The sequence below is a fragment of the Motacilla alba genome, chromosome 4 (assembly GCF_015832195.1).
Source record: "Motacilla alba alba isolate MOTALB_02 chromosome 4, Motacilla_alba_V1.0_pri, whole genome shotgun sequence".
Taxonomy (NCBI): domain Eukaryota; kingdom Metazoa; phylum Chordata; class Aves; order Passeriformes; family Motacillidae; genus Motacilla; species Motacilla alba.
In genome coordinates this window covers 14,398,314-14,542,492 of record NC_052019.1, presented here as the reverse complement: position 1 = coordinate 14,542,492, position 144,179 = coordinate 14,398,314, and the positions used below count along the sequence as shown (strand labels likewise).

The 144,179-nt window shown below is 38.7% G+C and overlaps 2 long non-coding RNA genes across 3 annotated transcripts; both read left to right on the top strand.

The window, feature by feature from the left end:
• Window positions 1-25,382: 25,382 nt before the first annotated feature.
• LOC119700095 lies at window positions 25,383-35,112 on the top strand. Its single transcript, XR_005256654.1, has 4 exons — window positions 25,383-25,427; window positions 26,196-26,300; window positions 30,507-30,680; window positions 34,877-35,112. It is a non-coding gene; the product is annotated as an uncharacterized LOC119700095 (long non-coding RNA).
• Window positions 35,113-69,052: 33,940 nt separating this feature from the next.
• LOC119700505 lies at window positions 69,053-109,776 on the top strand. Of its 2 annotated transcripts, none has more exons than XR_005256792.1 (4): window positions 69,053-69,136; window positions 82,178-82,293; window positions 107,483-107,544; window positions 107,841-109,776. It is a non-coding gene; the product is annotated as an uncharacterized LOC119700505 (long non-coding RNA). The 2 variants fall into 2 exon arrangements; XR_005256791.1 differs by having other exon boundaries at window positions 107,461-107,544.
• Window positions 109,777-144,179: the final 34,403 nt, after the last annotated feature.

Below are 144,179 nucleotides of genomic sequence, written 5' to 3'. Positions count from 1 at the left end.
ATCCCCACCTCCCATTCCACAGGTATAAATGTCCTTTGGGTTTGGAATTCGGTCTCTTTTTTCACCTGGATGGTCTCCGATGCTGATGTCCCTTTCCAGCTAATAAAACAGGACATCAGAACCACGTGGAGAAAGAGCGCTTCTCGTCCTTTGCTTCGTCTATGTAGGATCCGTGCTGGCCTAAATCCCAAACTAGCCGGGGGGATTTTACAGCCCAAAACCCACGGATCCTTCAGTTGGGCAGAAGGATTTCTTTTTCTTGCCTTTGAATGTGCTCCCAAGGCACTACGTGGGATCACCTGGGGCTCAAGAAAGCCCCTGTAGAGACAGGCACAGGCTGCTGGCAGCTCCTGCTTGCCCTTGGGACCACAACATGGAGTGCTGACGATGGGGATGGGCAATCAATACTGAATACTGATGGGGCCATAAACCCGAAACAACGCTCAACACACAGTGGGAGAAGAAAAAAATGGCTTTGTTGGTATTGCCCTATCCAAACGTACTGGCTTGGATCTTGGGTTCTGCCTTGGCTGCAATGTTTTGTAGCAGAGGAAGACACTAGGAAAGAGCTGATGTTAAGCTATCTTTAGGCTCCATCAGTTCTGCCTGGCTGATCTCTCTTCCAGCATTAGACCAGTGTCAAGAAATCCTGATTTCCTGCTCATCCTGGCCCTGGAGAGCAGTTCTGGGAACTGTAATCTGCTCTACTGTGGGCGAAGGGCCAGCCCAGACATTGGCAGGGTGTGCACAGCTGCACCTCCAGCAGCAAGTAAGGAGCAGGATTGGAGCAGGGAAAAGCAGCACTGAGGGCACGGGGCCGCACAGGGAACTGGTGGGGGAGTTTGGGCTCTCCTCCTCAGGGGACAACATGCTGGCTGGTGAGGGAGCCCATCATTACTTCACTGCCCAGGGCACCATCCAGCTCCCCCATGGCCAAGCCTTCCTTTGCTGGGTGCTGCCAAGAGACTTTTTCTGCTGAGTGTTGTCCCCAGTCTCAGCTGCAGCATAGGTGGAGGCTCTCTCCAGTCTTCCCAGGATGTGCTGGGAACAGGCCTGCCATGGTTCAGGGCTTGATTTCAGGGTTTGGTTTCTGTTCTGCTGTCAGAACCATAGAAAGCTGCTGGGGAGAGGAACGAGAGGTTGCTTATCATTTTTCAGTGACAGTCCTCAGATTTCTCTTCGTACATTTAAAGAGTAAACCCACTGTGATACAGACTATTGTTATTCATCCAAAAATGTGGAAATGGTACATCTTTGTTTAATTGGGAAAAAACACCAATATTTATATCTTGAAACATTCATCAGCTGCTCAATGAGACAGCTATCTGCATGGCTTTACTTCCAAGAAGAAATTAAATACTTCATCTTAGAAAAATCCTGTAAGCCTGTTTGCTGCTATTTTATACCTAGATAAAGAAAATAACTTCTGATTGTCTTTAGATTATCCCAGTTGACAGTATATCAATGAACATGTCGTTATCAGATTATAAATGTTGCTATTTTTATGAGTCTTGCAGTCCTGTTTTTGCCAACCAGCACTGTCTGTATCTCGGCCGACATCTCTGCATTAGCTCTGTGCCTTCCTTACCAGCACAGCATGCAAAGTTTTGTAAGTGCCTTTGCTACAGCAGCCATTAGCAGCTCTATTGCCTATATGAAATGATACTCTGGGATGTATTTCTTTACTCTGCTGCAGTGATATCTGCACATGATGGCTACTTGGAGACAAAGAACCACGTCAAAAAGAAAGAAGCAGCTTCAGAAAGTTGTGGAAAATGCTGTTTTGCTCTCAGCTAAGAGTGAGTTTAAAATATCTAACTGCTCCATGCTGAATACATGATAGGACTGCTTCCAGAGAACAAAAACTATTCAGTCCTTGCAGTGGATATACAAGCCTTTAAGGCAAGCAGACAGCTTATGGATCTGACTCTGAGGAGCCAAAATACCCTAGCAATCCCATAGAGGATTTCTATAAGGTTTTCCATCTTTTTGGAATACACAGTTTCTACTATCCATCTGGTATGCAGAGAGATTGAACCCACAATTCAGAATACAACTGAAACACCAGAGTTTTGCAGATATGAAAAAAAAAACAAAACACCTATATATGTAGATAAATAAGATTTTTAAATATAGATTTAAAAATCCATGTAACCCCAGCCAGCTTTTCGTTGTCCATCTTGACATTTGAGCTTCTGAACACTATGTTTTACAGAACACCAGATCCCCATTTCCCTGCATCAACCCCTGCTTTGGTCTTTTGCCAGGACAGCAACATTTGGAAATTTCACAGCTGGCTTTCCCCATGTTATGTGAAACATTTTGCACTTGAAGAAAGAAATTACCTTGACGTCACTGGGATATAAAGCAAATGTTGCATCCATGTTGCTGGTATAGGTGGAAAGGAAATATTATTTGGAGTCGAGAAGTGAGGGAAAGAAAGGAGGGGAAGGAGCTTGTATCAGGCACCGACTGCATTACAAAGGCATTAGTGACAGGTGGGGACAGCATGCACAGAAAGAGAAAGAATATAAAATAGCTAGTCACTGGTTTTACCACAAAGGCCAGGCCTTGGCAGTTTCTGCTACTGAGGAGAATTATACAGAAACAGTCTCCCCAAGCATCCTATGATGCCATCTGGCTTATTACAGAGGAAATCCCCATTGGCAGTCTGGGTTTTTTTCCCTTCTTTTTCTTCACAACAACCTGAATGAGTGCCAAGATTATTTCTCTCTCTCATGCTCCTTCTCTTTGGCATTGAAACATCATTCTGTAGAAAAGGGAAATATGCACTGCATTGGCTCAGATGAAGGCAGCAATTTAAGGAGCAGGAGCCTTTGCAAGCTTTGAGATGGAAGCAGGGCTGATAAAGGAGATTAAACAAGCTGAGACCCTTTTGATGAACAAACTGAACCATCTTGGTGCTGAAAAAGTAGAGCTATAGTTGATAGCTCTGATATACTGTCTGTGCTTGCCAGGAGAGCTATCTATTTCCATTATTAGCCTAAAGGATGATGTAGGCAATGAAAGTGAGCCACCAAATAGGAGCTCAGGTGAGATGAAGGTAGCATGAGCAGGGAGCACCTCTTTATTACAATTCTTCAAATCACCCACTGAGGGTAATTACTTTGTCACCTCCTTGTCCTTTCTGCAAGGTTTCCTTTCCTGAGATTAGCAATGTGCATGCACAACAGTGGTCTGTATCTGACAGACAAAGAGACGTTGGTTTTAATTATTTTTCAGTGAAACATCCACATTAGATGCAGAATGGAGCTGATTTAAATTACAGCTTGCCTGAAAACTGTGATTGACCTGCAAAAAGGTCCTACCATGTTTAAAAAGATTATTACACCGGAGGAAAATGTTGAATATTTTGCCAGACACTGAATATTAATTTTAATCCTAAATACCTAGTTTTGTGTGTGTGTGTGTAACAACACATGCATATAAACAGAACTAGATTTTGTATATTATTTTTTTTAAATATCCTTTTTTCTAGGTAAATAACTTGTTTTGTGAGTTCCCCATAATCTCAGTAGTCTTTTCATTGCAGAAATCTTTGCAATGAAGAGCAGCTAACCTTTTTTTTTTTTTTGCAACATAATAATTTTCATGTCAGTTTGAAATGTTAGTGAATATTTTGTAAATAATCTAGTGTACATATGGGATGTGTATATGTCCTGTATGGAAGTCTGTCCCTTATTTCCACACTGTGGTGAGGTAGGACACTTGCTCAGTTCTGGCCCTGATATGATGCACCTTTCTTCAATTTTTGTTATTACCACATCATATTTAATCTGTGGGTAGAAACAGAACAGCCACATCTCCTCCTCTCCTTCTGGTTTTTGTCCAGTCATAAAACTAGAGATCTGTCTCTCAGCCATGCTGCTTTTTAAGATTGTAGTTCAATTGCATTATTGTTGTGTTTTCTTCCTTCTTTCCTGCAGTAAAAAAGCCACTGAAGTATTTGCTTTAAAAATATAGAGCTTGTTCAAAGTGGTTATGTTGTGGGTAAAATGACCTATTGATACCAAGCCATCTGGGAAAGGGGTGTTTAACAAACATAGGAAAAAAAGCAGTGCACTCAGCAGGTTTGGGAGAACGGTATCAGATGTCTGCAAAGCAACTGCTCTTATGTTAACACTAGTGCTTCCTGGCTTTGAAGTGTACTGTAAGTGCATGAAGTGTATTGCCTACAGTCCAGGGGGTTTTGCACTTTCTATTTCACAGTGAAAGTTTCTATTATTCCTTTTATCATGTAACAGCCATATCTAAATTCAGAAAATATTATCAACAGTTCCAGGAAGAAAAGATCTTAATTCTGTGACAGAAAAAGTAAATAAAGGTTAAAACAGAGGCTCTCAGGTATTACCAGAAGCTTCCTACTGCTACAAGAAAAAAAAATAGTAGAAAGGGGAAGAAATTAAAAAGGGAATTTAGTATTGGCTGTGAATAAGAAATGATGAGTTATGCTGTTTTCTGACAGATTTTGGTTTTGACATAAGATCCACATATTTTGTTTATCAAGAATTTTCTACTGTTATAAATATTTCTGGCAGTGGATTTTAGCTCTTCCCTGAGATACTTCACCTGACTGTGAGATGACCTGGCTGTATGCACACAGCACATACCTGGGGCAGCTGCACTGAACTTGCTGAGTGGTATCACTGTGCGAGCCATTCACCACTCCCTGCAGAACTGAGAGAAACCTAAAACTACTCACAGCCAGAGAGCTGAGGTCAGGATGCAGAGGTGTCTTTGAGGACATGCCCTTTATGGCCTCTATGCAGGATAACCTCACGGTGAAGGGACTGACATCTCCTTACAGAAAACTGTACTTTGCAAATCTCAGCAAACTGTGATTTGATGATCTCAGCAAATAATGGCTTTGTCTGCAGGGCTTGGTTCTCCCCCTCCATGTGGTGGATCCTGCTGCCAGGTGAAGTAGTACTGACTGCCCTGGGTTTGTGCTGCTCAGGCCAGACACTCCAATCTGCATGTCCAGGCGTGCAGCTGGAGGGTATGGGAAGGAGTAAGTGTGAGCAGACATCACTGGGCAAAGACCAGAGAGCTGGGAATAAAACTTTCTGCAGCCTGGCCATTGATCCTTGTGCAGGATCCTTGTCCCTTCCCTCCGGAAGGGACAGTTTCACTAGACCTCACCCTGTTTTTTCCAAAGGGAAATTTCCCAGGCAGAGCTTCTGAGCAACCCTCCACTGATTTAATGGAGAGGAGCAGTCGCCAAGACTTGGGAGCCAGTGGGGAGCTGGACTAGTAGATGGTAGAACTGTACCTAGTAGTAATAAAGGCTCAAAATCTTTATTAAAGGTTTGCTACTCTTTGATCATGGCTAGTCAATATACCAGCCTTTATCTGAATAATCCTTTCCATGAAGTTTGAAAACTGAAAAAATAAAATAGCCAGCATCTAACCTGACAAACTGTAGGTCCAAAGCTAACCCAGGAGTTAGCTTATTCAAATCTAATGAACTGCCTCATTGTTTGAACAGTGCTGATAAGTTTTTGATAAAAGACCCTGTATTATTGCTTTTACACAGTTATATCGTCCTTGCAAAAGACAAATTGCTCAAAACAGAGGACAAATGTACTTCCTTAGAAGTCTTTTCACAGAAAATATATACAAAATTAATGAAATAAATGAAAAAGAAACACATAATAAACAAGAAAGTGACATTTATGTGCAGGAGACATATAAAAATTGCCTTTGCAATAGAAAAGACATCTTGATTGTGAAATTGGCTACTGTTGGAATAGCACAATTTTAGTAATCTCTCTATCCCCAGCACAATATTTTATTCTTATTTTCCTTCAAATCCATCACTCAGTTTGCTCAACTATGGGAGTTTTCACCAACAAACATTGTACTGACTGTATCAGTAATTTATATCTGATAAGAAATGAAAATATTCATGGATTTCTGCAAACTATGTGCTGGAAGTGTGGCACCGAATAATGAATAGCCCTGACTACCTGAAGGTATTTGTGTCTTCTGTTATCTTTGAAAAGACAGATTTTGAAAACACGTGACATCTAAATTTTTTACTTTGTTATAGTAGAATTAAGTAGTGCAGTTCCTCTCTAGGAAATGAAAAAAATATTCAGAAACCAGCAGCACCACAAACCCATGTTCCCCCTTTCTCCTCTCCTGTGTACTAGGAGGTCTTCTGGTTACTGTATATAGCCTGTGCTGGAATTAGTGAGTCTGAGACATATTTTTGCCTTTTCATTCAAATACTGGGCCTGGAAAACAGGTATTTGGAGAAATTAGGGGACTGCCTGGTCACTGGAGTTCTCCTTTCCCCAGAACAGACATGTCTACATTGATGACATGAGTGAGTCTGGCCCACATCATGGTCAAACCCCCTGGAAGCTGTGCAGACTGCATTGTCTCTGCCTGCCTACAAATGCTGAACACCATGGTTTAGCCTGCTGTACTGCAGAATTGGCACTGGAATGGGGCAGCACAGAATGCATTTGGTCACTTTGCAATTGTGGACAGTTTTTTTTTTTTATCTTAGGTAAAATAAAAAGGACATGCATGGTACAGCCTAAAGGCTGGATGTTGACAGAGGATGGATGATATCAAGATTTGAGCTGTGGCTGGGTCCTTACCTGCACTGCTTACCTGGAAGCACTGGAAGCACTACAGGTACACCAGCTCTTGCTTCCTCCTGCAAATCCATCTGGATGTGAAAAACCCACCAGTGGTGCTTTGTTCAACTGCTGCTTAATGGGGAGTTCCAGGACAGTTCTTATCTTTCTGAGTGCAATTACATTAAGAATAGTGCAGCTCTTTCTCAGCACTCTGTGTCCAAATATTTTGTGTGTACTGTAGCTTAGCAATGCCTCCCAGGAAATATTACTCTGTCAGTAGGCAAACAATTGCTTAGCTTGAAAGAAGTGTAATTATTTAAGGCATGCACAAATGTTTTTGGCTGCGTGGTGCCGTAACATTATTAACTGTGGGGGAAAAGCTAGCTAGCTCTTTTTTAGAAACTATATTACAATTGTCCTAAAATGCAAAATTGCTGTAAGTCCTATTCTGACCAGAATTCCACGTTTGCTCTTGATAGTAGATTGCATTTCAGAGCAGGATTAAGTAAATAAGTCATATTAAAATGACAAAATGGGTAAATAGAATATAATGTGAAATGAAATGTAAATTGGATTTAGGCAAACACTTTTATACAGACCTCCCGTCAAACCCTATCAGACTGCTTCAAATTCCTACTGTGATTTCTGCTCGCAGTTCTATTACATGTTGCCACTCAAGGGCATTTGATGTTTTCTCTCTCTGGAAATTCATTTGCATTTAAATGATTTGAAATAATCATAAAAGCCAAGTGCTATGAAGTTTGAAATTAGTTACTGTCTATAAATTGCGATGCCATTAAAAGATGATTTTGAAGAGCTTTGCTGTCTCAAATGTATGCAGATTAAAATCTAACAAAGTACACCTTGTTACAAAACTGTAAAGAATGGTGTGACATGGACTTAAATTGATTTATTCTCCTACTAGTGCCTATAAACTTTACATACTTGGGTTTCTTCTGAAAGTGGAAAAAAACCCTTTCATTTGCCTGCTGAATCTGAGCCAAATTCTGTTCTCAGATGGGGTTTCATTGGGTGTATCTGACACCAGTGCTTGGCCCTCAGAGTTTAATCTATACGGTCTATTAAATTTCTGGAAATGCTGTATGAATAGTTGGGTCTCATAATTTTTTTATGGAGGGAATAAAGGAGTGGGATCAGGAACAATGGAGGCCATTTACAGTTGGCAGCATGCGTATGCCCATTTACCTGTATCTGTTCGGTTTTCCCCCTCTCCCTTGAATTTCAATGTTCTCCTGGTAGGTGTTTCTTAAGGATCTTCTCTGTGAGGCAGCTGGTGCTCCTGGTATGTCACCCTGGAGCCAGCCTGGCCTTCTTGCCTGTGGAAAGGTAAAACCTGGTTATGAGCACAAATATATTTTGAAATTCTGAAGCCCCTTTTGAAAGAGAGCTCTTTCTCCATTCACCTCCAGGCGAGCTTGGGCAAAATAGAGCTGTCACCTCATAAACTCGTCTTCTACCTCGCCTCCCCTAGCACTATTCCACTTTTAACCTATTCCTGCTCTCTGCCTGTGAGACCTTGTAGCAGCATACTGCCTAATATAAATTCCTACTCTCTCTTTGTTTATACCATTGGGATATTATAACTTTACATTTTTGGATAACAACAGTACATTCCAAATATATTTTCCTATCCCCAAATAATTTTAAATGGACTTAACCACAAATATATGTACAACTATGTCTAGTTGAATAATTTGATCTTAAGATGTTTGTAGCAAGGAAAGCAAAGTTGCCTTGGTTTATAGGTCTCAGAACCCAGGGATGGAATTACCTCTTCATAAACATATTTATGTGTGGATTTTTTATTATTCAAAAGAAAGAATGAAGCGTGTAGAACACATCTTAAAGGGCAAGAAAAGGTTTTGGTTTTGGTAAATCCAGTCTAGTGGTTCAAAAATTCTTGATATTGATTCTTTGAAGACAAAATTAGCCGTACAATTCTTTCAGTCTCTAATACAATAAAAAGTCCTGTATTTGTTTGTGTATGAGTCATAACGCAAAACAGCTGTCTTAACCACCTCTCTAATAAGCAACTTTTTTTTTCTCTGAAATTGTCTCAGTGGTTAGTGCAAACTACCAGATAATCCTTCCTGATCAATCCTTAATGCAAATTCAGTCTGTGCACACTAGTGTGGGGACAATACCTGGTCTCTCAAGTAGGGTTTATGGTTGCTGCAGGGTCAGATTAGTGATGGGGAGTGGGTGAAGTGAGACAAGAGTGAACAGATTCGTTTAATACATTACTGTTGCTCTAGCATGCACAGGCCTCTAATGTTAGTGTTCTGATAGAGTCCTGACTGCCTTATTCGAAGGAAAATCCTTATAGATTCACTGTGCAGCTCAGGCTAAATAGCCTCAAATAAAGGATGAGTCTGTTCAGTTCTGATCATTCCCTGGAAAATCAGTTGAAGGACAATGGATTTTGCATAGTTAATGAGAGGTGGGCTATTTGCCCTGGGCAGGTTTTCATTGCAAAAGTAATTTTGACTTCTAAACAGGTTTTGCTGAAAACCCCCTTGCCTGAATTATTGATCCAAGAGCGAGCATTCCTTCAGTCCCAGATGGTTCATCTGAGCAAAACTACAGACTACCAGCATCTTTCTTTCATTGAAATGACCTGGCCACAACCATTCACTTCAGTCACTTTCCACAGTCTGCTTCAGGAGCTTGGAATAGGACAATTTTGTCCATATCCATGGAGGGAGAACCCTGGAGCAGCAGCGCTGAGAAACCGGGGACAGTCCCTGGAAGTCTGTTCAGTGCCTGAAGGTGTGAGAAAGTGCTGAGATACAGCAGTCATTTGGACAGGGATGAAGGATGCACCTATTCACTGTTGAACTGATCCAAGTGGTTACTCCAGGTGCCTGCTTTTCCCTCATGAGAGAAAAAAGTGCTCTTGAGAAGAGAAAAAAATGCTCTTGAGATCCGTGAATAGTCTGTCTTTCAATGGGAAATCCTTTTTAGCACACTCTGTAGAAAAGTTGGAAAAGCTTTCATTTGAGCACAGTCCTCTGTCGCAGCAGGGTTTACTTAAATAAATTAAAAGCTTATGAAAAGATTGTTTTTCTGGATGCCTCTTTTACATATGTCCTTTTAAGAAACACATCCAATAAATGAGCTATGGTCATTGATTCTGTCCTGCTTTAAATCAATATTCACAGACCACTGGAGAAAGTTTCGCAAATCATGTGGCTTTGAGAACTCTTACTGCTCAAAACAAGACCTGCCAAAACAGATAAAAATTACTCATAACTGCAGATGAAATTGTGGCAGGAGATTTTACTGAAAAATAGAGAATTTTATGAACTCAGGGCAAAACAATATCTCCCAGAACATATTGCAATCCGATCTCTGCAGATGTTATTGAAATAATGCAAAGTTTGATAAAAATGCATAAATTATACTTTATTGTGGTGGATTATAAAATGTGTTCTTTAAGGGATGGTAAGAACAGCAGGCATTTTGCTTTATCTAGTTTGACAGTACTTCTTTGCCATTAAATGAGGAGGCATAACTTAATATGTGCAAAAAGCAGAGAAGGAAAGGGCCTAGACTGAAAACTTTCCAAAGATAGGACTATCTACTTGTGTGCTTGCACAGTGCTTAGCACAGAGACCCTTGTGTGTTCAGCACTCTCCCTGGTACAGACACTAACATAAATAGCAGGGGAAGCTTTCTTTGTTCAAAAATGATAATTATTTCTTTATATTTTCAAAGCCTCATGTTTTTGGACAGAGCTTAAGTGCCCTTTTGGTTTCATCTGCCCTTTTTTTCCTAACCACTCCCTACAGGCATTTTTAGCTCTGCTTTGACCTATGCTAAGGAACGTAAAGTTTTGGCTCCCCAAACCTATGTAAGTTCAATATTGCAGCTCAGACCTGTCACTGCACAAGATAGGTTTGAGGGCCAGAACTGTAGCACTGAATTTAAAACAGTGGGAGGTAACCCCATCTTCTACTACTGCAATGACATTTTTAGTTTTAGAGTTTTTTACCCTCAGGCAAGCATTTCTAAATGTTCTGGAGTAGAAACTAACAGATGGGATTTCTTTAAGAAGATACAAACCACAGCTTAGGGTTTCAACATGACTTTTTTTTCTACCAGAAGGTAGGTAATTAATGATTCAACGTGCAGCCACCATACACTGGAATTTAAGCTTCTGGAAATCTCATTTGTAACCATAAGAATGCAAAGGGACACAAAAAGCTTGATTTGTTTTTGTGGCTTTCCTGAGTTAAAATTAAACCTATTACCAAGAGCTGACAATGCAATATTGTTGCATTAAAGCCATGTTTATACTTTTTCATGCAGAATGTTTCCTGTGAATAACTACCTATAGAATTTGTGGTATTTTTTGAAGGCAGAGGTTTAAGTTATTATTCTACTGTTGTAATATCTGTTTGTAGCCACAGATACTGTGCCTACCGCTTGTATATTGTCTCTACTGCCTGTAGTTTGCTACCCTGCTCACTGCTGTTAATAGGGATATTAGACATTCACTAGACAACACAGTTCCTTTTAGTTATCCAGTAGGAGACTGAATTTTGTGAACATGCTGATTGTGCCCCAGATTAATCTTTCTATAACTCAGCTCTCTTTGGAGCCGGTGGGTTGCTCGTTGCACCTCCATTCTTCTCATTCATTTTTTAAGTTGCTCTGTTACAAAGTTCCCAGCTCCCATTTAGTCAGCTGTAAACAGCAGGCAACTGCTCCAGAGGAAAGTAGTTATGTAATTAATGCGTTGATTTAGATTTGTTTAATATAAACAGAAGAAAAAAATTAAATAAAGGTGAAATACTTGGTTTGCTCTCTGGGCCTCACTCAATGCAGTGGAGAAGTGTACCGGGGCAAAGAGTTATTCCTTCCTTGCAGAGACCAGAGCCCTGTGCCTCTTTTTGCACTGCCTCCAAGGAATGAAATGGCCTCCAAGAGCACAGCACTAGTCAGGAAAGCAGTAATAGTTTAAGTCTAGAAAGCATTTTACAATGTGCTTAACTTTAAGCATTTTTTTTCAGTCCCACCAGCCTCAAAAGGATTTGACAAGGCACTTAACATCCTCTCTGAACAAGGATACTTTCCTGGAGCTGGCCTTAACAAGGGAACTCACTACTTCCTTTTGCTGTGCAGTCTAGTGCTCTGAGCTCTACCTCCTCTGTACCCGCTCTGAGGAGCTGCTTCTGCCTTGGCTAAGAAAAGGAGAAAGGCAAAGGGTTAAGAAATCCATTGTCATTGTACCTTTGCATACCATCCTGGTCATCCCACAGCTGGTGCTTTCTCTCGTTCATCCACCCTTGGATCTTGCCCAGTGAATGACGCGGAAGGTCACCTGGGGTCCCAGCCCGTGCACCAGAGACTGACCACACGCGACACACCTCTGAGAAAAGGAAATTTGTGCAGGGAGGGGCCACTCCAAAGGCAGTGCAGGATTGCTGACTGCTTTCATGTGTGACTTTGGCCAGTTGTTTGTCCACTTCTAAATATGCTTTTACTGTTGATCTAAACTGTAACACTAGCAATATTTTCACATGATCTTTGCTTAGGGGGAAAGTAAGCAGAAGAGTGAACACTGATTAAGGGAAATGAAAGCAAATCTGTTTACTGATAATATATGTGGCAACACTGAGACAGGGAAATGGTACTTAGGGATTGCTCTCTGCTCATTTTTATGATCTTCAATATATTTGTGCATTTCTCATTTACTGCCCGGGCAAAGTTTGCATTTCCAAATTACAGATGTATCATGGTGATTTTGGTCACAACAAGGTTACAAATTCTGTCGTTCAGCAGATCTACCATGCAGTACTTTTGAATGTGATTTTACTGGTCTCTGTTCTTGTTGGAGAATATACTAAAATTCAGATTAAAGGTAAATGAATTCTTTATACACTGGATTTTTTCTTAGCTTCTTCCTCAGAGAAGCTTTTCTTTTCCTCATTTCATCTTGAAAGGTCATTTTAGGAAGAAAAAAACCCTGTTGCCAACTTTTTAAATAATTATGATCTCCAATAAAATGCCATCTATTTTTAACATTGTACTTTTAAATGTGTCTTTAAAAAAGACACAAGTAGATGACTTTCTCCATGAATAATGTATCACTTAGGAAACTTTGAATGCTATGACATAAATTATCAACTACTTTCCTACTGTTTGCTGATAAAGTGGGGGTGTTTTCCACACACTTTGTAGTCAGATCATGTTTGGAGTCGGCTTCATTTTGTTGCTGTATTTGAATGATGACATTTCATCACAGTTTATGCCACTTAATAGCATAAAATGTCAGAAGGAAATTATCATAACACTTATGCAGGTGATAAGTATTCCCTGCCTCTACCCTGTGGAGCAAACCGTATAAAGTAAAAAATTTTACTTTTACTAAAGTAAAAGCACTCTGCAAAGTAAAAGCAGACACCATGGCAAAGGTACTGGGAATAGGAACACAGAGTGTGCCTGGTTTAGCAGAGGAAACACGTGGAAAATGCCTCTTTAAAAATGATTGTTGTCTTTTAAGGATTTGCAGGGACGGGCAATATTGATAAAAGTCAGAGAGAGCCCCCATAGCTGTGTGCAGGGTCTGGTGGAGCACGATGGTTGGACTTCAGGATTGATGGCTGAGTGAGCAGAGCAGAGCGTCCATGGGCAGTGCAGAAGTGTTTCAATATCCTCAGCTGGCAGAATCAACAGCAGTGGTGATGTATTTAAACTGGTAATTCAGACATGAAGCAGGAAAACACTGAAACATTTGAAAAAGAGAATGACAAGAAAAATGAAGTGCATAGCTGAGACTGTATTGTGGCAGTAAAATATTCCACTGGTTTAATGTGCTTCAGGAAATAGTGATGTTTAGGATGAAGAGAAGAAGAAAATTAGTGGAAGTGGAGAAAACCAGATAAAACTTTTTTCAGGCAAGAAGCATATTAAAGCAAATAAAGAACTGGAGGAGGAGAGTCTGCTGGGACCTGGAGCTTAGCAGAGAAGGGGTAAAGCAAATAGCAGAAGTTAGAATAAGAGAGATGGAAACTGAAAGGAGAAAATAGCCTCACAGCACATGGAAGCAAAATACTGGAGGAGACCCTGGGGGACACCAGTATGGATTTATGTCCTGCAATTATAATTAGTGAAAATGAGGGGATAAAATGAGATTTTGACTATTTAGGAGCACATAACTATTTCCAAGTTTTAAAGTAAGTTTTACATTGTCCTTGTCTGCTAATTTCTTTCTGAACTCCCTCATCCATTGCTTATCTTTTCAGAAAGCACTTTGCAGTGGTTCCACTTTTCAGTGGAAGATACAGCAGGAAGAAAACTCCAGAGAAATTGCAAGACCTATTTGTAACAAGCATAATAAATATCAATAAATTGAATGGTCAGGGATAGCACCTACATAAACGGGATGTGGCAACTGGAGTGAGCGTGTTAAACTATACTCATCAAATCATCAGATTTGCAGGGGGACAAGAGTATTTATATTTTAAAAAATGCTTTATGGCTGTCAGATCCCTGGAAAAAGGTTATGGTTTGAACTGAAAATTCATTAGGGAGTTGGACAGGCAGAAATGTGACCATTGTCATAGTTGGAAATCTAGAAATGTGTGAATCCTTTGGAAGACTCTGGATGCTGCAAAACAGGCCCTGCATTGGCCCAATAAAGCATCACTTGCAACATCTCTATGCCTTTTGGTACGGAAGACAATGGAAATGTGAGGAATTTGTGTCCTTGAGTCCATGCATCTTGGGAATGTTTATAAGAGCGTTAATTAAGTAATTAATTTAGGATGGCTGTGTTTTAAGGATATCTTGCAACTTGTTGCTGTCTTGGAAATCACCCAGTCAAAATCATCAGGATTTTTTCCAAATACCTAGTCATTGGATATTTTGCAAAAACAATCTAAGTAACTTTGGAAAATGGACAGTCTTGGAAAATGCAGAAAAAGTGCCTGAATACTTCCAATATTTTACTACATATAATTCATTGTAGACTAGAAGCATTAATGTCAAATCCAGCTAGTTGCACAATAATTGAGGATTCATAAAATGTTTCTGAGAATCACCATGTAATTACCATTGTCTCCGTGGTGGTACAGAAAAATAATATGCAATATTTCAAGATATTTAATTAAGAAGTGGCAGTGAGTTACCTTGAAGATAACTTTTATCACCCCCATATGACAGGGTTGTGTATGACTAGATGATGGATGAGTCCCCTCAGTATGAAAGACAGATGAACTGAGGAACACCAACGTGATATGCAGAACTCATTATGATGAAGTATATATAATTGTTGTTTACTCTTTAAAGGTGACCTACAAATACAATGCTTTATGGTTACTTTTCTTGTCTTCTTTATAATGCAACAAAAAATTCTAAAAAGTTCTCCAACAGAAACTGTACTTTTTTCTTTCCTTAGAAATTCTTGTCCACTTTGGTTTTTCCCTAAAGACCTCTGATCCATGAAGGAAGTAACAGGTTTATGGTATCAGATATCAAGAAAAAAAAGATGTTTGTATGAGGGTAATTTTTTATGTGGTCTGCTTTGGATGTGGGAGCTGTTATGAATTCATGTGTGGTTCACTAGTAATGTCAGCAGCAAAACCCATCATCCCTGTCTCGGGAATTGTAGAAAAAAACTTGTAGCCTTCAAGATGAAAATGTAATATGAGATTAGGGGAAAACAGAAAAGAGAATTTAAAGAAAGATGGGTCTCCTAATGGTTATTTCTGTCAAAGGAATTAAGGAACTACCACTTTCTATTTATGCTATTTAGCATAAACAATGGGCTTTGTGTTCCTTGCTCAAGTAACTGCCCTCTTACCCTCTGTGGGCTGCATTACCTTACATTTTGACTAACTGCAGTTTTTCTTGCTGTCACCACACAGCTGACTTGATCACAGCTTTAGTTTGGGAATCCTTGCTTTTTACTCTGACTCTTGCTTACTAGCCCATTTTTCTTCTACTCTATCAGTGCCCTTCTCTGTGGACCCTAAGGTGATAATTACATTAGCTGTACTTCATCACAAGCTTGTTAGGGCTTGACAGTTGATTTTGGCTGACTATAATCAGCCTTGTCCCCACTTGTCATTGTCCCTTTGTGCAGTGCTTGAACATGACTCTTTCTACATTAGCAAGCAGTGTGCTCCATTAGGAGTGGATGTGCTGAGTGAAATAACCTGCACTGACCTCTGTGATGCGTGTGGTTTTGGGGACTTGGTGCTACTCACAGCCTGGTCCTGTAGGCTGAATGCTCGTTAGTGCCTGAAGCACATCTTTGGGTGTGTTTTCCTCTGAAAGAGGTCGGTTCGTGTGCTCTGGGACAGGTGTCCTGTGGAAGTCACAGCACGTAAAGGGGAAGTGGTTGGGAGATTTAAAAATGCGCTTCTGACCATCAGTGCTGATGAAGGTGCCTTTGCTGCTTGCTGATATACCTAGGATAGTACTGCTTCAGCTGCTCTAAAGTGAGACCAGATTCCTGGGGCTTCCCTGTGTTCTGGGTTAAAAGGTAGGTGAAAATATTTTTGTGGTTTTTCTACAAGTAAATCTTCTCCTGTGCTCATTTAGCAGAGAACAAAGGCTCTTTTTTCTCCATGTGTGCATCTTGACAAAGTGTAATCTGGATTTATTCCCATGGAAGTAGCTCAGTGTAATATCCAGTTCAAAACTAGATAATCTCAAAAGTAGACGAGGTGAATCTTCTTGTCCCTTCTACCTCTTCAAGATGGCTGGGGCCCTTTTTATTTCCTTAGTTGTAAATTTGGACATGAAAAGGAGAATGACTGCATGCATCTATACCTTCTGTCTCTGCTTTTTTGCATGTCAAAGTACTTGATCTGTATTGAAGTCCATGAGTCTCTCATCTTGGACTGTGCATATACTTAATTTATTATTCTTCTTATTATTATTATTAATAATAATAATAGATTAATAATTTTAAAGGATTTAATTAAATTCTGTATTCTTCAGTGACCATAAATTTAAAATAGACTAGTGGAGTATCTTGAAAGATCCTACACATTAAGAAAGAATATATGTGGCTGAGACATCTGATGAGTAAAATTGTGATTGAAGAAATTCTCCATTTATTTGACAGGAATATTTATTTGAAGCAAGATTGAAAGCAAGGACAGAGTCTGCTTTTTGCAGTTGTAGCAACCACCAAAACGGGAAGAAGTGCAGGAAGTATTGGAGTTCAGAAGACTGGTTGTGGTGGGTTTTGCATTCATGGGTCACAGGTCATGTGGTGAGAGTAGAGTTGTTTCTACTCTGATTCTTTCACTGAAAAACCACCCATGAGAGGCTTTTGTTAACACAGCATTTAGGGGCCTTGGTTCATATCAGAGATCTGACAAAGGTGCTCAGAGCACAGTGCTACTATGTGGGAAGGCTCTCACAAGTGTGGTATTTGCTAATTTGTCTGTGATTCTGAATATGACCTTGTGCAAAACACATGCAAGCTGACTGAGTAAACTATTGTTTTATGAACATGTGACATCACTCTCCTAAACTCTTTATTTCTCTCTTTCTTTCCTATGTTTTTTTTTCTTTTCTTATTTGCAGGTCTTTTGTGCAATATCCATTATTTAATTTATTTCATTCTCCATTTTTTCCCCCAAAAGTTTCTTAAATAAAGCTCTTTTCTTTTTTCTGCATTGTAGGTCAAGACTAGAAGCAACAATGATGCTTCTCTCTTTTCTAACACAAGCATATACTTGTGAAGACTCATAAAGACCTTTAATACCAACAAGCACAAGTAAAACTTGTTGACTGCACAGGAGACATATTTGCAGACAGAGTGAAAGCATAAACAATGTGTTATCATTGTTCCAAATCAAAAGAAGGTCAGCACTATGTGAAAAGTTTATAGGCAACGCACATCACAAAAGTGCCTTGAGATGTTAGAAGCTAAGAGCCAGATCTTCAGCTATTAAAAAATGGTCTTAACACCACTGATATTGCTGGAGATATGGCAATCCATACCAGACTGTCCTGGCCTTCTGATTTTTATTCTGCATTTTGCACATAATTTTTGTCATCAATCTCCATTTATGTCAATGACAAATGCATATTTCACACAGTCAGAACTAGACAAAGAGGTGCATTCATTGTTATAACTGATAAATTAGTGTCTTTGTTCAAACAACTTGCATTTACATTCACTGTTAGAGAAGGAAAAGCTTCTTAAAAATTTATAAGCTGACTATGCAGGTTAGCTTAAATGTGCAGTCATACAGTGTTGACTCAGAGTTAAATTTAGGAGCGCTTTGCAGAACTGGTGGAAAGTGGAGCATTTGTTCAACATCACAGACTTGCAAATGGTTGAGCTAAATATATGGTGAGCATTCAGTCACAGGTCAGGATCAAACAGTGTGCTCAGAGTGCTTTCCATGCATTGATTGGTCTAATTTTGGAGATCATTTTGTGTTTTACTCAAAACTAGACAAGGCTATGAGGAAAACATGGACCTATGGGATACAGAAAAAGAACATGGACCTGTGAGATACAGAAAAAGACTGATAAATAAAGCAAGCTTGATGTTCTGCTTCACTTTGTGTGCCTTATACAGCCACTTCTGGAAGCAGTACTCAGCTACCAGGGATTAAGTTCTCTCTGAGCTGCCTGTGAGACATTTCCTACAGTTTCACAGGGCATCCCCAGCCCATCTGACAGCAAAAGGATTTTAGTTTATCAATTATTTGTTCAGAGGTCTCCCCCAGTTTTTAGCAAGCTGGGGCCTGGGCTTTCCAAGCCAGACATGTATTGTCTGAGTAAATGTGTAATTCATGTGTGTAAATGCACAGAGTGCTCACATAAATCAGTTGCTCTCATCCACGGGTGACCAGACAGCTGCCTAACTGGCCATGTTCCCATACAAATACCTTATTTAGAGACAAGAATTAGGCCTCCATGATATATGGATGTCATTGTATGCCCCTAAACTGATTAATGGGAAAATGATTTTTCACCCTTTATTTGTTTCACATTCTCCCATCTCCCTCTAACCTGTCCCAGGACATAAAACATTCAGAAATGATCCCCCAGTCTTTCAGATTATAAATTCCTCCTGGAAGGAGGATCTGCTTTATATGTTTTCTCCTGTGAGCCTGGTGTACTCTCCTGTGCTAGGGAAGTGCTTGAGTGCGTGCCTATAATTCTCAGCAAGAGCAGAGTCCAGGGGCCATGAAATCACCTGCCAGCCCACCACCTGTCTCCAGAGGTGCTGTGTAGCCAGCCTGCAGAAAACCACTGGTGCTGGAGGTGTCCTGAGGAGCTTGGTCCTCAGAGGGTGTGCAGAGGTTGTGCTGGTACATGCTGAGCTTGTGCTTACAGCAAAGACAATATTTGAAGACTCTTCCTCACCCTTTGTAAAGGGTCCTTCTGTCATAGTGCACTGTTGGGGTAGAGGCCCATGCATTCTTGTTAACTGATTTCAGCTAGGAATAACATTTAGTCGTATCTAACCAATCTTAAACATGACCAACTAATACCTGAGCATTTAGCACATCAAGTAGCTTTAAAGTCATTGAAGACTGGGATGAGTCCAGCTTCAGGTGTTACTTGAAAACAAGTGATCAGTCCTGCCTGGGCACAGGACTTTTCTGATATGTCATGAGAATGGCTGCAGAGTCCTTTAGTCCTTTTTGAATTTATTATTTAGCCAATGACTTGCTGACATCTGAATCTGCACAATTTGTAATGAATAATTTAAATCATAGGGAGCAGAAAGTGTAACTGTATTAAAAGACAAAAATTGCTCAAAAATGCTTTCATGATACTTTTTCTTGCTTAAAACTTGAAGATCAAACAAGAAAAAATTTTAGTTTAGGATCACTTCACACTGTACAAGGAACCAGCAGAGTTGCAGCTTTGAACTCATTGGGTTTATCCACTTTAAATGGCATCTCTTTGTAGTCAGTCAGGACAAAGCTGTAGACATTAACAAGAAAATATTAAACATTTATTTTGTATGGCTTTACCTGTCTTCAGAAGATCATTCTGTGAGCAATTTATGTTACCAGATAGACTTTATTCCACCATTGTGTACGAATTACCTGTTGCTCACCTATTAATCCTGCTTTTCTGTTTCCTTTTCAGCCAGTCTGAGAGGTGCAGAGATTCAAAGACTCCAGAGCAATGTTGGAATACAATGTTGGAGTATTTTCTGAAGTTTATAATGTATTTCACTGCTCTGAGGCTAAGTTAGGAAAGTTCAAGATTTCTGCAGTAACCTTTGTTGAGAAGAGAAGGATTGCCAGACTTGGGGTTTAGGTTGCAAGTTAGTGGGCGGGGGGGGCAAAGGAAGAACAGTGTCTCTCTCCTCTCTGAAGCACCACATCCTGATGAGAGCAGATGGCTGGATGCTGGGATCAAAGAAATCATGTTCTCTTTAGCTGTGATAAATTGCAACACTTCTTGATGACTTCCATGTTTATCATCACGGGTGAATTTGATATATTTCAATAGAAAAAAAGTCCAGGAAATTGTATTTTCTGTACAGTGCTGAAGACAATTATAATCCTGTCTAAAATACAAATGCTCAAGGTTGTAAACACAGTGAGCAAGTGCAGTGACTGCTGGGCTAGATGTGGCTGTCATGGATCTTAGCAGCGAAGTGTTCCTCTGCTGATGTTGTGTGTGAGTGAGTGAGGCTTGTGCAGCCCATCCCTTCACAAGGCAAGGGGTTACTCTCAACCAGGTGGAGAGAGCTTCCTTTGTGCCTTGTGGTAAACGATAAGCAGCTGGGAACACTAACCACAAACCAGTTCTTTTTTGTTAGCTGGCTATTTTAAGTTATCCAGCTTTTAAAAACTAACTTATAGGTGGCTTGCAGGTCAATTTTTATGGCTTGCTTTGATGTATGATGGGGGGCACTGCATAGGCTGAATGTTTACTCCTATATTTTCTTGGGGCAGTAAGTATTTAGCAGCTTAACTGTGCAAAAATGTGTATTCAATCCCCTCAGAAAAGCCATTCAGTATAAATACCTCTAGATTTTTGAGTAGAGAATTTGAAACATGAAGTTACCAGAGTCCATATTCCACATGTGGATGTAGGAAGTGGGCAGGAGGAATGAGCATGCCATGTTCAGAGAGAGGTCATATAGGCAAATGGCCATGACCCAGCTAGCACTGAATTAAACAGCTTCCAAAGAGCACTTACCCTCCAGAAACAGAGGGTAAACAGACCTTAGCCATAGTTGAAAATGTGTGTAAACAGCACTTATTTCACTCCACCACTGCTAACCCGGGACCAGCAAAGACAATGACTGAAGGTGCATGTACAGCAATAAAATTTCCTATTTCTTGTCTTGGTGTTCTGCAACAGCATTTCAGTCTTTTTTTCTCCTGGGAATTTATTGTCTGAAAAATTCTCAGTGTAACTATGATTTCTTCTAGAGGATCATCAGGAAGACCTGTAAGCCTTTTCCTGACAGGAGATTGAGAGAGAAGAGAAAATGAGCTCTTAACAAGAATGTTGCCTGCTGTCTGAATTGCCCTAATTCATGAAGGGACATAAAGCTTAGACAAAAAATTTATGGTGCCTTAACCCTGGGAATGACTCAGTTGTTTAACAGCATGTTTGTGTTCACACAAGCATAGGATCTGGGCTGAACTTGAGCATCCACTGGAGCGCTTCCTTGGATGGATAGGGGCTCTTCAGAATGGACCATCCAGGGGGATGGAGGGAGTTCTCCCTGAAGGCAGCAGGGATGCATGGAGCTCTGCCATGATATGGATGATGAGACAGCTCAGAACTTGCACGTTCAGATCAGCAGGAGTAATAATGTGGGTGTTTTTGAGCAGAGTGCCTGCTACTGCCAGCCTGACCAGGAAGAGCAGATGAACCCTTCTGCAGACAGCTGGGAGAAGTCTCATGTTTGCAAGCCCTGGTCCTCACGGGGGCCTCCAACCACCCTGATACCTGCTGGAAACAACACAACACAACACAACACAACACAACACAACACAACACAAGTGATCTGGGAGGTTCCTGCAGCACAGGGATAGTGAATTCCTGACATGGATGTAACAACAAAGTGAGACACTGACAGACCTTATACTTACCAACATGAAGGTTGTGGACAGGCTTGGCTTCAGTGACCATGAGCCACTGAATTCAGGGTACTCAGGGATGGGAGAAGAGCCAAAATTAGTATCACAAGTCTGAACTTCAGAACAGATTTTGTCTTTTTCAAAGACCTGGAAGAATCCCATGGGACATGGCCCAGAACAGATGAGCAGTCCCTCAAGGCTGGCTGATTTTCAAGATCACTTCCTCCACGCTTGAGAATGGTCCAGCCTGACAAGCAGGAAAGCAAGCAAAAGTGGTGGAAGGGCTTAATGGATAAACAAGAAGAGCAAGGAAGCCTTATCCCCCCTGAAGGAGTGGGGCAGAGAATCACTGAACAAATTGTGCATGCACAAATCCTTAGACCTTAAGGAATTTGAAGGAATCTCCTTATAGAAAGGGGATTCTGTGTTCTGAGCAGCTCTTTCACCTTTTTGTGACATGTGAATTTAGGTTTATCCTTCTGAAAAGAAAAATCTACTGAAAACCAATTTACTTTTTTCAGTATAACCACTTCTCTAACCTTGCAAACACATTTCATAGCTGCAAGGTGATAGTAAAAGTGTTCAGAGCTCAGCTTAAAACAAATACACATCTGAGAAAGAAATTGAAATAATAATTGTAAACAAGTGAATACATCAAGTAATCTAAAGCCAAAGTAAATAGTTTTTGAAATGTACATAGTTAACTACTATCTAATAAACTTATTACCAAGAATAAACCAAAAACTGGAAAAAAGGGCTATAAATTAGTATCTCCCCAATAATAATTTGACTGGACTGGCCCTACATTTCAACATTTATTAGGGCCATATTGATGAATTTATAAAATAAGCATTACATTTACAAATTATGATTGTTAAAAAAACCCCTGAAAGCTGTCCTGAAGCTGTATTATTTGTCATGTTTTGGGGGTTTTTCTTTGTATCAGAATCTGTTAATTAACTGTGGCATTATATGTTTGTAAGAGGTATGAATTTATCCAAGCTGCTGTTCTGTTTCAAAAGATCTCAGAATAAGATTCTTCACCTACTCAGTTGAAAGCTCACTATCCCACAGAGCCATTCCTTAATCACTTCAATGCATGCCTCCATAGAGAGCAGAAAGTGTTCTTGACTTTATTAAAATACATTTCTTCTTCCAAACTAAAAACTAATCCAGATTCAGAGTCAAAAGATCATCTTGCTCAGTTCTAAAAGGTTTTTTAATTTTTTGTTTCTGATGTTAGTAAGTCTTGAAAGCTTGAGTATTGTTGCTGGTGTATACTTTGATCAGTGGATTTGAAAATGAGATCTTTGGCCATGGCCCTTATTTTCATTATATTCAGGCAGCACTGAGTACAATGGAGACCAAACTCATTTGGAGGCCTCTTAGTGTCAAGAGCAATACATAACGATTATAGAAAGAATATCAACAAGACCACAAGTTTTAGTGTTTAGAGACAATTTAAAAAAAAAATTTCTGTCCCTTACGTGCTCTGTGATTTTTGACCTGAGATCCTCTGTAAGGACTAAACAGGATTTTCTAAGAATTAGCGTGTCTTCCTGCAAAACGTGCTTCTAAGTTGGGTTGGGTGATAGAATGTCCTCTCCCCAGCTGCAGGTATATCTGTCCAGTGACTTTTGCTTTTCATGTACCAATTAGATCGTTTTTCCCATAAGACTTAGCAGATCTATGAGCAGCACAATAAAGGAGACAAGCAGAAGAAGGTGCTGCAGGCTGGCCATAATACTATCCTCCTCTCCTAAGCCCTATTGGATGGTTTCAAATTTATTCTTTACTCCTGGATCTGCTGCAACAGTCTAGTGAAAATTAAAACAAACAAACAAACAAACAAACCCCCCAACAATAACAAAAAAACAACTTGGGAAAAAAAACAAACATGAAAAAGACTTGTAAACACAAGTCTTCATGCCACTCTTTTTCTTCACCCAGAAGAGTGGTTCAAAATGTGGAGAGGCCTGGTTAGGAAGTGATCAGCCACTGGAAAGCAGTATTGGTGACTGCTTTCTTAAATTCAGGACAACAAAATGCAGAACAAGGCTGCTTTGAGCAGGCACAGCCAGCCTGTTTCTAGCTTTGTAGGATACAGAGCTCCCCAACAGATGTAGGAGCTGTAGCAGCTTGGAAGTTCAGTGGCAGTTATTCATGCTAAAGATGTTCTCACTGTTTTACTGGCTTGGCTCTTAATTTGTTTCCAAAACCTACAAGTATATATTATATCTTGAGAAACTAGCAATCGGTTCAGGTTCTGGTTTTGTTTTCTTGCAGACTGCAAAGAGCAATATTTTAATAGAGTTCTGTTTTACATTAAAATTTCATTAAAATATATTCTTTCTGTCCTTCTGGCGCACTGCTTCTGATCACCGACATCCAAAAACTCACCTCACCCAAATGAAAGATTGATCTGATTCACATTTTCAGGAAAAGATATAATGAGTGATTAGTTGTGGCTTGAAAACTTGGATAGCAGGTTCCAAAATGAGCAGTATTTATGGCTGTTTTATAAGCACTTAAAAAATAGGATGGAAATACCAATATAGCCTTGACTACCAAAGAGACTGTATGATATCTCCCTCTAAATTATAATGTCTTGAATTTAATGCATTTTAATGTTCCTAATTTTGAATTAGGAAGGAAAAGGAACTCATGACATTTGCACTGTGTGACTCTGCTATGTGGAAACTCACAGCATCTCATAATGGCTTAGATGGCAATAATAAATAAACCAAATGGGCCTTGAGCTATTTTTTTTTCTCATTTGTATGCACAAAGATGTCACCAAAGTCGCTTATTTTCTCTCTGTAATTGTAACAGAGTCCTTGTTAAAACTATGGTTCTTATAAAATTCAGTTACCATTATCTTTCTAATAGCTTTTATGGTATGGGTGCAATTCTGAATCCACAGCATCTCTTGTGTTTGCTGTTGAGATGCAGTTGAAAATTTGGACACAAGTGAGTATTTACCTGTTCAGTAAAGAAACTTATTAAAAAACCACCCAACAGTTTAGGATATTCTGTATTGCACTTTATTTTTCCATATCATAAAAAGCCCCACTGCTGGAAGCACAGTAAACAGGGATTTCTGGGTGACACTTGGCCACGGTGGAGGATAAAGAAGTTCTTGTATTTTGGGGGTAAGTTAGATGGCATTTTTTGTTGCTTAGTGGTTTTTTAGGTTGCACTTCATCATTTGTAGGTTCACTGTTTTGGGAATGAAATGTTCTAGTTATCATTTGTGGCTTTAGGGTAGTTTTGTATTTGAGTGAGGTGAAAGGTCAAAGGCCTTGTAGCTAAGGGAGTTAGGTTTCCTGTCTTTAATTGCTGCTAATGTTTGAAAACAGCTAGGAGAAAAATGGAGAAGGAGCTGCAAGCAGGTCAGAACTTCTAGGTACAGAGTGTACTGGACAGTCAAATGCCCATTCAAGAGGTGTTTCACAGAAATACATATGCTTAAGGCCAAGGCAGAAGCAGAACTTGAATAACTGAGTAGTCTTCTATCTAAGGAACAGACAAAATCTTTTGTGTACTGAAAAGAGAAGATGAGCAAGCAGGAAGAGAAGATAACATAGCAGGAAAGAAAACAAGAATAGAGGCTGGTTTCACAAGAAGAGAGGAAAAGAAAATGGAAATAACTAAGGATAAAGACTCCAGGAGAGAACAAGATGACAGTGTGTTAAAAGCAGAGAGCATGAACAGAGGGTGAAGAGAGCACAGAGAATCAGCATGAGGGAAGGTAAGTGGTGGAACACTTGCTCAGTGTTGGACAAAACAAAGTTTTCTTTGAGGATGACAGCTCCCTGAGATCCACAGCTGTAGACTGCAGCTCAGAAGAGGTGCACAAGGGAGTGGGGAAAATTTGTGACTCACCTTCACGTTGGGATATTATCAGGTAACCTTGGCATCAAGCAAGCAATGGCTCAGGTAGTTTTTAGCCTTTGAAGGGGGTGAAGTTGTGAGAAGATAATGCAATTAGACAGATAGCATGAGATCTTGGGATATTTGGTTATTGCAATACTGGATTGGACATTAGACATTTACAAAGAAGGTGGTGCAATGGTAACTCTGAATCCAAGATTCACAATTTCAAGAGGGAAACCAACATACTGAAGGAGTGAGTGAATGTAGTCAGCCCAGACTGAGGAACTTGGGAACTAAGCACAAACGACTCTGGGAGTTTCTTTATGTCAGAAGAATGCAAACTGTCAGAAAGTTCTTTCTAAGCTGGAGTCAGCCCTTACAGATCAGAAAAAAAAATATTAGAAATAAATGGGGAACCTATATTGTGAGAAAAACTAATGAGCAAATAAACCTGGCTTTTGCAAGGTAGTCATTACTGGTGTAAAAAGAATAGTGCTGGAAGTTCAACTAAGTTAGAGCTGGGAAAGGATATTAAAATAAATAGAGGAAAAATGTTTGCTTAGCTGTAAGAAACTTAGGTCAAGGAACTTTTGTCAAAAATGATCCTCCTGGTTTGATCAAAAAATAGTATTCTTTTTCACAGGCAGAGCAAGGATTATTTAATCTGACACAATGGAAGCTGAGAAGGGATATATGAACACTGTCTGCAAATATATCTGGGTGGAAAGGCACCACATAGGAATAAAAGGTCAGTCTGGATAATGAAGGAAAGATTGTGACCGTGAGAGCTTTGAGGCTGTGGAAAGGACTTCAAGTGGGAATAAAATGGAACTGGAACATTTTATGGATGAGATTATCAGAGTTATCTATGACAGCAGGAATTTCTGCTTGGTGATCTGGGAGTTTCCTTCCACTGCAATGTTACTTCTAATTTGAGGTCTAGCATAGCAAGTTTTTCTGCCAAGGAAGGAAAAGACAATTGTGAAAAAAAATTCAGTTTTCCTAATGACAGAGATGGGAAGTATCACAGTGGTTTTGATAGTCTGAGTGTATAAATATTATAAACTTATTATTAGCCAAGATTTTTGGGGTCCATGTAGTTTTAAAACTCCCTTCTTTATTTCCAATTCAGCTGTGTGTTGTAGCATAATGTTTCTTTGGCTAGAAATGAAAATAGAAATGTCTCAAGAAAACAATGAGAATTTTTATTTCATGATATGAAAATATTTGGGTTAAAAATGGACAAAGAAAAATTATTTAAATATAATCTCTTCTAACAGACTATCAAACCTTCATCCCCAAAATAAATTAAGTCAATTACATTTCTCCTTTTCCTTGGCTGAAAGCTTTTCAGGAGTCTTTTAGTAGAGCAGTAGTCTCAGTTCTCTTTCTTGCTTCTTTTGCTCTTTCTGCATGTCATCTTTTGTAGTGGAAATTGTACAATGATTGGAAAACATATCATATTGTTTCAACTGTGGGATTGATCAGTAAAGTTTACTTACTGAGATTTATAGCATAGAATAGACATATGTCCTGAAAACACATTTTTGGGGCCATCAAGCTATATGGGATATGGATGAGGGGGACTTTGACTAGACCTGTGATATATAGCAGCAGATCTATTAAGGTTTGAAAAAGAATATTTTAAAGTCACTTGTCAATAAATAGGTGGACAAACTTGCAACCTGCTTTGCAAGACAGAAGATGAAACGGACCTTGCCAAGGTTCCTCAGCAGCCTTAGATGGCAGTCACTTGTTCTCAGAAGGCTGCATCAACATTTTGCTGCTATTTAGAGGCAGCCCTGCATACCCAAAGGGTAGGAAAATGTGGTTTGTAGTAGAACAGCTGCTAATAATAATGCAAGTGATGAGCTGAAATGAACAATGGATGTTAAGTTTTTAAAGTTTCTCTAGTCCCCTCTGGCTATGCTACCTATTACAAGCCTGCTTTGATTTCACACCAGAGTATATCATGATTCAATGGGAACCATACTACTCAAACCAACATGAAATTCAAATCAGGAAATATATGTTTGTGGGAACAAAGGGGATAGGATTGAAGTCTTTTGTTCATGTGTTATAATTTTCTTTACAACAAAGCTTTTGGATGGTTTTTTATGAGTGTATAAAAAAATAATAATAATTAAAGAACAGATAATCTGAGAAAACTGTCTTGCCAATTAAAAGAATCCTTTCTTTTATGACTTATGACATTATTAGGATGTTATTACATTAAATTGAAGGATACCAATGCTGAAATGAGTGATTGAGAAATAAGTGAGAGTGTGTAGAAATGCATCCTTCATTTTGTACAATAATAATTCTTTCAGTTAGGAAAAAAATCCTAAAACACTTCACTTGTAGTTGTGAGAAATGTCTTGTAACTGCAGGCAGAGTTTGTTAGGTGCCAGAAATAAAGCATAACAGTCAAATCCAGCAACACTGAGTAATGATGAGGTGCACTTTATTAACTTATTTGACCTATTGATTTTAAACAAGGCAAATCTAAATTTAGCTCAGTTGTCAGATCTGGACTGTATGAAGCAGGACTGAGGGATTGCTGTAGGCTATTTTTTCATAATGCATCTCCTAAATTTCATCTTTTGACTCTTATTCATTTTGCTCCTCCTGAAATATTTGCAGGTTTTTTGGCAGCTAGGTAACTTGCCTGGATGTATGTGGAGAATGATCTGAATCTTTCAAAAGAAAATAGTGCTTCTTGCCCACAGCTCACAACAGGCTGAGAAACATCTTATTCGGAGAGCAGAGACCAAATCAGACTGCAGACAGATACACAAGTGCTTCCAGCTTAATTTTCAGAAATGCTTTTGTACCCTACAGGTGATTTACTTCCTCAACCTGGATTGGAATCTTTACTCCAGTTCAATCTAGGCCATTTGATTCAGTGGTTGCAGCAGAAAACATCTGGCTAATATTTACTTTTGCATTTAATTCCTGTTTTTCAGTTCTATTGATGTTTTAAAATGCAATAAACATTTTTATTCTTACAGTGGTTTATATGATTGCCATTTGATAATTTTTAATCTTCCATCTTTAGAAAGGCATCATTTGCCTCATCTTTTATTTGATACCCACCTGTAGACTTACTGTGCTGTGTCTATCCCTCCTGCTAAAATTGTACCAGAAAGAGGGAATGAGTTCCCTTCCTGGCCAATTATCCCCTGAATCTTATATATCTCTGCTTTGGTATCTGATTCAGCGTGCAAAATCATTTGATAAATTTTTTTTAATGTTATTTATGAGAAGATCAAAACCCATTTTTTCTCTGAAAAATATCACTTTTTTCTCTTCTTTTTTAACTTCCATGGGAAGTTCCCATTCCATGGGAATGTTTTTGCATGTGGTATGTCCCCACGGGGATGAAATGTGTGTGCTGTCCCACAACAAAGTACCCTGCAGAAGTGATCACGCAGTTTTGACTTAACTCTGTAGGTCCACCAGCAAAAATGTTTAAAAGAAGTGTAAAATACAACTTTTCAGAATGCAGCAGAACTTTAAACTTCTTCAAAAATATAGTTAGCTATTTGGATTTAAAAGGAAGCCGTATTTAATTTCTTTTTAATTCCATATCTTTTCTGCAACAAAGTAAAAGTTTAATTATTGCAGGATATTTTGTATTTCATATTCTGTTTTCCATATCTTGGCATGGGTATGTCTTTAATAGCTTCTTTTTGAGAATTCAAATCCAGAAATGTTTTTATCTTGGGTGACAATCATTGAACAGGTGGCATCTACAAAGAGGAGTTGTAAAGGGATTAGTCAAGGACAGGGTGCCACAAGTTCTTTTGAGCACATGTAGGAGTGATGTGCAAGAGCTGGGATTGTTTGGCTTAACTAAATGCAGGTGGTATGAACATGGAGCAGAAGAAAAGACTTTATTAAGCTTAGGGGTTACTTAAAAATTATGAGACTATGAAAAAATACCAGCTCTTTCCCAATTAAAAGAAAATCAACAACAACAAAAAAGGGATCCTATGGACTGTGAAAGAGCAAGAGGTAGCAGCACTATGAAAATTTTGTTTTGCTTTGTTTGCTTAAAGGGACCTGGAGTTGACTCAGCCTTACCACAGCCTCAGTCACACCCCTGCTGAAATCCAGGGTCTGTCCTGGCTGTGGCTCTGCTGCTGCTGCTGTGCGGTGTCTGTGCAATCTCCAGACAGCTTTTGTGGCCGAGGGCACGTTACCACCATGCTCTGAAGCTGAGGGGTGACTTCACAGTGCCCAGCACAGCAGTAGCCTGGAGTGAAAATTCATTAGAGAGTGGTTGTATGGCTTCAGTTCTGGGAGGTCTCAGACAGTTGCCACTTTTTCTAACCTTTCTGATACTCTTAGGAAAAAAATGCACTGAGTTATCAGCATGGACTGCTGATGAGACCAAGTCTGTCAGATGTTTCTATTCTGCTGCTGGATTCCCTCCTGTACCAAGTGCTTAGTTTCCACTGTTGTGTGTGTCTGCAGCACGCTCACCTCAGTGTAGCCTCGGTGGCTGCTGTTGTCACATGCTGGCCTTTTCCATGGTGCTGTGTTCCTCAGGTCTGATCTAGAAAGTGTTTCTAAGCTCCCAGAGGTTGTGACCCAGCTTGCTCCATGGGCAACATGGCACAGTGTTGAATTTCTGAATCCAGGCTGTGGAAATCTGTTCTCAGACTCCGGTCTCTGAGCATATCAACACACAAACTGATGCTGATTTTCCAGCATCAGGGAAGGGACACCATCTAAAAATATCAAAACCATTATATAATTTAATAATTGTTTGGCCAAAGAGAGATTTATAAGCATGATAAAAGTGCTGGTTACAGGGATAAAAGTGCTGGTTACAGGTGGCAACAGCACTGCCTCTAAAAGCTATATTTTATTACCCCATCTCAGAATGAGAACATGGCCATGTCAGAGCACAGCTGATCTCTCACAGCTTTTCTTTTCCACTCAGCAGAGCTGATTTTGAGAACTCTGCAAGTGTTTCCCAGCCACATCTGTAATGTGCAGTGAAGCCTTGTATGAAGAAACTTGCAGAAAGGCTGCCCTGAGATGACAATTCAGGGCCAGAAATCTGAGATAATTGTAGGATCCAGGACCCGCTGGGATCAGGTCTTATTTCAGTAGAATGGTATGTACTGAGAGTTTTATGATTCTCTAGTCTTTCTTACAGCTATTTATGGAAGAATTTTATGGATGATTTTTGGTGTCTGCATGAAGGGGTAATTGTGATGTTTTCCTTAACAATGCTAGGTGATATATTTTCCCTGTAATTGTTGAAATGCATGGAAATGAATTGCCTTTAAATTGTACACAGAGTAAAAATTGGCCAAAAAGTAGCATTGAACAACAACAAATCACTCCCATATCCAAAGAGAGAGTAAAAAATAAAAACATCTTTTCATCACTCTTGCAAACATAATGTGGAACTAGCTGCTCATTTTCAGCACTTGCCCAGTCTCTGTGTCTCACCTTGCAGAGCATGATTGCAGGATATACATTTTCTAGGGAATTAGCAGTGATAAATATTGATATTACTGTGTTGAACACATAGTAGCAGCAGTAACAGTCAAGAAAAATCTTGGCGATTTTCAACAAAGATTGAAGAGCTTCCACAGAATTTGTTCAAATCATGCTGCAAATATATGGCTCCCAGAGTAAATGGCACTTCATAGTACTTGGAAATTACATCTGGAAGTACTATTTTCTGTGCAGCCTAGAAAATCTAGTCTCTCAGCTCCTCTGGCTCTCCAGCCTCCAGAATTGCTGCTTGAATGGATATATTGTGCAAAATCAGATTGATTTGGCATACAACAGGGTGCTCTCATCTCGTCGCACAGAAAGCCAAATGCTTCATTAAATATTTTGCCAGTTCTACTTTTTAGAAACAGCACTTAACTGCACAGTTACTACGGCTATTACAATCCATCCAAGTGCTGCAATAAATTGCCTGTCGCCCGAATGGGAAAGTTTACGTAATAGAACAAAATACAAGCTTTTATGCCACTAGCCATTGAAAAAAATATATACATTTACACAGTTTGGACATTAGATAAAAACTGCTGGCTTCACAGAGTTACAGCCAGGACTGCAGATAAAAAGTTGTATTAATAGTCCCTGTCTTCCCAAAAAGGGAGCTTTTAATTTCTGATTTTAATTAATACTGTTGCTTCTGATTCTGAGTAACTCAGTGAAAATGAAAGGGCCCAATTTTGTTTTCTGCAGCTAACTGTCCTAGGAAGTAGGCATTATTGTATAGCATGGACTTAGGTAGATGCCCAGATTCTCACTTCTGCTGATGCTGATTTTTACCCATTATTCTCACCCCAGTGCTCCTTACATAGACCTGATTCTGCAGATGCAGAGTGTGGAAAAGAGCCCAGAAATTAGTTACAGACACCAATGTTTTCTTATTGAAGACAGGTATATCTGCTGTCCAAACCATCACATTCTAAGTTACATAATGGAAGCAATGAGGCTGAAACACATTTGTTTGTTGTAGAGAATTTCCCCAGCAGGCAGGTGACTAATTGGAGTTTCACAGGTGAAGGTAGTGAGTGCACTCAGGAAAGCCATGTCTGCTCACAGAGTACAAGTACAGCATCCTGGTGGTGAGGCTCTGACCAGTGGAGGGGATGCTACAAAAGAGCTCTTTTTCAGATGGGCTATAGCTGGGCACTGCAGCTCTCAGGTGGCAAAGCCTGCAGATCTGGGGGCAGAGTCTGCAGTGAAGACAAACACTCACCTGCCTTCTGGCCAAGCAGGCAGTTTCTAAAGCCACCCAGGTTACTGCTGCTGTCTACTGGGGATAAATAAAAAGCTGGGATGCTCCCCTTAGATGCAGACAGCAGGAAAAGTGGTGTCAGTGGGTGGGATAATTGTGACCTCTGAAATTCCAAGACTGGTGATAAATAAAATTTAACAACTTTCTTCAAATATAAACAGATTTTTCAAATATGCATACATCTATACAGAGACAAATAAATACATTCAGAACTTCTGTCATGGAAAAAAATTCTTTAGACTCAAATGCTTTAGTCATTTTTAGTAGGTTTTTTGTTGCTTGAAGTGTCTGACAGGACTTACTGGCGTTTGCCCAGAGTAGTCTGGGTAGGTCATTGTAAGTCTTGCAAAGAAAGACTAGGCACAGTACCCTTTAATTTTCATGGACAAGTTTGGTTGAATCACTGGGGAAGCCATGAGTGATCACTCATAACCAGGGACTTTAAACATATTGTGCTCTTAATATATATTATGAATGTGTGTGGCCCTCTAATTACCATCCAATCATCAGAGCATCAAAGTGTCTTACTTTGTTTACAGTCCTGAAAAACCAGAGTCAGGTTTTATGAGCCTGACAATATATCCCTTTTTTTGTTTATATTATGTGATTTCTTTTTTAATCACTCGAGAAGAAACTTTCTACATAATCATTGCAATAAACCTTTTGTGAGACTTTTAGAAAATTATTTTGTACTTGCACTGCTGAAAATAGATGCTGAGTCCAATTTATATGTTCAAAAATAAGTCCTTAAATCTTTTAAAGCACAGAGGGCTTGGGGGACCTCCCTGTAGGTGCCCCTGTTTATATTGCCAAAGTTTAGCTGGTGGTTGCAAACCCCAGCAGCCAACTTCCTAATGAGCTTGTTTTGACAGGACTGCATAGCTCATTGCTTATTAATGCGGTGTTGCTGGCTGGATCATGCCACACTTTCTGGAACTGTAAAAGTGATTCAAGAGACTGTATCAAAACCAAGCTGCAAACATAATTTGGAACCAGATTCACTGGATTCACAATCCAGTTCAAATAATCAGGACTGCAATGACATTTTCCCATGCACTGCTATTCTCTTCAGCTCAAAACTTTGAGAGTCTTCAGTATTCTGAGACAAATTCATCCTGGGGACTCAAATGAAGTGAGTGAAGTCACACCAGGGATTCATTTGGCTCATTACTAACATCTTGTCTCCTACCAGCATGCTCTGCATTGCTCAGCTGACACACTCTGGGGTGTGATGAAGACAGAAAGGGTCAGTTCAGCTTTCAGGCTCCTCTATCTTTTCCACGGCAAATTGGATTTTTTCATTTTGTTTTTAAAATAAGAAGAATGTAAGTGCTATGGGCTGAAAGTAGTTTAGAAACCAAGCAATATCAAAGTCATAACAGAGGGAATTGCTGTTATCAGTGGGGAGATACCTTCCTCAAATTTATTCCTCCTGTTGTGCTAGGTATTTGAAATTTTGCAGTGTAATGCACTTTGTTAATGTGTTTAGGGATTCATGAGGCCTTCATGATCCTGTTGACTTGCCATAAAACATCCTATGGGCTTTACCATATGCAGTTTTTCTGGAAGAATCCTTTTCCTTGCTCAATTTCAAACGGAAATGTGTAAAGATTGATTGACATCAATCATCATCTATGACATCAACAATCTTTGACAAGCTTGAAGAATTGATCCATTTGGCCTGAGAACTAATCTGGCATTGAAGTCTCAACACTGTCTACTCAAGGATGACCTCAGGGCATGTTTTGCAAAGAATCTTTATTAATTTAGATTTAGAAATCTCCAGAATAAATACAGTAGATCTGTTTATTACTCCATTTACACAAATACATAGAGGGAAACAATGGAAATTGGAAAGTCTGAAACATTTCCTTTTTTAATAAAACTATTTATGACACTGTGATTACATTACATACATGCACATGCATGTGTAGATGCACACAGACATGTGGACACTTGTGGACATATGCACACAGAGAAGTATGGACAGCTTTCTCCCTGAGGAGGCATTTGTATCTCATTGATTCAACAACATTGTCCTTAAAAATCATGGAGAACAAGTTAAACAAAATTCTCACAGAAAATCCATTAAAAAATATCTTAAGGGTATGAGAGTGAAGTTACATTTCCAGTTTATGGAAGAGATAAGAAAATGCCAACATTACACAAAACTTTGCCAGTATGTCTCTGCCAAGACAACATAAATCTGGAGCCACACTGTGCTATGTCAAATCAAATCTCTGGGGATCAAGGCTTGAAAAACAAAAAACCCCAACTATATACTCATGCAGTTCTTGTATCACCTCCAGGACTGACAGAGGATAATACAGTGGATGAGCAGCACAATCACCATCTGGTTTTGGACCTCTTCAGCCCAAGAGCTCCAGAACACCTTGTTTGTGTTGCTCTGTTACACAATTCTTACGGGTTCTAAGAAACTTATTTACCTACAAGTCTATGTGTCTGCCTTACTATGCATATAAGCACAGTATGGACTTGCCTAATCTCCGCTGTGAGACTGAAATATTGTCTTTTATTTTTAGGTCTCCCACAGATGTCACTGGAATTACTTGGATATGCCTGAAAGCCAAACTTGGTCTTAAGTTCATAAAAGTTAATAGTATCAGTAGAATACTGTAATTAGAAGATCTCCTACACTTAGCAGGAACAGTAGGATTTAATAACTTATGATTTCAACTCTGATATATGTTCATGAGGTTAGAATAAGCCTTTTTCTTTTCCATACTAAAAGAACCTGCTCTGACTGGTTTTGCTCAAAATATTTAATATGATTTATAATAAAAGCTCTTTTTTCTTCTGAGAAAATGAATCCAAGGGACAACTTCTCTCTTCTTTTAAAATTATTTAAAATTGTTTCAACTTTACTATCTGTATGCATTGATTAAACAGAATAATCTTCAATAAGAATAGGAATACATCTAAATAGTACCTTTTTATTTGTACTGCTAGGTATTCAGCTTTGTTATGACCCTATAACCTTTCAGCTCTCATTGCTGGAATCAGAAACAGGAGACTGTGGTACATTTCCTCTGGCCTCATGATAAGATATAATTGTTTTTGTTTCAGACCATGTTTCTTCCACTGTCATGGAATTTGGCCTCAAAAATTAGCTTTGAAAAAATGTAACATCTCAGATTGAAGAAATCTGACTTGAAGAAATCTGTTCATTATTCCACATGCATTTTTTGATATGTTATATACTCCTGTGGTATCCTAAATACTGAAAACTCTTCAGTCTTGGTTGAGTCAAACAGAAAACACCTTTTGACTCTTAGTGAAATGTCCAATAAATATTAATTTCTCTGGTTTTGTTGAAAAGCTGAACATTGTCCACGTTTCCTACAATTTCTTCCCCTGCAAATGTTTGATTCCAGGCCAATGAGATAATTATATGATCTTTCACTCTTCTCTGAAATAAAAAGTGTTCACATAAAACAAAGCTATTATTAAGTGCACTGTGACGTACAAGATTCTTCAATGTACACTAAACATACCATATTAAATCTCACTAAAAGGGAGAAGCAAGCTGCCATGCTGATGATGTTGTGATCCTTTCTAATCATCTGTGCTGGGACTAACTCATCTAATTTTTATCACCTTTAAGGCAGAAGTCTTGTTTTAGCTGATCATTACAGCCTCTGCTATTCTAAGAGCAGTGAGATGAGCCTGGTCCCTGTAGTGATACCAAAGAGCTGGAAAGGATTTAAAAATACTGAGATTTTATAGGGAAAGGTAGAGGGAATCAACAGCCAAAGAGAGTGGGATAACCCAAAGGGAATGAAAGGAGAAAAGGAAGAGTTCCTGCTCAACAAGGGAAAGGAACATTGAGGGCACACTTCATTAAATATTTACATACTGTAAACAATAAATAAATGTAGGGTGAGAAGAGACTCTCAAGGACAGCTGTAGCTGGCTTGTTGCTTAGGAGATTCAGAAGTGCAAGCCAGCTGGGAGAAAAACCCAGACAGTTCAGAGGTGGGGTTAAATGTCTTCACTGGTCTGTGTTTTTCCATGTAAAGACTAACAAAATTGAAATGATCAGTAATAGAAAGGAATTTATAACTTTCTCTCTCTGTGGAAGATGCATTTCTAGTTGATCAGAAGTCCTCCCTTCTTCAGGAGACCCACCATGTGGTGTCCTCCAAAGTGGGATTTCCTTTTAGTTTCTTCTGATTATTCATTTCCTCCATTATGTGGATGTTCAAATTTTTTTTTAAGTTTTATTGCCTTTCTATAAACAGCTAATGCACCTGTGGATATGGAGGTTGCTTTTTCAGAGATCTACATCCATTTGAATACACAGTTTTACTAAGAAAAAGGATACAATTAGGAAGGAATTCCTTACCTTGAGGGTGTTGTAACAGTTTGTCCAGAGAAGCTGTGGGTCCCCCAACCTTGGAAGTGTTCAAGGCCAGGCTGGATGGGGCTTTGAGCAAGTCTAGTGGAAGGTGTCCCCTCCCATTTCAGAGGGGTTGGAACAAGATGATCTTTAAAGTTTTTTCCAACCAAAACCATTCAAGGATTCTGTGAAAATTAGCAGTGGCTGGTTAGGCAATTGGAGTTGGAAGATGGTGTCAAGGGTGCATTTTATGAACACTCATCGTATTTGCTTTGAATGTGTTTAGATTTATACCATAAAATGGCCATCTTTGCTAAAATGTTAGGAAGTGTATGTCTGTATCTTCAGTACCCTATAGCATACAGATGTTTGAAGAAAATACCAATAGTAAGAATAACAAAGGCATTTCCAGGACTCCAAAGTAATAAGACTCCATGAAATCCTCTTAAAGTATATGGTTCTTCATCAAATTTCTCTGCAGTTGGGATGCTTTGGGGCAGATGCATGCTATGAAAACAGGTAGCCTGTTGATTCAGACACCGTCAGATCTCAATTGCTTGGATGAGAGGGACAGAAGCATCTGTTTAATTAGCTGTGTAAGTATAGAAACCTATGAATAGACCAAACTTGTTCAGAAATGGCCACTTCTGGCAAACTGATAAATGCTGCAGTAATTTTTAGAATTAACAAACAGGAACAGAGCAGTATCTTGGCATGGAATTAATTATAATTAGCTGTAGAACCTTAAATTCCTTCTAATCTTCAGACATTTTTAAAAACCAAGTAAGGATAAGGTTAATACATCTGATTTCCTTAATACAAAACCCCCTCAGAATTATATGTTAATCATAGTTTGATGAATTCTAGTTTATATTTTAGGAGTTAATGAAGTATCTTTAACAAAAAGCTTAAAGAATTTCAGGAAAGTGTGGTTTTCCAGATGTACAATATTGCTGGTTTGCTTTTATATGGCCGTCATGTGTTTCAAAGTAAATTTAACCTTAATTATGTTGAAAGTCTCTGTAGATTTTTTAAGTAGCTGCAAATCTTCAATGCTGAATATGGAGTAACAAATTTTCTATTAGAGAAACATATTGGTAATTTGTTAAACAAGTCACACCTGATTGCCAGTTACACCTCATTGGTATGCTGTTAAGACAAGCCCCTTCACATTTAGTTAAGTATTGTTTCAAACAATTTGCCAGCAAAGATTTTTCTTTGGATCTTAGAAAGCAATATTTTATACATACTCAAAAACAATAACATTTGAATGACAGTTATTTTCAACTTGGGATTTTGACAAAGACTCTTAATTGTTATTCTGAGGCAAAAATCTTCATTAACAGGGAGTTTGGTTATGAATATTTATCAATTACCTAAGGAGAGAATCCTTGAGAGGAAATGTTATTTTCTAAATAATTCAGCCTATGAAAATCAGTCTGGGAATTCCTAAGTTTACATTTAAAATACATATGAAATTCCTACAGCTCCTGAAATCTGAACTGCTTCAAATCCTCACTTAACCACTACTTTGCCACTGTCCTTGTACCCAAACTGCCACACTTGGTCTTTGTGATCCAGTTTTTTTCTCTGAAGACAAGGAAACCTGCTGTTTTGATTACAAAGACAGTTCACAGAGTGATGGCTGGGTTTGGGTGCAGCTGAAACAGGGTCACTCACATGGATTCTTAAATTTAGTTCCCTCTTTTAAGAAACCACTTCTTAATAGTGTTTCTTCCTTTGTTTTTTCCCCCTATAAATAAATAATAGCTGAATAGAGGAAACACCCTGGTTGAATAGAGTGAGTAGGTTTATGAAAATCAGAAAGCAAAGGATGAACCAAACAGAAGGAATAAAAGGATCATATTTTCTCCCTTCTTTTAACCCTACCTCATCACTCCATGATCAAAAGCAATGGATACTGATGGGATATAGCTTCTTTAAAAAAAAAAAAAAAAAAAGCCAACACATATTCAGAGAATGAAAAAAATTCATTTGAGGATGACAGATTCTTTGCATGTAACTCAGTAGATGAATGCAGCACTGATTGAATCACACAGTTTTCAAACAAGATATTATTATTTCATTATTTTACACTGGTCCATTGTTTGCACTGTACTATTTAAACATTGAACCATGGCACAAGACTTTAACAATCCTGATCTAACCCACATTCCAAATACATGAAATGGGTAAAGTTGTCATTTAATGAGAACAAAAAAAAGTTGACAAATAAATATTTATAGAATTGTTGAAATGCCTCATCCAGAGTTGCAGTCCAATGATGCTTGTAGCTTGTCATTGTGCATTGTGCTTTGGAAAAAATGTCATGTGAATTTCTCTCTTCTGCTGTCCAACTGTAGTGAGGACTCATATCAGGGTAAGAGTAGGATAACAGAACTAACAGCATTGGGAATTGCTGTTGCCTGCATGTTGCACAGCTGTCTCTGCTGGCTAAACCAAAGGTACCACATGCCCTTGCTTAAAGCCCTGGTTCAGATAAGATCACTGCTAAAACTTATGCTCATGATAAAACACAACTTTCTGTAGTTGCAAGGGAAAACTTGGACAGATAAACGTAATTGCAAGCAGGTGCATGCTGGAGTCTGCAGGCCTGAAACAGCCCTGAGACGTGCATACAAAGCTGGAGTGCTAATTCAGGACTCAATGTTTCGTGAAGCTCAGCACCAGCCCAGCAGAAACAGGAAGAGAAGAGCACAGGAGACTTACACTAACCTATGTTGCTTAATTTAAACATAGAAAGACTCCCAAATATTGCCTGAAGGAAGGACAAAATGGCAAGTGCTGCTGTCGGGGCTGGGAGGTGGCAAAGTGCACTCTTCACCTCTTGGAATGGAAGTAGACCTGCTGCGTGGCAGGGCCTGTGGATTGCCTTGGCTGCTCAGTGGGAACAATATGTGTTGGCAGTAAACTGCTGCACACGCTGAGTGCTGCTGGTTTTCTAGGTAGGGAATTGTAGAACTGTTAGTTTTCCTAACCAAATGTTGAAAAGTGGGTATGTTCTCCATGGATCTTTACATTTTTATCCTAATACCCCAAAATCCTGGCGATGGATGTCAGTCATTGTGCGAGTATATCTGTTTTACCCCACGTCCAAATTTTAAGGCTTGCTTTCAAGAATTAAACTGTCTAAAGTAAATATGTAACAGTATATTCAGACCAATGAATATTTTGGGACTGTACCATTTACCAGTGCTGAAAATGCATTTTCTGTGCAATTGATGGGTTATTGCAACACAGCTGAGTCAATGCATCTGGCTGATGCTTTGTTCCCAGTCATAGCTTCCCTTTGGCATTTGTCATCTTGGTTGAGAGGGAAAATCCTCAGTAACTGACTCTTAGGGTTATATCTTATAGGGTGAAGAAATGAGATTTCATTTTGCCTTTCTGTATGAAGAAAAGAAACAAATTTGACTGACTTATCTTGCAAGGGAGAAGACTGCTAGCTCTTGGAATCCATTCTGTAGTTATCCTTTGCAAATGGGGTTCAAAAAGCATTGTCTGTAGTAGCCATAGAACTACTGAAGGCACTAAAACTGTCAACGAATTTGGTTCAGGGGTCCTGTTTGTAGTGGAAAATATGCTTCTCCATCATCCTTAAAAGTCTACTCCATTTTTCATGAGGGAACTTTGAAAACAGGGTGTTAGCATCATATTTAGCTGTATGTAAATAGAACAAGTTGTAATCAAAAACTGAACAGATGGCTTCCAGTTTGGGTTTTCACTAATTCCATTTACAGTTCATGAGAATAAAAGTGAGGAGCAGATTTTAGGGTTGCACCACTTTGTGAAGCTTTCCTTCAGAAATGCCACAGGTATTAAGACCCAAAAGGTGCTTTCATACTCCCTGGAATGAATTAGTTCTTGCCTTACAAAGATAAGTCAGGTGGCATTTGATGTTTCTGTGCCATCTACTGCTCTGGCAGAGAGATGGCAACTGCAGTAGCCATGCTGTCCTTCCCACCCCTCTGCTGTGTTATCCTCCAACTCCTGCCTTGCTGTTGTTTTTCTCAGTCTAACATTTAAGTAATTCACATTGGAAGTATCTGACTGTTCTTTCTCTATCGAAATACAACCATTGGATGGATACATAATAGCAGGAAAGCAGTCAGCTTTTTTTTTTTTTTTTTTTTTTTTTTTTTTTTTGTGTGTGTTTAAAACATTTTGCTTCCAGCAGCACAGCATTTGGAGGAACAAAAGAGATACTAAGCAGAGATGAACTGGATGGGGAGGGAATTGAATGGGTTGGAAGATAAATGACAATATGCTCAAGGGTTATGAGAGCCATCTAGCGATAAATACACCAGGAGTGAAAAAGGTCACTCTGAATAAGTGAGTGCAAAAAGTAATCAAGCATTAGAAAGAGGGACATGCCATGTGTAAAGAATGAGGTTCTGCAGTTAAGAGTATAAATACTTATAAGGAAAAGAAAGTGGCAGAATGAAAGCAGATTGCCCAAGAGCTTTCAAAAGTTGCACAATAAAATTGGCTTCAAGAACACCAGGACAAAGAGATCCTGAAAAAGGCAAGGACTTCCACAAGGGAAGCAGATGCCTGGGTCCAGCCAAGGAGCAGCCAGGCTGGAGTGCAGAGGCAGGCAAGTGGGCACAGCACAGCCTTTCTTGGGAAGCTGTTGTGCCCAAAGGCAGCCCCACATCTTTGGGGCTGCTCTAACAGACAAGAACAATGGCTGCAAACGGGCACAGGCAGGGGCACAGCACAGATGTGTCCTCGGCAGCCCTTTGCTTGCCTTACTGCACTGCCATCAGGAAAGGCAGAAGCTGTGTGCCTGCAGGAATTGCTTCAGGCTGGTCATGCTTGTTCTGCAGTCAGACTCTGCACAAAGCCTCTGTCTGGCACTCAGGGAAGATCTACCCTGACATGCAGCAATGATAGCTTGCTGGGAATGTTTTTTACTGCTACGAGACTGAATCATATGCAGAGCCTAGTCATTTCAACACCCACCTGGTTCAGTTTAACACAAGACCTATTTCTATAAATTTTACAAGTCTTCCATATGGCATATACAGAAGATTAATTTTGGACCCCTACTGCATGTTTACATCTTGATTCTGGGCACTTTAATATGTAGTTAAAGAGGGAAAAAATCTCAGGAAAAAAATCCCTGTGTTTCCTGCCAGCTTGTCTAACTAGTTCTTATCAGCCTGTCTCCTGGGCTGTGAGAGTGTGGGCTTTAGGCTTTTCATCTCTGCATGTCATGGACAGCCCACAGGGTAAGGGCACAGAAATGCCAGCCATAATGCCAATGTTAAGCCAAAGAAGATCAATGCATCAGAAACCTGATCTCACATGAGGGAGGGGATGCTATCCAGAGGGATTTGGATAAGCTTGAGAAATAGGCTTGTGTGAACCTCATGAGGTTCCCAAGGCCAGGCACGGGGTGCTGCACCTGGACTGGGGCAACCACCATTGTCAACACAGACTGAGGGATGAACAGATCGAGAGAAGCCCTGCTAGGAAGGACTTGAGGGTGCTCATGGATGGATGGAGGGATGGATGAAAAGCTGCACATGAGCTGATAATGTGCACTTGCAGCTCAGAAGGACAACCACATACTTACCTGCACCAAAAGCTGTGTGGCCAGCAGGTAAAGGGTGGTGTTTCTGCCCCTCTGCTCGCATGAGACGAGCTGGAGTTCTGCCCTCTGCTCTGGGGCCCTGAGCACGTGAAAGAAGAACCATTTTGAGAGGAGGGCTGCAAAAATGATCAGAGGGATGGAGCACCTCTTGTATAAGGACAGGCTAAGAGAGTTGGGATTGTTTAGCCTGCATAAGGGAAGGCTCCAGGGAGACCTTACTCTGGCCTGTCAGTGTTTAAAGGAGGACCCTTATAAGAAAGACAGAGATAGATATTTTAGCAGGGCCTTTGTGACAGGACAAGTGGTAGTGGTTTCTAACTAAAATAGAGTAGATTTTGACTAGATATAAGAAAGAAATTTTTTATGAGGAGAGTGGCAAAACACTGGAACAGACTCTCCAGAGAGGTGATAGATGCTCCATCCTTGGAAACATTTAAAATCAGGTTGGATGTGGTGCTGGTTGAAGATGTTCATGATCATTGTATGGGGAATTGGACTAGATAACCTTTAAAGATCCCTTCCAACATAAACTACTCTACACTTCTGTGAATGTATGAAACTTGATTTGTCTGACCATTCAGATAGACCTGAATGGCATATAGCTCCTGACAGTAAAGTTCTCCAGCTCTCTTCTTCCTGCTTATAGGAGGATTGAAGGTAACAGTATGGGACATTTAAGAAACTCAACTAATGCCTGCTGAATTATACAAGAAAAGAGTGATGGAGAACATATTGGTGCTGAAAAACTCACTCAAATCCTGAATTAAAGTTGTGATTGGATATGAATGGGGAGGAACTCTGCATAAAATAATTTAATTTTGGCATTTTGGGGGCAGAGTATCTCCTGAGCCACTTGAAAGGTCTATCATGCAGTTCTATAGTGTTTCCATACTTGTAGGAGCCCTTGGCTCTCATTGCTTGCTCCGGTGTTGCTCACATTAAACTCTCCACAGCTTCATCAGAAGAGAACTGAAGCCTGCATGACCAGTTGTGGAACACTCCTGGGGATATGAGTGAGAGGCACAGCCTACAAGGATTGGGATTTTAGCAAGGCTACAAGCATTGGGATTAGCATTTTAACACCACTAGAGGATTTTAATTGCTGCCACAAGGAAGGGAGAAGACCTACCGTGAGGTGTTGCTTTTGCCTTTTTTCTCCAGAAATGTCTTCTTTTTCTCTTTGCTAGTGAGAAAAGACAAACTTTGTTTGTTTATAAGACTCTTCCCATCTGCTTTCTTCCAGAGTTATTGAGCTGTGGTTTTAATGTGAGACAATCACTGAAATGACATTTAAATTGAGATAGTCCTTGCTTATTTCAAAGGAAAGCTAAGCATAAAGAAGGAACAATCCAATACAGAGTTTCTTTCATGATTGATCTCTACTTGTAAGGAGATTTTCTGCATTTCTCCCTTAAGAAAAAACAAACCTTTGTATACTCTTAAGTGAGATCAAGCCTGTTTTGAAAAGATTAACATAAAACTGTACTGGGAACAGCCAAAAAGACACACAGTAAAGGAAACTTCATAGCAATGTGTAACTGGGATTACTGGAGGTTGTTTGTGGTTGATTATAATGAAGATAGCAACAAAAATTAAGAAAATGTCCAGTATGTGATACCTAAAATAAAATTAAGATGAATAGTATTCCTGCTTGGTCTGGCTCTGCTGGGGATTTAGCTGACTCTCACCACCATTGTTTCTGCTTGGAAGCTGAGGAAGTCATTTTATGCCCAAAAGATATATGCCCAGCAATAGAGAGTTATCAAAGAGATGTGTGTCTCTCCACCATGGAAGAATAAGTGTGTGAGAAAGCCTCTATGTCCACAGTGAATCAGTGGCTTCTCAGCGCTGCCTGACTTTGAAAGCTAAGACATCACAGGATATGTCGTTCTGAAAATGATGGATGGCTTGATCCTAGGCCCAAAAGTCCCACATTGGGCACAAGAGATGGATGAGCTGTCTTCTGCAGGGATGCCAGCACCCAGGTTGCCTGGTGAATGAGCCACTGGTTGCTTCACTTGTGAGACTATGTACACAGAGGGCAGCATTTTCCATCCCCACCAAGGAAAATTAAGGGCAATGTGCAAGGACTATGTTCCAGAATTTTGTTTATGCTCTTCCTAAAGGCATTACAGAGGACAAACCTGCACCCACTTGTTCACATTGAACAAATTTCATCTGGCATAGCAGCTGGACAAAATCTGAATTTATTTCCTCGGTAATAAGAACACAAGTACTACCACAGCTGAGCCCCATGTCCCACTCACGTGTGATGACGTGTTACAAGGTTGTGTCCCCAAAAACTGGGCAGAGATAATTGTTTTCTGTCTTTAACCATTTTTAGGAGTTTTGTTCTCATCCTTTCAGCTTTGATGCCTTGCCTCTTTCCTGTAGTCTGGATAATCACTGCTGCAGTGTTTATAATCAACACTGAGTGATTTTTCATGAAGTAAAACACAAAGAGTGGCCTTGCTGAGTAGGCAACATGAATGTATTTGATTTGTATTTTGTTCTCAACCATTTATTTTTAACTTGACCCCCTTTCTTCCCTGCAACTACCAGGCTTTCAGCATAAATAATAGAGCAGAGGCATGCACTGGCTCGCTTCATATTAGGCTATATTCACAGGTGCTGATGTTTCATAAATCACACCTGAACAACTGAGCTTTGGTAGAGGTCTGTGGATCTTGTAATGGTTCTGCAAATACATATGTAGAGAAAGAAGTTGAGAGGAGTATGTGTATGGTTCTGTGGATAGGGAGTTTCACAGGAAACATTTTTTACCCTATGCAGAACTTTTCCCTGCTGGCTGTCTTCAGGTCTAGCATTAACATCATGTCACAAGCAAATGTCAAAGATGTTTTATCAGGTTATTTCATTTTGGTTTTGCCATTAATATGCACCTACATCGTTTTGTCTTCTTTGTCCTTACACTCCAGTTATTAAAACACTTTAATATTCCCTATGGATATTCTTTAGTCAGCCTATACATATTTAATACAAGCAACTCCTCTGAGGGAAGCAGTCTTTCTATCAGCACCTTTGCTGAAACAAGCTTACATCTTCCTTGAATGCAGAGTGGATGAATACACTTGTAACTATATGACTTTAGAAAAAAAAGCATCAAGTGAACATCACGAACTCCTCAACTCCTAATTTCTAAAAGTGACACTGATACACTAAAAATGCCATTATGCATCAGTTCGTGTTGTCTTACAGGAGTGAGGTGTCACATGGCAAAAGCAAATGTGCAATGGGAAGAAAAATTGTTACCCTTAAAGAAATTATATTTACAATCTAAAAAAAAAAAAAAAAAAGCTAGGCAGTAAGATGGAGCGGCAGTGCTGAACTGAAAATATAATCTTGCCTTTGGTTCTTCAGCCATCTCTGAGGTAGCTTCTCTGGCCAGTGATGGACTAGGATCTTCCAAAAAATATTTGAGGAAAGAATGGATGAAAGCATTTCAACCAAGGCTCTTTTGTCTTCAGAATTATTTTAAGCGTCTTAGTTGTGTCTAATTTCCACCTTCCATCAGGGTTAGTTTTCATCAGGGTCATGCCTTTATGATTTTCCACTCTTCTTTTTCAGTGCCTGCAGGATGAACTATTCTTCTCATGGATGACACATTTTCAAGCAAACTTCTATTTTGCTGCTCTTTGCTCATGCACTAAGTTGCAAAATATTCTTGTCCTCCATCACTGCATAACATTACGTGAAAAATAAACGAATTTAGCGTTTTCTCCTTTAGGTCATGCGTGTTGATATTCATTCAGACTGGACCCAAGGCAGAACTCTCTCTCCTGGGGAAAAATCACCTCCTCTGGTTTTAGGTGGATCTTTCTTCCCGGCACAGAAAAGGATTCAAGGATGGGTGCACAGCTGACTTTTCTGTCACAGTGATGGCTCTCCAATAAAAGCATCTCCCCATTCTTATTGTTCTATGAAAATCAGATATTTTTAGCTCACTTTGCAGACACCAATTGGCAGCGATATCCTGCCCTTTTAGAAAAGTAAATTCAGTCACTGAAAATATAAGTTCCACTCCTGCAAACAGATATGTGTGGATAGTCTGTGCCTCTTTGCTGATCCATATTGATCAGGGATAAGGGTCTGTCTCTGCAGATAGCTTTGAAGGTTCAAGGTCTCTGTTGTGGCAACATGAGCAGTTTGCTGAGAGCCTGTACATAAAAGGCAACTGGGAGATGAAGTGGAAAATCTTGTCTCTGACCTCCCCCCCGACAGCATGGGAGGAAAGAATGTCAACTTGGGCATTTTTTGGCTTTAACTATGAATAGCTCCAGTGGAGTTAATGATACTTAACTAGCCTTTCTGTAGACAGCTAATCTGTTCTTCTGATCCTCCCAAGGCTCTCTGCCCCCTTTCCCCTTTTTATTAAAAAAATGAACCCACTCAAGGCAAAATTTTAATCTTTTGTGACCTGCAGTTTTCATAAAGACTTGGTTGGACAGGAGCAATCATAAAGTTTCTGTATCTGATGGCATTGTTCTAAAGCATTTGTTGTGCTCCCCACTTGTGGTTCAGCTGATAAGCACAGTTCAAGAAATAAAAAAAGCATTGTTGATTGTCAACAGGCATAACAAAACCAGATTGTGCTCTGATGGTATTTTAACAGAGATATTCTTTTAAAAATGTGCAAAGTTGACTGTGCTGTTCTGGATGTACATTTTATAAACACATAAAATGCAATGGGAATAACAAAAGACATTAAAATCATTAGGATGAAAGAGATCAGACAGATTTTTTTATGTCCAATCCATTAAGTTGTCTCAAGGATGGATTATGTGCTGTAATTATCACCATAAATGCACCTGATTAAAAAATTTACATAATTAGTGTATTAGTAAGTAGCTTTGAAAAGAACTGCTACATATATTTGTGTGTGTGTGTGTGTATATATATATATATATAGTCAAAAAGACCATGCACACAAATATAGGCAAATTACATATCTAGTCTAAGAAATGCACCTAGTAACCAGGACCTTCCTTCTGTCATAATTCAAAGAACAGTTGCTGAAAAAATGAGAAGCTGGAAATCTTTAGGAGAAGATTTCAAAGAGGTTTATAATCCAATAGAGTGGTAGGCCACCAGTTTCTAAAAGCTGTAGCAGCTCTGCCTATGAGTAGCATTTGCAGGGTGGCAGGATACAGGGGCCACTACTGGAAGTTTTTGCCATATGTCAAATCCTTTATGTCAAAAGTCCCTTAGAGAGGAGCAGCACATCATGTGGGCTCTGACACTTGGAGTCAACTGCTGAAATGTCATTGAGAGAGGAAGTTTGAGATGAGATGACCACTTTTAACACAAAGATTTTCCAGCTTCCTCAGACTCAAGTTCTAAATTTAGTGTCTCCTCTCCTCTCCTCTCCTCTCCTCTCCTCTCCTCTCCTCTCCTCTCCTCTCCTCTCCTCTCCTCTCCTCTCCTCTCCTCTCCTCTCCTCTCCTCTCCTCTCCTCTCCTCTCCTCTCCTCTCCTTTTTCTAAACAATTCTGGAGAATAGTGTTAGGAAGAAAGAAATATTTATTGACTTTGTAATGGGATTAAGGAAAATTGGAAGAGAGTATCATTAACCCAAGGGATAAATGTTATATATGCAATCACTGCTATCCAAACCGTTGTTCATCTGGAAAACCAATTTAAGTTAAGCCTTTTTTAATTGCTTCTCTGTGTACATTTACTCAAATCAAGGAAGGGGTAGAAATATTTATTTTCTCTTTGCCAGAATTTTGTTGTGAATGTCTACCTTTTTTTTTTTCTCTTTTGGATACTTCTTATAAATATGGATTTGAACAGAAATATCTGCTTCAGAGTCAGAATATCTCTGTCCCCTGAAGGAAGGAAGATTTCATACTGCAACAGGGATTGGGGTGCAGCAGAAGTTTTCTGGATGAGATTGAGAATTTCTCAATACCACATCACAGGAACTCCTTTACATCAAAATGAAACATTTCATGTTAAACTGTTGGAGAGTGTTCAGGCAAGGACCATGAGGATGGGGGGGTCTGGAGGGGAAACCTGGTGAGGAGCGACTTGGTCTGTTCAGGCTGAAGAAGAGGAGACTGAGGAGAGATCTCATTGCAGTTACAGTTTTGTCCTGAGAAGAAGTGAACAGGCAAGTCCTGACCACTCAGGCACACGGTGTGACCCTGGGGGTGTCCTGTGCAGTGCCAGGATTTGGACTTAATGACCCTCATGTGTTCCTTCCACCTCAGCATGTTCTCTGATTCTGTGGTTCTCACTTTTCCTTGGCTCTGCAAAAGAAGAGTTTCCTTGGAAAATTTGCTACTTCTTTTTCTGATTTTCTGGTCAACAAAAGGATGCAGTTTTACTGCAGGATGGTAAATAGATGCAGCAAAGGGGCTGCATTTCAATTGTAGCTATCTCTCAGGCTGGTTAACTGTTGCCTGTGTGTTCAAAGAGGAAAGGCTTTGAGATGAACTGGGCAATGTAAGAATAGAGATTAGTTTAGCATTTGGGACAATGCTGACTGTATTTCAATATTGACCTTGAGCACTACCTTGTCAGTAATGTATATATTAAGCCTTTGAGCACCAACATTATTTTATTGATGAAGTAACCTTTTGCTTGTGGTAATACTGGGAAATCACGGCATGTATTTCAATGGAATTTTTCTATGTGAGAAAAGAAACAGTAAAAAGCTCAATTTTTCCATTTTCTTTTAGGTGCAAAACAGCCCACAAACCTCCGCATAAAACATTTTTCCTTTGTCAGCATATCAGAAGGTAAATTCTCAGTGCTAAATCTTGGCACAGTGTGTATGTGGAACTTCATGGCATACCTGTCAGATGTTCTGATTCATTTTTAGGACTCTGAAATATCACAGCTATAAAAGATTTAAAAGTTCAGCACAGATTCAGCTGCTTAATTCAAAGAACTGTGCTCATTAACTGTTTACCTGCCCTTTGCATACCCTCTAGGCTGAAAATGGGAATTGGCATCTTAACAATGAGCAGTGCACCAGCATTGTGCTAATGAGCTGCTTGGCATATTCACCTCCATGCCCCTCTGCAGAAGTTCATTCTCTTTCATGGTACACTGTATGGGGAGAAGGCAGTGGCACCCAGGCAGGCAGCCCTGGCAGATGAAAGCCACAGAGTCCACTGAACAGGACATCAGCCCCCTTCTCTTCCCTCACATCCACAAGTAAATACATACCTACAATGCACAACGCTGCATCCTGCCGATTTCCTCATCAACCCTTTTACTTTTCCTTTCATTTCATGCCTCTTCCTATCAGCTGGAGGAACATGGACACCGATGGGTGGTCCTTGCCTTGGAAGATCCTATATGTGCTGACAGCACAGCTGCAGAACAAGACCTTCCTGATTTCACAGAACAGATTTCAAGGCTGCTGCATACAGAGTTGTCCAGTATACATTTGATCCCCTTATTTCCCTATAGACCCTCTCTGAAGTCTTTATAAGAAGTGAAGCCAAACAGTACCTAATATTGCTTTAAAAATATGTAGATTTGCTACTGCCCCAGCCCTTTTCTCTTCAAGAACAGGTTCTATTTACTGGAAATTTTTGGCAGTTGCAGGATAGTGAGTACCTACATGTTTTAGTGCTGCATTCTCTTTGCTGGCAGATGCTGTGGAATGTAGACTTCTCTAATGACAGCTCCTTCAAGCCCTTTTCAGTCTTGCAGAGTTTCCTTATTAATAGAAGAGAAGCAATCTTCCTTCAATGGCAGCAACTCTCTAGGCAACTGCTGAATTTATAAGAATACAGATGGTGCCTGCCATTTCTTTTTTTCAGCACCACGCTGCATTCCTCATCTGACATGTGGAACTTGTTTGGTACCATAATGCAGCAGCTGGAGACACTTTTCTTAGAGGTAAAGGCAGTTTTGCTTGCATTTTTCTTGGCAGCATTGAATTTTGCCCACCTGCCGACAACATTAATATTTTTTCCCTTCTGCGATAGCAGAGCTCATGATGGTGATCTGATTTGAAATATTTTGGCATTATGCCTCTTCCTCTCTGCACCACAAACTGATAGAGCTAAGCATTTCTCTCCTTCTAAATAGAAAAAAAAAGGAAAAAAAAAAAGAAAAAAAGCAGGCAAGCATCTAGATAAATCTGTATGTAGCATTTAAAGTATTTAAATGGAAATGTTATGCTTTGGGATCTATCTCTGGCAGATAACAGTGCTAGATTTGAATTCTACCAAATTAAACGAAGCCCAAGACTGTTTTATTAGAAGAACTAAATGGAGATGAATGCTATTCAGCTGGGTGCTTTGCAGTTCAGGCTGATCTTTCCTGACAGGTTCTGGTGTGCTGCTGACTGCACTGGAACAGCCCAAAAATGGACAGAAAGAGGAGGATCTCCTGACTGAAATGCAAAGATGCATTAATCATAGGGAGGATGTCTATGTCTTAGCTTCTGACAGCAAAATCCATATATTTGGTTGATTGCATGCTCTTGGTTAACTGGTTTCTGGGATATTTCCCTATTGTGTTTGTCAACAGCTGTTATTGCAGCAATTTGGGTTTCAGACTCTGGGCTTTGACTCTGGGCTTTCTCTTTCTTAATGGCTCTCAAAGCAGCCTGCTGGTCCTGTGTATTGCACAGCTGAAGAAAATGGAAATACCTAGAATAAAAAGGCATGGAAATAGTACCATTTCTGATTATTTAGATGATACTTTTAGCAACTCCCTTGCTCCTGACCCTGTTGGAGTGCTTACCAACTCAGTTTGTCAGGCTTTAGGTCTGTGCTGCTTAGTAAAGATTTGTAGTTGGAGTTACTGTTTGGGCTCACTACCAGTTCTCACTGGCAAAGATACAAAAGAGTTAAAAAGGTCCAAGGAGTCTTTTCAAAGCAGGCAATAACTCCTCCTATTTGACATATTGTTAAAGGTTTCCTCAGGGTTTTACTCCAGAGTACCTAAGAGAAAATATGAGAAATATGAGAAAATATGCATCCAGATTAAGGCAGATATCTGGGTGCAAGCAGTTTGCCTTAGTTTTTGAGTACAAATATCAACAGGCTGACAACTTTCCTGTGTGCAGGCAGAAGCTCTCTTTTGCTACATGCATTTAGCATTAGCACGTAGCAAAAATATGTTCAATTGTACATATCAGCAGACTTCTCTTTTCAAATGTGCAGGGAAAGGCAGTGGGAGCAAACCATATCCTCCAGCTGCAGTTCAGTCAGATATTTTCTTCACTTATTCAGTGTACAGGCATTTTTTGTGCAAGTCACTTGGATTTTGAAGCGAATTACAAGATCAGCTGTTCTGACAGGCCAAAAAGAATATTTTTAGTTCCTCAGTTAGTAAACCAAATCAGCAGGGCATGACTTTTTGTGTGTTCTCTGTGAAAACCAACTGTTCCCTAGTGTTGGAGGTGAAAGGGTACATTTTTCCTTTGGCACATGGAATGACTGAATTTCAGCCACTTCACTGTTCTAGCAGAGCTTGTTCTCATAGGAAAACTTGGTGAGTAATTAGAAATATCTGTAAAAGCAGATAGAACTGCCTCTTCTTTGGCTCTTATCTAAAAGTGTTTTTAAAAAGTAGCTGAGTAATTTGATAATCTGCCGAAGATTTTTAATATAAAGCACTGAACAGAAATGTTGCAGCTTTGTGGGCTGTTTGAGGCTTGCATCTTCTCGCTGCATCAATGAAGTCCCTTCTGAAGCACAGGCACAGAGGTGGGGCAGGCAGCTGAGAGGTCCAGGATAAAAATTTACTCTTCTCACTTTCACAGAATCCTAGGAGGCTAGAATGGTTTGGATTGGAAGAGACAAAGTTCATGTAGTTCAAACTCTGTCATGGGCAGGGACATCTTCTACTAGATCAAATTGCTCAAAGCCCCATCCAACTTGGACTTAAACATTTCCAGGGATAAAGCACCCATAACTTCTCAAGGAAACTTGTTCCAGTGCCTCATTGAAGAATTTCTTTCTAATATCTAATGTAAACCTGCCTTCCTTTAGTTTGAAGCTATTCCCCCTTGTCCTGTCACTACATGCTCTTGTAAAAGTCTTCCTCCATTTCCCTTGTAGGCTCCCTTTAGGTACTGGGATGTGCTTTAAGGTTTCCCCACAGCCTACTCTTCTCCAGGCTGAACCACCCCAAATCTCTCAGCCTTTCATTTTTTCTTTACAGGCAAAAAAAAAGAAAAGAAAAATAAAAGAGAGACAGAGATATGAAGGGTATATAAAGGGAATATTAAAGTGAAATAAGTCACAGAGCAAAAATAAAACAACTGGATAATCCCATTTTCCCTAGACATCTCTAGGGAAATAGAAAAATAGCAACTATTATGTAAGAGACTCAAGCCTCTCTGATAACGATGCCTGCCTTCTTGCAATGATAAATTGGATGGGCATGTCTAAACTTGGAAAAAGAGTTAATAAAGGAAACTAAAGAATGGTGCAAAGGACAGGAAAAAAGAAAATATGGAAAAAATTGTTTATGGTTTCTCACAGTTTCACTAGTTGTCTTCTAATGTTTCCATAATTTGAGCCTGTCTGGGGAAGTTTTTGCCTTTTTACCACAGGATGTTGTGGATGTTAAAAGTATAAGTGGCTGCAAAAGGCAATTCATGGAATTAATGGGAAATGAAAAGATCCTTACAGGATGTTAAACACAGAGGAAAATACAATAACTGGCTTAGGGTACTAAGATTTCTGACAGCTGAGAGGATACATTAGGGAGAGTATCTGGGTGTGCTTGTGCTTTTTCTATCTTCTTTCCTTTATTCATTAATGCCAAGTTTTGATCTGAATACACTTTTTGTCCTTCAGCTTCAGTATTGCTAAAAGCAAATTCTGTGGTTAAAGGAAGGGAGTAAAAGGTTCTAGCTGATGCCTGTCAATTACTGTCTTTAAGTCTTTTCCTGCTTTCTTTTCATCCACAGAGTAGCGATTTCAGAGGAGTTGGTGTCAATTCACTGAATTTCCAGTAGCAAAAAGCAAAGCAAGAAGAATTACCTAAATCTAAGGTCTTAATCCTCCTTCATAGGGTCCTTCTCTTATATGTGAAAAAACTCTGAGCAAGTTTAATAGTGGAGCAAAACCAGTCATTTAATAATTAAGTCAAAACTTAATTTATCAGCACTTACCAATTTGGGGAGATCGGGGGGGGGGGGGGGGGGGGGGGGGGTGTGGCAGGGGTGGTTTAACCTGATGCCCTAGAACTGATTTATGCCCTTAAAAAAATCACATGTGTTTGGGTGAAAAATGCCTGCTACCCTATTACCTCTGTCCAAACAGTTTTAAGTTTACTTTTCCAAAACAATTCCATTCACATCAGTTGCCTTTCAACTCTATCTGTATATTAAAATGTAATGCTTATTACTGAATGAAGCAAAGTCTTGATTTTATAGCTGACTATTTGATATTGGGGGTTTCCTGTTGTTGCACTACCTTACAGTTTTCAGACTGCTAGATTCACTTGGATAGAATATCTCTTTTTCTCAGTATTCAAATAAATGCAAAATGTCTCCATTTAGTCTTCTCATTAATGTTTAAAAGATAATTTTCTCAACAATTAATATGACCTTTTTTGATGTTGCAGATATGGGAGACAGAGGTAAAACACCTGTAGGATGCCTCCCCTTGGTCCTGTTTCTTGACTTTGGCAGCAGAAAAGTTGGTACAGTTTTAAAATCTTTCTAGTTTCTGGTCTGTGTTTAATGGACTTTTCCAGAGGTTGACTCTGCTCCCTTGTTGAGTCTCTGCTTCAGCTCCAGCCCACTCCACTGCTCCACACAGGAGGCACAGGACAGGTTATTACCAGCTCTGTGGTCTGTCTCTGCAAACAGCAGAGGAAGATGATACAACACTTTTTCTATCATTACGTGTGTATGGCACCCTGAAGGGGAATGGGAGGTTCTTGTAGGAACTCCCAAAGGAGCCACTGAAAAGCTAAGCCAGTCCTCTCCTCAAAAGTCTTCCCTTGGCAAGAGGACCCAAGTCAGCCAGGTGGACAGACTCTGGGTGGTGGGGAGGGACAGATTGCCACAGGCAGAGAGTGACTGTGGTGTGCATTGCCCCTGTTTGTGCCAGGCATGGGTGCTGTGACTCCTGCAGGCACTGCACCAGTGCTGCTGATGCTATTGATCCGCTTGTCTCCCAGCTCTTCCCTGGCTGTGCTGCAGTCTAAATCCTTCTGGCAGGCTTCAAGCAAGGGAATTGCTTATGCAGAGGCAGTAACAGAGCTCCATGTAATGTCCTGCTCCTTTTTTAAATGGGGCAGTTTTTTTGTTTGAGGGTTTTTGGGAGTTTGTCGTTTGGTTGTTTGCTTGGGGATTTTTGGGGTTGGGCCTTTTTTAACTGTTTGGTTTAGTTTAGGTACAGTCTGCAAAGGACTCATAAATGCCTATCTGCTGTTGGTTGCAGGTACACAAGTCAGGTGCCTAGAGAGAGGCTGATGAAGAAACCACAGTGTTATCACCTAGGACGTTGCTAAATCGCTTCCCCCATTAACTAGTGACATTTGAGTTAAACTAATGAGAAGCATGTCTGCTGCAATGCAGTACACATTTATTCTTGGAGACTGCTTTCTTCAGCTTATTTACTATTTTACCAACACTCTTAGTCACCATTACAGCTGATTAATGATGCCTTTCATTAAAGGAAAACTATTGCGGACATTCTTATTCGATCTACTTTGAAACTTTTCTATTTCTGATCATTGTCTTCTGTCCCTCCTTTCTCCTCCTTCTCATCTTTTCTCAGAAATGATAAGTGAGGCAAGAGATAATGCCTTCGCAGCTTTTGATCAACTGCTGTACATATGGCACATGATGAAAATCAGACAAAAAAGTAAAGTGATATCTTGATAAAACAGGTACTTCTACATTGATAATCTGCCATCATCTAAATTGCCATAAAATCCTCAGCTAGAATGATATAATCCTAATGCCTTTTGCACAATAGGCAGGTTTTAAAGTACAAAACTACATCTCTTCTCTGATATAATCTGTATTTTAACAGAACTTGCTGTATAAGGGATGGCCTCAGGATTTCTACAGCTGGGGTATTCAGCTGCTTGCTTTGGGTTTATCTGACCTTGCCTGTTTTATAAGTAGCTCTCTGAAAGGAGTTTTCAGTAATACTAGAAGTGCAAAACACTCAGTTCTGATTATTTTTTCAAACAAAAACCCATGCAAGTGTGTTCTGAGGATTCTGCCCAGGATTCTGGATAGACCCATGGATCTACTGGATAGGAAGCAGTGGCTGTGCCCCCATCAGGGTATGTCTTTTTGAAACCAATTTACACCATTTGATTTTCTATACTGACGTCTCATTTTGTACAATGAAAATAAAAGGTGTATTTTGGGGATATTTTTTTCCATTTGTATAAGTACCTACAGTAATTAGTACAGAAACTCCTTGGAGTTTCCCAAGACATCTAAATTTAATACTAGGAATTCCTGGAAAAGCAAAGTCAAGACACTTTCTGGGGCTTTAGCATTCCCCTCTCTCAGATATGCCAGTATGCAGAGGGCATGACTTATCCAAACCTCCATCCACTGAAAGTTAACCAGTCACAGAAGAGCTTTGTCTGATTGGGAAGGAGCAGCAGAGACCACACAAAAGAAAGAAAAACACATTTTCAAAAGAATGTGTAGATCAATTGCATCTTATTCATATATCTTTTTCATAAATAACATACGATCAGCTCATATACAAATATTCAGCCTACTGCAAAGACAGCATCTTAACACTGCTAGAGAGATGAGGTAATGAGGAATACTTCTCTTTTCTCATAGGTACCAAGTTACAAATATTTTACACCATAATTCATCAGCTATGTTTGACTTACAATTTATCTGCTGAATTTGCTGCTATTCATCTTTCTTCCTTCTGCCATGCTGTCTCCTTATATTCTTGAGCAATATCTTCCTCCTTCTAGGTTTGATTTCCTTTCACCCCAAATCAAGGGAAATAAAGGCTTAGCAACATGGCAAGGGGGTATCTGGATTGAGGAAAAAATTAAAAAGGTAAAAAAAAGCCAAGGTTTCCACAGATGTGAGATCTTGACTGAACAATTTTATTCTGTGGCAGGAGGCAGTCTGCTAGGCAAAATATTTTTAAATACCTCTTTGCAGTGGTGCCACACAGATAGAGACAAAATCTCTTGTGAAACCATTATCTGATTTATTTCTCTGTACCAATCACTGTTATACTTAAACTTTACAGGCAACTGTCCCTATAGCACATTTTCCCAATTCTTTAAGCATCTCTTATGTCTTTGTCCAATACTGAGGATGTGGCTGTGCACTCATGACCCAGAACTGCTCAGCAAAATATTTCATGGAATTTTCTCAGTCATACATGGGCAAAGTGCATTTTCTGTTTTAAAAAGGAAAGATTTTACCCCTGAAATTGAAGCTACAATTGAAGATATTGTACCTGTGAGCAGCTTCTTGAATATGACAGAGGAGAGTGTATGAGGAATAAGAGCACAGTGAATGGCTTCCCAAGGACAGGAGCTGTTTGCAGCCTTTCTCACCCATAAACATTATTTCTGTTACCCACCAGACCCAACTGGCTGATTACTAAATGTGGAACATAAGAAATTAAATCAAGATGGTGTTATGGCGCTCAGTGGACTGTGGTATTAGAAATGTGCTTTACTTAAACAGCTCTGAATTTTTATTACCTTTAGTCAGAGAAAGACACAACGTGATGCAAAGAATTTTTGTGTGATGTCCAAAATGTATTTTTAAGCTTAGTTCTTTGTGACTGGTCTCAATTCTACAACTCCTGAGTGTTTTGTTTATATGATTTCCCTGATCATTACAATGCCTTAAAGCATTACATCCTCTTAGAGACATGGAATTTGCAAAGTGTATTATAAGCACAGCAAAGGTAAGACAAAGTTCTGTGATAATACAGTGCTTTGGTCCAGCATATGAGCACAAGGTCAATAAGCAGTACATTGATGAACATTCAGTCTGCACTGAGGTGAAAGGGGTAAGACACATATTTAAAACAAATCTTGCAGCTGAGACATTTTCAGCAAATAATTTGTGTCCCAGTAGTGGTTTACCTCAGTTGCCCTTTACATTCTGTGAGGAAAGCCTGCTCTGCAAATATCAGCATTTGCCTTTGCTTAACAGTGGGAGCGAGCACAGATTTAAAACTAAAAAAGGCAAAACATATCAGGGACACCTCATTCACAATCACTTCAAATCACAGAGGACCTTGTAGTGCTTGAGATGATATATTGTTCCCCACACTGTCATTTCCCTGGTTTATCCAGTCTTCAAAATTTCTTATATTGATTTCAGAAAGCCCATTATACATTATAAACAATTATGCTCAGCTCTTTTCTCAAAGATTTATCCTTTCAATTTTTAACCATTGGCTTTGAACACCACCTTATCTGCCTAGCACCTGATAATTAAGGGAATTACACAGGACTTGCTAAAACAGCACATGGTTGTGATGACTTGAATTTAACCTTAAAGCCTCCTTGACAATGCTGGGGCCAATGCCTTAATCTAAATATCTACTTATATGCTCTGATTGTGGTTTATTTAGCTGCAGAGAACCTTGTCAAGCACAAGAGTTGCTGGCTGTAGATCAATAGCAGCATGAGCCTAGTCTGCTCTCCTGGTCTTTTCTGGGTGATTAGTTTTGCACCAAAGGTCTGCTGGCAGCCTGCCAGGGGCATGTGTTGGGCCAGTGAATCTCTTTGAGCTGCCTGGCATTTGGATGGGAAAATCGTTTACTGTCTTTGGAAATTCTTATGTGGAAATCCTTATGTTCTATCTCATGAGATACTTCTATGAAGGATCTCAAAGTAGATATAAATGGTAAATTTAAAAATATTAAAGAGAAAAGTTGATGAATCAGTCCTGGTTGTAAACTGGAGATACATACATAAATAAATAAAGTTTATTCGGGGTTTCAGATGAAAGGATAAGGCATGAAGCTAAACATTTTTTGTTTTTAAATTTTATCCTTGTCTTTTTTCTTAATGTATCAAAATGGAATGAGTAGCATTTCTTCATTCTTGTCTGTGGGAATAATCTGTGCCTTTCCTTTCCACTTCTTTCTCTATCTTCCCTCACTCTCTTCTTTTTGCTAATTGTTATGCTCCAGGTATACTTGGGGGCACTGTAATAAAATTCAATAATGCATTTCAAAATGTTATACTTCTGGAAAATTTAAAACTGTAGAGAGTTCCAAAAGTTAGGCAGAAAAAATGCAATACATTTTTATCTAAAAACATCATAGATTTCACTTTCTGCTATTAAAAATTTTCACAAAAGAATAAAGAAAAATGAGAATGTGTACAAAAGAGGAGTTATTTCTGCTGTTATTTCAGAATTTAATATTACTATTTGTTTTTATTATAGAAAAAAAAAGATGGGAGATTTTGATTAAAAATTCATTTTAATTTTAGATGCCTTCCCTCAAAATCATGAGCAACGTCTCTGCATCTGGCTTCAGAATTTAAATACCTCTGCACATGATGGGTGCTGCAGGAAGTGATTCATGCTACTTGTTTAAGGCTGCAGTGAGTGCCCTGAGAGGTGCTGATATATCTCCTGGCAGTGGAAGGAGAGTAGGCTAGAAAACTAGATTGGGCAAGACTGTTTAGAGGGCTGAAGTCAGAAGTGACTCTCTTCCCTTTTGAAATTTGCAGTGGGCAGTCCCATGCATTTGTAGGTACCCAGATTACTGTGATGATCTGCCCTGAAGTCCCTAGACTGCAAATCCTTGAGGCACAAAGAATTTATGTGTGCGTGTGTGTGTGTTTAAAGCACAGAGCATAACAGAACCATGGTTGTGGGGATAACACAAAACTGTTACACCAACTTCAATGGTTATTGTTTAGTACTTTTTTGCACGCAACCTTTTGTAAAAATTATAAAGCTGCCAAGCCATTAAACTGGAGCATCGTGGACAGCTGCTAAGATCATATTAAATAATTTCTAGGTGTTCATGTGATGTTTTTATAAATATTAGATAAGACGGAGCACAAAACAGCCAGGAATTTTTGAAGCTGATAACAATAAATATATGGTATTTCTTTATGATGGTTCACATTTAATATTAAAATCCTGGTAGTGAGCCTGACTTTGGAAGGCTATGTTACTAGAGATTGATCTATAGCTATGAATCACATGATTTAATGAGGGCTGTACCAGGCCAGTACCTCCTGAGCCTGTCTGTTCTTTCTCCTCTAATAGGATATCTATATTCTTGTTTTCTTTTTGACCCTACCAAAAAAAAAAGGGAAAAAAGAAAAAAAGTTAGCAATCATAGTAACACACTCTTCATGATATTTCATGAGTCTGCTACAATTTCTGCATTGGAGGTTGTGGTTAGTTAGCTTCCAGAAGACTTTGCAGTGACTGCTTTGAGTTTATACTTTTCTCAGAAGATTGTCATTAACATATCCATCCCATTAAAGCAGCTCCAACTGGTGACGTAAAGAAACAACATTCCATGAGTGACCAAAATTTAAAGAAAGTTTAATCTGTACCAAGTTAATTCCTTGGTTAAATTGGAAAGCATAGGCAGCTCTACAACACAATTCACATTTCCTAGGACTAGAGGATAGTAGGACAACCTAGGATGGAGGACCTAGGATGGAAGGGATCACAGGAGGTCTGCAGGGCAAACTCCTGCCCAAGTGAGATCAGTCAAATCTTCATAGTCTGCAGGGATGGAGATTTCACACCCTCTCTGGACAGCTGGCTCCACTGCCTGGCTGTCTTCATGGAACAATTTTTTTTTTTTAATATTATTCCAGTCATATTTATCAGCTACCTCTTCTGCAGCATGAATACACTTGGTCTAAAATTTTTGGCAAAACCATTTCTTGGAAAATAGTATACAGAAGCACTAGGTCACTTTGAATTGTGTAGCCATTTAAATCAAAGCTGTCAAGGAAAAGAATTGTGATTGAAAGCATTTTGTTTTAGAGTTACTATCATTGAAAGAGAGCAGAGTAAAATCCTGAATATATATATGTATATATGTATATATATATATATGTATATATGTGTATATATATATGTATATATGTATATGTATATCTATGAACATATGCTTTTTTCTATGCCGCATCAATTTTAGGCATTACAGTATATGACATTTATACAGACCCACTACTAAGAAGGAAAAAAAATAATACAAAATCATAACTGTATAATGAGCAGGCAAAAATATCTGTATTTTGAAAAAAATGCCTTATCTTGCAACTGAAATCAACATTTTTCCTAAATATCATTTTCAAGGTAAGAAACTTATTGTTATAGCAATGTCTCTAAAGCATTCATTTCTACTGATAACAGAAAAAAAATCCAAATTTCTCTTAAAACACACAGACCAAATTTGACCAGATTTTAATATAAATTCTTCCTGCTGATGATTTTCAAAGTGTTTTCATGGAAGATTGAAGTAACCAATAGAAGAACTTCCATTTTCTTGTAAAGTACCACAAATGTTATTGATCTTGATCTCCATCCTATTCTGTGACAAAATTTCACTCTACGCCATTTACTAGTTTTGTCAATTAAGGATACTGAAAATAATGTTAGCAACATTTATACTCCCTTTATGTTGTATAATAACAGTCAGAGGTTTTGCATGCCTGTTAGATAGGAAGTTCACATATAGAACTATATGTATTTTTGCTCTTCAAGAGAGCAAAAAATACAGTAAACTGTTCAGCTGTGGTACAACACAGATAAAGCTGAAGGCCTCGGATCAAATCCTCAGTGGGCAAAAAATAAACGACATTTCACTGACTTCAATGGAGGTGCTCCTGTGTGTGCCAGGGAGGATCAGGAATATGAAAGGAAGCATTACAAGAGCCATGAAGAAAACAAAAGCATTGAAATATTCTAATATACTGTGATTGTGTGTGGATCCCCAGAGAGGTGCATTCTAGAAATAGACCAGGAACTGCAATTACAGTGTGGATAAAGAAAGACAATGAAACCATCTCATTTTAGATTCATAGGGTCAGAAAAGAGAAATTGCCTGACATATTCTCCTCCTTTGAAAACCACATATATTAACAAGGAAGGGAGAGCACAGAACCTAAAGCAGAAGAATTTGCTGCATCACATTTAAAAGCTTTTAGAAATGAGTATTTTTCTGTGCTTAAGGAAACAACAATACCGAGTTAATTCTGCAAATGGGGTTAGCCAGAAATTTGAAGAGCTGAGGTGAAACCTGAAGTGAAGCTGAATATTTACAACTTCACTCTGCCCTAATCCTAATGCTGCAGCATGAATACATTTTCATAATCTCTGTGCTTGTGAGTCATCCTGGTGTCCTTTGCCACACAAATTCACACTGGGCTATGTAATTATTTTTAGAAAATAGGAACTTTGTCATCTTTGCCCTGCAGAGGGATCGGGTGATGCCATTGGATTCCCTTTGCTTTCCTGAACTTGTGACAATGAGGAACAAGTTCACACCAGTGATTATTCATGAGCTTTGTCATAATCAGGATGTGTATATGTAGATACAGAGCTACTGGGAATGGTTTCAATTAGAGCTCTGTGTGATTGGGAGTAGTGATGTTTGCTTCAAGCTTTACAAGCTGATGAAAATAACCCTCCAAACATGGTATCTCAGACCCGAAAAGCCTGAGGGACTTCCCATCCTGAAGGAAGGATCTGGCAAAGGAAGAGAAATAGTGCATATGATTGAATGCTTTCTTTCCACACATAAAAGTGTGAGCCTGACAAAAAGTGCTTGGGATTACTGGACAGCTAAGGGGCTGCGTAATGAGATATGGAGACCTTCACCTTTGGGTCACCTGTGACATGAAGTCATTACCATCTGTCAGCTGTTTAGCAGTCTATGTGAAATGAATGTTGTCCTCTGTAGCCTGTGACCAGAACTGCAGCCAGCCCAAATGGCATGCACTGGCATATTTCAAAGGGCTCCCAGACCACTAAGATTTCCTATAATGCTGAGAATGAACTGACTCCCCTTGTTCATAGTTGTTTCTCTTGTGCATATTTCCAGCTTTTACTAGAGGTTGATCTTGATTGTGGGATTATTTATGCTGTTTGATATCCCCCACTCCCTCCTGTCAATAACTATTTAATATAAAACACATTAAAAAGGCTGGGAGTTGGAGCCACTGCCCCTGCAGAAGAAGGGCCATTAGAACAGCTCTTGTGGTTCAAACCTGGATTTTGCATAACCCAGCACCTTGTTCTGAGTCAAAGTCCAGGGAAAAGCATGATAAAGAATATAAATATGGAAACACCCTTGTGTCCATCTATCCAAAGATGCATACCCATAAGATGCATCTTCCCAGTTTGAAGACTTTCTGAGATGGGTGAAGTTGTTTGCCTCCTGATGGACCTATTGTTCATGCATTAGGCCACTTCTTTCTGGAACACATTTGTATTTTCCCTCTCTGCAGCGTGACAGCAAAGAGCTCAGAGTGCTGGGCTCCTTCCTGCATTCTACCTCCTATTTACAGCTCCAGCACTTTACCATGCCTATCTCAGGGGTCACAGGCTCAGGTGGAGAACCAAACATCACAGTTGAATCACAGTCTGATGGTCAGAGAACTTTTCAAGGACATTTCTAGACATGACTTGACATTTCCCAGGGAAATGGAAAAAGCAGTTTTTCTAATGGTTGTGAGGAATCTAAACCCCCCGTCTTCCCACTTCTTGAGAAGACATAATTTAATCCTTACGTGTTAAATGGAAGGAGAGAGCTGCAGGTGGCCATTCTCTGGGCAGTCTAAAGCCAGGAGAGGGAGAACCAGGGCACCTGTTTATATTCTGATGGTTATACATATGAGCAGTGGAGATCTAACAGGCTCAGACCAAGAAAATATGTCCACACTGAGAAATGCACCCAGCAACCCCCTTCTCATGCCTTGCCTTTGACCTTTCCTATGCACAGTGAACTTACTGGAGAAAAAAGATGTGACTGATTTCCCAACACAGAGAACAAGAGGAAGAAAAGGAACTGAGGCATAGTGTGCCTGGTTTCCCTATTTGTGCAATGCTGTACAGCTAGATTAGGTTTTAAAGGAATACAGTAGGAAATGCAAGCTCTTTGTTGTGATACCATTTTTGACAAAACCTCAGGTTATATTTGTGTAGTGACACCAAATTGTTTTCTTGCCTATAGATTTGCTATTCATTGCAATTTTGAACATTGATTAAACTGGACTTTTGTAATGTTCAATATTTACAGTATGCTTATGAACAATATATCCAGACTTGTAAAAATGTCAAACAGCCTCTGACCACTATTCCCTTCTTTTTTGCATAGTGTCAAAAAAAATCCCCCATCCCCAAGAAGTGCTGGCTGAGGGGGCACATAACGTACAGATGGGCACAAGAGCCCAAAAAGTGCTGCCAGACATAGCTATTCCCTATGATAAATATTGCCCTGTAATGCTTGCAAGGACTGAAAATTTATAAACAATAACTTGCAGCCTGCACAGAGAGTAAATTAAAGCAATTGATTGAATAGATATGGCTAAAAAATCATAGGCACACTCCATATAATCAAAAGTCCATAAACTCCACTATGGTGGAACTCCCATGTAATGAAAGGTAAACCTATGCAGGACTTCTCATACATTCCCTATGATTATTTAATTCCCTATGTTTATTTAATACAGTGCTTGGGTTTTACACTGCTCCTGATAAATGAAAGCCATCATATTGTTGCCATGGACTGCCCCTAGCTTAGGACTTTCCAAAGGAATAACTTTATGGGTTACTGCATAAACATGGGTTTGATGCACAGAGCCCCTGACTGCAACACTGTGTTGCTGAAGATGGTTTTAGGATGCGCTACAAAAGTTTCTGAGGCAGAGTCAGCAGTGCATTACACACTGACTCATTGTGCTGTGTCTTGATTCAGTGACACTGGGAAATGTAGACACATCTATCCCATGATATATTTAAGGGGTAACTTCCAGTAAAAACAGATATTTAAGCATCTTTGAGTGCTGATGTGTAGAGCATTAATGAAACTAATTGTAAAGCTAATAGTGAGCAATATTAGTTTCTTATGAAATGAAGAAAAAATAACCAAACTAAGTGGACAAAGACACAATATTTTAATTGATATCTATAAATCCTACAGTTTAGGGGTTTTTTTTAAGTCATCTGGCTGACAGCATTAGTAGTATAAGACACTGTAAATAAAGACATTGCTGCATCATGATATCAAAAGTATCCACCCAGAGAAAGCTTTACAGAGAATCACAGTGGCTTTTGCCTTAAGGTTTTGCTCTGCTGTGTGAACCCCTGAGATTTCATCTGAATGAATATTTTGAGAATTGCCTATTTCTAAATTTGCCAATTATATTTGTAGGAGCTGATTTTTTTCTGACTTAAATTATATATATTTTCTTTAGATCAAGAAAATCCTATGTCTCATAAATATTTCATTAGAAAAATAAAAACATGCGACCTTGTTTTACAGATAAGGTGTCAAGGTTTTAGGAAAAAAAAATTGCCAGGAAGAAGTTGAATTTCAGAAAGAAAATCAGTGAGGAAATTCAGAATAACGTAACTTGCTTAAAGGTAAAAAAGAAATACATTATATCCACATTTATATACTTAGAGAATTTATGCAATTCCCATAATTATATATGGAAATAAACAGTTATTATAGACTGCTAATGCAAATGTGTGAGTAGTTGAAAACACATATACACATTTTAGCATAACAGTGTGTTGGAATTCATATGCAGATTGATATTTATATTTCTATTTGCTAATTTACAAACAATATTTTGTCACTGCTGTATAAATATATGTGTGTGCATGTAATACTAACATCCAAAGCTATATTTCAAAGTGTATTTGTTTCATAACGATATGCAGCAAAAAAATAAGTTTGAACTATTTAAATATAAATTCAAATCTGCGGATAAAAATGCATATTACAGCAACTGTTTGGAATTGTTGATCTTTCTCAACATATTACTATTGCTGGTAATGGGTTGTACTTTGTGAAATTTCAACTTTCTGAGTCAAGGGGTTAACATTTAATCAATAGTTCTCACTGTTATGGGCTCTTCTGGGAAATACTAGGTTGTGATGTATGCTATGCATCATGAAGCAGGAGTTAGAGCCTGGTAGAAAAATAATCTGATTGCAGAGTTTCACTGACAGTGCTACTCATACATTTTCTGTATGTCATTATTTTCCATAAAGTCCACATAAAATTGCCATGGTCTTTTCCATTATAGTGTCTAAAAGATGTTACATACCAGAGTGTTATTGTGCTCCTGTGAAAACCCATGCCAGGTTCCCATTGGGAGTTACTGGGGGCTGCTGATAAATTGGAATGTAATGAACTGGCTCTCGTATTTTCCCAGTTAAACAGTAGGTATGGGGGCTCCTTACTGGAACGCAACTGGAAAAACTGTGTGTTCTCATCTTATTAAAATACAAATACTGGACAGAAGAAAAATCCTTCATCTAAATATTCTGAAGTCTTCATGAATTGTAATTCTGGGGTCATAAATTAATAGATTTTAGAACCAAAAAGCAAAGCTATGGTTACTTAATGAAGGAGAAGTGAGAGGTGACAGTGGTAAATAATCCTTATTCATAAGAATATCTAGTCTGTTCTCTGAGTTGGATACCAAGGGATTATTCCTGAGTCATGTCATGCAGTCCTTGCTGTACAGAAGACAATGGGGCTCACAAGCCTGTGCACATAACCAAACTGAAGGCTGGACAATATCTGGACCAAAGCACAGTTTCATGGCCCAGTGTGGTGGGACAGACCTAACAGCCTCATCGAGCCATTCCTGCTTCTGCATGGCTTGATGAGCAAGGCATGGCAATGACAGGGAGTTTTGCTGAAAAATACTCAAGAAGTCCCAACAGGTTATGTGAAAGAGCTGATCTTTCCTAAAAACATTTTTTGTCAGTTAAAACTTTCATGATAACATACATCTCTTTTTCCTTCTCTCTGAAAGATATTAACACCTCCCTGCTGCTTCCAAGATGAATTTTCATGTTTTGTGTTCAAGTCTGATGTTTTACAAAAAGAACACATCTTCCTATTGGGCCCCTCTTGCCCACATGCTCACAGGGGTCAGAAGGAGACCTTGTCACTCCCTTGGCCTGGCCTTTTTCAAATGGGAAGACCTGAAAATTTTTGAATGGGAAGACCTGAAAATTTCCATGTTCTGGGAGGGTTTGAAGACCACTGTGAACAGTGAGTGGAGATTACAGGCAGACCCATCTTCCTAGAAAAAGAATTGTTGGTAATGGTTTCCCCAGAAAAGTTTATTTCTGTTCTTTTTTTCTTACACCTATTAGAGTACTGAGCAGACAGTAGCAGTAAATGGAATCTCATTTATTTTTTGTTAGGATCCATGCTCAAAAATTTTGCTTTCTCTAAGATGTAATTCAGGCAGAGAAAATCCCATCAACAGCACTATATGTGTGTCTTTTGCTGTTTTACTCTGGGGTTTCGTAGGTGAAATGATAACACAGAAGAATTGTGTGTTACTTATGTGTTATCTTTAATTACAAACATGCTTGCTATTCCCCTCACAACTTTGCAAGAACAGCTAGATAAAAGAGAAAACAGATCCCTCTTTCAGTATGTTTGTGGCAGTTTTTATACTGCAAGGAGCAATGGCAACCAGCAATGTATCTGTTTCAAGGAGGTATTCCTGTTTAGCACACATGTCACTAAACCCAGCCATCTAACTTGAAGGAATCATTATTTTGCTACATAACTTAAAAGAGACCAGCCCCAGTAAATCAGCTATGCACCATGCATGTATATGCTTTTTTTTACTGCCTGTTTGGGGGGAATTTATAGAGTAGTTCTCCAATAAATAACTTAATTACTGAAACGTAAAGGCTGCCAATGTGTTGCAGTGTAGCAATATTGTTCCAAAAGGAGGCTACATCTTCCTTACCAGAAAAATATACGCTTGAAAAAGTACTGCATTTTTAGGTTGCATGCAAATGAACTGCTAAGGAATACAGAAAATTTCTTGTTTTCATACAATCTTTTAGTTTTCACTATACCCTTACATTACCCACTTCAATTTTCCTCCATTGAGGTACAGGCTACAGGTAGCAGAAATGATGCGCAAATGCAGGAGAGACTCTGTCCTGTGATTTTTATGTCCTTATGTCCTAACTCCTGACCCATGGAGAGACTCTTAAAAATCAAAACAAACCAGACTGCATGTGGGATGATTTGATATAACAATGTATGGTTCACAAAACAGCTTTGAAATATGGAAAAAAGAGTGCCACTTTTGGCACAGCTCTGTCATTCTTACCTCTGTATAGTCTTCCTCAATTGAGAGCTTATACACATGCTCATCTTCCTCTCTCCATTTTAGAGTCAATGTCAGTAAGCATGAATTAATTTTTATTTTAGTTAGTGAGATGTGTCTGCTCTAGACTCAGGTCATACTGATAGGCTGTGGATGCAAGTGATTTGTGTCTGAAGTACTTAAGTAGTGAATGCTAAAGTGCATAGAATAAAATTCATGGAGTAAAAAGTAACTGTATTTACTTTCCTGAGTTCATGCTGAACCATTCCCTAATCTGTTAATGCTTCATATTGCTTGTCATGGGACAAACATATTTGACAGTCTAAGCAATAAACCCAGCAAATAGAGCTTAATGGTCTGTCAGAACTGGGAGCACAGGCTCAGGTCTGGTGCAGCTACCTCAGCATCTCCTCCTGCCAAGGCAAAGCCATGGTGTGTGGAGTCTTAATGAATCAGGCAAAGCACAGTGACAAAGCTCCCTTTCACACTGATGATGCAGAATTGGAATATTAAACACCAATGCCCTGATTGCCTCTCCATGGGCATTAAAAATCTCACTGAATTTTCTCTGATATTTCTCTCTGGCCTTGAGGTCATCCTTTACCTTGGCATTACTCTTTGAACAGAGAGTGTTGCTTCCTATTTTTTCCTCTGACATCAGACAGGCTTTTACTCCACAGTTTTGCTCTGTAACTTATTCCAGGTACAGAGCACAGAATACAATCTCACCTGAGAATATGAGCCTCACATTCTTCACCTTATGCCATGTCCAGCAAGACACAAATCAGGAAGCATTTTTCAAATTTGACAGAAAAGAGGTTGTCATCTGAACATCCTATCCAGTACTAATCACAATTCATTGACATTTCTTTCCGAATAGAGTAAGACAAAACAAAACAAAACAAAACAAGCAGATTCATGTGATAAAGATTCAGTACAAGGTAGTAATTTACTTCAGCTACTGACTATATTCAACTTGATTTAAATATCTTAATATTTAATTATCTACATTCATCTTACTGAAATGCACATAAAGGAACATCTTCAAAGAAATTCACTTTGAACATTATTTACAGACAAGGTGACAGCTGTCTAATTCATTCTCTTGTGCCAAGGGAGAACAGCAAAGTGATGTAAAAAGGTTTTGAACTGTATTATTTAATTCACATAATAAATTTCAAGTAGAGTCATGTGGTAGGGTTCTGTGTGGTTCACTGCCTTTCTACCGATTGTCGTATTAGATGTTTGCACATCTATGTCTGGCCCACAAAAATGATTTCTCTAGCTGTCTTGAGTAAACTTTCAACAGCAAAATAGTGTGCTTTTACAGGAGTGTGTATTCCTCTGGTGTGTGTGTGTGTGCATATTCAGCATGAAACATTCTCGAAAGCACAATACTGTTTCAAAGGCCTTAAGGCAGAGGAATGTTAATGTGATTGCTTTCAGTGCTGATTGTGTACTCTGCACTGAGCAAGTTCTGTTCTGCCCTGAGCTGCTTATTGACCAGAGCCTGACGGCAAATGGCAGGAAAACAATACTGCAGGTGGGTAGATAGAAAGACCTCTTGGGCTTCTGTCCAGTAATGATGGGATGCAAATGTTATTTGTAATGAAAAGAAAAACCAAAACAAACCACTTTTGGCTTTGATTCTCTGCATAAAACAGGGTTGGGAGTGCTTTGCTCTGCAATTTCTGTAATCCTTTTAGCACTGAGCTGTGTAATGCTGGTCTTTCATTAAAATACTCTTGAGGATAAGGAAGAGCAGTTATACTCCTGACCTTACCAAATTTAGCATTTTGGAGAGAGAATTCAAACTTTAATGTCAAATAGCTGTTGTGTCAGGCCAGAGAGCAGTAAGTGAAAAGAAGACTGAAAAGCTGAGATGTAAAAAGGTTAAAAACTATGTTTCAGCAATAAGGCTCTGCAGAAACTGATTGCTCTGATGTAGATTAAGCTGTACACTGACCTTTCAAAGAATAAGCATTTTTCTCAGCTGTCACTGTATGAATGCACGAAACAAGCAATATCATTAGGGAAGACACCCAGGCTGGTAGACTTTGAAGAGATTATGTCAATGAGTCATGACCCACCCATTCAGCAAATGAAATGAAGGTTAGAGCTTGTACATACAAAATTAATTTGACTGAAAAACTGCAATTATGTTTCTCTCTTAAAAATATATTGGTCATAAAATCTGGGATTATTTAAAGCTTGTGTACTCAAATATATATAAATATATATCTATATAAAGGGCTAAAATCAGCTAATGTCAACTTCTCCAGCCTTTTGCACCTACATGTGCTTCCAACTCAGTGGGAGACAGCATTCTTAGCCTATGAAAATTATGATTATTTTAGACATTTTGCATTTTGCATCTGGCAAATGATATTTAAGAAATAGTCTCTGCATGGTGCTAGCAACATCCAATCATTCTTAGCACTTGTTAAATTGAGCCATTCTGGGAAATTTTCACCATTCTTTACAGAAAAATATGACTGTATGACTGCTGTTTTGAGTCCCTAGTAGAAAATGTGACACTAGGAAAGCATGAATTCAAAAAGGTTTGGGCTGTGCCAAATTAGAAATTGCACTGGGAAGAGTGTGGTCAGCAGGTAAAGGGACGTTATCTTTTCCCTCCACTCTGCCCTGGAGAGACTGCAACTGGAGTGCTGTGTCCAGTTCTGGGGTTCCCAGCTCAAGAAACTTGAGGAACTTCTGGAGTGGTCCAGCAGAGGGCTAAAAAGATGACTATGGGACCAGAGCACTTCACTTATGAGCAAAGGATGAGGGAGCTGGGCCTGTTTAACCTGGAGAAGGGAAAACTGAGAGGGGACCTCAGCTTTCAAGGTCCATCAGTGTCAGAAGGGAGGGTGGCAGGAGGATGAAGCCAGGCTCTGCTCTGTGGTATCAAGTAATAGGAAGAGGCAAAGGGGAGAAACTGGTGCACAGAAGGTTCCAGCTGAATATGAGGAAAAACTTCTTTACTGTGAGGGTGACCAAACACTGGATCAGGCTGCCAAGAGATTGTGGGCAACTGCTTGAATATCTCCCTCTCTGGGAATATTCAAACCCCACCTGGATGTAATCCTGTTCAACCTTCTTTAGCAGGGTGGTTGTGCTAGATGATCTCCAGAAGTCCCTTCCAAACTCAATTATTATGAGGTTCTCTGATTCTGTGAATCTGGGGGATTATTTTTTCTTTATGAGCTGCAGTTGTTTATAAGACTCCCACCTGGAGCACTGTGTACAGTTCTGCTGCTGCCAACATAAGGAAGTGTTGGAGAAGTCCAGAGGAGCACCATGAATTTGATAAGATGATGGGAACATGTCCCCTACAAAGTCAAGCTGAGAAAGTTTGGGATGTTCAATCTGGAGAAGAGAAATTTGTGTGGAAACCTCATAACAACTTTTCAGTACCCAAAGGGGGCCTACAAGGAAGCTGGAAAGGGACTCTGCATCAGGAATTGTGGTGACAGGACCAGGAGTTAGGGGCACACGTTAAAAAAGGGGAAATTTAGGTTGACTATCAGGAAGAGATTCTCTACTCTGAGAGTAGTGACATACTGACCCAGGTTGCCCAGGTAGGCTGTGGATGCCCCAACACTGACAGTGTTTAAGTCCAGGATGGATGGGGCTTTGAACAACCTGATCTAGTGGGAAGTGTCCCCACACTTGGCAGGGAAGACTGGAACAAGGCAATCTTTAAGGTCCCTTTCAAGCCTTTACATTCTATGATTCTATGATACAAACCTCAGATGAGCTAGCAGCTCAGATTGAAAGTGTTTCTACCCTGCAGGAGTACATTTTCATGGCAAAAGGTGTAGCACATGCATGTTTTTTTGGCACAACACCAAGCAGGAATTAGTCTAACTACACAGACCAATAAATGAGGGGATGATGGGTGAATTTCAACACTGAAACACTGAACAAACCTTCCAGAAAGCCTCAGCTCTTGGGGAGCTGAATACACCTTTGTGTAAACACATTTTTGCTGCACCAGAACACAAACTACCAATATTAAAGCTAGATTTTGTATATTTATTCTAGCTGCAGTTGGAGCAGACATTGCTTGACACACATGGGATTGGTGTGTGAGCTGTTGCTGACTGGAGGGATCTCATTTGTTGAATGTCTGGGTTAATATAGTAGTCAAGCAAAGCCCCAGACTCAAAAAGTGGCAAAACATAGGAAATCAAAGCCTTTTCTTCCATGCCTCTTATGCAACAGGGAAGAAATGGTAAATATGCAGCTTTCTACAAACAGTCTTTACAAACAAGACAGGTACTTCTGCTCATGAAAAGCGCAAATAACCAGAAAAAAAAATTACTTTTCTTACCCAACTCCTTCATCTGTGCTTGAAACTTAAAATCAACCTAATCCCTAGTTGATCACAGCCCTCCAAATCACTTCACATATGTCAATCAAGGTTATGTAAGCTACAAAGTGCAGACTGACAGCAGGAATTTTACATGCTTGACTCAATCTCTTTGAAAAGTGTTATTGATCTGGGTGATTCTAGCATCAGCCTTTGTTACACCAAGTTTGGAAAAAAGGAATGATAGGGGAAGACACTGTGTGCTTCCTGCTAGTTACTCTTCTCCCATTCATTGTGGCTGGGAGATAGTGTGCTCTTCACTGATCAGCTTTATCAAGTCACCAGCATTGTAACAAGTTGGATAGAAATATTCTCCCATTTTAAGTGTGTCCCTCCTTAGGTCATGCTGTTCTGTAGACAAGGGCTTTTTTTGATTAAGCCTAAGGAAAGATTGTTTTTCAAGTTTCACTGCATGCATAGCTATTGATGACACAGGCCTAACATGAGAAAAATTTTGTTACATAGGTGAATATTAGGAGCTGTCTGTACCCTTAATATCCATAAATTTTTGCAAATGAGAAAAAAATAGCTAAATATATATCCTATTCATATGTTTGACTTTTGAAACTCTGCAAAGTTGCATAATAAATCTGGAGATCACTGATCACAGAGCAGAAGTTCATGGCCTTAAGGATTATATTTCTCTTCAATAAGGAAGGGGTTATAGCACCATTGCAACATTCTCAGGAGTTCTGGTCAGGGGGTTGCTCTTCTCATTCACATAGACTAGTGATATCCATGATGATAGCTCATTTTCTGCCTGCTCACTGGCTTTGTAGCAAATGTGTCATCAAACAGCATGCATAATTATGCTTTTATGTCCATTATATATATATATATATACATATCATTTTATCCATTCTGTATAATATTTGCCACATGACATTTTAATGTGGACCATCATAAGCCACCTTCATTTCCATAAGGGGATCCTGTTAAGAAACTCTAATCTTGTGATAAGTTCATGATCTCTGTTTTCACTTAGTCCATTATTCATGCTCCCCCACACAATGTTGTCTTTCCTCTTTTTCTTCTTTTTGATTTCTTCAAGAGACACAAATGAAAGGACCTTGTGCTGTTACATTCTGACATTTAGCATTCCTAATAGTCCATCTTGCATATAGACAGCAACAGAATTTGCTTTCTCTTGGATCACCTCATTTACATTCCCTATTTGTTTGTCATTGCCTTACACAAGCACGCAAGGTGAGAGGCTTTCCTTGACATTCCTCTTGGGGTAATGAGTCTCATTGTCTTTTGCTACATTTTGTGCCCCTGTGACTAAGTCTGAAATGAAAGCTGAGATTCATGGTGTACTGTCCTTGTCTACTTGGCTGCAGAAATCTGAACATTGGAATCTACATCCTGAGGCAATTTAAGGGAACTTTTGCCAGAGCATGACTGCCCTCTTACCAGTTCAGATAGCCCAGAGGACCAGAAAAGACCTTTCACAGATCTGATTGTCATGGAATTTAGACTAATTTCAGTTTCCTAACAGTTTCATCCATATAGAGGTTCACTGCTCACCCCTGTCCTCGAAGCCCATCAGTCTGAAACTTTGTCCTTCTAGACTGTGTGTCCTTCCAGACTCCAATATACAGAGACTTGCTCATCATATTATACACAAGAGTTGTTGGAGGGGTTTCAGAACTATGACACTTAAGAAAAAGACTGGTTTTTATTCTGCTGAGGTTAATAGCTTTGCAGAACTCATAAAAGCATTCACAATTGTTCTTGACTGAATCATCATAACAGCAAGCAGGTGCTTATGTATAATCATATGTTTTGGGAACTGTCTCAGATCATTTGTCTGGCTCAAAGGATGCACCTCACAGCTATTTGTCTGAAAGACATAAAATGACTCAAATTGGCCACTTGGCTTTCATTTCTACCAGAAACAATGTGAAATTCAAGATCACTTTGTTGTTTATACATCTTAAGCAAGAGACACAGAAATGGCACTTTTAAATGTCAGAAGTGGTTTCTTTTCTGTTAATGAGTAAAAAGTCCCTCTACCTTTTCATCCTTATTCTGCAAAAAAATTGATTTGTTTCATGGATATAAATGTATAAAGGTTCTTTCTGACCTCTAATAGTTTTCACCTGACTTCAGGCATCTTAACATGAAGATTATAATTGGTAAACAAACTCATTGACAGAAAATCCAGTGATATATTTACTTTATTTATATTTATTTTAAAATATACAGTGATATTTTTAAAATAATAGAAAATCCTAACTTTGTTGCATGATTTTAATATAAAAAAAGCTCATTCTTTTATTTAAATTAAAAGTTAAGAATAGTTAAATGTTTCTCTTTCAACTGTCCATATCCTCATTGAAGAAATCTCACTTTCTTATACTGCTGCTTCTGGACTTATATCTATGTGGTTTAGATTCTTCATATCATTGTTTCAATTATTTTTAATTCTTTTAAGTGATACCAGTAAGATACCACTTTCAAATAGAGTAGTTCATAAAAAAAGAACCCCCACAATTCCACAACTGCTTCTTTTTTTCACAAAAGTTTGCCTAGTTTCTCCTACTACAGTAAAGATGTGCAAAGTAGTGAAAGAAAGACTAGGACTTGATTGATGACATTTCACACTCTTTGCATAGTCAAACTGTAAAGGCAACACAAGATCAGGGGACAATACTACCAGGAGGAGTGCAACAGCTTTAAAACTGCTTTGCAGTTTGTTTTCCATAACCAGTGGTCACAGCACACCTGGTAGATAAGGCCTCCTTACTCCTCTGAGCAGCCTATGTTACTGCATCTCCTTCTTCAGAGGCTGAAACAGTAAAACAGTTTTCTACTGTAAAAAAAAGAAAAAAAAAAGCAACAAAATGGAAAGAACATACAGTGCTCTCCAGAAAATGGGAAATTTTTCCTGGGCTTTTTTATTCCCATTTGTTCCTTTGCCCTTAATACTTTAATACCATTTCCTTGCAGCAGAGAATCAAACTGCTAGAAGAAAAGCTTCCAGAACATTCTTCCAAGTCTCCAGGAAAGGCTGATGACTATCAAGAAAATGTCTTGTTTTCTTTATGACTTTTCTTTTTGCTTTGGGATCAAAACTTGATTTCAAAGTGCATCTATGAAGTTATATCTGACATCTCAGTGAAATACCTGGGAGGGCTCTTCAATGTCAATGAATTGCATGTGAGACCTAACAAGTGCTGTGTGTCTTGTTTTGATCAAGCTGTACAATGTATTGTACATTGATTTAGCAACTGAAGTAGGACTTGTGTGATTAATTCCAGAAATTTTTCTGAAGTGCCAAAGTGTCCAAAGTCAAATGTTGCTATACTAAATCAGTAATACCTCTCTGGTAATTCAGTGTTTTTACATTTTTCTTTTCAGATATGTGCAGACGAAGGCAGATTTCACACTTTGAAAGTAGAAAACTTTTGTTATAACAACTTTTCTCAGCAAAACTGATTGCCTTTGGAAGGTGCTATATTCATGTGTCTCTCCACAGATTAATTCTCTTGGATCTTATCAGCAGTGGCAAAAGAAAATGGAATTTCTATCTTCTTTACTGTAATGTAGGCATGCCTAAGCATTGCAACTACTATTTTTTCTAGCCCTTTAAGGATAAATTATCAAGTGGTAAGGAAATACTGACCTCGTTTGCATTAGGTTTAGTTCAGTATTGGTATTTTTAGTAGGTGAAAAATAGTCTCTTGTACTGAGATTTTCCGGGGAATGAAAATCTTCCAATATACAAATTTGCAACCCAGAGAAAGGTAAATGCAGTTTTCATTTCTTCTTTCTCTACTGTGATAACTAAGACACCAAATATATTTCATCCTTTCATGTGGCTTTTTTTTCCTATATGCTGCTTATGCTCATCGTCCAACTAGGGAAAGATAGTCTAGCCTGTTATTAACTATTCATGGAATTCACAGTAGAATCTAATGTAAGTGTGGTGTTGCTGGGCTGCTTATTCTCAGGGAGAGGCTTTCTGCTGCCCTTTCCAGACCCAGACCTCCAGCTGACAGTGCAGTCAGCCTGCAATTGGCCATAAGCAGGTGTTCTGAGAAACCCGGAGCAAGTCAATAAACAACTGGAATTGAACCTAGACTCTGAAGAAACAGATAGCTCAGGGTAGTGCTTCAGCAGTGGTGTCTGAGCACAGCAACCCAATTCCTCTTTGTAATGAATGACCAGAAGGGAAGTAAAATGGATGCTGAGCAAAGTAGGAAAAGAACAAAAAGTTCTCCAGAGATTTGGATGTCAAATTAATGTATAAGGGAACTCTTACAATACATCTTGTTTAACTGGAATTAAACTTATCTTTAAGGACATTCTCTTACTTGCACTCTCCTAAGAATGACTGATTATCTTTATTTAGTATCATATTATAAGATATCTACTTAAACCAGCTATTAATTAGTTGCAGAAGTATACTGTAAGTAGCTTTTAATGAATGGTACTGATATAGATAAATATTTGTATACTCAATAGATCGACTGAAAGTTTAAGGAGGAGAAAGGCTCTGGTCAATATCTGCAAGACCAGTCAATGTTTCTTTAATTATAATTTTGGAGGGATTCACATCACTTGTTTTTAAAAGGTGAGATGACCTGTTCCAGTGATGAATCTAGTCACACTGGCTTACTGTATGCTCATCTCTGTAAGTACATAAGAGTTAGGTTTGCCTGAACTGAGTTTTCTTTGTAGTTTTCCTCAAGAGATTAAAGTGCCCTGCATAGTAAGAATCAATATATGACATCTTTCATGGGAACTGGGCTTGATAGAATATTTATTAGAAATTAGTGACTGGAGTAGTAGAAATCTGTCCTTCACAGCTAAAGGTGAGCAAATGACTGTGCAAATAGACTGCAAATGCTTTAGGAACCACGCCAACAAAACTCTTCCCCATGACCCACAGCCTTAAAGCCATGACAAAGGCCTAGGGTCCTTGAATATGCAAAAGAGGGCAGGTATTTGGATGTGGAAAATGGTTTTGCCACGTCAGCTTGTACCAATTGTGCCAAAAAAGCTTCTGGGTCTGGTTTTGGACCTCATAGTTTAAAAAAGTACTGAAGAAATTCCATGCATCTCACCGGTGATCCAAAAGTCTTCTGACAACGGAAAACACAGAAATTTAAATCTCATTAATTTGTCCAGAGGACACCAACGTAAGCTTTTATTTCATGGCATGCATGCCATTCTGAAGAGAAAATAGTCTCTGCTAGTGAGAATTACAATGTGCTGGAAAAAGGCACTGTAAGAACAAGCACCCAGAAGTTAAACCTGCCGATTCAAATCCTTCCTGCAGAAGGAAGGCACACAGGTGTTCAGCATGCACTGGAAGAAGCTGCTGAAAGAAGTGCTGAATTTTTCATTTCTTGGAGCTTTCATATCAAAACTGACTGCCTGTCTTGAATTGCCTGAGTTGAAATCACATCCTTGTGGTTCAATAAAGGCATACCTGGATGTAAGGCTTGATCAAGGATCTCCTACTAAATAACCTAGTGGTCCTTGTTGACTTTAAAATCAGGCAATCTATTTCTTCTACAGGCTGAAGGGAGAAGAAAGAGATAAAGATTATTTCCATATTTTCATTTTGGGAAGGTGCTCAGAGTAGTGTGATGCTGTGGTGTATATATAGATAGATGGACAGATGAGAATTGATGACTTCTTACCTTGATAAGAAAATTCTCATACTTGCAATATGATTAAAGAAACATCAAAATAAAATAGATTAATTTTCCTTTAATTATCACAGTTTCTACAGCTGTTGAGAAAATTATATCTTCTTTAATATGCCAAATTTCATATTATAACCAACAGATAACAAGGGAATAAGGGTAATTGGAATTAAATTTATACAGTGGAGAATTCTCCAGTTTAATGTTGTCTAAATGAGTTTTTACATATTGAAACTGCTAGAAACTCACATGTGAATAAAAACTGTTAAAGAAAAAGAAGAGGAAAGAAAAGTAGGATATCAAGTAAATACAGTTCCAGGAAACTTTTCAAGTAAAATGTGCAATGCAACTGGCAGCTCCCATGAAGTTCCACTACCGTTGATCAGTGCTCAGTTAGTATAAGTTAAGTGCCAACACTGATAAGGAATAGATAAGTCTCACAAAACATAATTCTCCTGGGTGACAGGTTATTTTCCTCCATGACACCAATCCTTTATTTCTTGCAAGATGAGAAACTTCAGAGGCAGCTCAGAGGAGAGACAGGAACAGCAATTCTCTCAGAGAACAACCTATTTTGATGCTGGTATTTGTTTCAGGTCAGCACCAGTCATGTTCAGAGCTCCCTGCTGTGCAAAGCTTTCCCACAGAAGCATGGAAAGTGACCTTACAGAGTTGGTCTTACAGCTGAAATCACCAAGATACAGGGTAGGCAGTGAAGGGACCAGAAGCTGAGGTGACTTGCTTGAATACCAAGTGGAATTGGATTCAATCCTGTGACTGGGATTCTGAGCACAGTGTTGTTTGCTCTCCCTGGGAACTGGGATGTGAATCACCACTAAAGTCTAAGACAAATCCCAAGAGCACAGCTTCTGCTAGTCTGCAGCATCTTCCTGCTGAGGCACCTGGGGTGTCCTCAGCCAGCCAGCCAGCCACCTACCACATAGGGAAAAAACATGTCATGATCTAGTCTTTTCCAGTTTTTATTGCTGAAGAAAGTGTTATCTTGGGCAAAATCATAGCTGCATGAATATCGGTGGGAAATTTTCTGCTGACTTTGGTGGGAGCAGGGTTTTGCCTCTCAGGCTCATGAACCAGAAATAATGCAAAGATAGCTTTGAAAGTGTGGCTTTTCAGTGGCATCAGTAGAAAAGGAGCCTTTTCCTGGGCCATCCAAGATATTAACTCTTAGGGTTTGGCCAAAATACATAGACAAGTGTAGTCTTCATCTGTATAGACATCAATGGTGGGCACATCTGTATTATTACCATTTTATTTTCTTTTTCAGTATAAGAAACAAATTTCTAAGCAAATCTCCTGATTGCCCCTTCTTTCCAGCCTTTTTAATCAATTGAAGAGTGATTTTGAGCACATGAACTATGTGCTCAGAATATGTGCTCAACTATTTTGCCTTATGGGTGAAATTAAACCAAAAGATGGACATGGGGAGAGCCCTGAATGTGCTCTAAGTACTAATAGATGCTCAGTCCCCGGGGCTAGAAGAGAATTACTCCAAAATAGACCATGGTCAGAGTGTTTCTGGGTGCTGCTCTGCATCATCAAAACTCTTGCTCTGCAGATTTGTTCCTGTTGTACCATATTCCTTACTAATATAAGCACAAATACATTTTCAGCAGTTATATGTCCAGGTTAGCACTATATTGAAGCTGGTCTTTACACATGTTCTGTCTGCATGAGATCTAAAAAAATTAAATTAGTGCCCACCATAGAAGTCTTGTACCTGAGGCAGTGTTTGAGCTACATAGCTACATCTGTATGAATGACTAAGAATGACTTTAATTCATGTTGCAGCCCACATTGATTCCATAGATCTGGATATCCAAAAAGTCAGATGCTCTCTAAGTTAGGGCTCCCATAGTTCTTTAAATCATGTGATCCCAAAATCACTGGAATTATTTATATAGTCAGAGCAGAACGATGTCAAGGTCTTGCTTTTTTTGTCCAGGCAAAGACAAACAAATGAGAGCCTTGCCTTAATCCAGAGTGGGTGTTAGGTACACAGGGAACTGCTAGTGCCTGGTTTTGCCCACACTGTGCAGAGCACAAGAGGTTCATCATCTCTGTAGGCTGGCCCAAGGCAAAACTGTCATGGATTATCAGAAGAAAAATTCAGCTGATATTATATCATGGTATAACCTGAGGCAGTAATGAAAAGAACTTCCTTTTTATGTGCTTTCATTTGAATCTTGGCTTCTGTAAGAATGCACAGAAAATAGATGTTACCCTGTCACCAGATCATGACTGAGATTTTCCAAACTCAACACCTTGCTCTGTACATTGCAGGAAAATAGAGTTTGTGCTATTAGCTTCAGTATTTACAATGCTGTTACAAACACAGAAAACTAAAGGAAATAAATTCACCTACGTGGGAATAATATAGATAATTAATACTTAGCTGAAGCATATAATGACAGCTGTATCAATCTGGACTGCTAGTTGCTATGTCCATTTCATCTCTAGTTTACAGTCAATAAGGTTTCTGAATGGCATAAAATGTTCCACTTAAGGGACATGTTTTCTTGGAAGCTGTCGGATATCAAGGAAAAGAGACAACACTGCCTGGAAGGACCAGAGCTCATTCTCAAGACAGTAGGTGAAAAGATGATTTTATGACATTATATTCTGACACTGTGTGAATCAGTTTTAATGAAGGATATACTCGCTTTATTTTGCAGTGATGAATCTGGAAATATTTAATGCCCTAGGCCTGAAGGAAAAAAGGTGTTTTTTTAATGGAGTAAAAAGGTGCTGTATCTTTTTATTGAACATGAATTTGAGAACTAAAACTAGATAAAAATACTTTTGTTCCCATATTTTTCCCACAGAAACTGAATAAAAGCAAGACCGTATACTTCTTCTTTCTATGACTAGCTGGGATCTGCCTATAAATTCCTATTGTGCATGGTATTTCACTCACATTTTTCAAGGAGAAAAAGATTCCATTTCCTAAGTCATCCCAGTGTCCAAAGAGCCAGATAAATGTTTTTTTCAGAATTATGAGCTAATTAAAATCATCTAACAGCAATATAATTTAAAGGTCACTTATATACATATATATACAAAAAATGTCCAGGAGTCTTTTTAATCCACTTGTGAAGTGCAACTGTTTCTGCAGGGAGACACAACAAGAAACTAATAGTAAAATTACATGATAGTTTGAGACGGCAGGTGAATGAAGCTTCTTCCTGTCACAACTGTGTCATGACATAAGTAGAAAAAATGCAACTATCCAGTTGGAATTTGAGAGGGACATTAGAATTAACACAATTGTTTCTCTAAAGAAATGGGAGGATTTACATGTTACTGAGGAAACTAAAAATACCTTAAAGAGTCTTGCTACATATGGACTTTGGTTTTGCTATCATTGAAATAAACCATCTCTTCTCACTAGGAAGAAAGTGTGGTTAATCACCACTGCAAAAAATTCCTTCCTAACACCTTCATTTCTAAATTTGTCTTTCTAATATCACCCTATGGGTTCTGCAATCATATTCTCATGGATATTTATGCATTTCTCTCAAGCCAACATGACATACTACCTGCTCTTTCTGGTGGTAATACTGGCTGATGCTTTTATTACCCACAGTGGACTATTTCAAAATTTTGGATGCTTTGGTGTTTGGCTATGCTTTTTAAAATGTAATGATAACTGATAAGGTCATCTCCATCCTTTTATTCTTTCCACATCTTTTTGAACAATTTTGCCTAACTTATGCAACAAGTTTGGGGTTCTTTTGGCTTTTTTCTTAGTTGAGCTGTTTTCTTCCCTGGCTTTGCATTTGGTTCAAATTATGATGAATTCAATTCTCATTACAATCATTGTCATAATTGTGATTATTTGCTGAAATGAAGAACAACCAAGTGGTCCCAGAAGATTACATACTCCATTACCCAAAAAAACCCAAAACTATAATGTAGCACCATGGATAAGAACAAATAAAAAGATGAATTCTACCATGCTACCAGTGTGATAAGAAACCTCCTTCATCTCATAGTTATGATTTCTTTTTCTGAAAATATCAAAGAATAACATATAAGTTGAGTACAATTTGAAAAGTGCTCTTCCTTCAAATGTAATCCCACAGGTATGGCTCTGTAAGTACCTGATTCCACTATAAGCATCCTATGTATGAATGGAAAAGCTGTTTATTAAGCTTTTACAGTCCTTAATGTTAACTACAGCAATTAATGACTGGAACTGCTATTAGAGTTCAACTAAGGCTTTTCTAAACTAATAATGGGGCCTCATGGATATTGCTCATGACTGTCTACTGGGAATTATTTAGCAGTCATGAGACTTCTTATGTATAGCACCTCAGTTTGAACTTTCATGATTCCTCTTCAGAAAAATTAGAGATGTCCCACAAACTCATAGGACCACATCTTCCATTGGGTTTATTTTGGAAGAAAGACAGTTTTAAAGTTAACTTTGCACCCAACAAAATCAAAATGAAGACTTATAACACTGAACACATCACATAAAAATCTTCTAGATGAGAAAATTTACTTTACTTTTCACTCTGTAATGCAGAATCCCACTTGGAGAACAAAGACTACCCTCACACTAGAACCAAGCTTCAAGAACAAAACTGCTAAACTCACTCATTTCAGGTCACTACAGGCTTGGAGAAGTTTCACAACAATAAGGTAAGTTTCACAACAGTAGATCATGCCTCATCCTTTCAGCCAATAATGTTATAAATTTGCCTTTTTTATGAGCATTCCTACCATATGACTGCATTTGTTCTTAGAAGATCTGTGTCTGGACCACAATACCATAGCACAGACATCTTAAATGCATGTCTGCAAAAGATTGTGTACATACTTGTCTCCAGGCTTGTCAGTGGATTCTTGCCTTTCAATTACTTGATCTGTCAAAGCTCAGACTGTTCTCAGAAGCCTGTGTCTGCAGTTTTGGGTCCCTAATCAAACAAGAAGTTTGCCAAGGGCTCTTTGGCCATTTCCTGGATTCTCTTTGAAAACAGGACCCAGTCAATTTGATGCACTCCTGCCCTGCTCACAGCTCCCCATGAAAGTGGCTCAAACTAGTACTCAGCTCATGTTTTTTCTCAGGAGACTCTCTTCTACTGGTCCTCCAGAAATGCCTGCCATATGAGCACAATTTGGTGTGCTGAGCACATAGGTTTTAAGGCAGCTTTTTAGACAAACTACAGTAATGATGAACAAGAGCTCCCTCAAATTGGTCCTCATACCAGACATTCTTCCCACAATAAATTCCTAATAATGCCTTTTTACAAAACATTGCTTTCACAAAAAGTCACTTTCATTTATTTGGCCTAATATTTTACTTACTGTAAGCTTTCAGCCTTATATCCATACAAGTACTGAAAAAAAAACCCACCCAGAATGCCTATCACACAATGTTTTAAAACAGCACATGAGTTTTTGAATTTTAATGAAATCTGAAATCTCATGGGGTTTTTTCATAATTATATCCTCAAAAAGTGTTTCAGTGTCACCTGAAAGTAGGATTTGCTTAGTAGCCACTGTTTTATCTGCTTTGTATTCTCTTATGAAAGTGGAAGTCATGAGGTGGAAATAATCTGTTTCAAAAGTTCTCATGTAAATTCCAAAAGGATCTGTACATGTTGATCCAAAATTTTGATATTTGAACTCAAAATTATATATTTATTTATTCAAATGAAAATTTTAATGGAAAGTCTGGAAGATGCTCTAAACAAGCTTTAAATGCAATGTATAAATACAATGAGGTTTACATGGTGAAATGTGACCTGCACTTAACTCTGCACAATGGACATATATCTAAAGTGGACACTTTGCCCAGGGTGGCTTTTGTGTCCCTGAGTTTTAGTGAGTGCTCTCTTTCAATAATTGAAGTGAGGACTGCTCACAGATGCCTGATCCTAGTGTAACAGGGAGAGTCTATCCAGAGTAGGTCCTGGCTGAGTGAAATGCTGACACTGAGCTGATGTGACAAACCAAGAACTTTTCTCCCATTTCTGTGTGTTTGTCTGCACTGAGCTGTGTCATGTGGTAAGTCATGCCAGGTGAAGAATGCAGAGATTTCCCAGATGTGGGATAAGGAGATAAAACAGATGTGTCACCTTTGTTGCCTGTAATGCATCTATAAATGCACTAGCTACCTCCTCGCAATTCTGTACCAAAATTACATTAAAAAAAATAAACTGCATCAAAATAAAGCAGAAAGAAAAAGGTAATTTAGTCTAAGAACAAGTGAGTGGGCCCCAGGGTTTAATAAGATAAATTACCTGAGTTAGCACTACAAATTTCCAATGGTTTTACCAGACACTGATACTTCATTCATCGTGTATTTAGTCCTCTGCTTGTTCATTGTTCTTTTTGGGGTTTGTTGTTTTGGGTTTTTTTACAGGAGTGGTGGTCAATGGGCTTCAGTGAGGATCAGGAGATCTAAACTAAAGCTCTTGCTCTGCTGTGGATTTCCCCCATTATATTAAAAAGTCTTTTTACTGTTTAGACATCACTGCATTGAGAGTTACCACTTGGAAATACCAGTAAGTTTAAGAAGATATTGGAGACAGTCTAGCTATGATAGCACATGCAGGAGAACTTGCTTAAGGCGAGTATATTGGGTATCTTTGAAATGAATGTTTATCTGCAGGATCTTCTATCAGCAGCATTCATCAAGATTTTTGTAGTCTTAAACCAGGACAGTTCTAGGGTTTGAGAGTATACTGATTCACTAAAGATGTATTGTTAGCTTGAGAAGGATAAAAAAAAAGAATGGTGTGTTGATTACGGCAGGGAGTGACCCAGGACAAACAATTGATTTTAATTCAAGCTCTGTGAAAGAAATGATGGGCTTCTGGGACCATGCAGGGAAAGAACAAGTTGGGTTGGTTCACCTGTTGGTCTGTGTACAGAATCAGCATTTCCTACACCAAGATGGAACCTACAAATTTTCTGCTGCTCAAAGACAGGAAAGGACATTGATCTTGACATTCAGGCTACTTATAAATATGCAAATGTGGATGCCTAATTCTATCCACTCCTTTAATTTTATGGGATAAGGTTATAGACAGTGCTCCCATACTGAGACAGAGCTCTGACTGTAAGTAGGAATATTTATGAATGAAACTCTTGGCTAAATGTTCAGGAAAAGTGGAAGTTGAGCTGGAGCACACAGGAACTGGATCTCTTCAATGGCACTAAATCCAATGCAACACTTATAGTTTACATGGTCCTGAATTTCCTATCCACCAGTAATGCTGACTATATTTTTATACCAGAGCCAGATGCACTGTAGCTTTCTAAACAGGTAAAAGTGGTATGAAGAGCAGATATAGAGTACAGTATACCAAGTAATGCCCAGCATGCACTAAATACTGAGGAGACAAATTGAAAAACAATTACATTCAAATAGTATGCACAAACCTGCTCTGTTCTCACTTGCCAGCAACAAGTCCATTTAAGAAAAGCAAAGCCTCATGAAAGTCTCTTTCAGGGATGACTGCATCACCCCAATCCTTTTACTTTGCCTCTTCAAGGAACTCTTTTTCCCTGATGCGAGACGAAGAATTAATCATCCTGTTACATAAAATGCATACTCCATGGGGAAGATGCATAAAGCACACAAGAGATGGACGCATTTTTTGTAGAGTAAGGTCACCCTCAGGGGGTGAGAGCACAAGGAAAAGTGCTCACTGAGTAATTACTATTTCAGGATGCTCTGGAGAATTGCAGGCTTGATACTATCTGAAAGAGCCTATGATTTTCAATTAACCCTTAGCTCCTTTAGATTGGTAATTACCTCAGTATATGTTGGGGAGCAGAGGAATTGGAAATGGTTTCATTTGCCTGGTGGTCAATGTCTGCCACAGGTGTGAAATCCAGGCAGGGCTCTCTTGAACTGGTTGTCAAGAGCAGGAGATTCTCAGATCTTGAGAAGACCTCTATTGCAAGGTCAGGAAGAGACAAGTAGAGAGCAAGCTTCAAACTTATGATCTTATCTGTTTCTAGCTAGGTCTGAAAATGCCTGTCAGTATTCTACTGACCCAGTGATGCTGGCAGGGTGAAACCTGTGCTGGATTGCAGTGAGGTTTAGGGGACAGGAGCAAATGTTATGTAAATTCAGTACATGCTGAGGCAGCAGGCACCGTCAAGGAAACTAAGGTATGATGAGTAAAAATATAAGATGAGAAGATTTTTGAGTTCAGAAAGGGGATGAAAAAGAGGATATTCTAAGGTGTGTCAGGTTATAAAGGCTTCACTTTGTTTTAATTATTGCAAATTAAATCTCTGCAATTGGTTATTACACACATACTATTGTTTTAATTAAGTAATTAGGGAGTTTGATGAAGAATACAAGGATTTTGGCGTTTAAAGTATTCTGGAGAGTGTATAGGCAGGGGAGTCTTTTTTTCTCACGTGTCTCCATACTATATAATGATTAACCTTGAGTGAAATGTTACAGGAAGCACTGAGAGCTTTTATTCATGAGTCACAAGCAAAAACCTGACCCAAAAGCTCTTTGAAAAAATTCTGCAAGGAGAGAACTTTGTCAGCATGAAGCCTGTAGCACTCAGGTCAAAATGTGCATTCAGGTGTCAGGTAAGGTGTGGCAAAACAACATTTATCTCTTAAAAGACCAGACTTAATGAGAAATATCCATAGGAATAAGCAGAACTTCTGTGTTACAATGTGTTGAAGAGATAATGCAGTTGCATTTAGGTTATGTGTGACATAAATTTCAAATTTCACACTGAGAGGTCTTGAAACAAAAAATAGAGTATGAGAAAATGAATACAGCTATCCTCATAGCTGTTGTTCTCCCATATCACTCACTGTGCAAACTTATGGCCTCCTGCATGTAATATCATGGGATTTTCATAGAAAGGACAAATACAACCCTATGGGAAAAATACATCATGCTCGCTCCCTCTTGAGACAGCAATTGGATTTGTCTTGGAGAGGGGAAAACCAAGGTCCTCAGGTTAGCACCAGTGCAGAATGTGCCCATAGAAGTCTTAAGGTAACTGCATGAGAGCTGATAACATTGTTCAGCTGGGAGAGTCCTTCAGCTTTTTGAGGTATAAAGAGTAATTCCATCCTAAATAACATTAACTACCTAAAATCTCTTCAAAAGTGTATCCACTCAAATGTATGAATACTGAATAAGCAATATAAACTCTGTGCTGGTAGCGTGCATTTGGTAGCAATCTAGTTTGTTATTAATGAATCAGTATATTTTGCTCAGTGGGGCACAAAGACACATTTAATCTTGAAATATCATTAGTGTTGTGTTATTTTGTGGCACATTTCACCTCAAAGATTACTGCATTCACTTCATCTTGAGTAGAAGGTCTAATCCATCAGTTAGTGCCATCTCATTATAGCTCCATCAGAGGCACCTAATGACTATGGATACCTAATACAAGTTTGCAGGTGATTTCAGAATGTGACTCAATGCACTTGGGAGGCATGAACAGCTCTCTTATATCTGAGGAAACTAGGAAGAAAGGGAGAAAGAAAGAGGAGCTTAAAAAAAGGAAACAAAAAGAATAACTCTCTGACTGCTGGAAATGAGTATTTTAAAATGACAATGTATCCTTCCATAATTAAATATTTAGATAATCTTTTATAAATGAATGTGTATTTTCTGTTACAAGTATGAAACTACCTAGCAATTATAATTATGTTTATTTATATCTATCTTTATATTACCAATTTTATCTCCAGATCCATGTTGATATATACTATATACACAAACACGTGGCTATAAATGCGCACATTCTTAGAATGTGTAAATACATAAGAATTGCATTTTTTAGTCACCACATACAGCCAGTTCTATGCTGGAATTAATTTTCTATTGTAGCTAAACAAAAAGTATTCAGAAGAAGAGGAATTGACTGTTGAGTCAAGGAAAAGGCAGAATGTTAAATACTGAAATAAGATAGACTGCTATGGTCAAAGCACTGCAGAAACATCAGTGTAGTTACAAATAGCCTGCTACAGTCCAGTTTCTTACTTTCATTAGAGATTACAATTCTGTGAGAGTAAAATTTATCTCTGTAGTGCAGATTTTGTTGGTTGGTCTAGGCTGGATCCTAAATCAAAATAAAGCAAGCAGAACTGATTGGAGGGTGGTGATCACCTTTGTTTTGCACTTACAAGTGACCCCCACTATCCAGCTGGTTTGCAGGGGGAGGGGTGGTCTGGTTGATTGTTTTTTTTATTCTTTCTGGTTGAAGTCTCCTGACAGCATACACCATCTAAGTATCTCCATCTAAATTTAGGGAATTATTATCACTCCTCTGTTGCAGTATAAATACATCTGACTTCTGCTACAAACTGTCATTTGAGACCAGAGCAAATCACCCAGAAAACCTAAAGAATCTCCATCTTTGGAAGTTTGCAAGTTTGCTCAGCTAAGAAAGGGCACAGCCATTTTGCTCTCAGGCTGGTAAGAGACCTACTCAGAGCAGAAAAATGGTCTTGAGACACCCAGAGGGGTCTCTTACAAACACAGTTTCTATGAGTCTATAAATATGTTTGACTTGTGCTACAAACACTCCAAGTACTGGGAAAAAAACACTCCAAACTTGTTAAAATATTATAATAATTTCAGCTGGGGAATTCTGAATGTTTTCAGTTTCTTGTTAATTTATTCCTGAGCTCTGAAATGTTTGAAAACCCTGAAAATAAATGTCTGACTCACAGGAGATATTTTCTATGAAAATCTACCAAATTTACAAATGATTTCTTTGAAACTAGGAATTTTAGACCAAAATGAAAGTAAAGGCTGTCATAATTTGGAATGAATTCCAGTACGATGCCAGATTGCACCATAAGTGAATAAACAGGGGATGATGGCAACAGAGCAACAGCATAATTAACTCAGTTTAGCATTTTGAGGGTTTTGCATCAGTAGCTCTAGCAGGAAACAGACAGCTCTGCTTTTTGGCCACATCAGTATGCAACCAGCACTGAAGAGATCAGCAATAACCAGTGAGCTGAAAAAAGCAGTTTTCCATGCACACATCTGCTAATCTGAGGCAGAAGGTATTTGGCTTCATAACTCCAGAGTTTGGTGTGAGCTCTGGGTAGCTCTCACTGGAGAACAGCCCCCCTTCCCACCACCTTTGTTCTGCAGCATTAACCTGCAGCAATTGCTTAGAAAATAGATGTGAATATCTTAGTCTTGGGAAGAGCATTGATGTAAGGCTTTATTCAAGCCTTTGGATATGCAACACTTCTCCTCAGTAAGAATGTCCTGAAAACAGAGCTAAGGACATTTCCAAAGATTGCTTTTATATGATCCAAACCATGACTTTGTTACAAACTCACACACAGCCTAGAGCAGCAATGTTAATATTTGAGGGCCTTTTTAGCAAAGAAGCCTGTTCTGAAAAAAGTGGGAAAATAAATTTGTAACTGGGATTTCAAACTGCTTTATTCTGTCCTTTAATTGTTAGAACCTTTATTGTTTGGTAAATTTATTAAAAAAAAAAAAAAAGAAAGAAAGAAAGAAAAAAGGTGCATTGAGGTTAACGGGATGTTTCCCTAAGTAGAAAGTCAGAATGGACATCTGAGAGCTTTATCTCTAAAAGTGTTGGTGTAACTGAGGATCCTCAGGATGGGATTTCAGATGCCTTAACTGACAAGATGTGCTGTAATACTCATGTGCTCTTACACAAGAAATTTAGCTTTGTAACTATGACTACTTACTGTTATAGAGAACTGGAGGAAGAAAGAATCCATTTAGAATCCATTTTTATGCAAAAGTGGAGAAATGTGGCTTATTTTCATGAATTAGAAGTAACTAGAGAGCACACTCAGCTTGCTGTAGCCTCTGTATTCTACTATGTTCATAATGCACTGTATCACAGCAAATTAGCTCCTAACTCTTTCAAATCTTGGCTCAGTATTACTTGACTGACCCCATTTCATTTGCTGCAAAATCCTTCTATTTGTTTTGGTGGGTTTGTTTTTTTGTTTTTTTTTTTTTTTTTTTGTTTTGTTTTGTTTTGTTTTTTTTTTTTTAAGAAATGGAACTTAAATGATACTTTGTTGGCAGATGCATTTGTCTCCCAGGACCATGAGTTGCATGGGTGTAAGCGAGGGCAGAGCTTGGCTCTAAATGACGAAAATGCTATGCTCCCCTGGCTGTGAGATGCTGAGGCAGTACATAAAAATAACACAGAGCATTAAAGCTTCATAAGTAGCAGAAAGAAGGGTTAGAGTGACCTAGTGTGCCTCCTGCTTCCCAGGGGCCTGCAGAAAGGTTTATGTGCCTTCAGCTGGTCTTGCTGAGCTGGAGAGCACAGACCAGCTCCAGGGTGTGCGTGCCTGGCTGGGGAGTGCCACGTCCAGGATCCAGCAGCAGCTCCCTCGCTGACCAAACGCGCTGGGCCGACGCTGCATGGAAAAGGGGGGATGGACCATGAGTGTGGGGGCAGGGCTGCTGGTGGTGGGGGGTCCCAGGCTTTGCTCACCATCTTTCCAGAGTTGTGTCCATGCTCACTGCAGTTTTCCTGCAATGTGACAAGGAGATGAATCTTCTACATTTTGAATTAGTTTTAGCTTCCATGGTATATTGTCATGGAAGTGATGAGATGACCTCCCTGGACAGTTCAGTCTGTACAAATACTTCATAGAGCATTTCTGTTTTCAATCATTGATACCTACTGGATGTTTCAGAATGTGTGATTTTTAGGTAAACTGAAAATGGAAAAAAAATACAACTTAGGTTCAATATAGAAGAGAGGCAGTTTAATGAGAGAGAAAAGCTAACACTGCAGTTCTTAAAGCACAGGGGAAATTTAAGCATGGAGTACCAGAAATGGGATTTCAGCCTTTGTTCCTAATACGTGTTGCATCTAACAATTCCATTTGTTCCACTGTTCTTCAGTGCCTGAACTAAGCAAATAGTTTGCAATAAATAATTTAGCCTTTGAATTTAACCTTCATTCCTACTCATGGAGTTACAATGTGCTGGTTGCAGTGGTTTCAAACTTACTTGCAACTCAAGATCATGCAACTTTTAGGGGTGAAGGGAAGTTGAAGATATTTTTTATTGTGATGTGCCAGTGTGATATGACACTCCCAATCAATCACAAGGTACTGCTTATCTTCTGTGATCTGATTGTTGCCGTGGGATGGTGAGGAGGGAAAGTGAAAGCAGTAATTTTGAAATGAAACATGAATTTTGCCTTTTGAGAAGATTAACATCTTGATACTTTTTGAGTAGGGAGGTTGACATGGAATTACAAGAAACAGACAAGACTATTTCTGACTGAGTCAGTAATTCTAAATACTTGGTCTAGGATTGCATCTAAAGGGGACACTTGAAAACAGGACACCCTAAGACATCTTCCAGAATAAATTTCACCTTTTGCATTGCATCATGAAATTGAATTTTATGTCAATGAGAAAGCAAAGGATTCCCTGATGCCTCTACTACAAAGAGAGGCCATAACCAGGTCACTTTGGGTTGTGTTCTTATCAGTCTTCCATTCCTAGCTCTGGTAAAACATATGTCTATGATTTCAAGCCAAGAGATTGTTGGCTTTTTTCAGACAGGGCCATTTCTTTTGCAATAGGGAGTCACAAAAATTCAGCTAAGAAAATGTCACAAAAGAGTTTCTCATACCGTAGCTCAAGGCATGCAGAATAAGCTGTGAGGATTACTGCTGAGCTGCTTTTCCAAGGAGAGAGAGAGAAGAGCAAGTTGTACATATCTGACATCATAAAATACTACTATGGCAACAACTTTTCTCTACTTAACACCCATTTGTAAGGAAAAAAAAGAGCACAAATATGAGAAACCAAATTACATTTTATCTGCTGTTCTTTTGGTGTGTAATTTTATGTCCCAAATAAATATGCAAGTTTTCAGAATTAAAGCTTTGGCACTGCCAAAGTGTCAGTCTTTCTCTCGATGATTACATTGGAAAAAATAAAGCCTCATAAGTCACCCTGCTGGAAAACTAAAAGTTTTTGAAAGATCTCAATAGTGAGATCTCATTGTACGTTCCTTTCTCTTTGGAGATGGGAATCAACAATATTTAGAATGGATTTGGCAGAGTTCATTAGAGAAAAAAAATTAAATTCTTTATGCAAATGGGAAAAAAGCACTAGAGTAAAACACTAATAAATTGATATCACTCCAAAAAACAATGAGAGGGATAATACACATTTTAATTGATCTCTTGGCTTGTAAAAAAATGCAATTTTTTATAAGTATGAATGAAGTGCTCAAGAATTCAGATAGGTTTCTTACAGACATCCATAAGCAATTTCCCTTTAGCCCCAGTGACAGATAAGTATCACAATTTTCAGGACAGTGAGGGTTGAAATCACAGAAAAGGGTCTTGATAGTCTTTTATTTTTAGAAATCTGAACTCAGCTGACAAAAATATTAGAAATTCCACTTTTTTAAAACAGAGATGAAATACCTAGACACTGAAAAAAAGATTGAATCCTTTTATAAAGGTATGAAAACAAGTTATATGACAAAAATATTTTCCTGTTTTTCTATCTTTATGTCCCTTAGATTCTCCTTTTGAAAAAAGATGAGATCTCTTTTATTACTTGCTATCTTAAATTTTCTCTCTTCATTTATATCCCTCCTTGACAACAACATGCAATTTATTTTCTAGCAAAATTGGACAATAGGAAAAAGTAGAATGAAAAACATCCTTGCATTTAAATGCAGAGATACTGGCATATGCAGCAGTAAATGCCAGGCGCTATGCACAATCCAAGGATAATCCTTTTGTGTACTACATGAACTTGTGAAATCATTATCCCAACAATTAACCAGCATGATTAATGGGACAGGGGGGGAAAAAAAGAATAGTTGCTGCTGCTATTCAGTTGGTGCAGAATCTAAATGTCCCCTGACTTCATCTATTTTACTGTACATCTTACTGGGGTGTCTTCAATCTTTTAGAAAGAGAGGCTGCCATGAGTCTTGGGCCCAGCTATTTTTGACTGTAGCAAACATTACATTGATGTTGTCCTGCTTTCCCAGCTACCATTCTCTTTTTCTTTCCAATGAATGCACCAGGGTCTTATTAAACAAATCAAAATTTAAAAAAAAAAAAAAGAGAAAAAAAAAAAGAGTGAAGGGAGGGAGAGCAAGAAAGGCACAAATCAGATGAAGCCAAGTGGGCTCTGTTTGCAGGCTGTGGCCTTGCTCCCACTGGGCTCACGCAGCACGTGCCTTTTTATCTTAGTGCCTTTAAGCTATGGTGGTCTGTTCAACCTTCTGGGGCTACATATGTCTCTGCACCAGGATAATTGTTCTCAACAGCATGAGCTTAACTCTATCATCCCTCCTGCCTCTTGACTTACTGTAAATTAAACAGTGGCTCTATGAAAAAAAAAAAATGAAGCTGGGAAGTTTCAGCAGCTCTTTAAGACTACCTTTTTAAAAAGATAGCTTTTTTTTATGGGAACTATGGAACATTTTTCTGGTTTCCATGTGATGACATGGAAATAATTTTAAATATTCCCTTTGTGCTTTTTTTGCCTTTTTTTTTTCTTTGAAACCTCTGATGCAAAGAACAATCAGAAAGAAATTAGATTAATGGGGAAAGAAGACTAGACACAGACAGACAATATATGTATGGAAAACATGCAGGAAGCCAAATTCCCATTCAGAGTTTGCCAAATTACCCACAACTTCTCATTCAAAGCCCTCCTAATAATGTGCCATTGTATGCAAAACCTAGAAGAATTGACTTAATAACAGTGTATGAGTATCAATTACATATTATGGATGTAAATTTTACAAGCCCCCTCTCCTTGGTAGGAAAGGGGTGATCTTTGTGCCATGCATAGTCAAGAATGCTCTGTCAGCACCGTGCATATAATAAAAAATAGTAATAACAGTCAGAAAGGCTCTTCAGTTCAACTCACATTTTAACTGCTTGGTCTAAAACTCAAGCAATATGAAGTTTTCACAGATGTTGTCATCCTGATCTGTACTGAAAATGTTCTTTAACTCCTTAAAATCCCATAAATGTCTTGTTTGCTTACATGTCCTTGTCTTTTCAAAAATATCAGGAAATTTTAAACTTTCTTTGTCTTCATCCTAATGCCTGTCAAAGCACCTGTTTCAGTTCAAATAAACATTTTTTTCAGAGACTTATGCAGAATCAGATGACACTTTACCAGCACCTTTTATGTTGGCATCCTTATTCTCTCTCTGGATTGAACGATTGATTTTATTTTTGGAGAACACCAGAAGATATTATCTTTTTTTTAGAAGAACACAAGGAATGGAAATCATGGAGCCATAATTTTATGTTCTTCACTGGAATCTGCCCAAACTGGCATTTAAGTCTAAGCAGATAGCATCATGTGAGGGTTTAGCTCTGTCAGCTGGGCAACTGCAATTTCCAGCATCTACATGATTGTATTGCTGTGTGCAGTGATACTGCTCAAGATTTTAGGTCTTCCTTGCAGAACAACCATGATCTCTCAGAAAGATTGTGTGTTTTCTGTAAGTCTGATAATTGTTTCCCTTAAACTACAGCAATAAAATTACTTCATCTGGAAGAACACAAGTTTACTTCTTCTTCAGATGATGTTTTAAGATGCAGTTATACTGCAGCATAGCAACATTCTTTTCTGAATTACTCTCCTTGTGTCCGAAGCTGGGCTGCAGAGGCCTGTGTCGCTGTGAACTCAGGACTGTCAGAAAATTGTTGTGTCCTTTTCAGGCTTTTTACACCAGGGATTTGAGGTTAAGCTCCAAAGGGAGCTTTAGCAACAGATCTTGAAGGCTGTATGGGATTCTTGCCCAGTCTGCAATTTCCTCAAGGGCAATTCACAACTTGAAACTTTTTTTATCCACCCAGGTTTTAAAAAGCACTGTGTTGGCCTAAGCATCTTCCTTAAGCAGGTCTTAAACAGTATTGCACAAAACCTAAAATAGTTCTGCTCACAGAGTGAAAAGGTATTCTGAAGATGAAGTTTCTAATTTTAAGTAGCTGTTACTGAGTCTCCAAGTCAAGTTATAATTTCTTTATTAGCAAATAAAGGTCATTGTTAATTTTCCACCCCTTGCTATGCTGCTATCTGTGAAGATAGCATGTTTCATTACCAGGTTTGTCACAGAGGCAGTAAAAACTCTGGTACACTAATTCACAACTGTTTTCATGGCATTCCCTATAGAAATCTGCTGTAAATGTTTATGCAAACATGTGTTTACTAGTTGTTTATAAATACATACTGAAGTATGTATGTGGCAGTGTACCCACATCTAGGGCATAATAAACTCTGGTGACACAACATTGGTAAAATGTCTGAGCCTACAACGACTGCTGCACACCTACAAGCTGAACAAGCTGTGGACACCCATGATTCCAAAGCTGCCGAGACCTTCCTTTCCCAACGCCTCAGCATTTGAAGCCCCACAATGACATGCCCAAGGGTGATGTGTGACCCCCTCTGTGGGACCTTCAAAAGAGGGTGGCAGGACAAGCTCTGAAGGGATTTGAGGAGAAGCTGGGAAACCCTTCAGAAAAACCAGGAGAAGTAATGGCACATTCCTTTGGGCCTACAGCAGGAAGGTAAGACTGTACTTGGCTCCTCATCTTGTCACAGTAATAGTTCAATGCTCGTACTGTCTGTGTGCCCGGACATGAAGTCTGAGCTGGCAGATGCTCCTTGCTCCTCTCCATCACTACATCAGGGATCATGCAAGGCAAACAGGAAGGCACACAATCTCTCATGTGTTAGCTGAAAGAGCAGTATTTGGCTCCTGTCTTAACACTGTCTCGTTCCTCATCAGTGCAGATGAGCTCAGAGATCTGCAGTTAGACAGCTGTAGGTTTCCTCTGTGCTAGTCCAAAAAATATTCATGCCTAACATGTAAAACAGGCCAGATTTAAGCTACATATTTTCTACAGATTTTTTTCCTGAGGAAACATTTGGCTTTTTATATTTTCACATTGCTGTTTGCGTGGAATTTGGCGATATCTCCTGCATGTAGCCTCTTTAGGTCCTCTCAGTTGGCTTTGTTTAAGTATCTGATTCATCAAAAAAACTTTGTACAATTTGGGCCTGGTGCAAAGCCAGTTTTAGTCAATGCTAAAGTAAACCAGGCCTCTGCTTCAGTATGGATTAATGCATGATGTTTTAGGCATTCACATTAAACAGCTCTAGCCCAAATCCTTGTAAATAATAATAGTTGTTTAGAGTATAAATGAAGTAGTAAAACTTACATTTTAAGAGCTACTTGGGTTGTAGCCAAAGTACTCAATAAACAAACCTTACACATTTAACTCTTGACCATACTGAGCTTACTGAGAGGTTGAAAACAAAGGGAAACTTCCTCAGAAAAAAAAGAAAAAAAAAATCCATGCTAGGCTAGACAGAGAAAAAAAGGTTGCAAAGTGGCAACAGAGTGAAATAAAGTAGAGACTCAGAAGATAGTTAAAATGCTACTCTTGTCTCTAGGAAGAAACCTGACTACATAGCAGTAAGAATGTATTTTTATTTCCAGGGCTTACAAAGGCTGTGATAGATGTATATCTGGCATATATTTCTTCTTGTGTGAACAGACTACATATCACTAGCATTAACAGTAACTCAGCATGTTTATCACAGTGCATTTCAAGGAGGCAAGAAAACACACAGGTTACTGTTCTAATACTGCAATAAGTCATGGAACCATCAACTTACTCATTGTTTTTAGTGTAAATTTTGTATTTCACAAGGTTTTTTTCTCCTTAGAAATGGCTTATGCAAAACATAACAGAAATATATTGGAATGCCATGCCTGAGTCTGGGTAGCATTTCTACAGATCAGTTCAAAGCAAAGAGTATTTCTTCACTCAAATGTGTTATGTTGACTGAATAATGTGTTAGTGCAGTCAAGAATACAGTATTTGTCATCCCTGACACTCTGAGAAGATATTTGCTCAAATAGAGTTCAGCCTAGTTCTGCAAAATATTTGTTGCTAGGCTCATATTCACTCTGGGCCTAGATTGGATTGGATGCCTCTATTATTTTTGAATTTGTTCCATCTAAGATGCTGTTCAGGAGTCTTACTGTTTTCAACATTCAGATTTGATATCAGTAAGAAGTAATTACCTCCCTGAGAAAATCCCTTTTCATCCTGATTGAGGCCGTGTCACTGCAGCAGAAATGTTATTCAGCAGCCACTGGGCATCCTTGATGGTGACATCTGTTTGGTTGTCTGGTGAGGGATTGAGGTATAATCAGTCATATAGGTGTTGAATAGTATTGGCTTCCTGACAGATCATCAGAATGGCCATAGAAGTAGTTTTAAAAATCAGCCTTTTTGTTTCTGCCACCCAGTGAAACACTGTGATGTTTGGAGATCAGTTTTACTTACAGTACTACACAAATCAGGACAAGAAATTACTTCCAAGACAGAAAAACAATATGCTAACAGGGAAAAAAAAAAATAAATTGCTTTGCCTATCTGTTTTTTATTTACTGATTGTGAATGACCAGCTGACTAACTCACCTATGGCATGAGAAACAAAGAGTTAAACCTTCCATTTTCTCTAGAATTTCTAAATTGATTTCATATTATTGCCTTAAATTTAGACAGAACTGTAAGGCAGAGCTTACAGTTCTATTGTTATCGGTTAGTGAATAAAAGATGAAGATTAACATGATTAAAGAGAAGTGAAACAGGGGTTCAGCAGTATTAACTCAAGAGAGTAATTCTCCTGGACACTACTGGGACTGTGTCCATGACTGAGGACAGAAGAATTATGCTCTAAGGAAAGCAAAAAGCAGACCCTGTCTAACCAGTCCCCTAGGGGGAATGGGAGTGATTACAGGGCATGCTGTTTTCTCTTATTTTATGGGTACAGGCAGCCAACTGGAAAACATGTGAGGAAACCAATGCAACTGGCATCAAATCTAATGTAACTGAGTCCAGACCAGCAGTTGAAAATTATGAGCTATTGTTTGCAGAGCTGAGAGTGAAAGCGGGGACATAACTACTGAGGTTTTGTGTCTCACTCAGAGCAATACCCACAGTAAAAAAAACCTGTTCATACACTTAGTTTTCACTGAGGGAAGATCACATGGATAAAAGAAACTGAAGTAAGCATTTGGTGGGTATAGTCTTGGCAGGAAAGCAAGCAAGAGAAATTTGGGGAATTCACCTCACATGACTGTAGGCATTATACTACAGGTAGCTATATTAGAACAAGTCACCCAGACTCCCTTTAAAGTCAGTAGAAATAAATAGCTGCTTTTAGAGTGTAATTCATCTTAACCTCAAGTAAACAACTAAAATACCTGTGACCGTGTCCCAGAAATGTCTGTTTCTCTGCTTTAACCACACAGTTGTTCAGATGAGACTGTGCACACTGTAGATGGAGATATGGATCATCCCATGAGGTTTCAGAGGGACAGCAGGAACAAGAGACTGATGGGGCGCTGCATGCAGAATGGAGGTGCTCCTCCATTCAGCTCTCCATAGGCAGATGTGCAGGAAATCTGCAACTAACCCAGCATTTCTCCAGAAACTTTAATTTTCAACTTTGCGATCATTTATTCAGTACCTCCACCTCTGCTAGCTATATATGAAGGAAAACAAAACAACAGAAAAACATATTGTTCTTTCTTGATTGTTATGTAATTGAAAAAAAAAATATATATAAAGACAGCTTCTAAGTATAGCAACGTTTCAATACATATTTTCCAAAATTAACACATTTTATTTACATAGATTAGACCATTTACATTTATTAGACATTGTATGCAACAGCCTTGGCTGTTATAAAAGAGGCTGGATTCAAGCCACAACCCAGAAATAAGGGCTTTTGCACTCAGTTCCAATGGTTTCATTGCAAGCTTTGCCCAATGCGTTCTCCAGACTTACTGCAGGCACCACGCTCAGCTGGGTTGGTGTCCAGTGTTTATAACTGCTGGACTTGAAAAAGTGCAATAAGATCTTAAGGCAGGGAAACTCAACCTAGATCAGATAGCTAGCAGGACATATTTATTGCCCAAGTACTCTTAGGATCCATTAGGGTCTCCATTAAGACCAGTATATTGAAAAGACTAAAGAAATGGCAGAGGAACTGTTACTTACTTGATGTTATGAACAGCATAGGCAGTACCATAAACTTGCAAAAACAGAAACATAAATCATAAGAAAGTTATTGTTTTTTGGTAACAGGAAGCTAAGAAAATGTTTTTCTCACACTATTTCTGAAGGCATTTCTGGCTGTGTAACTATATGTCAGACAAAACTACGACATTGCAAGGTCCTTGAAGTAAAACTACCTGATGATGCTATTAAGGAAGATACTACACTTCTTTGCTGACCTTTTCTCTATCACTCGAGTTTAGATGTAGCTGCTGTATAATACCAGAACATTTTGAGTTATACATTCATATGCATTTTCTGTGACTGATGCAAAGCTTCTGTGAGTCATAAAAAACTGGTGAGGCTGCTATGACAAGCAAGAAAACTCTTACACAGTACTTTCAGAAAGCTGTACTTCAATATGCTGTGAATGTTACCTTCCCTTCAGTGTTTGTTTAAAAAAACCCTACAGAATCTGTGATTCTTTGGGCCTGGTTTCACTAGATATTTTCCAAGAACTTTAGAATCCAAAGGACCTTCCACTGCTCTATCCCCGTTCTGTGAGAGGCAGTACTGTTAGACAGTTTCAGCCCGAAACATTCTAAAGAACCAGATACTTAGTTTTTCTGACTTAAAGGGAACAAGAGTATTTTAATATGCATTCTTCTCAGACATGCTAGAAATTATGCTCTCCAGCCTTGCCTTCCTGCTTCCCAGCTGTAGCTGAGGCCTTGGAGCTCACACTCACACTGCTGCATTTAACAGCCAGTCTAATCCCTCACCAATTTATATTTTCAGCTTTCAGAACTGCCTGTGGCCCTGAGTTTTACAATTTATGTGTTGTTTGAAAAGTACTTCCTTTTGTTAGGTTTAAGTCTACTGTCTAATAACATTTTGTATGACCTGTTGTCAATGTGGTGCCTCTGCAACTTCTGCCTGGCAAAACCTGATTTTATAGACCTCTATTATATTTTCCCTTACTCGTTGCTTGAAGAGTCATACTTTATTTAGTCTCTCTTCCCCAAAAAAGCTATTCAATAATCTGATTTTTATTGCCCTTTTCTGTACTTTTCCATCTCTACTCTATAATTTTTGCAATAGTGGGACCAAAAATGCACATAGAATCCAAGAAATGAGTGTGCCATTGATTTCTACAGTGACATAGTAATTTCTGCTCTGCTTTGCTCTTTATTCTTTTTCTGACAATTCAGATGATGCTTTTTGCTCTTGTAACTATCAGTAGGCACTGAGCTGACATTTTCCGAGAGCATTCACAATGAGTCTAAAATCTCTTTCCTGAGGCTTATTAGGTAATTTAGAAGCTCTTGAAGTATACATCCAGTTAAAATTGTTTTTCTCACATGCACTGAACTTAGCAGCACTGAATCTAATCTAATGCTTTACCACTTGGATGGTTGATATTGTGAGATGTAGCTGTAACTTCTCACAATCCACTTAGAACTGACTTTGCTATCTCACTATCAACCTCACTTTTTACTGCTCCATCTGTAAAACCTATCAATCTCTGTCTAATTTACCAGTGCAGTTAATTTTTTTATTAGCATGGCTTATCTGAAGTCTTGGCATAAATTGCTTCAGGGATTTCTTTAATGTATCTTGTTTTATATTGTAACTTTGTCATCATTGTGTATGCTTAGTCTTCTGAGACGACAAGACCTGTTTGAACATTTTTTTTGTTCTGTGCTTTTTCTTTCTATTTATCTTTTTTGCTTCCCCTCTTTTACTTTCAATCTTGAGCTTCTATTTTATGAGACAGTACCGGGAAATATAAAATAATAATATGGGCCTAAAGTCCATTAATTTGTGAGATGGATTCAGCATTTAATAAAGAGAACAGTGAATTAAACAATGATAGACTGCAGAAAGCAACAGAAAGGTGACACCAGAATGTATTCCATATACTACTGTTTGTACCAAAGCTGTAGACATGAAAATAGGCTGCAGCCTACTTCTTAGGCACAATCTCCACTCACAGACAAAAAAAATTCCTCAGAAGCTGTGCAACTGTACAAATTGCATTTCCTTCATTCTTCACAAGAACAAGCAGCTGCTTGAATTATGACTTTGGATTTAAAATAGGAAATGTATCCAAATTCTCTGGCAACACAATATTTCAAGACAAAAACCTTCCTGATGCACTAGGACTTATCTGAAATCTGCCTTTCATAACAAATCAAAATGTGCAGGAGCTTTTCAAAACTGAAATGTTCTTTGTTTGCTGTTCTTGCTGCTGTTCTCTCCCTGTCAGCTCTAGGGAAATTTTGAAAACTTCTATCTCCTTGATTCTGATGTAGATTATAGAGTGGGAGGTGTTGGTACTACAAAAACAAAGTAATTGCTTGCCTACACTCTAATGAAAACTACTGCATGAAACATGACTGTCATAAGTGATGATGGCATTATCTAAAGTATTTGGGTTTATATTTGATTTTAGTGACTGTGCTGATTATAAAATAAAGAGTTCATTTCTAATGATATGTACACATTCACTGGGGAAAAAAACTTTCTTCACTGCCACTGTTCACTTCTGCAGTGATATTTCTGAATCAAATAATACCTATGAAAGGTTGGGCCTGCTCCTCTTCTGGCTGGGCAAATTAAGAATAACTCCAGAGTAATCTATGAAACCAATATAATCCTAATTTATCTCAATGTCTGTTCATGCATATTCCCCCTCTAAATTTTTTTTTTACTTCCTTCCTCAATTTTTCTCCTCACTACAATTTGAGTTGGGGTAATTTTTGACACCCATACCTAACAAAACAAAATTATCTCAAATATTTCAAGGGAAAAAATATGTAACACTACATCAAGAAGAAAGAGCAGTCTTATATGGGAGTAAACCATATTTATGTTTCATTCTGCTCCAAATGGTCTTCCTTTTCAAATGGCATCATCCAGTTGGGACTGGGCTTTTACACAGGATAGACTCTACCTCATCTTCCCTGTTCTGTGGTGACTGTTTATTTCAACATTGATGATAAAGTTTTCTGAGAGTCTTTTCAAATATTTCTGCACTGGGAACATTGTGTTTTTTAAAATGAGAGCTTTCTCTCCCCTCTTAATTTGCTACTGCACATGGCCCTAATGTGCTCATCTCTTTTTGCATGTTTCCACATTTGGTGCTTTTCTTGCAGCTCCAGTTCATGTGTTGCATGGCTATAGGAAGAGATCATCTCTGTGTAAATTAAAAATGAACAAAATGTTTTATCTGTCATACCTACAAAGAAGGGATGGAAACATAATTCAGGTGTACCTTAAAATATTAAAACTCACTACTGATTTTGAAAGTCAGCATGTTTTGGAAATATAATTATAAAGCGAATTTCATAATTTCAAGAGGAAGGTGAAGATATTGAAAGAGGTCCTTGGATCTGATTACAAACTTAGAACTGCACTGTCAACCATCAAATATATTCCAGTGTTTTACTTCCTTCCCTGAAGAGACTCTAATGCCAAACCTACTGGTTCTAAGCAAGGATGAGTACAGGAGAATTCTGTATGGATTCTTTTAATCCATAATTTTATTACAAGATTCTGAAGGTTAATGGAGCTCTCAAACTACTGTATGAGGTACTTTTTTGTTTTTTATTTATCCTTCATTCTAGTGCACAAAAACTTCTATTTTAGAAGATAAGAAACACAGAGGGCATTTTTCATCAGATCAAAAGGTTTGAACTACTTTATACTGTCACTCCTCTGTCTGTTGAAGTTTGTCTGTGGCACTTCAGAGTCTATCATAGGGTGCTTTTACTTTATTCTGTAGTGGGATAGCTTCCCAAAATGTCCTTCCAGTTTTCCATATAAGAGATGAGTGGGATGAGTAGATTTTGTAGGTGCTAAAGCTATTTATTGTTTACCTGAATGTGGACCATATTTTGTTGCCTATAAGAAGGCAGTCATGGAAAAAGATAATATCATCAATTAATATTTATGAATGGATAGTTTTGTTTTAATGGTGAAATTGATACTTGTCCCTAGAACAGTTTGTTTTACTTCTAAAACAGAACAATAAGCAGGATCACCAGATAGCTTTTCAGATTCCATAAATAAAAAAAATCTGCTTATTAGCTCTATTTTTATCTAGACTTTTGAATCTTGTTCTTGAGCCAGTTACAGAGTGTTCAAGGGAGGTTATTAGTTAACCTCTAATTTTATCATATTCTCCTTGGTTGTGCAATTCATTTAAAGACCTATTCCATATTTCACTGAAGGTTATTCACATAGATGTGGTTATGGATATGTGCATCTGTGTGAGTATTTATGGAATAGTCAGCCTGCAGAGAATTGCCTGTGACGTACATAGATTTATTTATCTGGTTATTTGGAGCATAGTTTCAAAATAATTGCCAGGTGAGATTGAGATTTTATTGCTGGTACTCTCTATTTCACAGCTTTGCTGAAGTGGTTTAATTATCAGCTATTAGAGGTGATAATTCATGCACCAAATCTGAAGGGAGCTTTAAAAAAAAAAACAAAAAAACAAACAAAACAATGAAACCTTCAGTACGCCTTCGATGCTAAAGAGAAGAGTTCTGCATGCTATTTATACCCCTTCAACTTGCTTTTGCCATAGCAAATAAGCCATGATGTAGTGCTGCCTTCCTTTTTTTTTTTATTTTGGTCATTTTATCCTTCAAGTTGTGCTCACTGGCTGTGGTTTTGTCCAGGGGCTGGCGGCTGGTGGGGCGTGTGACACCACAAATGGTGCAGCAGTGGAGACACAGGCTCGCTGCTGATGGCTCACACCCCCCAGGACAGAGCTCGCCTGGCAAAATACCAGCTGTGCCCTAGCAAGGCCAAACACAGGGGATGCCTGCTGGTGCTTGGGCTCAGGACTGATGAATACACACCAAGGACTGACCCTTAAACCCTCCTTCAAAAATAAAGTACTTGAGCAAGGTGTTTAGCTGAAGCTGTTGGATATGGGGATAAAACGGGGGAAATGGCACCCCATGGGAAGACTGTCATGCGGAAAAAGCAGAAACATAGCTGTACTTTGAACTATTCTGAAATCAGGATATCAATACCTATTCATCCTCCGTGGAACCATGTTAGTCTGATGTTTGAGAAGTTAAAAATAATGTCATAATCTTACAGATATCATCTGTGTCTGATGCGAGGCATTGATAACATCTAGTACACTGGTAGGGTAATACATGTCAATAACAACTTTTTTTTTTCTTTTTTTTTTTTTTTTTCCAATCAAAGCTGAATGTGTTTGAATCCAAGGCTTCTCAAACCCAGGTGACTCAGGCATCTTGGTTTTCTTTTGTTTGTTTTATAAAGCTGTACGTACCCTAAAGATGAAATCTTTCCTTCTGTTGCTTGCTTCTGTCTTGCATTCTTTCGCAGATTTTCTCTATTTACAAAGCAAATAGAAAATCTGTTTTGAGATCTAAGGAGCAGGGTGAAGGTCTCTGTAGATTACAATTACTTAAATTAAATTGCTTTCTATGTTAAAATAATAATGCTTTGCAATAGAAACTATCTTACCTGGAGAAAAGTTGGTATTTTTTCTCAGCATTTTGATGTAAGCTTATATAAGCATATGAAGTAGTAAAATTACCCTATGGTTAATATCTTAAAATTCTTAATTAATTTAGAATTAAATGCCTTCCATTCTAAGCATGCATTAGGAAAAAGTAAATCTTAAACATTGTTCCCCTATTTTTTCTGAAGTTTCAAATATCAAAAAAATGCACTGAATTAAGAAAAGAGAAAAAACACTAAAACATGACCAAGAAGTAGAAAAATTAGAAGTAGTTTCCACTTAAAGAAAAAAAAAATTAATTAGTAAGAATAAGATAAAAACTAGCATAGAAGTAATAGAATGAAAAAGATGCATGAAAAAGAATATAAGCTAAATGTATTATTTATATTAAAAAGGAAAGTAATTAGAATAAGAAAGCCAGGGAGGTCACATGACTTCAGTTTTAAATTTATTGATATTTCAAGTCTTTTTTTTTTAATTATACATATTTCAAACTCTCAATTTCCTCCTGGTTTTCCTTGGTTTTTTCCATCCTAAAAGAAAATTACAACTCTCCAGTCAATATTTTTTATTATATTTTAAAGTATGGTTTAAAATATTATAAAAAATTATTATTTCTCAATTTATTCAGTCACAGTCACTGGAATTGTGTGTTGCCATTTATTTGTTCTTCTGACTAGCATTTGAGAGAAAGAGACTGCACTGAATGCCCTAGCACTGCTTCAGTGACACCAAGGACTCCATCATCCTGAAGTGGCAATTGAGGGAACTATTGACAGACCAGAGGAAACACCTCAACTAACACATTTCTTCAGTATCACTGAAGACAATAAGGCAAATTATGCCCTTGATATTAAACATAAATTATGTGCTTTGGATTTTGTTCATATGGATTTGGCTAAAAACCTTATCCATATTGGATGACAGTACTCTGAATGTGTTGTAAAGGGGTAGGGAAAAGGGAAGCAGAGGAAAAGTAGGGATTTTTTGGGGTTCTTCTATGGATAAAAATACATTTTTATTGACTCATTTTACCTCAGATGAGTATGTTGTGAGAATTTTTGGTTTAGCTTCTTACTGCAGCAGATGGGGATCCCAGCTGCTTGTTTCTTTCCATCCTGACAATCTGGTTATATCAGTTTTTCCAGCAGCTTGCATGTCGAAGGCTTAATCACAAAGAAAGAGGCTAGAAATATCCCTTCTTTAGAAAACAGAACTGAAGCTAGAAATCAATTTCCACCTTTCTCCTGACCTGGGTCACTGGTAGTGGTGATACCCACTAAGGGCAGGGGGCAGCTTTGCTAATGGCAGGGTGACCAGAGTATGCCAAGGACACCTCGCTTCTTATCAGGCAGCCTCTAGTCCTCTTCTCCTACAAAACAGAGGGGACCATCAGACCAAGACATTTCCCATCAGACTGCAAGGCAGGCTTTGCACCTCTAAGTTGAACCTTGAAAATTTGCTCAGCTTTATAAAGTTTTAGAATTTTATTTAATACCAAGTCAAGGTAATTGGACAATGTGAACTTTATGGCTCAGTTTCATAACCCTAAAGCTGTAATGACAATTTATTTAGAGGGACATCTGATATTAAATTGCAGCACTGATGGCTGTGACTCCCTAAGCAACCGTCTTGAGAAACTTTACTTTTGGGATTGTTCCTAACCAAATGAGGCAGAGTCTAGATGGTATTGAATCAGGGAGAAAGACAACATGAATTATTGAATGATTTTGAAGAGTGACAGAAGAAAGGAACAATGAAAAATTTTGAGAAGCTAGATAGTCACACTGAGAGTGTCGTCTCTGTCTGGTAAAGTAGGCATATAAGAAGGAAAAAAACCTCAGACAACTGCAGGACTATTTTCATAAAGCTTCATGGAGCAGAATTTCAAAGTATTATAGGTAAGGTCTTGAACCCTTCTTCAGCTACACATTCAAAATGTAGTGAATAGTCTAAGGAGTGAAATCTAAAAGGTTGGTTTAATGTAATGTTTTCCATAGGACCTTTGCAGAAATGGGAGGAAACAAAGCATTAACTACAGTAAGAGGAAAGATTTGCAATTAAGTCATTTACCTAATGATACAAAGAAATCTCTGTCTCTTCCATTATATTCTCTTTTCATACTAAGCAAGACATTCAAACCAAACCTTTTACAGCAGGTCATGAACTAAAAAAGAAAAAAAAAATCCCATTTTTGAAACATTCAGCTAGCATAAAGTAATTGAGGTCTGCTTTTTGAAAGTTTAGTGGATTTACTGTCATGAGTTAAATTGATAAAATTTGTTTCTTTTATATGGTAAATTCTGTGCTGTGTCTTCTGAAAATATCAGGTGATAGCTATCTTAGAATAGGCACACAAGGCTGGCAGAGATTTTGACCCTTATACCTCTGTGCTGCTGCTGCAGTGTGTTCAGCTCCCCAGTCCTGAGTGCTGGCTGGAACTGCAGGCAGAAAGGAGCAGTCCTCTGCAGAAAGTGTTTGAATAGTGTGGAGCGTGGGGCCACATATTAAACAACTCTCCATCTCCATAACACTCTGCTTCATCTTCTCTGAGAGGTATATGGGGCTTTAACTGGATGGATGTTACTGCTATGAGTGCAGAGCGAGTGCTAATTCCTGAGGGGGCTGTTGGTAGCCTCTTCAGGGCTGTAGTAAATAATGGCTAAGTCCATGAATTACACAGAGTTAATGCACTGAGCCTTGTGTTCTCTATATGCCTTGTCTTGCATTGTAGCTGGTCTACTATTTACTGTATACTCTGCAGTTTCAAACAATGTTTAGGCAATCTTTGACCATGAAGAATCTCACAAGTGCTCTGCTCTGTTTGCTGAACCCCAAAGTGTGGACTAAAACCCCTAAGTGTTGCCTAAAACCTGACTGAACTATTCAACATCCTTTACTTTTTCAGCCTGGGAAAAAAAATCCCATGGGAACTGCTTTGAGCCAGAGTCAAAGTTGATTTTTCTTGTGCTATTTCACCACTTCCAGTTCTAACCTGAAGTGGAAAACATGTTGGTGCATGAAAATCTGAAGATGATTTCCAAACACTTTCTCACTAGCAAAGAGGTGTAGTCTGAGCTCAGATTAGATTCAAATGCTCTGTTTATTTGTCTTAGTGAAAGATTTGTCTCCTCCTCTACTGTGGTAAATCCCAACAAAGGAAAACACAATCTCCAAAAGCAGAGTGTACCTACCTGGGGAGTGAGAATCACCTTACCTAACTTTATCAGTTATCTTCTCCAGGTTGTCTATATTCCATCTGCAGGCAAAGGGAAGAGAAAAGCATTTCTAAAAGCTGGTTCATCCCATCCTGACTGTTTAATGCAGGTGAGTAAATTGCCATCTGCATGTGCCTGCCACTTGCTTTTTCCCCTGGCACAAGCTCTAGAGGGAACCTAGATAATCAGTTTAGACTAGACAATTTTTAGATGAATGAGGATAAGTGTGATGACTCCTATCCTCAGGTGTGCATCTGTGTGAGAGAAAAAGCATAGGCGGTGGCAGAGATAAAAGATGGGCACTATTTAAACACTGTGAAGGTTGTCTTACAGTCTCTCTGTATGCGTTTGCTTATTTGTTTGCTCTGTGTGTGGTTTTGTTAATATGATTTTCTTTTGCTCCAGGATAACCACAAAAAGGGGTGCAGTGCAAATGATGTTTCTGATCAGCAACAGGTAACACTGCCAGCCATTGGATCTTGCTGAATATCCACCCAGAGGATCACCAACATCTTGGCAATCTCATGAGCAATACTTCAAAGCACAGACTGGCATGGCACCTTAAGGGTTCAAATGGTTTGGAAGTGAAATCGCTTCCATGGTTTCTGTGATTTGCATGTGAAATTGATTTTATTGGATTTATTTGATCAGGAAGCAGAAGTGTTTCCCCAAGGAGTACAAATAAACACGTTACTAGAAACTGAGTAGATGTGATGAACCATAAATCTGGGAAGCAGTGGCTGAATGTTAGCAAATTTTACATAACTGCAGTTATTTTATAAGGTTTTGATTTCCTGTATCAGTTCATGTTAGAGAAAACCACAACACTTTTAAAGGACAAATTGAATGAAATTCTGGTGGATGCCAAACCCCATCATTTTCAGAAGTACATTCCTGGCTTTGAAATCTATTAATATTTTGTACTTGAAACCTAGAGACATTGCTTCCTCTGACTGATTAATAATTTTCTTTGAAATGCTAACATTTATTATTTATCACTGATCCCTATTTAAAAGCCCATTTTTCTCCTTCAGTTATGACAGTGGAAAGCTCAAATCTCTTACAACGAAGCCTGTAGTCCTCAGCAGCTCTAATTGCTTGGTTTTGGTCTGTACCCTCCCTTGCAATGCAGTGTCTTTATACAGACAAAACGAAGCAGTACCAGCTGCTGATGCCCCTGCCAGGCCCTGAGTGGGGATGTCACACCCCTTGAAGCGAGCTAGGTGATCCTTAGTGCGTCACCTTCTCACCTCACACCTTCTGTGATGCCTCTTGTGACCATGCTATCAGCTTAAATGTCCTGAAAATTACTTTTTTTCCCACTTCTCATTTCATAGAATAAGTAATGGGAACTTCAAATGCCCACTTGTTGTGGGCTCCCATAATGTCTGTGTGGCTTTGTCTTTTTTTAAAGCCCATCAGCTCTCCTGGAGCTGCAAGGAGAGGCCAGCTCCAGAGGTCACTTTCAAGCAGAACTGGCTTTTAATGGCAGAAAAAATAAGTAGACTGTCATTAATTCCTTTCTTATAAAAAGGAATTAATCTCACCTAAATTTAGTTGGTAAAAATTAGGTTTCTGGTCCCAGTCTGTTGGCCAGATCCTTTTCTGGTCAGTGGAGAAGGACATGCTCTTCCAGAGGCTGATTTAGTAAGACAAGTCTTGTTCTTGTTTCTTTGTCAAAAATTTTTTTGAGCTAGGAGTAATTTTTTTTTTTAATCATAGCTGTCTACCAGTTCAATGTGCAGGATGATAAACTGCTTTCAACCGCTATAAAACAAATTAATCAGCCCAGTGTTAGTTCTTATATATGAGTTTGTTCTAAGGAGGAGCCAAAGATTCCAAAGTTTCAGTGTTACACAAGTCCTTCAATAAGATGTGCAGAACTAAACCACAGGTAATTAGACTTTAAATTATCGAATTTTTTACTATTCAAGATGAAATATTTTCTTATGTTTAGATTTCCAGTTTAGGGGAAAAATTACTATTATTTGCAAGGTCCAAAATCAAGGCTAATGTAGCAAGCAAAGTAAAAAATTCTACAATTAAAATTGACACAGTTATTTAATGGAAAGAATTTTGGTTTGGAAAAGTATCATTATTTGCATATTTTTTTTCTATTCACATAAACATACAAAAACTCAAGAAAATATTCTTGTTGGCCAGGATGAAGAGTTCTCACATAAGAATAGGTATTACTCTTTGTGACTGTTAGAGTCTTTAATTGGTGTATGTAATTTCAGTTGCTTAGTAACAACAACTTAAGAATTTCCACACTTCTCTGTGTTTAAAATCTCAACCTAAAAATCAGAAATCTCTTTAGAAAAACATCCAAAGCAAAAAGAAGACATGTAAGAGTGTTGAGCATAGGAATTTCACAAGTATTTAGCATTTTGCTCTAATTTCCTGAAACAAAATTAAACAGTGTAACTCCATTATTTTCATAAAGGCTATTTTTGGTTTTTGGGGTATTTTTTTTGTTCATGGAGTTCCCAAATAGAAAGCAAACTTCATAACAGGAAAATGGGAGCCTTGCCCCTAGTTCTAAATTTGATGGTTTCACCGATTCCAGTGAATTTGCTTGCCTTGGAGAATCTTGTCCTTCACCCAACAATTTGAAAAGAACTTCTCACTCATATAAGCTGAAGGTAATTGTGGTTGCTCAGGTCTTGGGCCATGGCAGGTATAGGTACCATGCTGTAAATCGCTAACTATGGTCTGCATATACCTGGAGTTATTTCTGACTAATTATTGTTTAGAAGTAGAAGCATTCACAATTTTTTACTTTGTTATTCTCCTTTAAAATATTCCTTCTAATTTTCCCTTTCTGTGCCATGCAGCATTTTTGAAGAGTTGACTGTTTGTCTGCTGGAAATCCTTGTGAGGAACAGGGTCCATGATACTACTTTTTCACACTCCTGTTACTATTTGCCTAAAGCCATGAGCTCATGCTCACCTTAAACCTCATTTCTGAGGGTCTTTGCCATATCCATCACAAAACATTCTGGTCCCTGAATAGAATTTTGAGACACCATGGATATGAATAATAAATGTCTTTTATCTTTACAGAAAGTCACTAATCTTACGGTGGTCTTTGCTCACCTTCAGGTCCAGCATTGCCTCACTCATCAAACTCTTACCGACCCTCATGTTTGAAAGCAAAACCCACAGAAAACTAATCATCAGCAAAACCCTCTATGAGAAACAAAATGACATGAGCTTCACAGAGCTGTTGGAACACAAGCCCGTTGCTTTTGTTGAGTTTCATCTATACTTAGCATTTTTGCCATGACTAATCCATTCCTTCACTCTAAATTTGCCGTGGCAAAACGACATGCCTGGATCTTTACACTGAACACCAAACACAGCTAAACCCTTCACATGTGCTGTCAGGGAGCTGCTTGCTTTCACCACCAGAAAGGTCATGCCAGAATGGTCAGAATACAGAACAGCCTGGGACAGAAGGAAGTGACATATTGTTATGCAGAAATCACCCTTATCACTTGTGTATGAAATTACAATGTCTATATGCCTCACTCTCTAAAATAAGACCAAACCATATGGAAAGATTTAACCTCCCTCCCATAGCAAAATTGCATTACACCAGTGTAAGTCTCATCCTCTTTTAACTCTTGCAGTTACTACAGTTACATGCACAAACACTCTGCAGTGTTTCTTCTTCCTATTGCTTAGCAGGGTTTCCAGTCTCATGGAAAATTCTATGAAAATAATATCACATCAAACTCCTTAAACTTGAACCAGCAAACAACAGAAAGAATCGAATGTTTAACCACTTACACACCCATGATAGAAAATCAGAAAAAAAATAAATAGATATGGTTATTTGGCTTTCCATCTGTTCTTTTTTTCCAGAAAAATGCAAACCATGATCCTGGACGCTGCTGTGGTTTCTTGATTGGACATATGTTCCCAGTTTTTGCAAGAGAAAGCAAAGTACAAATGAAGTTCAATTAGACTGTCTACTTTGAACAGTCCATTTCTACTCAGATTATGGAGAAAAGAAACTCTACTGTATGTAGCTGAATACCCAAGCCAGACTTTTACAGTGTGCAGAAGTTTGGACTTTCTTTATGACCTTTCTCTTGATTAAGCTTCTGTGATGATAATGAGAGAATAAATCACCTCTGTTAATTATGAAGTACGAGCTCAACTATTTAGCTTGTACAGCAGAACAGAACAAGAGCCTAATGTTTCCTGTGCCTTAGAGATACTGCCAGCTTCCACCAAGACTGTGTCTTGGCTACAAACCCTTATGGGATGTGCTGTGCTTCTCCATGAGGAGCCCACCTTTCCCTACTCGCTGCTGGGGACGGCACTTCTACCTTGTGATAGCTTGAAAACTGCACAGCACCTTTAAAATGTGCTGTCACAGATGGTTCATTGGACAAGTCTCCTGCCCTGGCTCACAAGCAGAGGAGAAATTTACGTTTCCTACATTTTTCCTATAGCTGCTCAGCAGAGGTTAGGAAGAGCCCCAGGCATGTTCTAAAGCATCACTAATGTTTTCCATATCTGCAGAAATAGGGCCAAGTCTGAGTCCCTTAGCAGTCTATGGTGAAACTCACTTTGAGTATTGGGACAGATACTTGGCCTATGTTCCTTAGTGTTATTTTATCTGGTAGTCCCTTGTGCTTGAGGAATAAACCATTAAGACTGGATTTATATATCTGCCAAAAAAGAACAAGAAGTCAGAATAGAGAGAAAAAGGAGAAAAGAAGAAACAAAGCTCCAAAACACTTTATCATAGTACTGCCAGCCTATGGAGGAGAGATATGGGGTAGCTGTCTTGTACTCTCAGTCCTGGAGGACCTAGTGAGGGAATCTGAGCATCAAGCTTGGCACGGCTGATCTGCATTGCTGTGAGGCAGGGTGGAACATCCTGCAGTGGGTCACACTGCAAATTCATAAACTTCTTCTTTCTTCAGAACATACCAAACTAGTGAAAGCATGCATAGCCTTAAGCTCAACTGTCCATGGCAGTGAAATGCTTTCTGTGATAGCTTGCTTCACTTTCTTCATTTTCATTTCCTTTCCCAATGGTAAGTTTCAACTTAACAAAAATTTTTACCTTTATTTAGATTGCATAATATGCAATTTTATCAATCCCCCTTCTCGAGGGTGTAGGAAAATTGATAATGTCCAACTTAACTGGCCTGCTGCTGTAAGATATTGGAACTTTGGTCATTCTTGTGCACCAGAACAGCAAAGTCGAGAATGTGCTGCAGGACAGTCATCCCTCAGGAGGAGGGACTTTGAGGTTGCCAGTGTCCCTGTCCCCACTGGCTTCCTTGAAAGTTACATAGTGTGGTTGAATTATTTTCCATAAAGAACCCTACATTCCTTAACATCTTGATTAAAGTACGGCAAGTTGGGGAGAGGGGTGTGTATATGGGGGATTTTGGTTTGGCATTTATCTTTTGCTTGAATAGATTTATCTTCTCTTTGGAACTGTATGAGCTCACTCAGAGCAAATCCTATTCTAAGAGGTGGTTGCCAGGAATACAGTAGAGGACGCCTGTTACTCCTAGAATTTGTTACCTTCATTTGCCCAAGAAATTAGTCCTATCATCCAAGCCAATGATGATGCGGAGGGAACTAGGAGAATAATTTCTAGGGTTTTTAGATGTAATCAAACTATCATAAGCCTCAAGATGACTGGTTCCTCCAAATGCATCATTTTTTGGGCTTGACTTGTGGCTCTGTCCTGGCTCAGGGAGGGAAGTCTGCCCAATGCATAAGGGCTTCTCAGGGCAGAAGTTACCTCCAGCCACCTGGGAAGGTGTCTAAGGGTGCCAGTTGTGTGGCCATGGACCCATGGAGCACTGCCCCACCCTGAACTGCAATTCCTCTGTCTTCACTAAGTTTCTATCACCATTATTGTCAGACCATCCAAGTACTTCAGTTAGATCTATTTGGGCTGAAAAGTATGGGATTTTTCCCCCCTCTTTTTTTAAGTGTGCATGTTATTTTGTGTTCCTGTTAGAGAAGGCAGATGGAAAGATTTACACGTTGCACTTGAAGCTGAATGTGTTGACATTTACTGTAGACCTTAGAGATTTTATGTGTCTTGACTGTCTCAGACTAAGCTTCAAGGAAGTCCTTTCCCAGACAATCTTTGCTTCCTCAGAAACTAAGCTCTGGTCCAACAGAGCTAATACCAGATTGGAGTTGTCTTTTTCTCTTAAGTTTGTACCTAGCAAACACTACAAATGAAGTCAATATGCCCAGAATCAACCCTACATATCCCATTGAACAGAATCATAGAAAAATAGATTGTTTTGAATTGAAGCATACCTTAAGGATCATCTGGTTCCCACGCTCTTCCATGAACACCTTTCACTAGATCAGGTTGCTCAAAGCTCCATCCAGCCTGGCCTTGAATATTTCCAGGAATGAAGCATCAATATTTCTCTATACCAGTGTCTCATCACTCTCACAGTAAAGAATTTTTTCTTAATATCTAATATAAACCTACCCTCTTTCAATTTAAAGCCATTCCTCCTTGTCCTATCACTGCATACCCTTGTACATAGTCCCTCTCCAGTTCTTTCATAGTCTCCCTTTAGATATTGGAAGGTGCTGTAGGGTCTCCCTGAAGCCTTCTCCTCTCCAGACTGAACACTGCAGGTCTCTCAGCCTGTCCTCATTGGAGAGGTGTTCCACTGATCATCTTCATGGCCCTCCTGTGGACTCACTCCAACAGTGTATCTCCTGAAGACTTTAGGCCTAGATGCAACATCCCAGAGCAGAGTAGAGCAGCAGAATCATCCCCCTCAACCTGCTGGTCACCCTGGTGCTCCCCAGGATACAGCTGGCTTTCTGGGCCATGAGTGCACATTGCTGGGTTATGTCCAACCCCTCATCCACCCAGACCTACCCCAAATCTCAGAGCTTCCCTCAATCCATTCTCTTCCCAGCTTGATTTTGTCCTTGGGATTATCCTGACCCAGCTGCAGCATCTTCCAGGTGGTCTTTTTGAGTTTCATGGGGTTCACATGGGGCTACTTTTTGGGAGGCTTGAAATAGAGATTATCTCTCCTCTCTGCTGACGTGCTGCATCCCAGCAATGTCATTTTTAATGTGGTTGATATTTGCATGAAGACAGCAGATTTAGTTGCCCAAGGTACCTCTGTTATGAGTTGAAAGCAGTCAGGGATATAAATTATGGAGATTTTCTTATCACATTTGTGATTTTATTTTGCAATATGTGTTTCTCTAAACAAGCAGAGAGATTAATTTTCATATGTGAAAAGATTTACTACCTGCAATATTGCATTGAAGTAGTAATATTTTTTGACCACTCTTGAAGTGAAATATTTTCATTCGTATTTTTAAAGGCTGTGAGAAAGTCAGAAATCAAGGCAATAAAATAAAGCTGTTTGTTATTCAGAGCAGAATGTTATTAATAGGAATATATTATGGATAAGGGAATAATTCTGTCACTGTACTAACTAAACATGCCTGTGTCAAGGGCAGGGCTGAAGCATCTTTTTTATTTCGTGTTGTTTCTGCACCTGTATATAACAGTGTTGTAACAGGAGTCTGTATTGCCTGTGAAGACAGACACGGACACAGGCAAAGGCATGAGAATTGATATCATGTTATGCAGATGTGCTGCAGTCTTTTCAAGAAAGGCTGCTTTTATTGTATTAAATAAAGTCAGCCACACCTTATCCTCTGCTCCTTAGGGCAAAGACCCTGATGTAATTTGTCTGCATGGCTGATGCTTTGGTCATTGCAAAATGCAGTGGCCACTGAATACCTTTCCTGGACCTCAGGTTCCCCATTGCCATCCCCTTCCCCCCAGGATTGACTGGGTCAGTGTAGCACCAACCCAGAGAGCCATGGGCAGCTTGTGATGACCTCCTGCCTGAACCCTTGGCCCTCTTCCCAGTGCTGATATAATTATTTTCAAACTTTCCAAAGTAGTGGATATTGATTTTTGCATTTGTTTTGTTGTCAATCTATATATTTAGTTTGACTTTCTATATGTAGATTCTTATGTACTGAGGATTAATTTATGTTCTGGAAGTTACTTTCAGCCACAGCTCTACGATATGTACTTACAAGAGGCACTTTGCTAAGTGTCATCCTGTAAAGTGTGCAGTGAGAGGGAGACAGATACAAGGATTCCTTAGGAGTAAGTAAAACAGAAAAACTGGGATTTTGCTCTAGAATAATGGTCAGGATGAGCTTATTCCTCCCCATCAACATAACAGAGAATATAGGGTCAGATGAGGTTAACCACACATGTCCTGGGATGCTGAGCATCCCTCACTGTTGCTTTCTGTGAGATTGCATTCACAGTTAGAACAATTGCTGCTAGTCATATGTTATGTATCATGTTTCACATTACTGTTATTTTGCACTTATTGGGTCACACTGCCAAAATTATTTAATAAAACACAGTTCACAACCTATCATCTCATGTGCAGCTCCGGCTGGATTGCTCTCTTCTGACACTTGCCTTTGGAATGTGTAGTGTCCCAGAGTAAAAAAATGAGGTTACTTATGTGAAAAAAAATGTTCCCCAAAGTGAAGAAAAGGTTCACAGTCAGAGTTTTAGTTTATTGTACATGTTAAGATCTGATTATTAGAGATACCTCTACCCAAACTAAGGTGCAGATGAGACCATACAATCTGAAGTCAATAGTATGGATTTTATTTAACAGTAACATGAGATAGAGACAGAAAGAAATAGAAAAGAGGGAGAGAGGGGGGAAAAGAGAGTGACAGAGAGACAGATTAAGACCACCACAAGAATCCAGAGAGCGTTATTGGTCCTCTTCACCCTGGCTTCTTGAGGTCCCGGGAAACACAGTTCAATGGGTTAATATATGTTCAGGTACAGTGGGAACAGCCAAGCACCTCCCCTGGAGGGGAGAGGTTTACACTGTCTATTGCAACACTGTGGATCTTGCACAGTCCATGGTGGAAGGCCTCAGAAACAAGTCTGGGGGAGCTCTGGAGGTCTTTGATGATTTGTGACACCTTCAGAGACATGATACATCAGAGTAGTTGAGCCAGTTAGGTCCCACCAGGAGGGAAGAATACCCTCAAGCCTACCTGTGAATGTGAATGTCTCTTGTAAAGTTTTTGAGTGCTGTACAGGGGGGTTTTGATTTTGTACATGGGGGTCAGGAGCTTTAAGATGGAGGGATTTGGGCATGCCCTGTCCTCCTTCTTTCTCCTTCCTAACCTCCATGTTCATGGTGATGTAGAGTAGAAAGTCACCATTCAATATTGGTAATAGGCATTGGGGAAAATCCATAAACATTTGATACGTAATGTATGATATAAAAGATGGCACCGGCCCCCTGGGAGGGCAGTGTGCCTTTGTCTGAGCTGCTGAACGGGCCACAGCAGCTCAGGAAGAAAATCTTTTAGATAACATTCAATAAACAACCTTGAGACTGGACAACTGAAGACTACTGAGTCTTTCTTTGAAGGCACGGGTTGGAGGAGAGACTTTTCCATCTTTTGGGGTCACCCCAATCTAGAGGTGAGCCCTGACAGTTATGTGGACCAGAGGCTTCACCACCACATACCCAAAAGCTCTCCTCCTTCCCCTCAGCTGGGCAGGGGGAGAGTATGCAAACCTGGCCTTATCAAATGGCTGATAGTTTTGATTCATTAACCATTATCATTTCAGTCTCTCATAGTCCAAATTCCCAGAATCCAGCAGGCACATTTTGTGAGGGGTGGGCTTTGGTGGCTGTGGTTGAGCACTTGCTCCTTTGCACAGTTTGCTACTGGAGGCAAAGTCCTTCAGTGATCTTATCAGTGTTTGAGGCAATTGTGATCTTTAAATCTCTAACAGCATGCTTGGAACTAAGTACATTACTGAAGAGAAAGCGTCTTTTTCCCTTTTCCAAAATGTCTAATATTAAGATGTTTAATTTTATACCCTCTAAGCCATTTATTCATGCAGGAAAATTATTTAGTAAAAATTTGTAAATCTGAATGTGTCCTATAAATCAAAATGGTAACAGTGATTCTGACAGCAGGAAAAGTATTTCAAAAGGTGTTTCACACACTTCATACAATGCTCTTTTAGCTGTTCTTGATTAGCTGAATTAGATCTCCTCTTTCACTAAGAAGAGAGATGTGTCATGATACATAGAGGGGGACACAGTTCATCCCATGTGACAGCTCAGCCCATAGGTGAGGGAAAGGATATTTTTCAAGTCAACGTTAGCTATGAAGCCTCATCTCTAAATTGCATCACTAAAATTTCCCATGGTGGTGTCACAGAGACAATAACCAGCCTAATAAGGCTGCATAACCTTCTCAATCATATCACCTTTGACATTACTGACATACCCAGATATCAGCCACGGAGTTGATTCTTTAAGTTTCTCTGCATATGCACACATGGGATTCCTGTGTCTTATCTGAACATTACTTGCATTATGAGTCTTATGAAATCATGGGGATTCCAAAGTACTGCAGTTAATAGTATTAATAAAGACTGCCACAAAATTGACATTTTTTACAGACTCAAAACCAGTTTTATAGATTTCCACTTTATTTTTATGTCTGACACTTTCCACAGCATGATGGATAATGTTACAGTGACAGTAAATAGAGTTGACAGTAGAAAGACTCCTCATGGAAGACAAGATTTTTTTTTAATGGCTCATCTGTTGGATATCTCTGCAGAATTGACTCCAGGTTGTAACCATTTTCATGTTATAACCAGAGGGTCGTGTGGACTGTGATTTTTACCTTTCAGGTTTAGCTAACACAGAATAACAAGGCTTGTGCCAAAGTGAATTTTACTGCAGTCCTCTGAAGAATTTTCACTACATTCTGACTTTGTGGGGCTTTTGACTTCAAATTTGCTTTCACATAGTTATCCATAATGGTCACAGGTGTTTCATTTGAGTCAACTGCAAACCAAAGAAAGTCAGTTTCAGACAATAAAAAGATTCTGATATTGATCCATAAAAAATAATTATAAAATGAATCATGTGGTAGAGGCTGCCTAACTTAACTGATTTTACAGAGAGATTTTTCAGTAACTATACTCATTATAATGCATTGTCTGTATCCAGGTGTTTGGGCATCACAGTGATGAATGCTAGGGAAACACAGAAAATTCATATTAATTAGCATTTCAAATAGATGATTGGAAAAAACTCCCAAGAACATCTTTTCACAAATCCCATTCCTTATGAGTTGCTGGGGGGGCTGCCTGGACCAGTCTACATGGGAGATTGTAACTGCCATGACCATGGACAACTAAGGCTTAAAATTTCCAGAATGAAAAAATTGAATAAATATTAATAGATTAAAATATGCAGAGTGATATATTGCAGAAAAACCTGAGAAAGTGCTTGTTTGTTCTTATGGAATAATGACTTAGCCAAAAGAACCTGGGAATAAATGTCTATTGTCTCCTCTTTTTTACAGCTGATTTTGTCTCAGCAGACAAAAGTGATCCCAAGGCTTGTATTAAAACACAGTCAAGGGCAGATCAGTGTATTCATATGTAAAAATGATTAGCCAATGGTATGATGAGGCACCACACTGGATCTGCTGTGTTTTACAAAGTTCATCTTCTGACCTTTTCAGTGTAAATATGATGTGATGGAAATGTGCAAGACATCTACATTAAACCTTGGATTCAGTCATTTTACCTTCAGCTGGAGGTTTGATGAATTTTATGAAAATTTAAGTGCTCGAGGAATATGCACAGGGCTTGACAGTGCTGTGCTCCTCACAAAGGTAAAGCTTGCCAAAGTGTTCCCTTTCCTAAGCTCTGAGCACAGCTTCTAGGATATACATCTTGGTATAAATCCCAGAATGAGCTTAAAATACCACAAACTGGCTGTTCAGAGGCATTCTTTGTTGCTCAAACTCATATTTTTCTCTGCCTGGTTACAAATAACCACATTTACTAGAGTTAATGGAAAACAAAGACCAAAGAGGTGTGAACATAGAAGCCCAGGCAGGTAACGAGGTGAATATATGTCTTTTCTCAGGGGTAATTTCTTTGTGATTTTCTCTAACCTGCAGACCTGCTTAAAGAATTAATCTTAAAAGCCTTTCTGGGTTTATTTGTTCTTTTCATTGGCACTTCACTTTCTTGCCAAATAATATTTGGCATTTGAGAAGGACTTCAATTTAACTTCTGTGCAAAATTCTAAACTTACACACACTGGCACACAGCTGTATTATCTCAGTTTATATTTTGTATGTCCTCATTTTACTGAGATCAAAATGTCATTTATTCCTACTCAACTATGTTCTTGACTTTTTCTTCTATGCAGAGTAATGAAAGTTTTTCCAAAGAATCTAGGGAGATATTGTTTTAAGCCCATACATGTACACATGTATTAAAAAAAACCAAAAAAACCCACGTTCAAGAAGACCTTCTAAAGCAGCATTTTTCTGATAGTAAAAGTATGCTTTTCCATGAATCATCACAATTATTTGCAGTTACAGCCACAGAAGGTTCAGCATTTGTTATATATCCTCAACAGATATTCATAACTTCATCCCAACTATGAAGTCATTTTGCATAATTTTCCCCTTGATACTACTTCTGAGAGTGTCATTTTTACTAAGACCTCAGGATGTGCCAGAATATACATGCTTATGAATTTAAGCTGTCCCTACATATTAATTAATTAATTATTCAAATTTTATTTTGTTTTTGTTCCTCTTTATCAGAATGTCATTTTTAAAGGAGCAAAACAATGAAATACAAATGGCAGCAGTTCAGAAGTCATAGACACTTGTCAGAGTCACAAAATTCTTATCTAAATACAAGGAAGGGGCAATTATTTAATTGGATTTAGAATCAGTGGGACTGAAAGGAAAAGGTTACTGCAATCTAGTGATCAAAAATCTCCTGTATTACCATTCATGAACAAATCTCCATGCATATTTTTATTTATTAACTCTCACTACTGAGTTGCTAAATCACTTTTGAAATATGTGAGTTTGATTTTCCTGTAGCTGGTCACATTTTGATAAACATTAGTTTTTGAAAGTAACAAGAATGACATAGGAAGCAGAGGCACTGCAAGAACTGAGAGGAGTTCTCAACAGCTCCACAGCTGGCAGGAGTTTTTCTCAGGTGAAATGGCTTATGTGATGACACTTAGATAAAAGATTTTTCATCTGTGAGTGGAATTTTGAAGAGTTGGGAAGGGGTCAGGGGCTTTCTTTGGCATGATGCTTGTCAGCCTTTGGTTGGTCACACAACATAGCTGCAGCCATTAAAGTGAGAGTGAAGGCACACTGGGGACTCATTTAGTGCTGGGACTTGCTGAGAGCATAAAATGAAGAGCTGTGCTGTCATATTGAGAACAAATAATCCTGTATCTGAAGGGAAGTGGGCCTAGTTGTATTTAAGAATGTTTTGTGGTCTCTTGAGGGCTGAAAAATTCAAAATACTTAGTGTTTGGGGTTTTTGCTAATTTGCACACTTACTAATTTCTCTTGTGGATAGCATGGATATCTGTCATTTATCTGATGAAAATGCCTGAGCCTCTAAACTTTCACTTGCCTAACTTCTCGTATCTACACTTGAGACAGATGGATGACCTAGAGAACAGCAGATAGATCTACATGGTCCTGCCCTCCCTATCCACAGTTTCCAGGAGTTACTAGCTTGGAGGCTTCCTGAAGCAGATATGGCTTCTCCAAGGACTCCTCAATTCAGCACCCAGTGAATGAAGATCTACATCCTTTGTATTAAGTTCAGCTTCTCTTTGCTCCTGAACATTTGCAGTCAAATAAAGAGTAAACAACTCTTCCCAAACACCCATACCAATCATGACTGTACACACTTTTTTATTCTACAGGCTGAAGACCCGTAGTCTATTTAGATATTCCTTACACAGAAATGTTTTTCCATTCAATTCTTCTTGAAATATTTCTTGGGTTGGTTGTTTTTTTCTACTTTTTTAAGAACTGGGAGCAAGTATAAAGCATAATACCCGAGATGTGGGCAAACCATGGATTTATTCAGCAAGATTTTGTATATACTCTCCTTGTTCTGTACACCTCTCCTAATGAGTCCTACTATTTACATTACTTGCTTGATTGTTATTAATCAGTGAGGTGATAGATCCATGAAATTGCCTGTTATAACCCCATGGTCCTATTGCTAATTAGCATCAGTCAGAGAAGTGATGTTGGATCAGATTTCACATGTGTTTGGTCAGGGTTTTCTCCATGTGCATTAACTTACATTTTTCTACACTGATCAATAAAATGACTGATGAAAGTCAGTCCCGTAAAGGAATGCAGCTCTTCAGACGTGGGCCTAAGCTCTGCTTTTGTGAATATTTTAGAAAATGTCTAATATTTTCAGGTCCCTCCGATCTTTTTTTTTCTGTGACCTATGTGAGTAGGGAGACAAGAATATTAATATTGCACTAGCGGCTGTCAGAAATAAGAAATCTCATTAAATCTGTCTTCTAGGTGTGCATTCTGTCTTGGGGAGGTAGATGTCCAGATAAAGAACAGTTAAAGTGAAAATAACAGTAGTTTTGTCTGGTTCAGCAACATTCCTAAAACAAACAAAACCCTTTTGTCCTCGTGGCTGCAGATACCATCTCCAGGAGCTGCTGTGCAATGCCAGCCTGGATTACACCAGGTCAGCAGAGAGGGATGCCAGGGGACACAGGTGAGTTGCAGCCCACCAGCCACAGAAGGGGCAAGCTGTGAACAGCAACCACAGCTGTCGGGTTTTTCGAAGACTTGCAGTTCATCTCTGCACTTTTGGGGTAGGCTTTTGCCACATTTCTCTAAGGTGTGGGGCCTGGAAAGCTATTGCACTATTAGTTTTTTCTCTCTTGGGTTTTTGTTTTTTTTTTTATACAAACCATGTGCAAGGGCCAGGTATAGGATGTTACTTCTTGCTACTCAGTCAGATTCAGAATTTTGGTTACAGGCAACTCAAACTTCAATTTCTTGCACATCATTTCAGACCAGAGGAAAGAGCTATTCAGGAAACTTCTGTCCAAAGTTACTCTGAAATTCTCTTCCATCACTTCAAATGAAATATGATTTGTTAAGACTTTTTTAATCAGACTATGAAACACAATTTGAAAACATGAAAAATTAAATAAATATTTTCATTTAACACATTCAAGATAAAATTGAAGTGCTTCACCAATTTTGGAACAATGTTTTGATTTGGTGTTTGTTTTATCTAGGAGGCCATTTCTGATTAAGTTTATTTTGTCTGTGTATTAAAGATGTTCAGAAACTTAAAAACTAAGATACAGTGTTTGTGTTCTGGAAAAGAAATACCCTAATCAGGCTATCATAACTTTCTGGTATCTTTTTGGTTTTTTAATCGGGAAACATTGAAATGTTTGTTTCTATTCCAAAAATGGGAAGAAAGAAAATCAAAATGGCAATTGTCTTTGTCTTAGCTCATTTCTATATGTGGAAATTCCTGGCATAGTCCCTCAGCTCCTGCTGAGGCTATAGTCAGCAACTTGAGGTTTACTTAGTACAAAAATACTGTCAAGGTTTTAAGGACATTAAATAAAGCAGTTCATCAACTTCCTTTTCCTTGCAAATGATTCAGATATTGGACAGCAAAATGCAGGTGAGTTTAAAATAATAATAGTAATAATAATAATAATAATAATAAAGGCATCAGGTGATCTTAATATAATCAAGGAGAAAAATTCTGTTGTGGAAGACCTCACTCACCAAAGAGATGCCTGATTTAAACTCTGAGATAAGTTATGCTGTAGCTGCTTTTTGGCATTTTGTTCTTCCAACTTCTGTGACTGAACTATTTCAAACAATGAAAACTCTATCTTTCTGTGAAGCTCAATTTAAGACCTGGACCCTGCATGTTTGAAATTACTTCAAAACTAAGCTAACAGTGCAGTGGCAGAGCCCTGAGCTTTGGGACTGGTGAATAGCATCCAGCAGTCAGAGATGTGCTTGCTGGAGAGCCAGGTGGATGCAGGAACCTTGGGCTGGTTCATTGCTCTTACTAGCTTTGTGCCTTCACCACTCTCCTGCTGTCATCCCACTAGTCCAACACTGCAGGTGATGATTGACAGACAAATTTTAGTATGTTCTCCTGTGTCCCCTGCCAATTTCCTGTCATTAAAACCCCCAAAACATCCACAGAAAGGTGTTTCAGGATGTTGTAATTAAGCAGAAAAACTATTTATGAAGACTGAAGTGCTGAAATACACACACACAGGAGACAGTATGAACATGACACAAGAGGGGTCCTTCCATTCTCTGCTGTGGCCTAAAAAAAAAAAAAAAAAAAAAAAAGAGAAATTACTGCAAAATGGCTTATCACCAGCAATATCAGTTAACATGAAAAAAATATTCTCTACTATGGTTTTTTTTCCACTTGTGTTAGGATAGCATAGTGGTATTGGAACTATATTACTATATTGCAAGTTGTACTTTGACTATGAAATGCTTTGTGAAGAGGCAGATGAAGAGTCAATCAGTTTTATTTTTTATGAGTCATTCTGTTTAGCTGAAACTTCTGTCATACACTTCAGTGCTGAAATAATTCCAACTTTGCTCTGAGAGGACTGTTCATCAAAAAAATGTGAATGACCATTCTGATTGGAAAGAAATTCTGGAACTTGTTAAACCTGTAATGGAAAGTTAAATGGTGTGATTGCCTGTAATAGTAAAATGGTAGAACCTGATGCCTCAAGTAATTTCTTGAAATGTAGTCAGGTGTCTCATGTCCCTAAATTTATCTTGTACTTGACAAAGAATCTATTTTTTAAGTGCTGCCTTGTAATCAATTGCATTTTAAAGGCCTTCTCAAGTCTGTCAAGCATTTTCTTTGTCTGGACATCTGGACTAAGTGTTGTCACCGGCAAATACTGATATGTCTGTTTAGCTCTTTTCCAAACAACCTTATTAACTGCAGTTTCCAAAATAGCTCAGCATTTTTCACAATAAGTTTCTAATTTGGGAGTAAGTTACATACTTCTATCTGCTGCAGTTTTGTCAATCACTTTCTGAACTTACAGCAGAGTATTCAGTTTTCTTTCATGATTACTTTGTTTTCCTAATTGGTTCCTGGGGAAATACTTTTCCAATTAAATGCACTGTCTTTCAAGTGAACTTATTTATGAAATGGTCTTCATCATCCATTGTTTAATTCTCTTGATGCATTAGAATAGACTAGAGAAGTACAATTGTCCTTAGTAAAAGCTCTGTCAGCTTGGCCTCATAGCATTCTTATTTTGGTGACTTTCTACTTTTGTCTTAATTGTTGTTCCAAAAACTTTTCTGAGGATTCATAGCCTGTAACTCTGAGAATTCCCTGTTTTCCCTTTTTGGAAAGAAAGAGCAATGTTTGCTACCCTGCCATTCTGTGTTTTTTAATGAGCTATTCTGTATTCTTTGTTAGAAACAGCAGCTATGCTTCTAAGAGATCTCCTGGAGGGCTGCCATCAGTCAGGTGACATGCTGCTCTTTAATTTATCAGTTTAATTTTCCTACTCTTCTTATTTTGACAGATCAGCCTGACATAGTGTGCTCTTTATTTCCTGATAAGGATAGAGCTTGGATAGGTACCTTGGCTGTATTTGCTATGGTGAAAGCTGATATTGAATTTTTGGTGCACTGTAATGCTGTTCCTAATATTTAAACTCAACTTATTTCAGCCTGTCTTTATGTTTTACAGTCAGGTTCTATGTTATTATGTAAAATTCTGATTTGGTTATAGGTTTCTGAAAAATCTATTTCATCATGACCTTATTACAATGCCAGGCAATGCAATTAAGCAGCTTCTGCTTTAAAGCTGTTGTCCTCAGTATAGGGACACTTCCTTCCCAATACAGCCAATGTGCCTGCTCCTATTTAATTCCCTTTCCAAACAGTGGCTATAATCTGTCCCTCTCCATTTCACCCCAGCTGCCCTTGCATTTCTGACTGTCCTTGCAGATATTTGCCTGACCGAAGCTCTCCCTGGCTCTTGTCAATATTTCTCTTGTTCCATATTAAAGGGAAGTCTGAGAACTTGGAGAGACTGTGCCAGCAATCTGCTTGCACTTTGGTTTAAGGTGGAGACTATTTCTGTGCTGAGGCTCTTTTTGTGCACCTTCCCTCATGTCAAACAGACTTAAACCCTCCCTTCCAAGCTGTCCACATGTCCACTGGTTCTGATTGGGATACCTGGTGTAATTTGTCTGGTTCCAGTTTTGGGCACACTGGGTCAAAGCATTTTCCCCAGCAGCCTGAATCTAACTTACAAGACCAAATCTCACTTTTCCTGATATATTACATTGACATGATATAACTTCTTTGAAACATTTTTTAAATGGTTGCTGCCTGTATTTGAAATGCGGTAATATTATTTAAAAAAAAGAAGGTTTAAATGAATAATGTGTTAATAAAGAGTGACCTTTTCATTTTCAAAAGTCTAAGTAGAGAACAATTGTACAAAGAACAGCTTTTAATGGGAAAGTCAGTTTTATGCCAATAGCCTATGTGAAAAGATGATGGCATCATTTCCTACAAAACCTATTGCTGTATAGGGAGATTGTCACTTATCCCAACACAGACTGTGCAAAGATCAATGTTTACCCTTCTCTGAATCACATATAAAACAAATGATGTGAAGAGAAGATTCACCATCTATTTAAAAACACTGGTTTCTATTTTGGACATAACATGTAAAATTTCTGTTTAGCAATTTCAGTTAATTGTTAGATTAACATTTTTGGGAACAGATTGCAAACTTCAAAATGGAAAAGATCATTTTAGGGAGGGAACCAAGGCAGCTGTCAGTGAGCAAAAATTAACATAAATTTGCATAACAGATGTACAGTAAGGTGTCTATGACAGACAATCGCTGAATATTAATGATACAGACCACGACATCATTTGCGTAAATGCTGTCTGCTGGGTATTGAAGCTGCTGCGCTATTTGCAGAAGACAAAGGAGCGCAGAGCTGAACAGATGCACCAAATACATCGATGCATCTTAATTTATGACATCCTCATGAAAGACCTTGTGGTGCGATTTCAGGTTTTATTACAAATAATTCGGAGATAAAGGAACTAAGTAATTATCTTTTCCACTACAGTCAGTTCTTTCAAAGGGGAGGGAAGCTTACTTGTGACAACCATTGTGATGATTTTTTTTTTTTTTTTTGTGGAAAGCCTCCTTAAAAAAAATATCCCCATTACAAAGAGTCAAATATTCATCATCATTAAAAGATTAGCGCATATTAGCATGCTTCATGGGACTTGCCACCTAACGTACCATCACCACCACAACTGGAGTCCTCGAACAGACAATGCATTTCAACAAATCTGCAAGGAGAAAAACTGGAGAGAAAGATAGAGATGATATAGGCTGTTCAAAAAAAGAAAAAATTGCCGATGTAATGCTGTTTTAGATGACTGTTAATTAGACTTCACCCTCAATCTTTCCTGTCCTTAGTCCTTGATATAAGCTGCAGGTACAACTAGAACTACCCAAAGATTCAGAGATATCTATAGATATACAGAATATTCTTACTACATTATTCCTGCAGCTGGAGAAACTGATCCAAGTTATTTGCTGATAACAGAAAAAAAAAACTGTGTCACTGACTATACAGTGCAGCAAAGTTAATGAATGAGAAAGGGATAAATATAAGAAAATAACAATATCAAACTAGACTTGTAAGCCATGTGTATAGAAAATCAGGCAAGGCATGGGATACTTCTCTTCTGTGCTATTAATTTATTTTGGCCTTAATGGATTTCTCTCCAAGCCCATGCTACCATAAGAAAGTGAATTGCTGACATGATGGATCTGTTGGTTGCACATACAGAGTTTTATGTGCATAGTGTTCAATTTCATTCTTGTCAGCTAATCAGCAGCAGCCAGACTTTTTATTTCAAGGGATTTCCTTTTCCCATTTGAACAGAGAATATAGCCCAGTAATCACTCTGCAGAGCCACTCTGTGAGCTGTTATTTCCACCTGCTTTTTCCACAGAATCTCTATCAAAACCCTAATACAGTAACCTGATAAAATCCTTTCAAGGTCCTGTAGGGTCCATTGTGAAACTGTTCATCTGAAAGGGTTGTGGAATAACAGGAAAGTTACCCTGTCCCCAAAAGAGCCATATGGTAATTATTTTAATGGAAGCTTACTGTATGGCCAGAAGGCAGTTAACATGTTATTTCACATTTTGTGTGAAAGAATGGAAAAACTGCAGTCTGACACTCTTCTGTCCAATTTTGCTCCCAATGTCTTTTATAGAAATGAAGCTTTGTTCTGTGTTTCACTACATTAACAGCAGGTGATAGGCTGATGCCCAGATATGCTAACAAGAGGTAATGGGAAAAATGCCTTTCCTTTTAGACTTGGTCTTCATTCATATTCTAACTCCACTTAGGGAAAGAGATGGTGTGCTAAGTGGGGAAGGAGCATGTCCAAAGTGTACAAAACAGAGATGAACAACAGAACTGGAAACTTTCTTTGATGTGATGGAGATCATTGTGCTTTATTGTCTCAGTAACAGAAAAGTTCTTGCTGACTATAAGTGGCTCAGCATTTAGGTAGTCTAAGGTTTTATACAACTGTAGGTCAGCAAATAGCTGATATTCCCTTTGGTAACTTCTGAGCCGTGTTGACCAACTTCAGTCAACACTGGCAGAGGAGATGAGCCTCGAAGACAGCTGAGGCTGCACAGAAGTCTGTTTCTCTTCTATGAGAACTACTTTAGGACTCTTTGTCCTAGTCTGGCTTGTTGGACCACAATTTTCTTTTCATTTTTTGAGTAACCAGCTGGCAGGGTTCCTTGGGCAGCAATAATGGGAGAAGCTTCTGGCAACTTCTTACAGATCCCATAGGCTCACCCTACTACCAAAGCCTTCCTAGGCAAAGCCAGTACAGCTACTACTCTTTCATGGAATCCTCCAGGCAGCTCAGTGTGCCGGCTTCCCACTGTGGCTGGAGGAGCAGACTGGTTGAAAGATCATCTCCAAAAGGAGATGATTTGTTCTGATTGAATAAAGGAACCACGACCCCGGGTACTCTGGAAGTCTGTGGAGTTTGAGCCCAAGTTTGAAGGAAGGAGGAAGAGTAGGCAACAGTTATTTGGAGTTTCTGTTTAATGTTCTTCCTTTATATTTGGGGTTTAGTAAAAAAAAAACCTTAACTACCACCTCAAGGAAGCATTCAGCATGTGTTTTTCCTTACAATTCAGCCAGTATCCATGTGAGACAACAAACCAGTGAGAGGAACTGCTATGCTTCTGGCTGGGAATTACAGCTCTGGAAGCACTTGCAAATGGCTGTATTGTCATGGGGTATGATAGGGCTTCTTTGGCACCTGCCAGAGGGCTCATGAAACCTGTACATCCTGTCACTGTCCAGTTGCCAGCATAACATGAAAACACTTGGCAAATGAAACATGAAAAGCTTCAGAGCTTGATTTGTTCACTTTTGCACTATTATAAAACCATTGATTTCATTGGATTTATTCCGAATTTATGCTGATATAACTGAGAGGGAAAAAATGGTTCTGTAGAGGTAATATATATTATTTTATTCATTCCATATTTCTCTGAAACATTTTAAAAGCCTTGGCAAAAGAAGCCTTAGGTTGATGCATAATATACCAAACAGAGCAGTAACTAAAATAGATCTTTTTTCCACCACTGTAATTCTCCCTAGGTCACTTTTTGAAAACTGCTACAACATATTTTAATAAACAAATACTCTTTGTATTCATTTGGATACATATTTCACAGTGAGGTCACCTTCTGAGTGGTATCCTGCAGCTCAGGCACTCTCAGCAAGATGTGCCTGAGGAATGGGCTGCAGAATTCCATGGCCTGTTTTGGACAAACAAATATCATATTTGTTCTAAATGTCATGTGAAGATCTCCTTCCATGTCTGAACAGCTAGAAGATATAGTGTGGTGATATCTTTTCCTTTCTGCTTTTTTAGGTGATACAGCAAGTTCCTCTACTTTTGGGTTACCCCGTAAATAAAAAATTATTGTTAGCAATGGCTAAGTTATAGTTAAGCTACTTTATTACTTTGCTACTTTTGCTGTGAGGTCTCAGACTAATTCTTGGTTCCTGTTCCACCCAGTATGCAAAAATCCTCTGGTCAGAAACTCAGGGATCAGCCTGGCTAAGCATGGGCAGTGTATATGTGGACTGGGAGCAGTGATCCGTTTGCTAGGCGTGGTCCCCTTAAAAGAGTGAAGGAGAGCAAGATTTTTGATGAGACACAGGAAGGATGCCTTAAAGCTAAGCTGTAGATATTATCAAAAATGTCTTTTCAGTACTTTGGAGCCCACTGTCCTGATCATATCTACAAACTCAATAAAATAGTTTTGGGAAAGAAAAGACTAAGATGACGAGTATCACACTAGAGTGAGCAAAGGCAGGCGAGGATCTCGTTGCTGTGGTTACTCAAATTGATTATGCAAAGGGTAGTTCTGGGCTTTGGAGGAAGTGAGAATGATGTTAGTAGATATCCATCTGGAGGTATTAGGAGGGAAGCATTCTATACAATTTCTACATAAAGGATTTGGAGAAAAAAAAAGAGAGAAAATATATTGAAGAGTACATCAGCATGAGGATAAGCAGAAAAGTAGAAAAAATAGAGCCAAGAAAACTCCACAGAGGATCCAGAGATAGTGACAGACAGGGAACATGCCGGAAATCAGTACAGAAGTTCAAACTAGGAAAAGCATTCGGTGAAACAGGAAACGTAAATGGTGTCAGAGAATTATGTCTGGTATGTGAATAAAAAGAAAATGGTGATATAAAGTGAGAGAAGGTGAGTGGAAGGTGAGAATGACTGGAGTGTAAGCTTAGTGTTCAGAGAACTTAAAATGGGAAGAGGCAAAAGAGACAAAGCAATAAATTTCAGATAAGCTGTGAAGGTGTAAAGAGGAAGAACTTTTTGGTGTGAAATTGATTAAATGCTAAAGAAAATGTTTGGTCTCTATTTTTCATTTAAGATTAAATCCTAGTGAAACATGCCAACCCCACAGCCTCAGCAGAAGTAAATTCCAAAACTGGGAAAACTAATTTGAAGTAACTTACCCCAGAGCACAGTAGTCATCATTTATGGGCAAAGTTTAGAGCAACCCAAAAGCTTGATGCATGCAGTAGATAACCAAAAATAAGAAATTGAAATGCCAGTAAGATAGGCCACAAAAAAGACTTCTGGGAGAATGTTCCTAAAAATATATAAATAATGAGAATGATAAGGAAGTGTAAAAAACCTTCTAAAGGAGAAAACTTGTATTAGTGTATGCATTTTATTATATTATAATCTTTATTATAATCTATATTATAATATATATTATAATCTTTATTATTGTATTGAACCTTCCATCCAAATCAAAGAACAGATTGCAGCACAAAATATTATCCCAGTTCTGTGAAACTGATAAAATAATAAAATGGAATCTATTCAGTCTGAATAACAGTGGGCAAAAATCCACTGAACACCATCTACCTACCTCAAGCCTGAATTGACCCATGTTACTGCTATTAACTAGTGGAATGTTCTTGGGAAGCCCAGCCAGGAATAAGAAATGCAGCCCTGAGATGGGGCATATGTGTCAGGAAAACAGCTGTGTAAATAGTGAATCTTTTGTTTTGCTGGTATTTCTGAAAGTAAAGAAAAAATAATTTTGGGTTTAGTGTGCAAAGGAAAAAAATTTTAGGCAAATTAAATTTCTTTGGCCAGACTACTTGCAAAATGCATTGCTTACATGTTTGGGGTTTTTTGTTTATCTGGGTTATTTACAGTTTAAAATAAGTTTTTTCCAAAATTTTCTAAATTACAATTTTGAAAGAAAAAAGTATAAACACACCATTTTCTTTAAATATCAAAATTATTTTGTGGGTGAAGGAGGGCTACTTTAAGCCTCTTTTTTCTCTAACTATTCCGTAAATTCAGTGTAACTAGTTATATTCTGTTATTCATTGAATAATTTCTTCCAGAGATACTTTAGCCAAAAACTTTCACAGAAAGTCAGTCTAAGTTAAGCCACAAATCTGTTTTTCACAGTAGACAGAAGACGTAAATGTTCTCATAGAAGCATATAGTAAATAGAAAAAAAAGATTAGAATAGAAAATAGAAAAATAGAAACAAAATCAAACAAATACAGACAAAAAAAAAAAAAAAAAAAAAAAAAAAAGACCAAAAAAACCCCGAAAAAACAAAATAAAATCCCAAAAGGTCATTTACAGGTATCCAACAAAAGAAAGTCACTGAATCTAGAAAACTGCTGGTGTTTCTTCACTCTCAGCCTTTCATGGGACATTGATGCTGGGTTTTCAACCTCATTTGAAGGGGGCCAAAATACCAGCGGGGAGCCTTGCCATGACAGGCTGGAGAATGGCTGGGTGGGGGTCCCCAGGTTCCCCCAGGAAGGGTGAGCCAGCTCCGTCTGCTGGAGGAGAAGTCTGGGGGAACGGGTGGGACGCACACAGGATAGTTGTCAGTTCTGGGATCTAGTGCTGGCAAGGAGAGAAGGAATAGGCTATAGGAGGAAGAATGAGCTATTAAAAGTAAAGTTTATAGCATTTCCCATGGTCAGAAATTTAGAAAAAGCTCCATGTCTGAAAGCATGAGGATTCAAACAACCCAAGACAATTTTTCAGCTAAAAGCAGTAAATCTCTTTCAAATAGCACTTCCTCAAAACCTTCTTTTCAGAAGAACTGTAGGATGCCCTTTTCAAGATATATAAGGTTTTCTTATCTGACAACTTCTATGTTTTCTCATCTCCTTTCCCCAAAAAAACTCCAAAAAACCAAAAACCTAATCAGGCCAGATTTTTTTGCCCAAATCACCCAAACCCCTCATCAAGACCATGCTTTGGTGGGAGCCATTGTGAATACATGCAACTGCTGGAGTGCAGTGAAATGTTTGGAAGACCTGCAATCAGGAGTCCCATGGTTGCTTTCCATCCTGTGCTGTCATTTCCTTCTCCCTCTGCCGTGGCTGTCTGTAGTTTGCACTTGTGATCAGTGCCTGAATTCCAGGCAAACCACGGCTTTATGAGTTTAGAAACCAAAGGAAAGAGCTAAGAAATGATAAAATAGTCAAAACAATGAAAGTGTTAAACAGAGTTTCAGAACATTTAAACTATGATCTTTATTTCTACCTATAAAGAATTTAGGAAACTTGTGAAATACAGCTTTCCAACCAAATTTCAGTCATGCCAGGAATTAAACTGTGCTTCTAATTGAGAATTTGGTTGTGTGCTCTCAATGAGAAATTAAAGTGTGTTTTCAGTTTTTGTTTCACAAATGTTTTTCTTCTTTGCTGCCTCTCCTTTTTTTCACAGCTTATTCTGTTAATATTTGAGTGTTTAACCTTGGTTTTTGTTCTCACTCCATAGTACTAGAATATATCTGTGACACATATTCCTTAAGCTATTCTCTGATATGCAGGTGGTACACATTCAAGGTCATGGTCCTTGTTGAAAGGCAGGAGAAAGGTGAAACACAAAAAATTATCTGAGTAATTTTCTGCTTATTTTGCTTTTATTGAAACTGAAGCTTATACTGAATAAGGACCTTCTGCTTCTTTTCAATACAATATGAGCACAGAGTATTTGTTTTGGTATTACCAGGACTAATTTTCAGTTTTTACAGTACAGCAAAGAGAAATACGGATGTTGTGAATCACAGGGAAGAGAGTACATGGCTAGCTGATGTCCTCATTGAAACACATGTAAAGTAATTTGCTGTCTTAATGTTCTTGCAGAACTGAAAATGCAGGGGGGGGAGGGGCACGGGAGTGGGGATGAATTAATATTTACACTTGTGCTGATTTTGGCTGGATAGAGTTAATTTTCTTCAGAGCAGCTAGTGTGGGGCTGTGTCTGGGATTTGTGCTGGAAACAGAGCTGGTAGCTCAGGGATATTTTAGCTATTGCTGAGCAGCACTTCCACAGAGCCAAGGCCTTCCCTGTCCATCATCCCACCCCACCAGAGAGGAGGCTGGGGGTGCACAAGGAGCTGGGAGGGGACACACCCAGGACAGCTGACCCCAACTGAGCACAGGGATGTTCCAGATCATATGGCTTTGCACTGAGCATATAAGGCTGGGGAACAAGAAGGAAGTGAGATATGCTTGGAGTGATGGTGCTTTTCACCCACACTATGGGTGTGATGGAGCCCATCCTTCCTAAGAATAGCTGAACACCTGCCTGCCAATGGCAAGAGGTGAATGAGCTCCTCATTTTGTTTTGCATGTGTGTGTGGCTTTTGCTTTACCTGGTAAATTGTCTTTATCTCAACCCACAAGTTTTCTCCTTTTCACTCTTTCAGTTCTCTCACCCAAATTGAGCAGCTGTGTGAGTTCTCAGCGAGGGTTAAACTGCAGATATTTTCAAGAAAATAATTTAAATGAGAAAGAGACATCTTTTTGTGTGTTTGTTTTTGGGGGTTTTATTTTTGGTTTTTTTAATAAATATATAAATTATACAGTGGAAATAAAAAACATATCAGAAAATTAATCTGTTTATCATATCTGTTAACATTATGTTTAGCAATACTTTCATTCTGAGACAGCAATTTTTCACCAATAAGCAAATTCTGTTAGGAAAAAATACATATGCTCAAGTCTAGATGTTTCATTAGTTAAAAATCTGGCTGCTGAGTTACTAAACCTGAAACTTCATAAGGAACTACTAGAAGAGGATTTGAAATATCCAGGACATTCATGCCATAAATGTGCAAACTCTAGAGATGTATAGAGATTAGACTTCTGTTTATATGCATTTGTATAGGCAAGTATTCATGTAGCTTTTCCAGGATCAAATTAATCTTGGTACCTAAACCCAAAAATTACTCCCAAGTCATGCTTGCAGCACATGTGATGGAGTTTAAACACAGCCAACTACCACTCCCAGCTCAGGTCTGATCTACTCCTTTGGGTTTCACAGCCCAGTAAAGAAGAAGAAGTTTAAACACCTATTTCTGCCACAGAAATGAACCTCTAGTCCCCAGACAGGTCTTCTGGAAAACCTGTAACTGCAAGGAGCCTAGTGCTCCCCATCAGTGATGCAGTGTCATGTAGATGAGCTGAGGCTCAATACTGAAGATACTTTATTTAATTTTCAATCAGAGACTTTTTCCTTGTTTATTTCTTTGTCACCAGAGGAAAGTTTATTTTGTATTTATATGTTAAAGATCTTGTATTCTAACCTATCTGATCTCAGGAGATGGCTGATGGCTTCTTTTTCAGTTGCACTGTAAAAATTATTTCCTCCAGAACAACTGCCCTGTCAGCAGTGTAGTCAGCAATATTACACATACATTTTGTTTTCCCTTCACTCCCAATGTTATATTGCATTACATTTTTGGAGCAATCTCCTCCATAAATCTGCTCTCTTCAGTTCTAGAAAAGCAATTTGCAATGTTGTGCTTCTTTCCCAAACTTCACCAGGTACTGTTGCTTTCTTGGTGCAAAATAAATAACAGGGTGTGATAAAGACATCTATTTTGACAGTACTGATTAACTAGCACAGCCGTGTCCCTTCCAAAAAGCAGCTCCTTTTGAGTGAGCAATCCATTTCAAATGGTCTTTGGTCTTGTTGCTCTGCTGTGTAATCCGTTTTTTGTTTGTGTGTGTGTGTATGGGCTCTTGAATCATAGCCAGCTCCATTGGTTCCAAGTGATCCTTGGAAGTGTGCCAGTGTAGAAGTAGAGAGAGGACAGGAAAATGAGTCGTTCTTCTTTTTTTCCCCCAAGAAGTTTTTGTAAAAATCAGACCCTTCTTGGATGGTGCAAGCCCCTCACCACAGCCATTAGGGGTTGGTTCAAAAGAATCAAAAGCCTGCAATCGAATCCATTCTATGTATATATTTTTATAGAACAAAGATTAGTAGTTATCTGTCATTTTAAGGAAAGCCCAATGAAACAATTGTTTCTATCTGCACCAACCTTTTGAGTTCTGTTATCCCATTCCCAGGAACTACCCGAGCTGGCTGTTCCTGCACTGGCAGCTGCCGCCATGCTCCTTGTACTTTGATAAAAACAGGGCCAGAATTAGTTTACAAATTTCCATCCCATAAAACTAGTTTCAAAGCATTCATTTCTAACTGTGGATCCAGCTACAAAGAAAATCTTAGAGTTGTTTAATTACCTGCAGAAAGATCTGTTTGGCCATTGCAAGATTTCTGCTGTCGTTTGACCATGAGTACTCCAGGATATCCACAGAGCTGATACTACCACAGCTATTTCAGGCTTCAGAGATGTGTTTATGAGACAGTGAGGGGGGCTGATAGCAGGTGTCTGGGCAAACCCAAAATGTCCTGTGTAGAGGACTTGTGATAAAATCAAGGCATAGTATCTTAGTGCCAAACAGAGGATGAGTGTTTCTGGAAGAGAGAGAAATATTTTCTTCACAGCATTCTGGCATAAAGCACAGCAAGGCACACAATGCACTAAACAATGGCAGGACTGACTGTGTACACTCTGGCATGTACTGCAGAAACAGCCACTTCTTTACCGAGAAGTTTCTCTCTCTGCTTTGAGAAGTTTCTCTAATTATTTGCTTAAAAAATCTGGGAAAGCTCCAGTGTTCAGGCATGTGACCTCCTCTCATGGATTTACTTGTCATTTTTCCCTTAGTCACTTTTTACTCTTTTTCCTTTTTACATCCTGCTGTAACCTATTGTCACTGTCATCCCATTCTGGAGCACATTCTTAATTTATTTTCTATTCTGCAATTGATGTGCTGCATACAAAAAGAGTGCTATGAAAATTCTGAAGTCTAATGGGCAAATTCTGCATCAGTCCTAGCTTTTCTAGGGCCTCCTGTATCATACATCCTTGCAAAATCAGAAGGACTAGATATGAGAATGAAGATGCATGACTGAAGTCATGCAGAAGTCAAAAGTTACATTCTTTTGCCAGGTACAGTAACTACTGCTTCCTTGCCCAGAAATCGGGAACAGCTCAGCTCCATCATCACTCTTGCAGTCTTGGAAATGGAAGGCATATGAGACTGGAAGGTGTCATGTAGGAGTAGGGAAATCTCCATGATCCATCTAGAATAACCATTTCCCACCCTTGAACGATTTTTATCAGTCCTGTTTTATACTATTTGAATTGATTACTGTGGTCTTGTGTGTCTGTCATTAGTCTTGAAACCAGCTTTCTGTGAGCACTGGTTCCAGCTGAAGTTCTCTCAAACTGACTTCCAAGTTCATGGCTAGCTATGTCGAGGATGTGCTCAGAAGAGAGCTCTGGTTAGACTTAACTAAGCTCCCTTAACAACCACAAATAATTTCCCCACTGGTTTTCTGTGTTAAAGAAGGAAACTTGGTTTGAAGATTAATTTCAGCTTCTTCTTTCCCAGGGTGTTAAAGGTCAGTCCCCTGCTGATTCTGGTTTGATTGAGCCCTGAGGTCATTCCTGAATAGTCTTAGAACTACAAAGCATAGCTTGAGTCATTGGGAGCAAAGAAAAATGCTGCAATGCAGATCAGCAACAGAAGAATATCAGGATGAAAAATGACAGCCCCTGAGTAATTTCATTAGTGTTGTTAATACTTGAGAGGGCTAAGGGCAGAATTTGCACCAACCTCATGCATCAGAGTAAGATTAAAACTGAATATCTCAAGCCACATCCTGTGGTGATAGAGAGGAAGGAGCAGTTCTCCATTATACGTGTACTTGGTGGGGAAGCCAAAAGGGTTGTTGTCTCTTGTTAGTTCCAATGGGTAATTCTAGCCCCATGGTGTGACAATTATTTCCTCTGACCAAAGAAAATATCCAGCCTGGATCCAGCTATGTTCCTATATTTTCCTGGATCCCAGGAGAGCATTTAGTTTCTGTGACTCTGTAAGCCCTTATGCTCACATCTGCAAACAGTTGAGAGAATAACTTTGGAAGTAGGTTCAATGACTCTGAACTTTTAGCTTAGTTCTTGCCTGTTGCCCCTATGTGCAAAGAAAAGGAGTAAGAAAGTTTTAGAGAGTGAAGAAAAGGTCAGCATAAATGAAAAGCAGCATAAGACTGTGGGTGGGGCAGCAGATGGAAATTAGTCATTTTGTTTCTCTCAGGGGCTGTCCCAGCCTAACTAGATGAGGGCAAACAGATTGCCTCACCTTTACAGCTTGCATCAGTTTAGGCTTGGAGTTTCCTGGTGCAGATCTTGGGACAATGAGTTTCTTTAGGCAGGCTCCCACTCTTGGCTGGAATACCTAGATGGCATTGTACCACAAATAAATAAATAAATAAATACCAGGGCCAACACGTAGATAATGGTGTGCATGGCCTCTATTCTGAGAAGATGGTTTTGCCTATGATGATTTCTCTAACCAATACGAATGTCCCTTCTCCTAGTTCATTCCAAATAGTTTCTATGAATTGCTGGCACTTGAACTATCCATGAGGGCCTTAACTGTTGTGTAGGTGGTACAGTGGGGAATAAAATTTGTGCATTAGAATGCAATGGGGTTAAGCAGCAAAGTCTGCAATATGCAGCAAGTACTCTTGGGCTGGAGCTTTTCCAAGCCTCTCGGTTTTCAAAAGCAAATTAAGTTCTCCACTGGGAGCAGGCAGAAAAGCAAGCATGTTACTACATCAAGCATGAGCTTCTATAAGAATCATAGAAGCATTTTTGTTGGAAAGGAGCTTTAAGATTAGGAAATCCAACTGTTAACCCACCACTGCTATTGTGTTAACCCACTAAACCTTGTCCCTGTGTGCCACATCTGTGCATCATTTAAATACCTCCAGCAGTGCTGAATCCACCACTTGCCTGGGCAGCCTGTTCCAGTGCTTGACCACCCTTTCAGTGAAGACATTTTTCTTAACATCCAATTGAAACTTTCTCTAGCACAACCTGAGGCCCTTTCCTCTTGTCCTGTATTTTGTTCCTTGGGAGAAGAGACAACCACACCCACCTTCCTACAGCCTTCCAGGGATTTGTAGAGAGCCTGAAGGTCCCCCATGAGCCTTCTTTTGTCCAGACTAAACGCCCCCAGCTCCCTCAGCTGCTGCTCACAGGACCTGTGCTCCAGGCCCTTCCCCAACTCTGTTTCCCTTCTCTGGACATGCTCCAGCACCTCAATGTCTTTCTTGTCAGGAGGGGCCCAAAAGTCAACACAGGATCTGATATGTGGCCTCACCAGTGCCCAGTACAGTGGGACAGTCCCTGCCCTGGTCCTGCTGGTCACACTATTGCTGGTACAGGCCAGATGCCTTTGGCCTTTTTGGCTACCTGGGCACACACTGGCTTGTGTTCAGTCACTGTCAAACAGCACCCCCAGGTCCTTTTCTGCTGCGCAGTTTTCCAGCCACTCTGCCCCCAGCCTGCAGCACAGCTCTGTAAAACTTTCCTACTCTCCAGTAGAGCAACACTTCCACCCTACTTGGTGTTATCTGAAAACTTGCTGAGGGTGCAATCCAACCCTTCCTCTAGATATATTCCTGATTATACATCATTTCCTTATTAAGCTTCACACACAGGAAGAAAGGCAAAGACTAACAATACAAGACTTCAGTTTGGAAGATTCCTTAGTTTTCCTAAAATTGAAGCAGAGAGGTTCCTATAAAACCATTTCCCTAAATTCCCAACTCAACTTGAGTGAATGTAAAGGTTGATCCAAAGTGCAGGGAAGTCAGTGGAAAACTGTCCATTGACTTAAAAAGACATTGAATTAGGCCCAGGATGATTAAAGGGCTTTCTACACTGGGTGATCCTTTAAGATTAATTAATGTGAGCAAAGTTCAGTCAAAGTTAAGTGGTTTTGAAAGACCCCCCCCCTCAATGTTTTCTCTTTCAATAAAAAAATAAAATTATATCCCCCTACTTCAGAACAGTTGCTCTCTGAAACAAGGCCAAGCTATTTCATTAACTTCAGATCATCAAGTTTAAAACAACAATATTTTTTGTGTGTGAGAGTGCATATGCAGCAAGCCTTGTGAAATAAGCTTTTTTCTTTGGGGCAACTTCTGACAATTGGGAAACAATTAGATGTCAAGCTAATTAAAGCAGCTTTTTCTTATATATATATAAATAAAACAAATCTTATGCTCTGAAGTGGTTTCAGTATATTCAAAGCACTGAAATTGGGTCTGAAAGAAAGGACTCACATCTGCCACTCAAGGTCTACTCTCCTTATAAACTCATGAATAATCATTGTCACCAGCTTATCACTGTCAGATTAGGGGCTTAATATTACATTTTATTTAAACCTGATCCAGATGGCTGCCAAGAGATTTTCAGGCAAATGAACTGTGAGGCAGACTATCATCAAGGAACATTTTACTGTTTGTGCATACAAGTGTATTCTAGGTCTCCCAAGTAACTTACAAAGCTGACAAAATATTTTTTATTTTAGTTTTTTTTTTTTTTTTTACTTTGGCACCTGTGAACTTAATCTTCTTCTTCAGCTCATCAATATCAAAATTTTTCTGGCACAGGCATATAGTCAATGACCCATCCTTCATCAGATATTCCATTTACTTGAATTTACCAAGACATTCAATTAACAAGCTAAAGAATAGAAGCAGAATCCATGAAGTTATGTGTGGCTTTCTAGACATCCAGTGACTTGGCAAAATTTGACATTCAAAAATACTACCTCAGCGTGCCTGGAAAACCCATCTGGTTCTTTTTCTTGTAGTTTTTGTGTTTCCCATTACTCAGTGGATATGCTCACCTGTAATATGTCTGCAGTAAAAGAATTTCCCATCATAAGAATATGGAGAGATTTCTTTGGTAGTGACTGACACAAAAGTGCACCTCTATTTGCAGGTCTTTGATAGAGGAAAGGAGACCTGAATACACAGCAGCCATTGCAATAGGATATCACACTATATCCAAATCAGGGCTCCCTTGACCTCTGAATGATAGACTGTATTTAACTTCTTTTTAAACAATGCATGTGTGAATGTATATGATATGTAAGTGTATAAAATAAGTTAATGGTTCACTTTCATTTATGTAATACTATAATATACATTTATCCCATGTTTTAATTTTGTTTTATTTCAATATTAAGTTATATCCCCAGTTCCAAGTCGACCTCAGGAAAAGTTTTTTCTGCAAAGAAATTTTTGTTCCAGTCCTCCTTTTTTTTTTTTTTTTAATTAAATAATTTTATTTTGGGAAAAAATTCCTTGAGAAAAAGGAAAAATATATTTCTATCTTTTTTTTTATTTTGTTTTTAAAAAGTTACATTTCTTAATTTTTGTTGTATGTTTAGATTTTTTTTTTCTTAAAAGTCTCTATTTAATTACATCGGAAGCAAGTGACATCCTAATTCAGAAAAGAAGATTTTTATCAATGTTAGCTAATTAATGTAAAAATTTTCCAGAAGAAAATATTTCAGCTCTTACATCTTCTTATCCCACATCAATAATAGTACTATTCCATTCTGAGATTGCTATGCTAAGAAAGAAGTTTAAAAAGAGACATCTCTGTAAAAAAAAATCTTAGAAAAAAAAATCTGCAATGAAACTGTTGCTAAATTATTTTTTCCCACAGTTCCTAACATAAGGAATTTTGAAGATACTGATTTCATTTTTCATTTGAGGTGGAATAAGTTTCCCATTGAAGCTTCTGTGCTTGATATTTTAGTGTGGTAAAGGCCACCATGAATCCCTTGTGATTTCTATGACCTTCAGACTTGAAATTATCTTGTACTAAGTGTATTCTTTTCTCTCAAAAAATAGGTTAAAATTTTTTAAATTATGGAGGAGACATAGACACATTAACATTAGTGGTGACTATGTACCTCAGTCCCCTAGACAGTTTTGAGAATCTCAGCTGCAGATGTCAGATTTGTTATTTTATGATCAACTTCTGTAGTAGCATTGCATTTGTACAGATAATGGAGTCATTATCTAATCATCATTGTTCCATGTTTCACACTCTGCTTGAACTCATGTAGTAATGATTTTCTGCATGATAAGTGCATTTCTTAGATATATTTGATATAACATATAAGGTCTCTGGTACATTCTGATGGCTACAGAAATCCCAGGGCCGTGTGATTATAAAATCCTTGGTGGCATCCAGCCTCAAAATAATGTCAGCTTATGATATTAAACAGTGAGACACAGTCTGTGGGAGTGGAAGATGGCACTTCCTAGAGTATGAAAACAAAATGGGAAACAAAATGAAAAGACCCTGGAAGAGCAGCACAGCAAATGCCCACACTCTGACCCAACAGTCGTACTGCAGTGTTAGGGAATACACTCCAGCCCTGTTCATTAACTCAAGAAGATCTGAGGGTGATAGGGGACTACAGAGTTACTACAGAGGGACTACAGAGTTACTACACTGACCAAACTGTGACACTTGGCTTCTTGTATGAAATCAAAAGCTGAAAGCACTATAACAAGTGTAAGTAGTGGTTGTAGTACGGTTTTAGTTGGGCAAGAGGAGAATGTCAGGAGTCTGTGATTTCAAGGAGACATACCCAGCAACTTCTAAAAGTCAAACACCTTTTCCAGCCCTTAAAGGATTCACCTTCCCATGAGAAAAGGTGGCAGAGATGGGGAACTTGTCCATTTTTCTTACTATAGTGTATACTGGAGAGCAACTCATATTTGTGCCGTGTTCAAGCACTAATAAAAGGAGGTCCATAGGATTGTCTTTGCAGCCCTGGTCACATCTCAAACCCAAGATTAAGAGTCACAGTATTGTCTCTATGCTGCCTTCAAAAACTGACTTTACAGTAGATTCTTCTTTGCTTCTCATTCCTCTGTCACATGTTGTGTTGTGTTTTTTCCTATTACCAATAAAAGGACAGAATAGATCAGTTATCAAAGAGTATAAGGTAAATTAAACTAAATTTTCACTAGTTTGTGGCTTTCTAAGGATGGTTTTGGCTTGTGTCACTTAGTATTGTCTATTATTGATCTCACTGTGGAAAAAATGTCATTTGTGGTGTTATTACAAAAAAGTTCAGAGTCACTTTGAAGTGAAAGGAAAGCATGGCAACTGTAGAAACTGTGATAGAAAAAACTCTGCCATGAGTAAATTTAGCCACTCCCCTCCATTTAAACTGCAAATAGTACAATGATGTCTCTTCCTCATCAATTAAGGCATCAAATTTCTCTACTGTCACTGCCTTTCATCTGCTTTGGTATTTCTGTCCCTGCCTCTGAGATCTTGAATGACTCTGTTCTTGTCTTCATTTCCGGCCTGGGCTAAAATCATGTACCCCTCATGGTCATGTTTTTTCACCAACAAGAACATCCTAAATGTCTCCTTCTCATCCTTCTGTCTTCTTTTTAATCTGTAAAGAATAATTTTCATTTCTTCTCTTTCAGCTTTAAGTCTTGTCAAACAAGATTTTTTTTTTTTTGCTGTTAGAATTTGAGTTTAACAAATTAAAAATCATATCTTGCCATCTCATTGAGTCTCATTGCACCATATGAGCCCATAGTCTCACCAGGAAAAGTTTTATGGGAGACAAATTTTAGTGCTACTGTGGGTGCTTGGCAAGCAATTATAAATTATAGTGTTAAATCCATTGTCAAATCTGGTTCTTGGTTTCCAAAAGCTGTAGAATACTTGAAAGGTAGGATGTAGCTTCTGACAGCATTGCTCATTTCTTTATATAAGAGATATTTAAATGACAATTTCTGCTAGGCTGCACAGGCTTGACATTTCCCTTCATTTGATGCAAGGTTGGATGCTCAGTCATTCATTGTTGAGGTGATCTATGAAACTTGTTTCTTTTATAAGTCTCTCTGGGTATGCATTGAGTTGGGAGGGGCAGATTTTCTTTCTGCTCTGGGTTGCGAAGAGAGAGCATCAACAACCTCAGAGCTCTGAAGTACTCTTCAGTCAGAAGTATCTGCAACTGTCAAGCTTAGCACCTCTCAGGACTTGAAATGTGCTCCTTGAATGTCAGGGAGAAATGCTGTGCTAGCAACACATGACCCAGCACCAGTATTTGAAGGTGATGTCTTTCTTTTCATCGCCTCAGCTTTTCATGCCTCTGTTCATACTCTCATTTATGCAATGGGGAATCCCTGCTAAGCACACTCAGTGAGATCCGAGGCAGTGTGTTTTCCTTGTGATTAGTTTGAATATCAAACAGCTGTCTCAATGATATGTTGATGTTAGCAAAAGTAATATCTGACATTTACACAGCAACCTGCAACCTTAAATATTTTCTTAGAATTATATAACAGGGAAGAACAGGCTTTGCTTACAAACTCAAACTATGAAACAAAACCCTGCTACATACACTAAGACAGACACCCAGTAGAGTGCCACTCGCCTTGGCTCCACCCTTTAGTTTGGACACAATTCCTGATAGGAGTTCACCACCTTTTCTATAAAAATCCATGGCCACTTGTTCTCTCTTTCCTCTGTTTAGTGTTCAAAATGGGGAAATCCCGAATGGCTTTTTTTTGACAAAACCTACTTGGTTTTCTTATGAAGAAAATTTGGTCTGGAAGAAAGTTCCCTATGGGATTCCTAAGCAAAAACATATTGATACAGCCTCTGACCAAACAAGTCTTTGAATTTCTGGCTGCCAAGTATTAAAACTGTATCCCAGTGCTCCATCTTTTTCCTAAGCATCAGCTCTTGGCCCCTGCTGAAGGGGAAAACAGGGATAAATATTTCATTTGATCCAGTAGAACAGTTCTTCTCTGTAGTTAGCATTGATCCATTTTACCCCATTTAAATGTATTCCCCCCAAAATTGCAGATGTCTGTTTATAATGGAGTTATAAAATCAGAAACAGGTAACAGATTGCTCATCTGACTGTGTGAAAGCTGTGATATGTTACA